This window comes from Asterias amurensis, chromosome 2 (genome assembly GCF_032118995.1).
Source record: "Asterias amurensis chromosome 2, ASM3211899v1".
Lineage (NCBI taxonomy): Eukaryota > Metazoa > Echinodermata > Asteroidea > Forcipulatida > Asteriidae > Asterias > Asterias amurensis.
Genome location: NC_092649.1, coordinates 20,555,429 through 20,696,426, shown reverse-complemented (window position 1 = coordinate 20,696,426; position 140,998 = coordinate 20,555,429). Strand labels below are relative to the sequence as shown.

The 140,998-nt window shown below is 37.7% G+C and overlaps 8 protein-coding genes and 1 long non-coding RNA gene across 11 annotated transcripts; 3 read left to right on the top strand and 6 right to left on the bottom strand.

Annotated features, from left to right (window-relative positions):
- Positions 1 to 17,487: 17,487 nt before the first annotated feature.
- Positions 17,488 to 19,055, bottom strand: LOC139952530 (somatostatin receptor type 5-like). The gene is made up of 2 exons (XM_071951692.1): positions 18,103 to 19,055; positions 17,488 to 17,647 (listed from the first exon to the last, which is right to left on the bottom strand). Exons 1-2 carry the CDS (start codon positions 19,053 to 19,055, stop codon positions 17,488 to 17,490), a joined length of 1,113 nt encoding a protein of 370 aa, XP_071807793.1.
- A 7,923-nt stretch (positions 19,056 to 26,978) lies between these two features.
- On the bottom strand, positions 26,979 to 27,917 carry LOC139952522 (somatostatin receptor type 5-like). Its single transcript, XM_071951681.1, has one exon. The coding sequence runs from the start codon at positions 27,915 to 27,917 to the stop codon at positions 26,979 to 26,981; it is 939 nt and encodes a 312-aa protein (XP_071807782.1).
- A 5,904-nt stretch (positions 27,918 to 33,821) lies between these two features.
- Positions 33,822 to 34,781, bottom strand: LOC139952515 (allatostatin-A receptor-like). Its single transcript, XM_071951667.1, has one exon. It carries the CDS (start codon positions 34,779 to 34,781, stop codon positions 33,822 to 33,824), a length of 960 nt encoding a protein of 319 aa, XP_071807768.1.
- Positions 34,782 to 43,781: 9,000 nt separating this feature from the next.
- On the bottom strand, positions 43,782 to 44,741 carry LOC139952506 (somatostatin receptor type 5-like). Its single transcript, XM_071951658.1, has one exon. It carries the CDS (start codon positions 44,739 to 44,741, stop codon positions 43,782 to 43,784), a length of 960 nt encoding a protein of 319 aa, XP_071807759.1.
- Positions 44,742 to 50,729: 5,988 nt separating this feature from the next.
- Positions 50,730 to 58,671, bottom strand: LOC139953152 (galanin receptor 2b-like). Its single transcript, XM_071952582.1, has one exon. It carries the CDS (start codon positions 56,642 to 56,644, stop codon positions 55,649 to 55,651), a length of 996 nt encoding a protein of 331 aa, XP_071808683.1. The 5' UTR covers positions 56,645 to 58,671; the 3' UTR covers positions 50,730 to 55,648.
- Positions 58,672 to 58,797: 126 nt separating this feature from the next.
- On the bottom strand, positions 58,798 to 100,599 carry LOC139953171 (small nuclear ribonucleoprotein F). The gene is made up of 4 exons (XM_071952606.1): positions 100,449 to 100,599; positions 98,611 to 98,742; positions 62,858 to 62,922; positions 58,798 to 59,983 (listed from the first exon to the last, which is right to left on the bottom strand). Exons 1-4 carry the CDS (start codon positions 100,452 to 100,454, stop codon positions 59,917 to 59,919), a joined length of 270 nt encoding a protein of 89 aa, XP_071808707.1. The 5' UTR covers positions 100,455 to 100,599; the 3' UTR covers positions 58,798 to 59,916.
- A 402-nt stretch (positions 100,600 to 101,001) lies between these two features.
- Positions 101,002 to 109,946, top strand: LOC139953163 (mediator of RNA polymerase II transcription subunit 20-like). Its single transcript, XM_071952593.1, has 5 exons — positions 101,002 to 101,248; positions 104,342 to 104,484; positions 105,535 to 105,660; positions 107,447 to 107,571; positions 108,479 to 109,946. Exons 1-5 carry the CDS (start codon positions 101,235 to 101,237, stop codon positions 108,677 to 108,679), a joined length of 609 nt encoding a protein of 202 aa, XP_071808694.1. The 5' UTR covers positions 101,002 to 101,234; the 3' UTR covers positions 108,680 to 109,946.
- An 894-nt stretch (positions 109,947 to 110,840) lies between these two features.
- On the top strand, positions 110,841 to 113,651 carry LOC139954285 (uncharacterized). The gene is made up of 3 exons (XR_011788083.1): positions 110,841 to 110,979; positions 112,041 to 112,189; positions 112,732 to 113,651. It is a non-coding gene; the product is annotated as an uncharacterized lncRNA (long non-coding RNA).
- Positions 113,652 to 114,358: 707 nt separating this feature from the next.
- Positions 114,359 to 139,272, top strand: LOC139954284 (uncharacterized). Of its 3 annotated transcripts, none has more exons than XM_071954019.1 (16): positions 114,359 to 114,863; positions 115,801 to 116,610; positions 118,185 to 118,262; positions 119,135 to 119,300; positions 121,618 to 121,851; positions 122,358 to 122,516; positions 124,262 to 124,469; positions 124,743 to 124,781; positions 126,582 to 126,844; positions 128,001 to 128,381; positions 129,146 to 129,253; positions 130,125 to 130,362; positions 132,137 to 132,253; positions 132,896 to 133,038; positions 136,755 to 136,961; positions 137,410 to 139,272. In XM_071954019.1, the coding sequence occupies exons 2-16, from the start codon at positions 115,839 to 115,841 to the stop codon at positions 137,483 to 137,485; spliced, it is 3,189 nt and encodes a 1,062-aa protein (XP_071810120.1). In that variant the 5' UTR covers positions 114,359 to 114,863; positions 115,801 to 115,838; the 3' UTR covers positions 137,486 to 139,272. The 3 variants fall into 3 exon arrangements, with proteins under 3 accessions (XP_071810120.1, XP_071810121.1, XP_071810119.1); XM_071954020.1 differs by lacking the exon at positions 124,743 to 124,781 and adding an exon at positions 124,561 to 124,599; XM_071954018.1 differs by lacking the exon at positions 124,743 to 124,781 and having other exon boundaries at positions 124,262 to 124,508.
- Positions 139,273 to 140,998: the final 1,726 nt, after the last annotated feature.

The following is a 140,998-nucleotide window of genomic DNA, read 5'->3' as shown; positions in this document are numbered from 1 at the left end:
GTCGACAGAGCTTTTGTATTCACTTTGTGTTTTGTTTCAAATATTCAACGTAAGTACATTCAACATAATGTTTTTAAGCTGCATGTCCTGTCGAGGAAATTGTGTAAATCGTTCAGAATGACACTTAAAATGTTTTAAAATTACAGTCTTTCCATGTCCGTGAAACCATATTGCACCGCCACAAAAACTATCAGTTTGTCAAGCATTAAACAGAATTATTGCTTGAATATTGTTTTTGTTTTACTTTTAACAGTCACCAGGTTACTATTTGACATGTGTACACGGTCAATTTGTATTAGTTTGTTCATACTTTGTGGGTGGAAGGGACGGGATGCAAGTAAACGAAATCGCACTTTCAATCCAATATAAAGCCCGTTGCCATGGTAACAGATCTTTGGGGGTCGTTTAAGGCCAATTCTGGGGCCTGAAAACTGGTTTTAAGCTCATATTTATAATTTCTACCCACCAAAATGCAAAATAATGTTGTATTACTAAAAATTATCATCCTTGGCTTTACTTGAGACTACATTATTGCTATAAACTTCACCCTTATGCTATTTTAAGAACATGCATTGAGAATGTTTAAAAAAAACAGGGAAATCACATTTTGAAATGATTGCTTCAAATTGCATTAATAACTTACATTAGAGGATGACAATAAGAGCACTCTGTATGCTTATTGGATTACCCAACATGATTCACAAATGGTTGATGTCCCTAGATATTGGAATTTAAGCTGCAACCATGGTAACTGGCTATAATTATATTAAACTAAAAATGCAATTGTGTTAAACTTGCACCCACATAGTATACAACATTGACCTTGGACACATTATGTCTAATATTTAACTGATCTGACTCTTAAAACGTTTTATGTGACTAACGATAACCAAAAATAGGCGATTTGCATAAAAGTTGATTTGCATAAAAAACAAGTAACATGATAGTTTATTATTTTGCATAATGGTCACCATCTTAGTAATTCCAACTGCGTGGTAAATGATTATTGATGTATTTCACTAAAACATTGCTAATGGTAAAAATGTATACACCTCGTGCGTAATGTGACTATCGTATTGGTTCTAGTTGTTAAACATAGGAAGTCATTTGAGCATCATATATTGTATCCAAATTTTGTCTGTTTAACGCACAATATTACTGCACAAAATTTGCAGTTTCTTGTATGGTTTTTTTTATTAAAGGCAGTGGACACTGTTGGTTATTACTCAAAATAATTTTCAGCATAAAACCTCACTTGGTAACGAGTCATGGGGAAAGGTTGATTATATAAAACATTGTGAGAAACGGCTCCCTCTGAAGTGACGTAGTTTTCGAGAAAGAAGTAATTTTACACGAATTTGATTTCGAGACCTCAAGTTTAGAATTTGAGGTCTCGAAATCAAGCATCTGAAAGCACACAACTTCGAGTGACAAGGGTGTGTTTTTTCTTTCATTATTATCTGGCAACTCCGACAACCAATCGAGCTCAAATTTTCACAGGTTGGTTATTTTTTGCATATGTTGAGATACACCAAGTGAAACGACTGGTCTTTGACAATTACCATTAGTGTCTCGTGTCTTTAAGAAAATATATTTGGTTGGCAGTTGTTAAATGCAATGTTTTTTACAGGATTGGTAGAACTGATCAAACAGTCGTGGACAGTGTTCATGTTTTGTGTGATGTTCATGAAATGTAATTTTTCCTCGAGTCGTTGCTTGAGTAAGGAGAAAATGGTGAAAAGCAATGCACAATGTCCAGCATTTGTTGTTCTTATGGGGGAGTTGGTCTATGAAGAGCGTTTGAAACCATGTTATAAAATGCAAACGGCTGGAGAGATGTTTTAAAAGTAGAATAGTTACACCATCCATACAAATGCCTCGCATTGGGACGGTTTGCGAACTAACACGTTTGGCCATTTTGTTGAGTCGAATTATTGACTCCACAAAATGGCGTGTTGTGACATATATAAGGAAAACCGTGCAATTCCGAGGCATTGATGTGTGGATCATTTTACTTTTAAAACATCTATCTAACATATGCATTTCATAACAAAAGGTGTCAAACGCATTTCTAGACCAACTCGCCCGATCCAAGGCACCGAGGCACTTTAATTTTGTACTGTAACAATCGAAATCAGCTATTTGCGGTGTTTTTATTTATTAATTAAGGTTTTCAGATATGACCTCATTTCAGAGAGAAAAAAATTCACAGAAAAAGAAAGGTTCTTTAGGAACTTTATAATCAGATAGTTTTTAAGAATCAATGTTTCTATCTTTACCAATCGCGTAAATACCTTTAGGAATAATAGTCATATAATGTCCAGTAACACTGATATTCAATAAACAAAGACAGAATGTTATTTTCCATTGTTAATATCTAGTAAAATATAAACATGAATGAGAACAAAATTATTGTACGAAGGTATATATAACAAAAGTACAAAGGCTATAGTCCACAGAGAGAAGTAGCTTGGTGCGCCTTATAGCTGGGTGTGGTTTTGGCATGTGTGTTGGGTCCAGCTTACGGCTGATCAATTTAGACTCTGAATTATTCAGCCGTAAAATAGACTCAAGCGCTGTTGGCACTGGTTGCTCTCCAAGTATGAGATGGATTGTTAATTTATAGTGTGGTAATTTGGGAGTGTCGTGGCCGAGCGGTTAAGAGCACCGAATTCAAACTCTTGTGTTTCTGATCAGCAGAGTGTGGGTTCGATTCCCCAGCCGTGACACTTGTGTCCTTAAGCAAGACACATTACCATTGCTTCGTCCTTCGGATGGGACGTAAAGCCGTTGGTCCCATGTGTTGTGTAAACGCATGTAAAAAAAAAACATTGCACTTATCGAAAAGAGAAGGGGTTAGCCCCGGTGATCCTGGCTGGATTGGCAGCATATTGTACCGCAGCCACAGCACCTTGTAAACCATTTACATGGTGCTTAAACAGCTACCTGGGCGGAATGTTTTCAACAGAAAATGTATTTTTACTTGTTTTTAATGCACTTGTTCACCATTTTAATGTAATTTTGATATGTGTACACTTCTGAACTTTTCGTAATTATCGATTAAAAAATCAGGCCCCTACCTAAAGGTTTTTTGAAAGACTAAAAACACTTCTGCCGTTGAGAGCGGGCGTCAAAGGACAATGCCGCTGACGTCATTTGTGGGAGTTTGCTTTGTTATACATCAACGCTGCAACAAAGCGGCTTTATCTACTTATGACGTTTTGAGAGTGATTACGTAACGGGGCTTTTCGCAAATCTCGCAGAAAAGCTCTGGACAAGGGCATACAAAATGATTTTTTTACACAATTGAAACCTATTTATAATCATATGACTCGATTTCCTTATTCATCGAAAACATTTTAAGTGGAATTCAGCAAAGTTCACGACTTGACATTTTCGTTCAAGCAGGTCTTTAAGGATTAATAGGTCTTATATCTCAACAATTCGCCCCATTCCTTGCAGTAATAATACCTGGCGCTTTGTATCCTTTGGCAAAAAGGCGCGTTATAAATACGGTTATTATTATTATTAGTATTAACAGTTTTATTGTACAGAACAAGTAAATGTCTACAGAGGGTATGTTACACACAAAGCTGGTGTGGTTTTGGGTGAATATTGGTCTACTTTACGGCTGATTGATATTTAGTTATTTAGCCGTTAACTGTTCCACCGTTCCTTGCTCTATGACTGGACTCAAGCACCGTTGGCATCATCTGTCTCCCATATAACATGAGATGCATTATTTGTTTGTTTAAATGGGTAATTTCCGGTATGGATCTTCATTGCTTGCCCTCAAACCTAGACTCGATATCGCGGCAACTACACTAACGTACTAGCAAACAATCTGTACAGGAGTGCGCGCTCGCCTTCAATACGTGGTCCCGAGGACCAGTTGGTGAATCCAGAACATCACAAAACAATGGTTTTCTTGGGATGGCACGGGATTGGGACTTGAGACTATACCCTAAACCTTGATGCATTGTTAAAATAATATCAAATCGTGTGCCTCAGAGTCGGACAGATATTATATTTATTAGACCGTGATCTAAGCTTGAGGCACGCTGCCTATTAGCAATATCTGAAATGAAGAACCAAAAGCAGGATCGGAAAAGGACGTAGCTACTACTACAGCTAGACACTTACCGTTCAAGGTTGGCGAGAGAACAATTTAACTGAATGGGAACGGCTCCCTCTGAAGTCACGTTTTAAGAAAAATGTAATTTCTCACTCTAATCAAAACAAGAAATGAGGAAGCATTCTATGCATCTGAAAGCAAAACAAAGTAATGCAAAAAGGTGTTGCTCTAATTTCTCTTGCAACGTCAATGACCAGTTAAGTTAAAATGTTCACAGATTTGTTCTTTTATGCGTATGTTGGGATACACCAAGTGAGAATACCGGTTTTTGACAGTTGCCGAAGGTGTCCAAGGCCTTTAACGATAGGCCTACTCGTTTTGTTGTCACTGTGTCTGGTGAATTCCAGAGTGTGACATTGAACCTGTGCCATAAATATCAAATCCCTGTTTTTCCTCTCTTTTTTCAGCAGAAGGCGAATTAATGGGAAGTGATTCGTTCACATCGTCACCCACAATGCTTTCTCCAATCACAATAGCACCAAAAGGTGTCCCAGGGTGCGATTTCACAACTGAGGAGATATTACAAACTTAAAGACAGTGGACACTATTGGTAATTGTCAAAGACCAGTCTTCTCACTTCGAGTATCTCAACATATGCATAAAATAACAAACCTGTGAAATTGTTAGCTCAACTGGTCGTCGAAGTTGTGAGATAACTATGAAATAAAAAACACACTTGGCACACGAAGTTGTGTGCTTCCACATGCTTGATTTCGAGACTTCAAATTCTAAACTTGAGGTCTCGAAATCAAATTCTAGGAAAATTACTTCTTTCTCGAAAATTACTTTACTTCAGAGGGAACCGTTTCTCACAGTGTTTTATACTATCAACCTCTCCCCATTACTCATTACCAAATCAGGTTTTATGATAATAATTATTTTGAGTAATTACCAATAGTGTCCACTGCCTTTAAGGCTTTAGTTTTAAGTTGGGACGAGTAAATAGTCTTAACTCGAGATCGGCATCTGCATCGGTCCGTTAAGTACTGTACAAACGCATGGAGTGGCTATCCCGTACAAAATTAGACATAGTCTGAATCATTGTGAAATCACCCTTGTGCCTTTGTTTCAGTCCCACCTTTTTATAAAGCTGACGGGCAACTATTTTTATTTTGATACATTTTAGATTCAATAATACAAGGACGGTCAACTGACACGCGACTACTTAGGCCCGAGTTTAATTCGATTTGATTCTGGAGCGGCAGGCCTAAGCTCATTGTGATCAGTTTGTTGTCTTGTTACTTACATAGAAAAGAATTGAAGAAAAACAATGCAGCTGCTGGTAATACAAATCGATCACATCCAGTTTAATATTAAATTGCATCTGGTTATAGAGACTGGGGGCCAAGAACAACATACAGATTTATAAACAAGATCAACGTGTGAGACGATGCGGTCGAATCAACACTTCGTTGTATTTGTAAACGTAAACGCATTTGTTTCAGTTCACTTAAAACCTTTCATGCCAGGAGCGGTGTCACAGGGAATTTCGTCCTTCGGAGATTTTTCCCCACATAATGGGAAAATAACAGGGGTCGGAGGAGAAGGGTTGAAAAGAGTGCGCTAAGAAGAAGTTTGTACACAGTTTGCCCTATGCGGGGGGGGGGGGCAGAATCTCATCCCATACTGAAGGTAAAATTTGTAAACACACAACGCATTTTTGTTTTGCCCACGACCTTTAAACAAATGCATCTGATCAACACAAAATCCCTCCCACTATTCACAATACAAATCTCGTCCAGCTATTACCGTGGCAGCCCGTTTGTTTGAAATCGATTTTAACTTGGCCAAGATGGCCGCCAGGCTGAAATTTAAATAATATCCATCAAGCTCGTTTTCAGTGAATAAAAAAAAATTGTTGACAATGCTAGCAAGTTTTCTGTAGACTTGTTTGCTTTCAGTATTATGTCGTAAAAAAATAGTAATAATAAAATTTTAAAAAAGAAAAAATAAATAAAAATAATAATACTTAAATAAATGATTAAAAAATAAATAAATATGTATGGTCTTGATAGGGGCAAGAATAATGCCATTTAATATTTTGATTACGTTACATTCAAGCTGTACAATACGGTACACGTACAATGCATGGGAGAAATGCCGTTTCCACAGTGGAGAAGAAAATAGCATCAGCTGCTACGCTATTTAATCTCATCAGGGTCTGTCCTTCAAGAAAGATTAGTAATTATCTTTCAAGATGTCTCCAGCAAGTTCTCCACTTTCCTTATCTAAATTATACACAGAGCTCACTAATCATAATTCATAATTACAGTTATCATCAATAATCTATCGCTGCAGATGACTGAATTATTACGTTTATTATTATATTATATCAGAAGAAGTTTGTACAGAGTTGACCTGTATGGGGGGGGGGGACACACAAAAACTCAGGAGGGGGGGGGCACGATTCAAAAGAGGGCGCCATCAGAAGAAGTTTGTACAGAGTTGATCATTATGGGGGGGGGGGGGGACACACAAAAACTCAGGAGGGGGGGGCACGATTCAAAAGAGGGCGCCATCAGAAGAAGTTTGTACAGAGTTGATCATTATGGGGGGGGGCACACCAAAACTCAGGAGGGGGGTGGGGGCACGATTCAAAAGGGGGCGCCATCAGAAGAAGTTTGTACAGAGTTGATCATTATGGGGGGGACACCAAAACTCAGGAGGGGGGGGGGTGGGGGGCACGATTCAAAAGAGGGCGCCATCAGAAGAAGTTTGTACAGAGTTGACCATAATGGGGGAGGACTTCAAATATCAGAGGGGGGCACGGAATCTCCTGTGACGGCGAACTGTAAACTTCTTCTGAAGGTGCCCTCTTTTTAATCATTCTCAGCCCACGTTAATTTCACATTGGGGGACAAAGAGAATTCCCCCTAGACACCTGCAATGTCAACCCTACAACACGGGACTGTGGTGCAAAAGCCATCACGCCCTCTTGTGAGCATGGTACTGATATAGACTATGAGCAACTTGTGTATGGTTTAGCGTTTTGGCAGGTTCGATCAGGGTACAATCGTCGACTAGTGGTTAGTTCGTGTGCGCTGAAACAGTAGCGCGAACGACTCTTGTCGTTGTCTAGCGACCGTGACGGTATGGCAGCCGTTTTGAGAATAACTGGTCCTCTCTGCCTGCAGCACACTGTGATATGACAAATTGCTATTGGTAACCATCGATGCGACCAACCTCGATCAGCCTCGAGTGGATGGTCGCGGATAGTCGACCTGGGTCCAACTGTCGTTGACGAGCGCGGGTTGGATAAGAGTTTAATAGACGAACTATGGTTAACTTTGGTCGTTCATCGAACTTGCTCAATGTGGTTTAAATTGGGCGAGTGCGTCTACATGCAGTGCAAAGCATTTCTACATCAGTGCTGCTGTTTGAAAAAAAAATCTAGATGATACTCACCAAGGGCTAAATGTGGGTTCTCACAACAATATTCGTCCAACCTTGATGATCATGTGTGCTTCGTGCTCGGACAAAAAATAAAATAAAAAAACATTAGCGCACAAGGGTTTTTCCTGCCTTTCATTAAAGACTTCTTTCGATGCTGATGAGGTCTATAATTCCATGCCAGACAGGCTTACGTTTTGGGGGGCGATTTTGTTCCTTTTTTTTTAAACAACAGCCGACAGTCGCGAGAACACTGCAATATTTGATCCGAGATGGCGCTCGTCAAACAATACAAATAAAAAATATATGAAAACATAATCACGCGAAACAATCATAGAGCTATATATAGAAGTTCTTTTATATTGCTCTATGGAAACAATACATGTCCAAAGATATTGCAGAGAATATGAAAAATTAATAGACAGTGAGGCAAGGTATGCGATAAACAAAAATAAACCGTAAAAACTCCAGGGCTGATTAAAGATACTGGACACTGTGTTGTCAAAGACTAGTCTTCTCACGTGTTGTATCTCAACAAATGCATTAAAAAAAACCTATTGGTCATCGAAATTGCGAGATAATAATGAAAGAAAAAAAACACCCTTGTTACACGAAGTTGTGTGCGTTTAGATGGTTGATTTCGAGACCTCAAATTATCTAAATCTGAGGTCTCGAAATCAAATTCGTGGATTATACTTCTTTCTCGAAAACTAATGGCACTTCAGAGGGAGCCGTTTCTCACAATGTGTCATACCATCAACCGCTCCCCATTACTCGTCACCAAGTAAGGTTTTATGCTAATAAACATTTTAAGTAATTACCAGTATTGACCACTGCCTTCTAAACAATCTTGGCCAGAAATCATGAGCTCATCATGACACATCACCAACACTGCCAACAAAAGCACGAAGGCTCCATGGATAATGTAATGGATAATGTAGAAATGTAGAATGTAAAAAAATATCCTTTCAAAAAAAAAAAAAATGCGAAAAGAGTGCTGTGATACGGCAAACTGTGTACAAATTTCTTCTAGATAGCGCCCTCTTTTGATTCTGATCCTCCAGCCCATGCTAAGTTACCATGGGAGACAAAACTTCCGGCTTAGAATGACAATAAATATTTGCGAAGGATTTACGCATTGGAGCTTACATACAAATTGATAGTCGAAAAATATTTTAAGAGCAGGTGATTTTGTTTCCTTTCATTTCTTGGATAAAGTCTTATGGCGCTTTATAAATGCGGATACTATTGTTATTAACATCTCAGGGCCGAACGGCCACTTCAAGGCGAGGGCATGTACTTAACTGATTTGGGCTATCGACCCAAAGTATCTGGTTGAGTAGGATGCGCACTTCCTTCTCAAATTGTTACGAAGCTATTATTAAACTAATGGTCATTCTCGGTAGTCTAGTTGGTAAGACACTGCTCTAGAATTGCAAGGGTTCTGGGTTCGAATCCCACCTGAGTAACAATGCCTGTGATATTTTTTTCACAGGACCGGGGAAAGTACTGAGTATACAGTGCTATTAACACACATCGGTGTATGGGTAAAAAAAAGAGTATTGTTTACTGCCTTGCTCAACGGCACAAGTTAGTGACATGACCGGGATTCGAACCCCCTCTGCTGCTGGTAATCACAAGAGCTTGGGGCCGGTGAACTAGACCACTCGGCGACTACACCACGGTGTCACTCACTATCATATTTCGAATCATCAGTATATCATTTTCGGATTTGGGGATGAGGCTGTAACTAAAAAATCGCACGCTTCATTCTCAAACGTATATGCACACCAGCAAGAACAAACACAGCAAGATTGATGTGTTTGATTGGCTGCATCAGAGTGTCACGCACACTGCAAGCAACTTGGGTATTAAAATTACCACCATGGGTGTTGTTGATGCCATTATACAGAATCAAAATTTAAATCAAATGGTGTTAAAAACGTTGCAATGTGATTGTTTTAGCACAATTTAGTGTTATTGTAACACCTTTTCGGGTAAATTTAAACTATATTTTGTATACGGTACGTGACATCATCTATAATGTCATTTAGGCATAGGCACCTTTGGTAATTAACAAGGGCCAATTGTCATTGGGACAATCCACCGTGAACACATTTTGTTGATAACATTTCTTCATTTTGAAGTAGTCAGTAGCCATTATGGTTCAAAGGCACTGGACATAATTGTCAAAGACCAGTATGCGCACTCGGTGTATCTCAACATATTATGCATATAAAACAACACACCTGTGAAAATTTACTCAATTGGTCATCGAAAATGCAAGAGAATAATGAAGAAAAAAACAACCTTGTTGCACAAAATGTTTGTGTTCTTTCAGATGCCCCCCAAAAATGAAGTCTAAGTGAGAAATTAACTCTTACTCAAAAACTAAGTTACTTCCGAGGAAGCCGACTCCCACAATGCTGTATTCTATCAACCTGGACTACTCTTAAACCCCTCTCCGTTTCTCGTTACCAATTACGTTTTTATGCCAACAATTATTTTGAGTAATTACCAATAGTGTCCAGTGATTTTAAAACACCCCAGATTTTGCAATGTATATTAGGGCGCGGTATTTACTTCCCGTTAGCGATCGCTGTGACCATGTCTCCGGGGAGAGATATATCTAGTCACATGTCAATTATGTGAGTTAATTGTTCAGTGAAACAAACCACTTCCTTTTCAAATCGATCTGTAGTTCCCGGTTTGTTATTACAGCCATGACACTAGCCTCACTATTTTGACAGATTATTCATTAGATAGTATGATAATATAATTGGTTTGTGTCAGCATGATGCTGATGTATGGGCAAAATCATTAAAGCCATCGGACCCTTTCGGTAAACAGTAATGTCCAAGGCCCACACTTCGTGTATCACAACTTCTATATAAAATAACAAACCTGTGAAAATTTAGGCTCAATCGGACGTCGGGGTCGGGAGAAAATAACGGGGAAACCCACCCTTGTATCCGCACGTTTCGGCGTGTCATGACATATTATGTGTTTAAAATAAATCCGTAGTTCTCGATAACGAGAATTGATATTGTTTTACTGTTTTCTCAAAAAGTAAAGCATTTCATGGAATAATAATTCAAGAGAAGTCTTTCACCACTACCTTCTGTAAACCCTGTAAGTTATTTGTAAATCTGTGAACTTTTCTTTTATCTGTACCGAAAGGGTCCAATGGCTTTAAAGGCAGTGGACACTATTGGTAATTACTCAAAATAATTATTAGCCTAAAATATTTTTTAGTAATGAGTAACGGGGAGCTGTTGATAGTATAAAACATTGTGAGAAACGGCTCCCTTAGAAGTATTGTAGTTTTCGAGAAAGAAGTACTTTTCCACGAATATTTGATTTCGAGACCTCAGATTTAGAATTTTGAGGTCTCGAAATCAAGTATCTAACAGCACACAACTTCGTGTGACCATGGTGCGACAAGGGTGTTTTGTTTTCTTTCAATAATATCTCGCAACTTCGACGACCGATTGAGCTTTTTACAGGTTTGTTATTTTATGCATATGCTGAGATACACCAAGTGAGAAGACTGGTCTTTGACAATCACCAAAGGTGTCCAGTGTCTTTAAGAAAGATAGGCCTATACAATAACTGTCACAATTATTGGACAGTTTCAGCTGTCTTCTTGCTGAGTAAACAGCAAAAAACTGATGCATGCATGAATTGTCTCTCATGTTCAAGTATTTTCGGGAGAAAAACTATTCAAACCTTATTAATATACAATACGATACAATGGTTTTTATATAGCGCCATTTCATTTAGACCACAGCGCTTTAGACGAACAATAGCAATGCAGATAATACAACAAATGAACATTAAAGCAATAAACAGACACTAAGGAAAAAGTGCTTTCTTGAAAATAGGCAGTGAATTGGAGGTGCATATGGTGATGGGAAGATGGTTCAACAGTCCTGGAGCGGCTAAGGAAAATGATTTATATGAAGCGGATTGAAGAGATTTGCTGCTTAGTTTATTTTCAGCAAGACGGGTTTTGTCTGATGCTGAGCGAAGCCCAGCCCTGGTTTGAATGTGAAAAGAAAAACAAGATGCAAGATATGCTGCTGCAAGTCCATTTAAGCATTTATACACATGCACCAATATTTTGAATTGAATGCGCTCTTTCACCGTGAGCCAACGTAGCTTTTTGAGAAAAGGAGTTGCATGGTCATGTTTAGAAGCACAAAATATTTGTTTGGCAGCCCAGTTCTGAAGATGTTGAAGTCTATTAATATTAGTTGTGTTTGCTCCAAGTAAAACTGCGTTGCCTTAGTCCAATCGTGAAAGAACAAGAGACATTGTAACACTGCTACATGTGTCAACATCTAGAAACCTTCTTATAATATTGTAATGTTATCGCAGCGGGTATGACACAGACCTTGACAATGATGTTATTTGTGGAGACATAGACATAAGATTGTAAAAGACATTGCCAAGGTTCCGAACAGTTTTAGTGGGTGTGATAATTTCATCTCCAATATGCAGTTGAACACTGGGCATGTGAAGCGATTGAAATGAGGTGAGGTTGCAACAAAGAACTCGGTTTTATTGTTGTTCAGTTTCAAACAATTTTCAGTCATCCAGGATTTTAATTCTACAATGCACATTGTGAGCGCCTGTAAAGGCAGACTGAAAAGACTGAATAGACTGAATAGATCCTTTCTCAAACAAGTATATTCAATTCAATAGAACATTTATTTCCACTTTTCATTTTGCACATGCAGGCATTATCATAAAAAGCCCGGGGCAATTGTGATGGATGTGCCCGTTACAACAATACAAAACAGAACAATATGCACATCGCTAAATTTAAGAAAAATACTCAATAATAACTGTTTCGGTCAATCGTTTGAACACAAAAACGGTGTGTTTAACCATGCAAGTTGTTAAGGTAATTTTTTATTAACTCAGCCAATCTTTCTCATATATAAACATTGTTTTAACGTCTGTTGATTAGGAAATACACAAATCAAGAAGTTGTCATGCAAAAACTAGTCGACAATACTCATCTATTCCATTCAACTTTATTACATCACTTCTTAAAACAAACAGTCATTTTGGTAAAATTGCTTTTACATTGTGCACGTACAAAACAAAACTTGAAACAATTATTATGTTAAAGTTAACCTGTGTGAAAAAAATCATTTTAAAGTGTAGCAACGAGCAATGGGGAGCGGAAAACATTGTGAGAAACAGCTCCATCTGAAGTAACGAATAGTTTTTGAGAAAGAGGTAGTTTCTCACTCAAATGAAGAAACAAAAATCGTCAGGCCTGGGGCCCTTTTAGGCATCTTAAAACACACAAAGTTGTCCAACAAGTGTGGTTTGTTTTTTCTTCTCAATATTCTCTTGCAACTTCGATGACCAACTATAGTCAAAACTGTCACAGGTTTGTTATTTCATGCATTATGTTGGGACACACCAGGGCCCAATTTCATGGCTCTGCTTACCGTAAGCACAGAATCGGCGCTTACGAAGCAGGGAATTCTGTGCTTACGGCAAGCGTATTTCACGAGATAGCGGCGAATTTTGGCTTATGCGCGTGCGTACTTCACATTACTAGGTATTCTACGCTTACAAGGCTAGCGCAGAAAGTCGGCGCTTGCACGTAAGCGGGGAATTGTGTTCGTAAGCGCAGAATTCGGCGGTAAGCAGAGCCATGAAAATGGGCCCAGGTGATGAGAATACTGGTCTTTGACAATTTCTAAGAACGCCAGTGCCTTTAAACCATTATTAGCTACTGACTACATCAAAACGAAGAACTGCTATCAACAAAATGTGTTCACGGTGGATTGTCCCAATGGACAAGAGTTGCAGCCTGGAACATTTCCAAGAGATTATTAACCATTCTACAAGAATGCACATTATTTTTATATCAATATAATACAAGTATTTTATGGTCCAGCTATCCATCCTTTCATACTAAACATCCTTTATCCTCGCCACTTTACTGCTATTGGTTCATAGCCACCAATTGTTTCTGAAATAGTAACTTTGATTGGCTGTTATTTTCCCGCTTCTTTCTGGATCCTTCCCTTAATCCCTTCCCCCTCTCTTTTTCTATGTATTTGTTTGTACTTGTTGTATGCCTCTGAAGAAGGTCCGGTTTGGATCGAAAGCTAAGGTCATCTACCCTATTCATAATATAATACAAGTATTGTATTGTGTTGGCGTATTGATTGAAATAAGATCCTCTATAAGAGCATCATTTCTAGTCAATTTGACAGAATGTATTTACCTAAAAGCTATAAGCAGGAAACTGAAATCGCATTTCATTCCTCATGTCTTACAGGATTACCCATCGCACGAAGTGGTTTTAAATATCAGACTGCACACTCAAGACACATATTATAAGTCTTTTCAAGTTCTGTTGGAGCAGTCCTGAGACTTATCCACATGGGTGGCATTCGATCTCTCTCTCAGGACAGGGCTTTTATTTATTTGTTTGATATGTAATTTTTATTTATTTTGTTGTTTTAACTTAAAGGCACTCGACACTACTGGTATTTACTTAAAATTACTTGGTAACGAGTAATGGAGAGCTGTTTATAGTATAAAAACAAAATAAAAAACAGCTCCCTCGAGTAACGCAGTTTTTAAAAAAGAAGTAAACTTCCACTAAAATTATTGAATTTGATGGGGAGACCTCACAGTTAGATTTTGAGGTCTTGAAACCAACCGTCTGAAAACACACAACTTGTGCAATAATCGCGTTTTTTACTTCCATTATTCTCTCTCAACTTCGACCTTAAATTGAGCTCAAATTTTCACAGGTTTGTTTTTTATGCATATATGTTGAGATACACCAAGTCAGAAGACTGGTCTTTGTCAATAACCAATAGTGTCCACTGCTTTTAAAGGGACCGTAGGGGCACAGTTGTCGAATAATTTGTAAGACATACCATAAAGTAAACGATGACGTAGACGTTTCTTGTTACGGGCGATGCGGGCGCTGTCGGTGAGTTGGCGGCGCTGTGTGTGAAAGAAGGAAAACGAGAACGTGTTGCGCCAAGACTATACGCGCACGGACGGAACCAGAATCAGTTTGGAAATAGGCGTCTCAGTCTTAACAATAGGGACTTTTCGTTTTCGACGACGGATGGTTCTGCGACGGTAAAGATGACATTTGGCGTCATCTGCGCATGCGTCGGCTTTGAGGACGGTCGTCCCTCAATTTCTACGACAGTACTTGGGATGAATCTTCGTTGTGCTGAAAACGACAACGTTTAGCTGAACAACCGTCGCAGAACCATCCGTCGTCGAAAACGAAAAGTCCCTAATGCAACACACTGACGTCGTACATGTACATACAGAGCTCAAGCACGTCGGAAACGGATAAGTTTTACAGAATTTCTTACTTTATTACGCCTTTTAACCAAAAAGGCATTTACAAATGGGAATAAAAGAGTAGTGACTCGTTCTTTAACGGCCGTTTACAACCTTGCAGGGTCGTTGCCGTGTGATGAAGGCCCCCACCTTCGTCTCGGACCTGTATGACACGGCAACGACCCTGTCTGTTTTAAACAGCCGTGAAATAACTCGTCGCTAACCTTTCATTCCCGTATTAAACCGTAGGAAAGTATTGGAAACAGTTTGCTGAGCGATTAAATGGATTAAACACGAAAAGGGTACAGGCAAAAACACCAGGGCCCAATTTCATGGCTCTGCTTACCGCCGAATTCTGCGCTTATGATCACCATTCTCCGCTTACGTGCAAGCACCGAATTCCTGCGCTAGCTATGTAAGCGTACGATAGTCTGGTTCCCAGACCCAAAAATCTCCGACTAGGCTCTGTCGAGTTTAGGGTCCGGTATCATCCAAAATCACGTGACCAAAAAGGAGGAATTCCTCCTTTTTCGAAGTTATCCGAAATGTTCCGAACGTGTTGTCGTCAACATTCGGACAGTATCGTTGATGGTCGGTATGGAATCATAATGTCAGTCCTGTCGGCCGTAGATCCAGGAGTTGTTATTTAAATTGCCAATGCACGCGTTGTGCCTATATAAAGCGTTTGCAAAGCGATGCGACAAGTTCAAAATACAATTATTTTTAGAGTGGTAAAAATGGGGCATATCTGGTGACTAGCTGTCGAAATTATAGGTGTTGAACCAGATTGTCATTTGCCGATCAAAAGACTCTCGTAACCCTCCGGCCTGGCGGCCGTCGGGAGGAGGGTTGCATTATCGCAACTAGTGCAGACATGGTTTCCCTGGAGATGACCCCCGACCCTGACAAGTTGCGTCATGCTCTATTTTTAACCGTGGGTGATACCTGACCTAAGATTTTTAACAAGAGACGTCAAGGAATCTTTGGTCAGGGGACCAGACTAAGCGTATGATGCAGAAGCCCAGATCCCCCGCTAACCCTTGAAATACGTTTGACGTAAAGCACATAATTCTCTACTTCCAAAAGTGCCGATTCTGTGCTTACGGTAAGCAGAGCCATGAAACTGGGCCCAGGTTGTGATGTGTTTTTAAAATGTAATTGTTTAAAGGTTAACGACGTCCATAAATTAACAAAACATTGAAATTCCTAATAGTTCCTACCACACCACCTAATATTTAACAGTATTCTCTGTGCATTTACAAACAAGTTTTACATCCAGGCCAAAAAGACTTCTTTACAAGCCTCTTGAGTCATTATGCTACTCTCACACTAGGGAGAATATGCTAGCAAATGTGCTTACGAACGGAAACATTGAACAGTCGCTCAAACTTCGCCACATTCGCCACAAATTCACTACGTTCACAGGTCATTCTCCACCTTCTTACGAAGATCGGCGAATATGCTAGCGAATATGCTATCGGAAGGAAATATTTGACAATCGCTCAAGCTTCGCAACATTCGCCGTGTCTTCGTAAGCGTTGGTAACAAATTCGGAAACTTCACAAATTATTCCCCACCTCCTTACGAAGATCGCTCAATTTACAAACCGGTTTGTGAATTTCAGCGAATGTTGCGAAGACGGTCATTCGGCGTGATTTTCGTAAGCATTGGTAACGTTGGTAAATTATAAAGCGTGCGTAAGCGTTTGCAACGTTCGTAAAGGCATTGGCAAGCGTTGGTAAGCATTCGTAGAATATTCGATAGATATTGGTAAGGAGAGGGCCGACCGAGGACGATCGGGGGTGAGACCGAGATGACAATATTCACTATCCAACCGCCATTTTGGACGAATTCAACGCGAAATTCAAATGTTCATGTTCGCAAGAACATTCGCCACTCTGTGAGAGGGGCAATTCGAAGCACTTTCGTACATTCAGCGAATGTTGTGAAGACGGTAATTCGCCATCGATTTGCGTAAGCATTTGGTAAGCCATTGGTACTGTTGGTAAAGCGTGCGTATTATGCGAAGATATTGGTAGGGAGGGGTTTAGGGACGACCGAGAACATATTCACTATCAAATCGAAACATTTGGGCGAATTCATCGCGAATTTCAAACATTCATATTCGCAAGATATTCGCCCAAGTGTGAGAGTAGCATCAAGTTGCCCAATAGTTGAATTATTTTTCTAATAAGCTAAGATCTTAGGGGCGAAAGGGCCAATATGCCAGGCCGGATACCACACCATCCGATGTTTGAATAATAATATGTGCGTTTCCCAATAAATTGTACATCTATTGTTGTGACTTCTTTACATGCCCAACTATTTTCTAGGATTAGCTACTCAGTAATTGACTCGAATCATCTAAGCTCAAGGGTTGTCAATACCAAGACTTCATCAAAAAGTGCGAAAGGGTGAATATTTACAAACCACACCATCCAAGATATATAGTGAAAAATACCAAAACAAACTTCTGGGATCTGCATCCCCCTTCTTGTAGACTGGCCTTAGTGGAATAATCCATTCTAGGATACCAAGAAATATGATTCTCCATACAATGCACTTTAGAGAAATTACTTAAAAGGTGATTATGTGATATGAAAACAAAACTCTGCGATCTACCCCAGCTTCCTAGATGGAATGTTCCATTCGAAGACAGGGAATATGTCTCCCCATTCATTACACATAGAGAATGTGACTTGATTGGTGATTATGTCGTCTGCCCCCACCTTCGTATGAGGAACGTTCCATTCTAGGATATCAGGAAACATGACTCCCCTGGTCATTACACATTGGACAAATTGCTTATAAGTGATAATTTGGTATGAATTATTAGCCCTTTGGCTGAGTGCTAGGTAAATATTACTTAATGGCTGTCTATTTTCAAGTCTACAGTTCACAAGTATATGGTTGATATAACACATGGGCCTACAACTCACGGTGTTCGATTTACGTAAAATGATCGTTATTTCCTTGAAATGATCGCTATCATTAAAGTTATTACCCCCACATTTGTGAAATTAAATCATCAGTAGTTGAACCATACCGGATGAAACTATATGACGTAATCCATTACGAAATTACCGTCGAATAATTATAGACCGGTCACTTCTTGGTAGTTTAAGTTGACGTGTGTAAGATGTGCTCCCCACTTCATCTCCACACCGATGCGAATTGTGTATTGGTATACAGAGGGTATTTATATACCCCTTTAAGAGTACTCAATGTATTACCCAGTACCGGACGTTATAGCGCTGATATCATTGGCGTCATTTCGTTTCCTGCAAAATATTTGACGTAATCCATTACGAAACTGACGGTACTTGAAAGCGTAAATCATCGGGTTGACGCAAGAGTTTGTGCCAACCATCGCGACAGAGAGATAATAAAACCATTCCTTAAGTGTTATGTCCAGACCAAGATTAAACATGAGAAAGATGACCTGGTTGGGTGTCCAGCAGATCAAGAACGTGATAAAAACGATCAGAAGCATCTTGAAGGTGTTACGTCTTGCCCGGAGGAGGGACTCGGCCATGTCCGGTGCGTTTGCTCCACCGGGAAGATGCTGGGCTGGTGCCGGGCCGACACGGGCTGCTCCCCGCTTCATCTCCACACTGATTTGAATATAAGCAAAGAGCATCACCGCTACAGGCAAGATGTACTGCACTGTGGCCACAATTACTCCTATTATCTTCGCTCCTGGTATAGCAACCGTAACACACACCCCATTTTGCTCCTCAAATATTATAAGATTATAGTACTTGACGATGAGAGCAAAAATCCAACACATGGCCATGGCCACACCGACTTTGAGCTTGGGCCAAGTGGCGAACGCTGCCTGGTACTTGAAGGGGTGAACGATGGCGTAGTACCGCTCCATGGTCAACACCAACAGGTTGAAAGTCGACATCACGGAGAAGAAGAAAAAGATGAAAATAACCCAGACATGACAGATGAATCGCCCCAGAGCGTTGCTTGGGATGGGCTCTGGAAGTGGAGCTTCACTTTTCAGAAGAATCACCGTAGAGCCCAAGAAATCAATGACGGCTTGATGAAAGATGAAGGCGTTTGTACGAGTCTGCATTGATCGTACTTTGAAGATGACGAAGCAGACTAAACCATTGCCAAGGATCCCAAGAATGCCAACAATGTCTTGGTAGATACGCAAAAGTAGAATGTCTTCCATGGTTATTGTCAAATAACTGCAACTAAGGTAGCGCAAAGTATATAGCAGATGTTTGTAGCTTCACTTCTTAGCCATTATTTAAAAAGGATTGATCGACCGGTGCAGTTCCTTATAAACATCGCGGCGAGGTCACCGATTCACACACCCAATTAATCTGTCAAGAATCAAAAACTAAATTAAATGAACGTTGAGGTCGCCCTTTGAATATGGAAACTTGAAAATCTGAGCCATTGTTCATGGTTTCTAAATGAGATTACTCAACTTGACTAACGTTGCAGTTGTCCGTGCTTGAGTTAATGCAACGACTGACAGAGAAGGGTTTGCTGTCTTTCAAGCCTTTAGATGAAATATGGCTCTTAAAAGTGATATCATCTCGAAGAAGCCTTTATATTCCCACGACTGTGTATGTTTTGAAAAGAAACCTCAGTTCCTGCTTCAAGGTGACTACAAACTGGCATATGCGATATTACAATCAAAACGATTGCGACGTGCCTTTTGCTTAATTCATCCATACTGTTCGGCATGTCAAGTTCTTGTTTACCTTGAACATGGTTTACCTTGAAGTAAAATTAGGGTCGAGCTTTGGTTTTTGAAACAGGAAGTTAAAGACACACTGCGGCTTTCATCCCATAAAGCGTTTATAAGACCAAGACCAAAACTTTAAAGTAATTGATGTCGGTCTTCAACTTTCAAGGACTTGTAAGCGAACAATAGACTCAAACTCTTCTACTTGATTGGATAATACGCGAAAGTTTCCCTTGAATAACAAGCGCTGTTTTTTAAACAGGATGTTAAATATGCACACTACAGCGTTTACTATACCATATGACCATATTTGTTGAAGCAATTTATATGTAATAATTCAGTCGAAGGCGATCTATCTTTACATTGCAAGGGCTTTAAAGCCATTATACACTTTCGGTACAGAAATTTTTTTTAAAGTTCACAGATTTACAAATAATTTACAGGGTTTACAGAAGGTAATGGTGAAAGACTTCTCTTGAAATATTAGTCCATAAAATGCTTTACTTTTTGAGAAAACAGTAAAACAATATCAATTCTCGATAGCGAGAATTACGGATTTATTTTAAACACATGTCATGACACGGCGAAACGTGCGGACACAAGAGTGGGTTTTCCCGCTATTTTCTCCCGACTCCGATGACCGATTGAGCCTACATTTTCACAGGTTTGTTATTTTATATATAAGTTGTGATACACGAAGTGTGGGACTTGGACAACACTGTTTACCGAAAGTGTATAATGGCTTTAAAGCAAAAAATAGACCCAAACTCTTCTACTTGATTGGAAAAGAACTAATACGCGAAAGTTTCCCTTGAAACTTTTCAAACACGTTAGTTTGGGAACAGGAAATTGCACACTACAGCGTTTACTAGACCATAGGAAATTTGTTGAAGTAATGTATATAACTCAGTCGAAAGCGACCTATCTTTACTATTCAAGGGCTTTAAATGCGAAAAACAATCAAGGTTCTTCTACTTGATTTGACCAGAGTTAAACACATTTAAAGGCAGTGGACACTATTGGTAATTACTCAAAATAATTATAAGCATAAAACCTTACTTAATGAAGAGTAATGGGGAGAGGTTGATGGTATAATAAAACATTGTTACAAACGGCTCCCTCTGAAGTGATATAGTTTTCGAGAAAGAGTAATTTTCCACGAATTTGATTTTGAGACCTCAGATTTAGAACTTGAGGCCTCAAATTCAAGCATCTAAACGCACACAACTTCGTGTGACAAGGGTGTTTTTTTCTTTCATTATTATCTCGCAACTTCGACTACCAATTGAGCTCAAATTTTCACAGGTTTGTTATTTTATGCATATGTTGAGATACACCAAGTGAGAAGACTGGTCTTTGACAATTACCAATAGTGTCCACTGTCTTTAAAGGAACACGTTGCCTTGGATCGGTCGAGTTGGTCTTTGAAAAGCGTTTGTAACCGTTTGTTATAAAATGCATATGGTTAGAAAGATGATTTAAAAGTAGAATACAATGATCCACACAAACATGCCTCGAAATTGCACTGTTTTCCTTTTACCTTGTCGACTAACATGGTCGGCCATTGATGGGAGTCATATTGTTGACTCCCATAAATGGCCGACCGTGTTAGTTCGCACAGTAAAGGGAAAACCACGCAATTACGAGGCAAATTTGTGTGATCATTGTATTCTACTTTTTAAACATCTTTCCAACCATATGCATTTTATAAAAAAAACGGTTACAGACGCTTTTCAAACACCAACTCGGCCGATCCAAGGCAACGTGTTCCTTTAAGTTTCCCTTTTATAGCACAGGTTGAATGGGCTGCGTCGTCATGATCAACGCCGTCCTTGTCTGTCTGTGTGGCTTTGCATGAACTGAGACTCGGACCAAGTGACCCGTGACTCGGACTCGACTCACCCTTCGACCAAGTGACTCTTCACTTGGACTCGGACCAAGTTACTCGTGACTCAGACTCGGACCAAATGACTCGTTAGTGACTCGGACTCCCCTTCGGCATTGGACCAAGTGACTTGGACACGAACCAAGCGACTCGTAACTAAGACAGGGAACAAGTGACTCCTGACTCGGACTCCCTCAGACTGAGTGACTCATGACTTGGACCAAGTGACTTAAACTACCGGTGGATTGAGTGACCTATGACTCGGACTCCCCTTGGACCAAGTAACCGATCGTAACTTGGACTCCCCCTGAAACCAAGTGACTCGTGACTCGGACTCCCCCTTAGACCAAGTGACTCGTGACTTGGACTCCCCCTCAAACTATGTGCCTAGTGACTTGGACTTCCCTTTGGACTAAGTGACTCATTACTTGGACCAAGTGACTTAAACGACCCCTTTGATTGAGTGACTTATGACTCGGACTCCCCTTGGACCAAGTAACCGATCGTGGACTCCCCTCAAACCATGTGACTCGTAACTTTGACTCCCCCTCAAACCATGTGACTCGTGACTCAGACTCCACCTTGGATCAATTAGTGACTTGCGAATTGGACTTCCCCCTCAAACAAAGTAACTCGTGACTCGTACTCCCTCGGACTGAGTGACTCATTACTTGGACTACCCCTTTTAGACCAAGTGGCTTGTGACTCGGACTCGGACCATGTGACTCGTGACTTTTGCTCCCCCTCGAACCATGTGATTTGTTACTTGGACTCGGATATATTAACTCCCCAAAATCTGGTAGATTAAAAACAAAAGTGGACAACCGCTACTAGCTAAAAAATTAAAAAACATTTCATACCAAACCAAATTTCTAGCCGGAAATTGGAATGAACGTTTAGGAGCCAACCAAATTTCTACCAGCAGAAAATTGGGTCAAACATTTTGGATTTTGTTTAACTATAGCTAAAAATCAGGGTAAAATTTATTTGAAAAAAATGTTTGGTGTTTTGGGCTTCTCCATCGCGACAGAATAATTTATAAAACTATTTCAAAGAATGGACGCGACGACACACAGTACATTTTTAAGGGCAGTTTCCGAAGGTAATTTTTTTAAAGAACTCACCTGTAAAATCGAACGTCACTGATCTGATCTATCCTAAGCCTGGCGATGACTAGCTCGAGCTAAAGTAACAGTCCCAACCGATTTTCCATCTTCCGCCCAGGTAAAAAAGCAGGACAGTTCTTTTAGGAATCGAGCAGTCTCCCGAATTCCTGAAATCTCCTCAGCAAGACAGTTTTCAAAAAACAAAATCTACCAGAAAAGTAGATACACACATGGTGTTACCGCAACCCAATAATGCTGATACCTAATGACGATGCAATGCCTCAAATCCAAAGCCTGTTGCTTACGCACACTTTTGAACAAGAAGCCCAACATATCAGAGGAACGGCTGCAGCAACGATTGAGAACATCAGAAGGAGATATGAGAAACTTTATCTTTTAGTTCATCCAAACTATTGTGTTGAAGAATTCCATCAATAAACGCCAGTTTGACAAAACAGCAACAACAACCAACCACGTTTAGTTAACCTCGCAGGCGAAAAGAGCGTAGACTCGGAGAAAGGAAACTCAATCGACCTTAGAACAACGGACGTTAAAAAATACATCCAACGAACGAGGTTTCTCACACGAATGCATCATGGAGGAAAGCCAGTGCATCTTTGTCAAAATCTGATAAACATAAGCTACTCTGGACAAACGTAGCTTCTTCTGATTATCTCTTGACACTGAAGTTCCGTAGTGCGGAAAACACGCATCCCAAAGTAATGCAACTTAAAGGCACTGGACCCGTTTTGTAATTGGCAAAGACCAGGGCCCAATTTCATAGAGCTGCTTAAGCAAAAAATTATTTGCTTAGTAAAATCAGATTACCGGCCAAGACTCCACTCAATTGTTATGCTTAGTAAACAACAGCTAAATACTAGTCATAAGCAATGTATATGGCATGACATTTTTGCCAGTAACATGTGTAAAATAAGCGAGCTATTTTCGTGCTTAAGCAAATTTTTTGCTTAAGCAGCTCTATGAAATTGTCCCCTGCTCACTTGGAGTATCTCAACATTATGCATAAAATAACAAACCGGTGAATATTTGGAGACAATTGGTCGTTAAAATCAAGAGAGAACATTGGAAGCAAAAAAACAGCCTTGTCGCACAAATTTTGTGCTTTCAGATGCCTTAAATTCGATACCTCAGCTGAGGTCTGTTATTAAATTTAGATATTTTAATGAGAAATCACTTATTTCTCAAAAACTACGTTGCTGCAGAGGGAGCCGTTAATCACAATTTTGTGTACTATCAACAGCTCTCCAAGTAAGTTTTTATGCTAACATTCCTACTATTTCCAGTAATTCCCAATAGTGTCCGGTGCCTTTAACGTCCGGATTGACGCTAAAGCGATCCGAATTGCGCCACATGTGACGAACAACATGTTCCGATTCAATTCATTTCAATATTAATCATTTATTTCATGATGGCAGTTTAAAGACAAATGTACAAGTTATTTAAAAGTAAATTATTATTTAGGTGTGAATAAATAATGTCACATAATCAAACAGCGCAACAAAATGGCGTCACAAAACAACGTGTACTGTTTCAATTTATTTCAACAAATATTAATTTTATGAGTGCAGTTACAAAGACAAGTACAGTCTCTGGAATGCGCTACCACTTCACATACGTAGCGAACAGAAACTCATCTCTTTTAAATGTAATATAAAAACCTATCTTTTTAATACCGCTTTTTAGCTTTTTATGTCTTCTTCTATGGTCACCTTGCCAGTTAGTTTAGAATTTTAGCATAGTTAGGGTTAGAGGCGTCTGTCTCCTGAAAAGGTCAAAACATTACCGATGCCAGCAAAGATAGGTCTATGTAATAAGTAATTAATTAGTTCTCTGCATGTTGGCGGGACAGACGTATCCCCATACTTTTGTTTGGGCACTGGCCTGGTGACCAGTCTTTTTTCTTTGTCTTTTTCTTCCACTCTGTGCTTTTTAACAAGTGTTCTGCGCCTCTGATCATTTTGTATGTAAGGGGCGCAATATAAATTTTAATTATTATTATTATTATTGTCTATACTATGTATTGTAGGTGTGAATAAACCAAATTCTTCAAAAATTTCAAGAACCTTTAAATCATACAGCAATATACAATCACAGCCAACATGTAGGAAAACGTGAAGCAAATGTGCTTTTATGCTTGTCTCTATGACCGACAATGACTTTGGCAGGACAAGGACAAAAACGAAACAGAGAGAGATGTAAGATGTAAGATGACTACCATGACTGATTGATTTCGTCGTCCACTCCGAATTTTGGAATTGAGAAGGTGGCTCAAACATTCGCCCCTGATTGTCTGCTATATAAAAACAAACCCGAGAATTTCGGCTTTGTCCAAAAGGTTGCATCAATTTGTTTACATCCAGTAGAAATTTTGAAATTTGGTTTGGTGTGTAAAATTCATTTGTATTTTCTGCTTGATTTTTTTTTGTTTATTTGGTTGCTCATAAACGTTCGTTCAAATTCTCTGCTAGTAGGAATTTGAAAATTTGGTTTCGTGTGAAACGTCATTAAAATTTGCTGCAAGTAGAATTGAAATTATTTATTAGCTGTACACTTTCGGACGAGGTAAAAAATCCAACTTTCTGATAGCAGAATTTGTTTTTTTAGAAAAGAGAAATTTTTGGGGAAATGGATTGACCAGTTTTGGTCCCCCACACCATGGTTTATCACAACAAAAGAATACCACGATATTGCTCTCTGACGCTACTTTTGGCAGCTCTAGAAAACCTTTACTAATATTATAAAAACCTTAACTTTTATCAAGCATCAGATAATCTCTGCCCACAATTAAAGGGAAAATTGACCCCCCCCCAAAAAAAGATAGATTACTGTGTGTTTTCTTAATATAGGGATATTGACAAAGACACTGTATGCTGACACGGCCATCATTTATAGTTATTGGGGCTTTTGGTTGTGCTAGCATTTTAGCTACAGGTTGCATAGTCTGACCAGCTGACGTCACACTTCGAGGCTCGTCAATTATGCCAGAGAGTGGCTCGAGCCTGCGTCAATAATTATACTACGGTCCGTAATACGGATGTACCAATGATCTCGCATTCATTTCGCAGTCAAATTCTACGTACACGTTTATATGGTACTGGACACTATTGGCAATTACTCAAAATAATTGTTATAAGCATAAAAAATACTTGGTAACGAGCAATAGCTAGCTGTTGATAGTATAAAACATTGTGAGAAACGGCTCCCTCTGAAGTAACGTAGTTTTTGAGAAAAGCGTATTTTCTCACTCAAATTTTAAAAGACTTTTATAATGCATCTGAAAGCACACACATTTGTGCAACAACGGTGTTTTTTCAAAATTCTCTTGCAACTTCGATGACCATTTGAGCAACAATTTCACAGATTTGCTATTGTATGTTGGGATACACCAAGTGAGAATACTGGTCAAGAATCAGAAAGCGTGAAGTTTAATAAGCAGGCTACATTATACAATTGTCCTACATCCGAGAAAAGTAAAACCTTGATCTTAATTTACTGAAATCTTAATTCCTTCTTGTCAAATAATGTTAAATGAAATCTGAATTCGTTCTAATCTGTTACGCGGAGTGCTTTTCATTCAACAAGAATGCAGCTTTTGATGCTTGGTCTCACATTACTCAACGGGGAATGGCCGGTAATGAGGTTAATGGGGTTACGGTCTGGATAAAAATCTTATTTCATATGTAATAGATCGGAAAAAACAAAATACAATCGGCAAAAGGTTTTCTTAGAAGTTGCCGGCTTAATGTGGATAGCTCAAGAATGATATGGGGCGAACGACTCTAAGTGGTTTTACAACCCTGAAAACGGCTCAATGTTTTGAAGTGCTCAGCTCATGTGTATTAAATGGGGGGGGGGGGGGGGAGGGGGGGGGGGGCAGATGCTCGCAACTTTTCATTTGTAATTGTGAGAAGAAGTCAGAATAAAAAAAACAGGGACCGCTTTCGATAATCAAGCTGAATCACTATTCACGTAAAACAGTCTAATTTTGTCGGGTTGGTGCTCAGTTACTAATTGCAACCACATCCGTAACGATAAAAATGTCAATTAGAGAAAAATGTGTGTAAATTTGGCAAACAAATAATCAAAATAACAAACGTTGACAAAGCGTTACCGCATTTACGCTTCACATATTTTGTATTCATATCAGCAATAGTTTTTAAAGCATGGACAAATTTTGCTCCGGATCTATAAAACACGACCATCTTTTGAAACGGAATTATATTTACAACTCCCCAAGATTGAAAAAAACATTGGGTTCAAATTTACTAACGTACACAGTGCCTTGAACGATGAACATTTCCTCGTCCCTACAAGTATGTCATACGAAAACAAAATCTTGAAAGTTGTATACCCATTACATGGTTACTTTAGAGACGATACCCATGGTTATTCCAAAGCATTAGTTTGCTCAAATCTCTTGCAAAATATCTGACGCAATCCATTACGAAACTGACGGTACTTGAAAGCGTAAATCATCGGGTTGACGCAAGAGTTTGTGGCAACCATTGCGACAGAGAGATAATAAAACCATTCATTCAGCTTAATGTTAATGCCAAGGTTAAACATAAAGAAGATTACTTGGTTCGGCGTCCAGCAGATCAAGAACGTGATGAAAACGATCAGAAGCATCTTGAAGGTGTTACGTCTTGCCCGGAGGAGGGACTCGGCCATGTCCGGTGCGTTTGCTCCACCGGGAAGATGCTGGGCTGGTGCCGGGCCGACACGGGCTGCTCCCCGCTTCATCTCAACACTGATGCGAATGTAAGCGAAGAGCATCACAGCAACTGGGACGACGTATTGAAGGATAACAACAAGAGTGCCAATAATGTTGGCTCCTGGAATGGAATTCCGAACACAGATGCCATCTTCAACTTTTGCGTAGAAAAGAAGATAAAACTTAGTAGCCAAATCAAGAATCCAGCACATCGCAACTGTTAAAGCAACTTTCAGCCTAGGCCAAGTGATGAACGCCGCCTGGTACTTGAAGGGGTGAACTATAGCAAAATACCTCTCCATGGTCAACACCAACAGGTTAAACGTCGACAACGCAAAGAAAAAGAAGAGTGTTAAGTTAGTAAACCATACACGGCAGATGAACCACCCTAAAGGTCCATTTTGAATAGGATACGGTAGCAAGAGCTCACTCTTTAGCAAAATAACCACAGAACTCAGGAAATCAATGACTGCTTGATGAAAGATAAAGGCGTTTGTGCGCGTCTGCATTGATCGTACTTTGTAGATGACGAAGCAGACTAAACCATTGCCCAGGATCCCAATAATGCCAACAATGTCTTGGTAGATACGCAGGGCAAGCAGGCCGTCCATCGTGCGTTTTAGTTTCCCAAACTCAATCTTCTCATGGTGTCATCGTTTCAGGATTTAGTTGTATTTACCCGTCCGTAGTCATTTCATCATCATCAGGTCATATTATGAAGCGACCAGTGATTGACAAAATAACTCACTCTGTGGAAGTGGAGTTAATACGATCCACTAAGAAAGCAAATAGTCCCGGCCAATTTTCTAGTCCGCCTTTAGGTAGTAGTTAAAAAGTAGGACAGTTCTTTTCAAAACTGACGATGACAAGAGCAAGCTATAAGTCGAAATGGTTAAACGAATTAAGAACTCACTCCGTGGTAAAGTGAAGCTAATAACGATCCACTAAAGCTATTAGTAGTCCCAGCCGATTTCCACCTTCCGCCCAGGTTCTGGTTAATAAAAAGCAAGGCGGTTATTTTCACAACTGATAAGTCTCCAGTACTCCCAAAATCTACTCGGGGTAGTCGTAGAATATAAGGCAAGACAGTTCTCTAAAGATCAGACCCTACATGGCAAGTGGACACACACATGGTGTTATTGAAAACCAAATATAATATGCTGATACCTCACTATGCGATACCTCAAATCTCAGATATAAGAAAAACACTTCAAGGCTACATACGCCATTTGTGACCATCTTATAAATTTACCCAACTACCAGAACCCGTGACTGTATCTATAAAATGCATGATTCAATCAGCAAACGAAGGGGCGGTTCATTGCTACAAATGTTCAATATACGTCAGTTGAGGAAGCAAATAATAATACACGAGTACTCGTATAGATTATTCTGGGTTAAGGCCAAGGTTAAGTGAATGAAGAATGGCTTTTCCATTTTTCGTGTTTTGTTTTCGGGGTTTTCATTTGGGGTTTTTATTTTATTTTTAATATGATATATCTAGTCTTCCACACGGTCATGCTCCGGCCTAGTTTGAGGCAACAAGCGTGCTTTACGTTCATTATGTCTTGATTATAGAGTACAATTAAGCACAATCAACAAGGTGAAGTTTGGACTGTTCCATTCCACGAGGCCGGAGCCGAACGAAATGGAACCGCCCAGATTTTAATAAATGAATATGTATGAATCAAATCCATTCTTTATAGGTTCATATGCCTCTCTTTGTATTTATGCATGAGGTACGTCACAAGCCTCATTTTGGTTTAGAATTATGACGGCATGCATAAATATTAAGAGAGGCGTATACAGATCCTGGTTATTTCAACAACAGGTTACATTTTTGAAAGAAACATTTATAATTTAAAATGTCCGTTTGGCTATAAGGTGCATTCGGTGTTAATATAATATCCATTGCGTTGGCGTGCAAATTTACGAGGGTGCTCATAACGGGCAACGCAATCATTACTACTACGTACGGCCCTCAATGTAAAATCTACAGTACTAGAGTGTGTGCCAAGATATACGAAGCGTCACACGAGTCATATATTGATCAATATAGGATCGTACTGATATTGACCAATATAGGACTCTTTAACGCGTCATATAGACAGTGATCATACACTAATTGTCATAAGCTATATACACAGTCCCGACACAATCAACATTTAATATTATACAACTTTGAAGTGTCGGAACACAGTGAATAGGGTCTATCATGGCAAATAGTGTACGACACGTGACGCGTAAATCAAACGAAAGGAATCTATACGTAAATGTTACAAAATGTATGACACGAGACGCATGTTTAAACAATCAAATGAAAAGTACATGACACAAAACTTGTGGCACGTGCTCACCCAATAAACGAAAGTAATTTATAAGTAGTACTTATTTTGGCACAAAGCGTATGACACGTGACGCATGTTCACCCAATCAAACGCAAAGTAAAGTACGTGGCACAAAACATAAGACACTGGACTCGTGCTCAACAAATCAAACACAAGTGCAGTAAAGCAAAACAATGGAATCCTGCCAAAGTTCCCAGATTTACGGTAATTAACGATCATAACAAAAGTACATACGAATTGGCGCCAGGATTCCCAGCATGGACGCACTTTCCGCTCTTTTCCTCAATTAGGTTTTGGTATTATCATTGTAACTGTATTTTACGGGGTTCTGTCTTGGAGCTTTTATCGATGTTTAGACATGTATATTTCTATTTTTATCTTTTAACGGACAATACAAAATAATTGAAATTAAGGATACAATCAATTATCTTAACAAACTAGAACCCAATACATCGCAATATACACACTGACTGAGCCGGGAGCAAGTAGGGAATGCTCTAGGGGTCACTAGATTCATAAAATAAGCAATTATCAAAATGGTAACTTTAATGGTCTGTACACGTTTGGTAATGACTCAAAAAAAAATGGCAATAAAAGCTCACTTTGGTAAATGGTAATACAAAAAGTACGACAGCTTTGGATAAAGCATTTTGAGAAAACTTTTCACTTAAAGCAACGGACAATAACGGTAATTGTTAAAGAGCAGTCTTCTCACTTGGTGTATCTCAACATATGCATAAAATAAAAAACCTGTGCAAATTTGGGCTCAATAATGGTCGTCGAAGTTCCAAAAGAATAATGAAAGGGGAAAAACCCATTGTTGAACAACCTGTGTAATTCAGATGCTAGGTTTTGAAACCTCGACAACAAATTCTAAAGTCTCGAAATCAAGTTCAAAAAATTTAATGAGAAATTACCTCTTCTCATAAACTACGTTACTTCAGAGGAAGCCGTTTCTTCACGTTTATCACACAATGATTTTTAGTAATAATCAATCGTGTCCAGTGCCTGAAATTGGTCTGTATACGTTTTGTATAATGACTGTATAAATCAAAGGCACTTTGGTAATACAACAAGCACATGAGATTTGAATAAAGCATTTCGAGAGTTTTGTTTGTGCTTTGAAGTACTGCGATATCACTTTTTATCCAAAACAGTTTGAATTTGAGAAGCGTTAACGCGGGAACGCTTCTTAGAATGTGTCTTCCTGTTGCAGATTATTCATCATGCGTTGAAAAAAAACCGCTCCAGATTTTCGGCAATATCTAAAAAAGCCTACTATACTTTTGAAATTAAATTTCCACACGTTAGTCACCAGTATATATTTGCAGCTATATGTAACTAAAACAAACAGTAGGCTCCTTTTACCTTGTGTGTTAAATTATCTTACGACTCTGTTGTGCCGTATATTGGTGGTTTGTTAACTTGTCGTTATTGTTGTTTTGTTTTTAAGGGGGGGGGGGTGTAGCATTTCCTTTTGAAGTATTTTATTTATTTTATTCTTTGGCTCTGGTGAATAGTCTATTAAAATGTCCTAATGTCCAAACACGGTTACTGTACTAAAATATAGTTTCATTTTCAGCTAACAATCCAAAGCGAATTTCCAATAGTTTTTTTGTTATCGTTTTCTTTCCACTGTCCATTTTGGCGAGATTAGATTTATTGGGTAATTTCATATAATAATCATTAGTACTTTTGTGGCTGATTAATTTTGATTGTCAATATTGTGACTCCACAATGTTGACATACAGCTAAGTGACCCAGTCCCTTGTTGAAACATGAGTGGAATTACAATAGCTCTGCACTGTTTGCACTCAGGATTAACGTTATATACATAAGAGCATGCAGCGGACAAAACATGTCATTCTTGACAAAGGCACAAAATATTGGTAATTACTCAACATAATTGTTGGCATAAACATTTACATTATAACGAGAAATGGAGAGCTGTTGGTAGTTGTGAGAAATGACTTCTTCTGATGTTTTTGAGGAAGAGATAATTTCTCATTCAAATATCAAAAGAATTCAGGCCTGAACACCTGTAATATTATGCATCTGAAAGCACAATAATTTCAGCAACAAGGGTGTTTTTTTTCTTTTCTTTATTCTCTTGCAACTTCAATGACCAATTGAGTAAATATTTTTAAATTTTGTTATGCATAATGTTGAGGTTATTTTCTCACAGACAGTCTCTCAATGAAGGTTATTTTATCACAGAGAGTAACTCAATGGAGGTTATTTTCTCACATACATTCTCTAAATGGAGGTCAATGTCTCACAGACAGTCACTCAATGCAGGTTATTTTCACACACACAGTCTCACACGCAGTTTCTCAATGGAGGTTACTTTCTCACACGTATAGTCTCTCAATGGAGGTTATTTTCTCACACGTAGTCTCTCAATGGAGGTTATTTTCTCACACGGAGTCTCTCAATGGAGGTAATTTTCTCACAGACATTCACTCACTAGATGTTATTTTCTCACACACAGTCACTCAGTGGAGCTGAGTTATTTTTTCACACGCAGTCACTCAATTGAGGTTATATTCTCACACGCAGTCACTCAATTGAGGTTATTTTCTCACACGCAGTCACTCAATTGAGGTTATTTTCTCACACGCAGTCCCTCAATGGAGGTTATTTTCTAAAAAGACAGTCACTCAGTGAAGGTTATTTTCTCACAGACAGTGTCTCAATGGAAGTTATTTTCTCACAGACAGTCTCTCTATGGAGGTTAACTAATCTCAAAGTGCACTGAAAACCACACTATCGCTCTAACAACACGATATCTTGTGCTAGATGTATCTCACAAATTGTTTTTTTTTTATAGTGTGAATCAACAAATAGAATTGAACTTGGAGTCACTTTACATATTAGAAAATAGGATTTTAAAAAACTGTGCATGGTGGAAGTATAACTAAGAGAGGTTTTCGGAAACACATTGTGAATATCTCTTTTGAGTAGTATTGGTTCTAAAAAGAACCAGTTTTTAACGACTCAACGTTTCGACCGGTATGTTCTGATCATCTTCAGGAGAATGCTAGATTCTGTTGCTGGATGCTGCTTAGGTACTATAGGCTTGGTGATGCACGAATGCGGGAAACGTGTAAGCTGGGCTTAGATCAGTGAAGCACGCGCGGGCATGAGTGGGGCGTAAACCTCAAAAGAGAAATTCACGTGATGTTATCCGTGAACTTCTTTTAGTTAAACTAACAATTATAATTTAATAATAATATTTATTATAACAACAAAGTTTTATAAAGAACAGATATATCCACCAAAGTGCTCAGTGCGCTATTGCAATGCCAACTAAAACAAACATTTTAACCAAAGTTCAAATACAAAAAAATGGATCTTTCGACATGAGATGTGTTTGAGAGATGTTTTGAAAGAGTTAATAAGAAGTGGATGTTTGATATAAAGAGGTAGTTGATTTCATAGACGAGATGCTGCAACAGAAGAAAACAATTCTGCCCCCCCCCCCTCCTCCGAGAGGTGTGTTGAGATTTGACTTCTTGAAGAAGATATTTTTTTCCAGATCGAAGGTTGCGAGATGGTTTGTATAGGTTTAGAGCATGTCCAGAATGTAAGCAGGTGCTTGCCCATTAAGTACTTTGAGATGAGTCTGTAGATGATCCTACAGATGATAATGGGAGCCAGTGAAGATCCAAAAGGACAAGTTTTAAACGAAAGTGTTTTGCGTTAAAGTGAGTACACGTGCAGCAGTGAAACATCTTATCCTCTATAGGAGGGCACCTCCTCCCTTGATGGGACCCCAACTGTGGATATGTTCCGTGTACACCGATCCCTTCTTGGTATTTTAAGATGAAATGTTCAAGATTTTAACGTTGAGACCAATAAGAACTCACTCCGTGGTAGTGCAGTTAATAAAAATCATAGTAGTCCCAGTCGATTTTCTACCTCCCGCCCATGAAGCAATTGAAGCGAAGTCTCCCGAAAACAAATCTGAAAATTCTACTATAGTATAGTAGAATACAATAGCAAGACAGTTCTGTAAAGAACGAACTCCATCTGGAAAGTAGACACACACACGCAAAGCAAATACATGTATATATTGATACCTCACCATGCATGGCCTCAAATCCAATTATAAAGAGTGTTGATACTAAAAGGTTATTTGTATACCTCTTCAAGGGTACCAATGCGTTACCCGGTACCGGTTGATATTGTGCTCATATCATTTGCTTGATTTCGTTGGCGGCAAAATATCTGACGTAATCCATTACGAAACTGACGGTACTTGAAAGCGTAAATCATCGGGTTGACGCAAGAGTTTGAGGCAACCATTGCGACAGAGAGATAATAAAACCAGCCACTAAGCGGTATATCGAAACCAAGATTAAACAACAGAAAGATGATCTGGTTGGGTGTCCAGCAGATCAAGAAAGTGATGAAGACGATCAGAAGCATCTTGAAGGTGTTGCGTCTTGCACGGAGGAGGGACTCGGCCATGTTCGGTGCGTTTGCTCCACCGGGAAGATGCTGGGCTGGTGCCGGGCCGACACGGGCTGCTCCCCGCTTCATCTCCACACTGATGCGAATGTAAGCGAAGAGCATCACAGCAACTGGGATGACGTATTGCATGACTACCACAAGAGTTCCGATAATGTTGGCGCCTGGAATCGCAACCGGAACGCACTGTCCGTTCTTTGCCTCAAAATTGAAGAGGCAGTATATTATCGGAATAAAGGCCAGAACCCAAGACACCGCCATGCACACACCGACTTTGAGCTTGGGCCGAGCAGCGAATGCTGCCTGGTACTTGAAGGGGTGAACGATGGCGTAGTACCGCTCCAGGGTCAACAGTAACAGGCTACTCGTTGACTCTAGGAAAATGTAGAACTGGGGGCAGTTAATATGCCAGACGTGACAGAGGAACCAGCCTAGGCCATCGCTTGGGATTATCTCAGGCACCAGGATTTCACTTCTCAAGATGATCAAGATGGAGCCCAATAGATCAATGACAGCTTGATGAAATATGAAGGCGTTTGTACGCGTCTGCATTGATCGTACTTTGTAGATGACGAAGCAGACTAAAACATTGCCAAGGATCCCAAGAATGCCAACAATGTCTTGGTAGATACGCAAAACAAGAGTTTCCTCCATGTTTTGGGGGTTGTCTCGGAATTGAATTGCAGCAACTGAGTACGAAGCAATAAAAGCCCTAGCTCTCTAATTGTCAGTACGTCCAGTTACTTTATAAACAGAAATCAACTTATGAGCTTGAATACGGTGTACGGTAGTTCTTTGTTGGTGAAATCACTTTTAATCAAATCTCGATAGAAAAAGTAATCCACGCGCACAAAACCTTAGGGTTGAATTGCAGCGAAACGGAGTACAAGGAGCGATAGTCTGCTAGTAAAGTTCAAACACTTTATAAACAGAAATCAACGTATAATCTTGATTTTATCATAGAAAGAGTAATCCATGCGCACAAAACCTGGACATTCGAGTCTGAAAATTAACAGCCGAAACAACGGTGTCCTGATATGAGGGCGAGTATATCTCTCAATCGTCCTCTAGATGGCAAATTGATATGTTAAGTGAAGTAGGCACAGTTAATAACACGGTGTACGGAAGTTCTTTCTTGGCGAATTCACTAATCAATCCTTATAAGAAGAGTAATCCTTGAGCACAAAATGTTAAAATTTGAATCTTGTGTCCCAATAGATGACAGTGCAAGTAGTTCCCTCAATATCGTTTTCTCGATGGCAAATAGATGTTGGTGAAGTAATAGGCACAGTTAATAACGTATTCTTGGCGAATCCACTAATCAATCCTTATCAGAAAGAGTAATCCTTGAGCACAAAATGTTGAAATTTGAATTATTGTCCTGATGCCAGAGCGAGTAGTTCGTTCTATGTCGTATTCTCGGTGATAGATGGATGTGTTGAGTGAAGCAGTCACAGTTATATATAATAATTGATCGGCAAGTCTGTGAGTCACTTACCATGTCTCACCATAAACCCTATAAATATGATATATATATATATATAGACATTAACATATGATTCCAATTGGTGCTTTGCGCAGTTTGGCCCTCATTCGACAAAATAATGAAATCCACGTAATGTACCGTAAGTGATTTGCCCTTCTGCACCATCGTGGTTATTGTGAACATAATAAGTTTTTAGATGTTAGATGTAAATATGTTAAATAAATACCTCGGTAGGGTAAAAAGAAAACATCAGTTTCAAAAGAGTATGTTCTTTTTAATCTAGACTTATTGTTCTCTAGTGGCTTTTAAATTTAAAGTTTAGCAATTCAGTTTTACTTTACTAAAATGTCCTTGATAAAGGTTCTAAAGATTAAGTATTAATGTCCTTCATTTAGGTCCCTATTAATTTGAGATTTCTTTCCGTAATATCACGGCATCGAGGCGTAATGGGTTTTCGATCACATCGCAGGGGAAATGTTCCACGAAACTAATTAAGTTAACATCCTTCCAACCCACATTTAACAAGACACTTAGAGTCCATTAAAAAAAACAATTAAAATCCTTGACTCGTGTCAACCCTTCATTCCGAAAGATTGTTCTTGCCAGTGGTTCACTCCCGAGTCAGAGTTGACCCGGATCCGGATACGTCCCTCAGTGGACCTGACCAAGTTTAACAGAGAGTTCCAGATAATGGGTTTTGAGGCATTGCACGGTGATGTATCAATCTATACTACCCACAAAGGTAGTATAGACACATGGTGTTACCGTAAACCAAAACAATCGTTGATCTGGAATATTTGTGTCCAAATTACAAAGAAATTTGACAAACTAACGCATAATACAGGTCAAAACCACATTTGTTACCAACTTCCTGGTCAGTCTGACCCACAAATAAGTCAGGACCCTCTATGATCTGCTATTCGGGTCAATTGTGACCCGGAAGTTTTTACTGCAATTGTGACCTTGAAGTATATTGCAAGCCGGCACCATCGAGTTTTTTTTGTTTTTTTGGTTTTTTTTTACGAACGAGAAGGACAAACTGTCCCCATTTGAAAAGCACTACGATAGTGGCACTTTCGTTTAGCGAAAGAAACAAGTTGCAACGGTCGACACAAGTACGACGTGCAAAATGATACAACGCTTTCTTCTATGATAAAATGATGGGAAATTACTCAAGACCCACATTTACTTGAGATACACTTAACCCTTTTTGCCACCCTTCTACCTGTAAAAACAGCAATTAGGATTTACGATCGAATATTGGTGTCGATTGAAATAACATACTGGCCCGACTGCAAACATAATTTGGGATGAAATAGTTCCTGCAAATTTATTTTAGCCATAAAAGCTTTTAAAGGCACCGGGCATGTTTGTTGCCATAATACCAGTATTCTCACTACTTGGTGTATCACAACATCATGGCATCAAATAACAGAATCTGTAAAAATATTGGCTCAATTCGTCAGCGAGGTTGCAAGATAATAATGATAGAAAAAAAACCTGTTGCACAAATTAATGTGTGTGCTTTCAGATGCCTACAAAGTCATTCAATCATTTAGTGAGAAATTACCCCTGTCTCAAAAGCTACGTTACTTCGGGGGGGGGGGGGCGTTTCTCTCCATTGCTCGTTTCCAAGTAAGTTGTTATGCTAGTCGATATTTTGAGTGCTTATATCAATAGCGTCCAGTGCCTTGAAAAAAATCGTAATTTTCGGTTCAAGTGACCACACACGGTGGCTGAAAACGAAGCAGTAAAAAAGATGGGTCATTTCAGACTGATGAAGCTTTCATTCATTTTCAACCATGCGTTTATCAATATTTTCCCCTTGCACAAACACTCAAGTTCAGACCTTCGTTTGTCTCACTTCATTCTCCAAGTATTGACCACTCCAGTTTCTATATTATAGAATCGGAATCGAGGGGGTTAGCAAATATACTTTTGTCTCATATGGGAAGATGTTCAAGTTGGTTGATAATTCAATTATTTATTGGTTTTCAGGAGGTTTGCAAAAACATCACAGTTTTTTCGTCTTCAACAAATTGCATTCCGATAAAAATAAAACTGAAGTTGAACATGTTTGAAAATGTCAACATTTTATATTTTTAGTAATATTGTTATTTTGCTTTAAAGGGATATCGCTTTTTCGAACAACGTATTAAGCCTACCACGAAAGCGTGCTTAGATCCAGAAAGAGCACCGGAGAGCTGTTGATATTATAAAACATTGTGAGAAACGGCTACTTTGAAGTAATAGTTTAGAGAGAAAGAGGTAATTTTTACCCCAAATTTGGATGTGAGAAAGTTTCCGGGCATGAAACCTTTCTCAGGCATCTGAAAGCACACAACTCTCATGCAACAAGGGTGTTTTTCTGTCATTATTTTTCTTGCAACTTCGATGACCAATTGAAGCCCACTTTTTTACAGGTTTGCAATATTTATACATTATGTTGGGATGCATCAAGTGAGGGTACTCGTCTTTGACAAGTATTCTTGAAGCATGCCCTAAATGCAAAATACTCAAAGCGCAGCCGCGAAGCGTTCCGAGCATCCTATATTAACCAATATAGGACTCCTATATGCTACATTTTGGAGTAACGGAACAGTATAAATGGCATAATGAAGTAAGACACGTGACGCGTGTCGACCAATCCAATGGCAAAAGGATCCACAAGTGCCGGTTCAAAATAATATTAATGACTTGTTATCTTACAGAAAGTGTGGCTGATTGTCATACACATTCTTTAATAGTAGAACAAAAAGAGAGTTTGATTTATCATACAGATTACTTAATAATTTACAATTTTAAAATGAGTGATAGAGTTTTATCTCATAAATGTGTGCATGATCAGAACAACGTTAACAGTATAGGCCGTTTCCAAAATACCCATTACGCAAGCGCTAACTGTTGTTGTGTCTTGATCGTTAGCTAGACCAGCATGCACCTCATTCCAAGCCTAAGTCTGCTGCCACCTAGCGTTTATTGACTGTGACATACAGGTTCATATGCACTGCCTATATAGGGAAGGTACACGTTTGGTTTACTCATAAACAAATATTAATTTAAAACCTTACTTGGTAACGAGCATTTGAGAGCTTTTGATAGTATAAAATATTGTGAGAAACGGCTCACTCTGAAGCAGCGTAGATTTTGAGAAAAAGGTAATTTCCACTGAAATAATTATGAGAAGACTGGTCTTTAAAGATGCTGTGTCAGATTTTTGGCCCCAAACATTAAAAAAAATAGTTTTTTTTGAGTGAATGGTATTTCAAAGAGTATCACTCGCTCTAACGAAAAAAAGTTTAACTTTTACTTTTAATGGTCAGGAACCATGACAAAAATTTAGAACGTTTCTTATAAAACACATAAGAATTGGTCACGTGATAAATTGTCGGGATCCCGACAAAAACCAATTTTGAGCACTTTATTTCACTGCTACTATAATTTGCGGACTTTTTCGAGCAATGGCTCAAATGAAAGCTTGTAAATTTCTCGACCCCTATCAAAATACCTATTGAATTTTAAATCAAAATATTTGGGTCAAATCGGCCAAAAATCTGACATAGCATCTTTAACATACCAGACGTGTACAGTGCCTTTTATAATTCCATGCGTTCGATGTGAATGTTTACATGCCCTACTTGTCAGTCCTTTACAACGTCAAATACTTAACCTATCCCTTCTTGCTCCACTTATTTGTATGTCCTTCTGACATCAAGGAAATCTCGTTTCTAAGAACATTGTTTATAATGCGGTTGGACATCTGAAGTGCTTTTAGTTTTATCCATCTTTAACTTAATCCCAAGTAACTTAACTCCTGTAATATCAAGGGAGATGATAATTCAACCTTAGCTTAACAATAGGTTAAAAACTTAACAACTTTTTTGTTGTTCAGATTCGGCATTAAGAAAAAATTAAAGCAAAGATTTGAAGCAAAGTTCTTCAGTTGTCGTGTTTTCTCCCTCCGGTGCGCGCGAGACTTGCACAGTCTATAAGTGTTCCGACCGGGACTCGAACCCACAGCAACACCATCAGAGCTTGAGTCTGGGTTGTTATCTGCCCGGCCACGACATGTCAGAAATGTTATTGAAATTTGTGTAAATGTTTGTAAACCATGATTTGTGAGTGCACGTTTTTATGGTTTATAAACCATGATTTCTGACTGCACATTTTTTATGGTTTGTAAACCATGATTTTTGAGTGCACATTTTTATGGTTTGTAAACCATGATTTGTAAGTGCACTTTTTTATGGTTTACAAACAACGTTTTTGAGATGTGTAAATTTTCATGGTTTATAAACCATGTTTATTAAGAAGTCTCGATTTTCATGGTTTATAAACCATGTTTTTTAAGAAGTCTCGATTTTCATGGTTTATAAACCATTGTCACAAACCATGATTGTATGGTTCATTTGTTATGGTTTATAAACTATGATTTGTAAACCACGATTTTTATTCTTCAATTTTCATGGTTTATAAACCATGTTTTTTAGATGTCTCAATTTTTATGGTTTGTAAACCATGATTTGTAAACCATGAATTTGATGCTTCATTTTTTATGGTTTATAAACCATGTTTTTAAGATGCGTAAATTTTCTTGGTTTATGAACCATGATTTGTAAATGTTTTTTGTATGTTCATGGTTTGTAAACCATAAACTTATACACAACAAATACTTTACTGGTATGTAAACCATAACAGGATTTGGCAACAGTTTCTATGGTTTACATCTAATTGCTGTAAACCATGGTAAAAACATGCCTTAAAAGTGTCAAACAATTAATGGACAAACGGCGCCCCATATTGTTGTGGTGCTAAAGAAGATCTAGGATGTCATAACAGAGTATCCGCAAGAACATTATCATTGCACACAAAACTTGAACCAACAGAGCTTACAATGGGTGCGTTCGTTTAGCTTCCCTGGGTTGTCGAAGTTGCGAGAGAATAATGAAAGGAAAAAAAAACACAATGTTGAACAAATTGTGTGTTTTCAGATGCTAGGTTTTCAGACCTCGACATCAAATTCTGAGGTCTCGAAATCAAATTAAAAAATTTTAGTGCGAAATTACTTCTTTCTCATAAACTACGTTACTTCAGAGGGAGCCGTTTCTTCACGTTTCTCTCACAATGATTTTTAGTAATAACCAATCGTGTCCAGTGCCTTAAAATGGTCTGTATACGTTTTGTATAATGACTCTGAAAATTAAAGGCAATAAAACCTTCACTTTGGTAATACAACAAGTACAGCAGATTTGAATAAAGCATTTCGAGAATTTTGTTTGTACTGCGATAACACTTTTTATCCACAACAGTCCGAATTTGAGAAGCGTTACCGCGGGAACGCTTCTTAGAATGTGTCTTCCTGTTGCAGATTATTCATCATGCGTTGAATAAAAACCGCTCCAGATTTTCGGCAATATCTAAAAAAGGCTACTATACTTTTGAAATTAAATTTCCAAACGTTAGTCACCAGTATATATTTGCAGCTTGAAACAAACAGTAGGCTCCTTTTACCTTGTGTGTTAAATTATCTTGCGACTCTGTTGTGCCGTATATTGGTGGTTTGTTAACTTTGTTGTCGTTATAGTGGTTTTGTTTTTAAGGGGGGGGGGGGGTGTAGCATTTCCTTTTGAAGTATTTTATTTATTTTATTCTTTGGCTCTGGTGAATAGTCTATTAAAATGTGCTATGTCCAAACACGGTTACTGTACTAAAAGATAGTTTCATTTTCAGCTAACAATCCAAAGCGAATTTCCAATAGTTTTTTGTTTAATCATTTTGTTTCCACTCTCCGTTTTGGCAAGATTAGATTTATTGGGTAATTTCATATAATAATCATTAGTACTTTTGTGGATGATTTATTTTGACAGTCAATTGTGACTCCACAATGTTGACATATTGCTAAGTGATCCAGTCCCTTGTTGAAACATGAGTGGAATTACAATAGCTTTGCACGGTTTGCACTCAGGATCAACGTTATATATTCATACGGGCAGCGGACAAAACATGTCATTCTTGTCAAAGGCACAGACACTATTAGTAATTACTCAACATAATTGTTAGCATAAACATTTACATTGTAACGAGCAATGGAGAGCTGTTGATAGTATAACACATTGAAAGAAATGACTAATGTTTTTGAGAAATAGATAATTTCTCATTCAAATAGCAAAAGAATTCAGGCCTGAACACCTGTAATATTATGCATCTGAAAGCACAATAATTTCAGCAACAAGAGTTTTTTTTTTTTTTTTCATTATTCTCTTGCAACTTCAATGACCAATTGAGTAAATATTTTCACAATTTTTTTAATTTTGTTATGCATAATGTTGAGGTTATTTTCTACCAGACAGTGTCTCAATGAAGGTTATTTTCTCACAGACAGTATCTCAATGGAGGTTATTTTCTCACAGACATTAACTCAATGGAGGTCGATTTCTCACAGACAGTCACTCAATGCAGGTTATTTTCTCACACAGTCTCACACGCAGTTTCTCAATGGAGGTTATTTTCTCACACGTAGTCTCTCAAGTGAGGTTAGTCTCTCAATGGAGGTAATTTTCTCACAGGCAGTCACTCACTGGATGTTATTTTCTCACACGCAGTCTCTCAATTGAGGTTATTTTCTCGCATACAGTTAGTCAATGGAGGTTATTTCCTCACAGACAATCTATAAATGGAGGTTATTTTCTAAAAAGACAGTCACTCAATGAAGGTTGTTTTCTCACAGACAGTCTCTCAATGGAGGTTAATTAATGTCAAAGTGCACTGAAAACCACACTATCGCTCTAACAACACGATATCTTGTGCTAGATGTATCTCACAAATTGTTTTTTTTTTTTATAGTGAGGATCAACAAATAGAATTGAACTTGGAGCCACTATACATATTTTAAAATTATCATTTTAAGAAGGATTTAAAAAAAAACTGTTCATGGTGGAAGTATAACTAAGATAGGTTTTCGGAAACACATTGTGAATATCTCTTTTGAGTAGTATTGGTTCTAAAAAAGAACCAGTTTTTAACGACCCAACGTTTCGACCGGTATGTTCTGATCATCTTCAGGAGAATGCTAGATTCTGTTGCTGGATGCTGCTTAGGTACTATAGGCTTGGTGATGCATGAATGCGGGAAACGTGTAAGCTGGGCTTAGATCAGTGAAGCACGCGCGGGCATGAGTGGGGCGTAAACCTCAAAAGAGAAATTCACGTGATGTTATCCGTAAACTTCTCTTAGTTAAACCATCATTTCAAACAATTATAAATTAATAAAAATATTTATTATAACGACGAAGTATTATAAAGAACAGATGTATCCACTAAAGTGCTCAGGGCGCTATTGCAATGCCAACTAAAACAAACATTTTAACCAAAGTTCAAAAATACAAAGAAATGGATCTTTCGACATGAGATGTGTTTGAGAGATGTTTTGAAAGAGTGAATAAGAAGTGGATGTTTGATATAAAGAGGTAGTTGATTCCATAGACGAGATGCTGCAACAGAAGAAAACAATTCTGCCCCCCCTCCCCCGAGAGGTGCGAGATGGTTTGTATAGGTTTAGAGCATGTTCAGAATGTAAGCAGGTTCTTGCCCATTAAAGTACTTTGAGATGAGTCTGTAGATGATCCTATATATGATAATGGGAGCCAGTGAAGATCCAAAAGGACAAGTTTAAACGATAGTGTTTTGCGTTAAAGTTAGTACACGTGCAGCAGTGAAACATCTTATCCTCTATAGGAGGGCACCTCCTCCCTTGATGGGATCGCAACTGTGGATATGTTCCGTGTACACCGATCCCTTCTTGGTTATTTAAGATGAAATGTTCAAGATTTTAACGTTGAGACCAATAAGAACTCACTCCGTGGTAGTGCAGTTAATAAAAATCATAGTAGTCCCAGCCGATTCTCTACCTCCCGCCCATGAAGCAGTTGAAAACAGGACAGTTCTTTTCGGAACCGAGAAGTCTCCCGAAAAATCTGAAAATTCTACTATAGTATTAGAACACAATAGCAAGACAGTAAAGAACGAACTCCATCTGGAAAGTAGACACACACACGCAAAGCAAATACATGTATATATTGATACCTCACCATGCATGGCCTCAAACCCAATTATAAAGAGTGTTTTGATACTAAGAGGTTATTGATATACCTCTTCAAGGGTACCAATGCGTTACCCGGTACCGGTTGATATTGTGCTCATATCATTTGCTTGATTTCGTTGGCGGCAAAATATCTGACGTAATCCATTACGAAACTGACGGTACTTGAAAGCGTAAATCATCGGGTTGACGCAAGAGTTTGAGGCAACCATTGCGACAGAGAGATAATAAAACCAGCCACTCAGCGGTATATCGAAACCGAGATTAAACAACAGAAAGATTATCTGGTTTGGTGTCCAGCAGATCAAGAAAGTGATGAAGACGATCAGAAGCATCTTGAATGTGTTGCGTCTTGCACGGAGGAGGGACTCGGCCATGTCCGGTGCGTTTGCTCCACCGGGGAGATGCTGGGCTGGTGCCGGGCCGACACGGGCTGCTCCCCGCTTCATCTCCACACTGATGCGAATGTAAGCGAAGAGCATCACAGCAACTGGGACGACGTATTGCATGACTACCACAAGAGTTCCGATAATGTTGGCACCTGGAATCGCAACCGGAACGCATTGTCCGTTCTTTGCCTCAAAATTGAAGAAGCAGTATATTATCGGGATAAAGGCCAGAACCCAAGACACCGCCATGCACACACCGACTTTGAGCTTGGGCCGAGCAGCGAATGCTGCCTGGTACTTGAAGGGGTGAACGATGGCGTAGTACCGCTCCAGGGTCAACAGTAACAGGCTACTCGTTGACTCTATGGAAATGTAGAACTGGGGGCAGTTGATATGCCAGACGTGACAGAGGAACCAGCCTAGGCCATCGCTTGGGACTATCTCAGGCACTGGGATTTCACTTCTCAAGACGATCAAGATGGAGCCCAATAGATCAATGACTGCTTGATGAAATATGAAGGCGTTTGTACGCGTCTGCATTGATCGTACTTTGAAGATGACGAAGCAAACTAAAACATTGCAAAGGATCCCAATAGTGCCAACGATGTCTTGGTAGATACGCAAAACAAGAGTTTCCTCCATGTTTTTTGGGTTGTCTCGGAATTGAATTGCAGCAATTGAGTACGAAGCAATAAAGGCCCTAGCTCTCTAATTGTCAGTACGTCCAGATACTTCATAAACAGAAATCAACTTATGAGCTTGAATACGGTGAATATTTGTTTGGGATAAAACGGACACAAAAGCTTTTCAAGGCTTTTATCTGACTCAACTATTATACTGATTAAATGCGAAGGCGTCAGTTTCGACAATATTATCATGAATGATTAATAAACACAGTTTCCTTTGTGTTTACTAATGAGCGTTTTGTTGGGGTAAGAGCTAAATAATTTCATCATCATTAGCTTCATTAGCTTAATAATGACTACCGAGGATTCTTTTGACGTTCCTTTTTTTCTACAAACACAAGCTAGCAAGGTTTCCTCATACCACATACAGTATATCGATAGGCGGCTCAGCGGTCCAGTGGCTAAATGGTTTAAAAAATGACTCTGCTCCACTGCGTAGGTAAACAATTGACACTTTAAAAGCGCGGATATTATGCGCTTACATAAAGCATATTATTTTCACAGCTTAGCAGGGATATTTTTGCTTGTTTGATGGGAAACTCATCGTATGTAATATTTTATTCGAAGCTTGCACATATTTTTCAGTGCTTGCACAATAAGCGGAACATGGTGGTTGTGTGGGCAGAGTTTGGTTGAAGCATATAGGCATTAAAACTGGGCCCCGTTCTATAGGGGGCCTATAATAAAATACTAATAACAGTATAATACCATTTACATTGCGCCTTTTCATAAGGTTACAAAGCGCTCAGAGAATGACAGGGGGAAAAAAATCAAAAAAAGGAAATGCAAACAAAAACCAAGATGAAAACCACGACAAGGCAAAGCCTGCGGCATTTAGCCAAGAAAGTCCCGCTAAAAACCGGTCTCTCTTTGACCAGAACCACAGGCCAAGCATGGCGAAATTTACTGATTGAAAAAGAATATGAGGGGAAGTTATTTCTTGACATTTTATGCCAGTTTAGTCTCTGCGACGTACACATACTAATACAGAGACAGATACAGACACTATGGTGCAGAAATCGTGCAATTGAAATGTCTCATAAGAGTAGGAAAGAAGTATCCTACAAAATGATGTGTTTTTAAACACGTATAACAATATCAAGTGGAAACTTAGGACGTAGGCTTATTCCTATCGTATTTTTATTTTATTTTTGTTAATAACTAACCACGTGATCCTCATTTGCACATTAAATTAGGAAATCTTTGCAGCATCACAGCATCATTTCTCAAGAACTACACGGCCGATTTTTTAAACTGTTTGTAGTTTGGACTCCTTGGATGTTGCAGATAAATTTTGAAAAACCGTGACCTCAAGTTGACTTCTACTCCCTGGTCAACCTGAAGTGGAACCATAACAAGACACTATACACATTTTTCAAACTTTTTTTCAGTTAATGACTCATTGGTAATTTTAGCACATAATCCAGCAAAAGACCACGGAACAGCTTTGTTCACAAACACCGAATGAACCTTGTTACGTTCTCGTTTTGGACGTAGACGCCTTTTTTTTCATAAAAATGTTTTTCTTAAACACAAACTACTGCTAGATATTCGTCGTATAGGAAGTATGTGGAAGATTTGCTTCAACCGTTTCTTGGGCACAAGCCCATTGGGTTGTTTTTATTGTTCAACACCGCTACTATAAACACCCCCACCCTCAATGTCTCCCCGACCTATATGTTCCAACTACCCTTTCCCCAGAAACCCCTTCCTTTTACCGCCCCTCCCTTTGTACCTCCCTTGTCTTCATAGAGTTTCATAAAAACATCATAAATTAGTTCTGCTGTAATCATTGACTCAGTGTTTGAACACAGAGACATCTGTCTCCCACCCCAAAACATCAATTAACAGTCGGAAAACGTTTACTACCAGAGACCATACCGATAACATGTGTTGTTATCTATCCTATCCACCTCTCCCCCCCCCCCCCCCCGGCACAAAAACCCATTCCGTAAGGACTACCCCCATACGTTCTTTAAAACTTTAATTTACATGATTCTCCATTAACAAGGGAAATACTTTCAGTGCGTTCCGGTATTACTTTATTTTTGTTTGTGCGTGTCCTCCTTCCTACAAACACTCTTTACGATGCTTATTATTCTACAAAACCATCAAAATGTTGTTTTTTGGTCACATATACAGTCTCGTCTTTATAGTCTGATTGCACAAGGGCTACGCGTTATTCTCTTTTCCCATACACACACTATGTTGTTGAATGGTTTGTCAGTTGTCGTGCACCACCAATGATCGATCTCTAATAAACCCACACTCCCTTTCTTCCGTGGAGATATATAAAAACATCAAAGATAGTAAGTGCAGTTTTAACCGCCGTATTGACAGCTCCAAAAGCAACGTCCAAGCAACCAAGGGATGGTTTACTACCAGGGACCACACCAAAAACATGCGTTTTCCTCATCAACCTCTGCATTCTCTACCCATTTTCGTTTCCTACCCGCACTATCATACAAACGGCGCCTGCCCATCTATAGTAAAACTCTGTATAAAGATGCACTTATCTAATAATTTTTTTTAAAAATCACACTTGTCTCATCTGATGGTCGGATACACAGCTACATGTATGATTCGCTTCTCCCCTTACACACTATGATTGCTACAATGAATGAAAGGGCGAGTTGTTTGACTCGTTTCAAATAAAAAACATGCATAATAAACTGGATTCAATAGACCGATTGCGCTCCGTGCGTCACGTGACCTGTTGTGGGTGTTATTATTATGTAAACAAACATGGGATAAAACGTGCGGTAAAAAGACATGATTACTGTTGCAATTTGTTGTTCAATAAAGACTCAATTCTCGAAATCACTGAAGAATATTCCGGGATTGTAACATGAGACCTTACCGGTGGCTGAACAATGCCAGTAATGGGTAAACACAGTTACACCAAATAGGAGCTGCAAATCCCTTATTTTTCACCCTCAAACTATTTGATTGGAAGGGGTAGCTGTCAACTATGAGTCGGATCAACTTCGTAATCTCCCTTCAGCCCGACTTGACGCTGTGCACAACGCAAACGGCGCGTGAGCATTTTGTAGTAGATTGCTGGAAATATCAAACAGCAAATGTGATTTAAAAAGTCAATATCACAACATTCAAATTAACAAAAAGGGCTTCCTTTTAAGTTAAGGATTATTTAGTGAAAATACAGCCAATTATGGTCCATCGGTACGAGTCTTCCCATGTCTTTACTGTGTAACTGTGTTTTTCAATGCTCACTTAGGTCACGTGATCACATGAAAACATTTGTAATGCAATCGGTCTATTAAAGTGTTTAAATAATAACTATTCGAAGTGCAGATAAAAGCAACAGCTGTTTACAGGGTGGGTTTATGTGGGGTCTCGTATAAGAAGAATAATAATAAAAGTAATAAAAGTAATAAAAATAAATTAAAAAAAGGACAAAAGAAAATGACAAAAAGAAAAGGATTTTGAGGCTATACCTATTTTACAGTTGATAGTGCAGTTTGGGACTGAGCAAACTACCGCCGAATGCACTTGGCACCATGCAGGAGTCATCTGCCTTACTAACTAAACCGAAACGAGTCCTGAGACCGCAGCATCCGGAATGTTTGTGGTGTTTGTGTGGGTGTTTGTGTGTGTCTTGGGGGGAGGGGGGGGGAGCGGTTTCGGACAATGGAAACAACGCAATGGACTTTGTCCCCAGTTCAAGTAAATCTTATACCATAGATTGAACATCCACAGACGGATATCTAGCAGTTATGGTGTTCCAAAGACGACACTTTGCGTCGCCGTCGCCGTCGCCGTCGCCGTCAATGTCGCCGTCGCAGTCGCAGTCGCCGACGCCGTCACGGTTGCAGCCCTCGTCCCCCTTACATTTTTAAATATTTTGACAGCCCTGTGCAGGACAGTGAAACAGCGCCCTCAGGAGTCCGGAGGCGACGGCGATGACAACTGCGACGGCAACGGCGACGGCGATGGCGAAGGCGAAGGCGACCGCGACGGCGACGGCGACAGCGACGCGAAGTGTCTTTTTTGGAACACCATTAAGCAGTAGTGTCATGTCTGTGGCTAAGTTCATTTAGGTCCGGGCTACATTTAGGTACATGTTTGGGGCTACATTTAGGTCCGGGCTACATCTAGGTACATGTTTGGGGCTACATTTTGGTCCGGGCTACATTTAGGGCTATTTGGGGCTACATTTAGGTCCGGGCTACATTTAGGGCTCGTATACATTATGGTGCCGCACAAACGGTCGACACAAGTATGACGTGCAAAATGATACAATGCTCTCTTCTATGATAAAATGATGGGAAATTACTCAAGACTCACATTTACTTGAGATACACCACTTAACCCTTTTTGCCACCCTTCTACCTGTAAAAACAGCAATAGGATTGACGATCGAAAATTGGTGTCGATTGAAATAACATACTGGCCCGACTGCAAACATAATTTGGGATGAAATAGTTCCTGCAAATTTTGTTTAGCCATAAAAGCTTTTAAAGGCACCGGGCATGTTTGTTGCCAAAAGACCAGTATTCTCACTAATCCCAACATCATGGCATCAAATAACAAATCTGTAAAATGATGTTGGCTCAATTCGTCAGCGAGGTTACAAGAGAATAATGAAAGAAAGAAAAACCCTATTGCACAAATTAATGTGTGTGCTTTCAGATGCCTACAAAGTCTTTCAATAATTGAGTGAGAAATTACCCCTGTCTCAAAAACTACGTTACTTCAGGGGGAGCCGTTTCTCTCCATTGCTCGTTACCAAGTAAGTTGTTATGCTAGTCGATATTTTGAGTGCTTATATCAATAGCGTCCAGTGCCTTTAAACAAAATCTTAATTTTCAGTTCAAATGACCATACACGGTGGCTGAAAACAAAAGTAGTCAAAAAGATGAGTCATTTCAGACTGATGAAGCTTTCATTCATTTTCAACCATGCGTTTATCAATATTTTCCCCTTGCACAAACACTCAAGTTCAGACCTTCGTTTGTCTCACTTCATTCTCCAAGTAGTGACCACTCCAGTTTCTATATTATAGAATCGGAATCGAGGGGGTTAGCAAATATACCTTTGTCTCATATGGGAAGATGTTCAAGTTGGTTGATAATCAAATTATTTATTGGTTTTCAGGAGGTTTGCAAAAACACCACAGTTTTTTCGTCTTCAACAAATTGCATTCCGATAAAAATAAAACTGAAGTTGAACATGTTTGAAAATGTCAACATTTTATATTTTTAGTAATATTGTTATTTTGCTTTAAAGGAATATCGCTTTTTCGAACAACGTATTAAGCCTACCACGAAAGCGTGCTTAGATCCAGAAAGAGCACCGGAGAGCTGTTGATATTATAAAACATTGTGAGAAACGGCTACTTTGAAGTAATAGTTTAGAGAGAAAGAGGTAATTTTTACCCCAAATTTGGATGTGAGAAAGTTTCCGGGCATGAAACCTTTCTCAGGCATCTGAAAGCACACAACTCTCATGCAACAAGGGTGTTTTTCTGTCATTATTTTTCTTGCAACTTCGATGACCAATTGAAGCCCACTTTTTTACAGGTTTGCAATATTTATACATTATGTTGGGATGCATCAAGTGAGGGTACTCGTCTTTGACAAGTATTCTTGAAGCATGCCCTAAATGCAAAATACTCAAAGCGCAGCCGCGAAGCGTTCCGAGCATCCTATATTAATCAATATAGGACTCCTATATGCTACATTTTGGAGTAACGGAACAGTATAAATGGCATAATGAAGTAAGACACGTGACGCGTGTCGACCAATCCAATGGCAAAAGGATCCACAAGTGCCGGTTCAAAATAATATTAATGACTTGTTATCTTACAGAAAGTGTGGCTGATTGTCATACACATTCTTTAATAGTAGAACAAAAAGAGAGTTTGATTTATCATACAGATTACTTAATAATTTACAATTTTAAAATGAGTGATAGACTTTTATCTCATAAATGTGTGCATGGTCAGAACAACGTTAACAGTATAGACCGTTTCCAAAATACCCATTACGCAAGCGCTAACTGTTGTTGTGTCTTGATCGTTAGCTAGACCAGCATGCACCTCATTCCAAGCCTAAGTCTGCTGCCACCTAGCGTTTATTGACTGTGACATACAGGTTCATATGCACTGCCTATATAGGGAAGGTACACGTTTGGTTTACTCATAAACAAATATTAACTTAAAACCTTACTTGGTAACGAGCATTTGAGAGCTCTTGATAGTATAAAATATTGTGAGAAACGGCTCACTCTGAAGTAGCGTAGATTTTGAGAAAAAGGTAATTTCCACTGAAATAATTATGAGAAGACTGGTCTTTAAACATGCTTTGTAAGATTTTTGACCCCAAACATTAAAAAATAGTTTTTTTGAGTGAATGGTATTTCAAAGAGTATCACCCGCTCTAACGAAAAAATGTTTAACTTTTACTTTTAATGGTCAGGAACCATAACCAAAATTTAGAACGTTTCTTATTAAACACATAAGAATTGGTCACGTGATATTGTCGGGATCCCGACAAAAACTTTATTTCACTGCTGCTATAATTTGTGGACTTTTTTGAGCAATGGCTCAAATGAAAGCTTGTAACTTTCTCGACCCCCATCAAAATACCTATTGAATTTTAAATCAAAATTTTTGGGTCAAAAACGTGTGCAGTGCCTTTAATAATTCAATGCGTTCGATGTGAATGTTTACATGCCCTACTAACTATTCAGTCCTTTACACTGTCAAATACTTAACCTACTATATACTTTCCTCCACTTATTTGTATGTCCTTCTTTCATCAAGGAAATCTCGTTTCTAAGAACATTGTTTATAATGCGGTTGGACATCTGAAGTGCTTTTAGTTTTGTCCATCTTTAACTTAATCCCAAGTAACTTAACTCCCGTAATATCAAGGGAGATGATAATTCAACCTTAGCTTAACAATAGGTTAAAAACTTCCGTATTATTTTTTTTTATTAAGAAAGCTTCTAACTCATGGATAAGGCTATTACAAAGGCTTCAAAGTCAGACAAAGAGATTAACCGAAATGCACATCTCTTTGCTTGAGCAAGGGTGCCCAAGTGCTTTTTATTTTTCCAGCGGCCTCCCAGACCAATAAAGACAGCGGTTTCTTCCTTTTCTATGATAACACTCATAATAGAATAATAGAATAATACAAAAATAGATAATCCATAGGATAGAGACGAGGTTGCATAATGAAATCATATTGTTTACAAACAAAGAGCCACAGAGCTTGGGCTTCCAAGCAAGCAAAACAAAATACAATCGTTGAAAACTTACACTTTTATAGAAAATGCATTGACTGATTGCGAGCAATTCTCAAAACTTGTTCAGATATGGCTTCTTATAAAGCACTCATATACAAATCACTCAGTGACGCTCAGATACTTCAAAGTTCAAAATTTTCCTGCAAGGCATTGGAAAGCTACTTGTTTTGTATTGATGAAGTACAAAGTATATGAAACTAATTAACTAACATCACCAAGTCCACAGTGTAATGGTGCAAATTATATGGAGGTAATCCGACCAGGAACAACGGGACGAACCACTCCCTCTACGATAAGAGCACCGTGTTCTTTGTTAAACAACACGGGACCAACGGCTCCACGTCCCGTCGACGTAGTAACAATAGTGACAATAAGTGTTCCGACCGGGACTCGAACCCACAGCAACACCATCAGAGCTTGAGTCTGGGTTGTTATCTGCCCGGCCACGACATGTCAGAAATGTTATTGAAATTTGTGTAAATGTTTCCCATAGGAAATAAGGTCATTGTTGTGGTGCTAAAGAAGATCTAGGATGTCATAACAGAGTATCCGCAAGAACATTATCATTGCACACAAAACTTGAACTAACAGTGCTTACAATGGGTGCGTTGGTTAAGCTTCCCTGGGTCGACCTTACAGTGCTCACTCGGGTGTGCCCCTGACACACTCCACAAGCAGGGTACTGGGGGCTGACCCGGGTGAGCCCCGTCAAAGCTATTCGAACGTTCCGGGGCAGACCGGAGTCGACCCAGGGACGCTAAACGAACACACCCTCTGCATAAACTGGTTGTTTAAACTAACATTATCCGTTGCTGGTACAGAGAGCGAGTCATAGCACCTTTTAGTATTTTTTACGTAGTTCTGATGGACATGCGCAGATTACCGAAAACAATAGATTTGACCTGGCGAGTCTGCTACTATACAAGCGTCCCAAAAATCCCCTATTAATTTTGCAAAAACGACGTGTTTTTTCACAAACTTGGGTTCTAACTGGCACCAAATAAATGATGTTGAATAGGGAGACGACCAACCAGGCCTCATTGGTAGAGTGCGGGCACAACAATCGGGAGGTTGTTGGTTCAAATCCCACTCTAGGTGTTTTTGTTCATCCCCAATTCGTTTAAATTGGCCGAAATCTTTTTAAACTGTCACATGTTAACTTAGAGTAATTATGTGTTATGGTAATCACAATTTAACACGGTCGGTCGAATGTCTGACTTGCACCAGCATGGCATTTTCAAGGGATTATCTTTTACATATCTTTCCCCAGCACAGCAAGGCCATTTCTCCAAGAATCCTGTTAAAAAACTTCACAGATTCACATGAAAATAAACAGCAAATCTTCCACTAGTCAATTTGCTTTGAATTCACCACGAACACACAAAAACAGTTCGCCCGTGCCTGAATCCACATCAGCAACATTACTTAGCCACAAGACCCACTTTCTGGGTTGTTTTTTTTTTCCTCGAGAAAAAACGTGCCTTAAGGACCAAACCAGTCAGTGATTTTAACACTAAAAACCTTGTGTGGTTCTAGCTAGGTCTGACATTCTATGGGAAAACATCGTTACTCGAAAAATTACATTACCCTTTAAAGTAAATATACGCGTTTGGTAGTTACTCAAAACAAATATGAACTTAAAAACTGACTTGGTAACGGGCATTGGAGAGCTTTTGATAGTATAAAACATTGTGGGAAACAACTCCCTCTGAAGTAACTAGTTTTTGAGAAAGAGGTAATTTCTCAATAAAATAATAAAAGACTTCTAGCTAGAAGTCTTTTATTCCTATCTGAAAGCACACAAACTCGTCCAACAAGAGTGTTTTTTCTTTCATCATTTTCTCGCAACTTCGATGACCGATTGAGCCCAAATTTTCACAGGCTTGTTATTGTATGCTTATGATGGGATACACCAAGTGAGAAGACTGGTCTTTGACAATTCCCAAACATGTAACCTTCCCTTTAAGTACATAGATCATACTTTTGACTAAGAGATGTGACATGTTATTCACATCCATACATAGCATGCGTTTGAATTTTGAAACTGAAAAACGTTCTCAATTACCGACAAATAAATACTTAGAGTAAGGCTGTTTTGTACGGAAGCGTATTACCGCCACATGAATAATTAAAATCTCTCTTATTGTGTACGTACACAATACATGTACATCAAAACCAAAGTCCAAAACTTATAGTGTACGTACACACTATCTTAATATTAAAGTACACGGTAACTCCAAACTTATTATGTACGTATATGATAGATTTATACGTATGCGAAAAGTTATTGCGTATGTACAAGATAAATTTGGATTTATTGTGTACGTACACAACAATGACTCATTGTGTACGTACACAAAGGACTCATGTATTCAATACATTCAGCGGCAACACGCTTCAGCTTTGCAATGGAAGGGCCCTGGTGGCCGGCCAACAAAAGGTTGCATGCTCCTCAAAATGTTTAAAGGTCAATCCCCGCATAACGTGGTGCATTATAGTCTTCGATAAGTGGTACAATTCATGTTGGAAAGGCAGAATACATTTTGAATAATCTATTAGCAAATAATCATGACGAAAAAGGTATTGATAATTAGCTACAAAAAGGCAACATAACAGTTAATGCAGACACCACATCACACTTGGACTACATTCATTCTTGAAAAGTCGTCCAACGTATGAACTCGCACAAAAAACAGTGATGTGAACCATAATATTTAGGAAATTTACATGTCTTCTTGAAGATGTGTTGGAGACCCACGTCAACGATAAATATGAGATGTTAAGAATTGGGCAACGTCTTATACAATCAAACACAGTTCCTTTAAACCAGAGCGAAACAGGCGATATTAGAACTCACACTTAAGGGCACTGGACACTATTGGTAATTACTCAAAATTATTATTGCCATAAAACCTTACTTGGTAATGAGTAATGGGGAGAGATGATAAAAAATATTGCGAGAAACGGATCCCTCCTAACGAATGTTTTCGAGAAAGAACTAAACAAATTAATTTAGATTTCGAAACCTCAGATTTAGAATATGTGAGGTTTTGAAATCAAGCGTCTGAAAGTACACAACTTCGTGTGCCAAGGGTGTTTCTTCTTTCATTATTATCTCGCAACTTCGACGACCGAATGAGCTCAAATTTTCACAGGTTGGTTATTTTATGTTGAGATACACCAAATGAGAAGACTAGTCTTTGGCAAATTACCAATACTGTCCAGTGTCTTTAAAGCAGTGATGGTGAGCCATACTATTTAGGTAGTAGCTGTGTTGGATACCCACAGTAGCGTAATATTGAGCTGTCAATGTTGGGGTAACTTCTTTTACAAAGACAAAACAGTTCCTTTAAACAAGAGCGCAACTGACGGTACGTCAACTCACACTTAAAGCAGTGGATGGTGAACTACTAGGTAGTTTACGTCTTCTTGCAGCTGTGTTGGATACCCACGTACATATAGTGATAGATGAGCTACCAAGAATTGGGCATGACAACGTCTTCTACAAAGAAAGCACAGTCCTTTAAATCGGAGCGAAACTAGCGCTATTTGAACTCACACTTAAATATAAGCATTGGTGAACGTTATTATTTAGGTAGTTTGTATGTCTTCTTGAAGCTGTGTTGGGTAACCACCAGCAGCGATATATGAGCTGTCAAGGTTGTGACGACTTTTTCTACAAAGACAGAACAGTTCCTTTAAACCGGAGCGAAACTGACGGTATTTGAACGCGTAGATCACTGGATTGGCGCAGCAGTTGGTTGCTACCATTGCAACAGACAGCAAGTAATACCACTCGTTGAACTCCAAATCCAGCCAGCCAACATTAAACATGAAGAAGATCAGTTCGTTCGGCGTCCAGCAGATCAAGAATGTGATGAAGACGATCAGAAGCATCTTAAAGGTGCTACGCCTTGCACGGAGGAGTGACTCGGCCATGTCTGGTGCGTTTGCTCCACCGGGGAGATGCTGGGCTGGTGCCGGGCCGACACGGGCTGCTCCCCGCTTCATCTCCACACTGATGCGAATGTAAGCGAAGAGCATCACAGCAACTGGGACGACGTACTCGAAGAAGGCAGTAATGATCCCTACAGCCCTTGATCCTGGAACGGAAAGGCATTCGCCATCTTGTAAGATGAAGATAAACATTAGATACGACTTCATAGCGGCAGCGATGACCCAACAAATCGCCATGATGACCCCAACTTTCAGGCGAGGATACTTCATGAATACCGCCAGATACTTGAAGGGGTAAACGATTGCAAAGTACCGCTCCATGGTCAACACCAACAGGTTAAAAGTTGAAATGACGAAGAAGTAAAACAAGACGAGGTTAGAGAACCAGACATGGCATAGAAACCAGCCTAGTGCGTCATCGGGAAGCGGACTAGGCAAAGGAACTTCGCTCTTCAAGAGAATCATTAAAGAGCCCAATAAATCAATAACTGCTTGGTGAAAGATGAAGGCGTTCGTACGAGTTTTCATTGATCGTACTTTGAAGATGACAAGACAAACAAGGCTATTCCCCAAAATGCCTAGAATCCCTACAAAAGTCTTGTATATACGTAGAGCTAATATATCCTCCATGTCTTCGCTAGAAATCTTTCAAGCGCTCAGAACTACAAGTTGTTCCATAGGTTTAGAGTATGTCGTGTCGTCTCGAAAAGATTGGCCATACTGACTTGTCTATACACACTGTAAATCAGTGATTACGTTACACCATAACTGGGTTACTTCTTTGTACACATCGCACAAGTCACATTACCGCCCAGAGTATACGGCAAAATGTGTTCAATGGACTTATAGTAATTTAATAAGGGAACACAAAACATCAAAGAGCATCTTGCGCACCAACTTCAATAGTAATGTATTCAGTCAACTTTTAACTTAGGAATGTAGATCAACCTTTGTGACGGCAACGATAAAGACACTATTGTGCACATGTACTCAATTAGGGGATGACGCCGTAATCCAGCTTAATTTCTAGAGTCACTCTGATTTTTCAGTCTCATCCCTTATGTTAATTAAGATGTACAGAACCCACCCCCCCCCCCCCCTTCATTGGTAGTTTATACAATATTGTGTCGTCCCTGAACTTTATCATTGAGACTCGAGGGCTCACCTACAGAGTAAAAGCTTTTGTATATAGCTTTTCATACTTTTTAATCAACATCGTACACTTTTTCTCATGGGTAAACCAGTTTATGAACTCGAAGAACATGTAAAATAAGAAATACACTCATACGATGGAACACAGTATTGATTTTGATTTTATCCCTAAAAAATTAAAAACAGGCATATTCCTCGGGTGTAATTCGTATCCAAGAACTTTGGCACACCTTGGACATGTTGATCCATACGTTCTATGCATGGAAGAGCCAATAAGACCGGTGTATTCTTCGGGATGTGGCATTCGTTTCCAAAACACAATAACCAGAATCATTTAATTGCTTCCCTACATACATAACAATACAGTGGATCCTAGAGTTTGTAAGCGAGGGCACACATTAACGTAAAAGTTTTCCTAAAATCTCTTATTTCATCTGGGATGCAGAATACACATTTTGTGAAGCATTATGATAGAAACACTCCTCAGATTCAATCTTTGGGGCATTAAAAAACTGTTATTTTTAACATAAAAACGTCACTTCGAAGTGAAATGTTTCCGTACTGCTTTTTTATAATTTCGAAAGCTGTTGTTATAGGCTTTAATAACCCAAAGTTGTCGTTGCCATTAATTTGATGTGATACAGAACTGTCTCCCTTTAATAATAGGGCCCAGGAAAAACAATTAAATTGCATAGTACATTTATATGTGCTCTATAGTGGAACTGTTCACCTACCGCATTTCCAGAGACGTGTTATATTACTTTTACCCAGTTTAACACTTACATTGTAAGTGCATTAACAAATTTTCTTGTTAGTTATTTATGGGGCTGGTTTGGGTGGGCTAGTGAGGGTGAGGGGGGGGGGGGGGGGGCACACTTGCCGTTTATGTAGCAAAACAATCGTATTAAGTATGCGAGTGTATCATTGTACAATGTACAGTGGATGTACTCCTATATCAGTGTACGAAAAAATAAGCGAACTCGAGCCTTTCATGGCGTGGGAAACCTCCCCACGATGGGCAGCGCGCCGTGTATCGCCCGGCAGCTCTGCGTCTCTTACGATCCAGCAAGGAACACAAAATGGCTCGTAAACAGGATATCTTTCGTTGACGCTCTACACATAACCTTGAAATTGATTTATGAAGTTGGTTAATGTCTGATTTGCCCATTATCTAGTCATTAATTCGAAGCCAAACATGGAGGGGGACACGGACCAACCGACCCCCTTCCATTAGATATGCAATTTATCAGCAAAGTTTCTTATGTGACCGTTTAGACTGAACAGGGGGCTATTATTAACTGCTCGCCAAAACCAAATAGTCATTTCCAAATAGTGAAATACATTATGCAGTTTTGAATACCGCCCGGTTTCAAACAATAATCATTCCATACTTAGGCCTATATTTCATTATTTTGTTCCGACCTCTTTTATCCTACAAGGTGCTTTATTCATTGCTTTTGAGGTAGACTCATGTTTGTTTTTTTTGTTTTTTTTCATATTTCAATATCGGACGCATTGATAGACTTAGCGCCATTTTAGCGGGGCCGTTTCGACGTTGTCGGAAATCAGTAATTTAATATAAGCTCTACAAGATTTTCCGGAAGGAAATAATAGCATCATTCAAAGGTGACTTAATCTTCAATGTTTATTAAAAACCATATGAAACCACAATTTTGTTGTGAGTCTTAAACAAGTACTGACTGACATCAATAGCAACTTAGCTTGACTCAGTAAAGACCAACAATACATTTGTATTCCTTTGTTGACAATGATTAATGAACCGAGACTGCAGTGACTCGGTTTTTTTAACTATTAAAGAGGGTCTTTCTAATCCAATAAGCCTCTTTCTTTTTGGCCTTACTCTCAAACCTAATCCCATATAAACTCAAAAGGCACGATTCATTTACAAATAAAAAAGGCAGGGGGAATTATTGTGCAAATGTCATGGACAAATTAAAGTGTTTTTAAATAAGCCAGCAAGGTCCTTGGTACAATACTGGACTTTTGATCAGAACAAGAAAGTAATACTACCACACAAGTCGTGTCGCATCAAGTTTGAGTTCTAAACTTTAGTAAAATTGTCAGTAAAATCACTGATGTTTGGTCTGTGTTTCACTACATGGAATCTCGATGATGCAGTAAACATATTGCAATGGGAGACCTTTGAACGCTAGGTGGCAGCAGACTTTCCGTGTAAACTCACAGTGTTTACTTAATTGTTTACTTACATCGTAACAATGAAGTGAAAATTCAGTTTAGCTACATGCTTGTCAATAACTTTTAGTTATGCATGAAGCACATTAAGGGCCCATTGCTTAGTTTTAGCATGGTTGAGAAATGTTATCAAATTCACGTCATATGAAAGGAAAATAATGTTTATAGGTCCATAAAGGATAACAAATTTGAGATTTCTCTAGGGACCTTGGACAATCCAAACAGTTTTAAACTGGACCATCCGGCACAAATACGCACGACGACCTTCACTCTGCTTGGAAACCTCAACTCAATGTCTACAAAAACAAAAACTTCTATTTCCTAACTCAGTTTACAAAACAAAATTGTCTTTAAGGGGGTCAATTAATATTTACACAAGCTTGCAATAATGTTCTTCTGCAAGTTGTCACATAAGGAATGTCAGTTTCAGCAGGCAAAGTTTTGTCAGCACCACCAACATAGATTGGATGAAAACTGTGCTTGGTTCAGATGGTTATCCGAAAAGTCCAAACCATCTGCCTCTGATCAAGAAGCCATCATTCTCTCATCTCTCCATCTTCTTCTTCTTCTTCAACGCCTCTCACATACATCACGTTATTACATCTATAAATTAAAGCAGAGAAAAGACCAAGTGAGAATCCACATTGATTAGATCTAGTACAGAAAAGTCACATAGCGACAGAAATAGGGCTAGAATTTTCAAAAAATTAAAGACCCACATACATGTACTAGTACTTTGAAAGTCAAGAAAACCTAAAAGGTTTAGATTATCAAATTATCAGAATCTTGGCAAAAAAAAGAGCTTTGGATCTTTATCAAATATAAAAATCTAATAAAAAATAACCCTAACCCCAAAATAGACATAGATAAATAAAGAAAATCAGGTTATTAAAGTATAAGAATTTATAGTTTGTTACATACAAAATGAGGTTTGAAATTATCCTGAAATATAACATTTGAAATCCCAAAGTAAAGAATTCAGAAAGACTTAGTGTGAACATTTGGTGTAGAGTTACATAGGAGAAGATGGAAGTTGGGGAATTGAGCCTCACTAAAGCCAAACTGCATATCATGGAGGTAGCCATGATATAATGAAGTACAGTGTGGATTCTTATAAAATAGGCCTATTCTATATATATAAGATCTACAACAGACATGAATACAGAAAGTAAACTAAATAAAGTTTACTAAGGGGTTTGGGTTGTCAAATTATAAAAATCTATAGGAAGACAGGCATTTAACAAAATAACAGCTGTCAAAAACAGTTACAATCTACATGGAAAAGACAAACTGTATACAGTATACACATACATGTAAAGTACACACACAAATATGATAGAATTATCAATTATCAATCATATCATCATTGCAAATCATTCAATTATCATGGCATCATGTAAAAGCATCATAAAAGGCAGTTTGTACTACTGTATAGAAAAGGTTGTGAATGTGATAATCATATTATATCCAAAAATCAAGTCAATTCAAATCACTTTAAATACGCATGGTGCATTAATGTACGTAAGAAAATAGAAATGGCACATGGTATTAATAAATGCAGAAAAGGGTTGTGACTGTGATCACAATACAATATCCAGTCCACAAATCAAATCAATTCAAATCACTTTAAAGCACTTAAAATGAACAATCAAAGAGCAATATCTGTATATAAAGGAAAGTACATGGAAATGGCATAGGGTACATGTATAGATAGATGTTGAAAGGGTTGTGATCACCATATACATGTAATATTGTGTCCACAAATCAAATCAATACAAATCAGTTCAAATCAATTCAAAATATCAATCAAATAGCACTGACTGAATCATCAGGCACATCATGAATTGTAATCAGCAGAGTGTTACATTGTAGAGTATACATGAACGACCATTGAAATGGCACATGACATTAATAAATGCAAAAAGTTTTTTATCATAATAATATCCACAAGACAAAGCAATTCAAATCACTTCAAAATTAATCATAGAGCACGTTCTGTAATGACCATGCATATGAATCAGTATGGCACATAGCATGTGATAGTATACATGGCATACAAGAAACAACATAGAAATGGCAAGTGATAAATAAATGCATAAAGGGTTGCCGTTGTCATAATAATATCCACAAAACAAAGAAATTCAAATCACTATGCATATATGGATAGTTATTGGCACATCAAACATGTTAAAATGGTAAACAAAGGAAAGAACATAGAAGTAGCACACCATATTAATAAATGCAGAAAGGGATGTGATCATCATACAATATCCACAATCAATTCAAACCACCTTAAATAAACAATCAAAAAGCAAATCTACATCATCTGACACAAAATATTGGCACAGTGTGACATGTCATATTTAGTATACAGGAAAGAAATTGGAAATGACACATGGTTCAACTCAGCGGGCTAATTGACTTTGGAGCAGGTTTTGAAGCTGCTTAAGCGTATGGGTAGTTAAGCACACCAACAAGTATGCTTACCAGAATAAGGTTGCCAGCCACAGTGCTAGCCATATTACTGTGACTGGCATCCTGCATTATTTTGCTAAGCATAACATTGTCAGACAATATTTTCTGCTTCCTATGAAAATGGGCCCAGTCCTTTTATTTTAATTTTATTTTCATGTCCCACGCATGTCAACATTCTGGAGGAACTCTTGCACTGAAACACTACCAGTAGTGTTGAAAGGTTGGCATGGTTTCAAAAGAACTGATCTTACCTAGCCTTGCTCAAGGCAGTCGCATTATTCGCTCCGAAAAGACGCAGCTGTAAACCCACCCGCCGTATACTCTGTGCATGGTGTGTGCGATCACACCGAATGACCCACCCGTATACACACTGTCACATCGCACGAATACTGTTCACACAGGTCATCGCACTCGTACACCACTAACCGCATGCGGATGCCGTCAGGCCGACAGCCTTGTCGGATCTGTATCTTCCCGTTTTAATGTGTTGTATTGAAAAAATTCCAATAGTGGACGAAATTGGGGGGGCTCGAGGATATGCTAGTATGCAGCTCATGAATATGTATATCGTTCGTCAGACCTATCAGACAACACAGGATGTGAGGCAAATGAATTATTCATTTTGACGTCCAATCACGCACTTCTGTTATCACGACCTTTGGACCCTATCATGCGTCCGTGGTGGTGGTGTGAGGTAAACATGTCTCGTCTTTCGCGGGCATTATGGTAATGAGCTGACCGTGGGAACTCTTCGCTTATTATAGTAATGAGGTCAGTGGCTTCGACACAGATCCTACAAGGCTGTCGGCCTGACGGCCTCCGCATGCGGATAGTGTACGGGGGCATCGTGTTGTGCGATGTTACGCACAGTGAATACGGCTGGGTTTTACGCACAGTGGATACGGCTGGGTTTTTATACAGCGGCGGTCTTTTTTCGGAGTGAATAATTCGACTGCCTTGAGCAAGGCTAGATCTTACCAAGAATGAGTATCATTACTATACCTGATTAGAACTTCCCCAAGGTTTCCCTGAAATATACTGTCGATGTACTCCTCTGTGTTTGCAAGCTGCAACAAAATCAAACAATAATAACACATTCATAAATACCTCAGACAGTTTCGCTATTCCTATTGGTGGAGAGGGCGTCCTGTGGGTGTGTATAAACCTTTGTTTATGACCAGTAAAAAGTGTTGAAACATGGGCATGACTTCGTCTCGGCAAAATTATCAAGAACCAGGCCTCGTTGGGATTAAACCACTAGTTGAAAACCTCTTCACCACACATTGATTCCCTTATTTAAAAGGTGTTTTTTTGTTAGTGTTGGTGGGGGGGGGGGGGGGAGGGGCAGGGAATCTAAAACTGTCAAGATGGTGAAAGAAACAAAACTTCAAAGATCAAACAGACTTGCACATTGTATCAATTAGGTTTCTTTCCTTATAAAAAAAAAGAATATAGAACACCATGCTGTACTCGTCATTGAGATGCCTTTAAATTGTCATTAAACTTGCAAACAGACATAAACAAAATGAATTGTCTAAACAAATATTTGTGATTATATACTACACAGATTGATTGGTGGAACATACAGGGTTCGACCTTAACGCAGCAGGGTTCGAAATTAGCGGTCGCCCGATCGCCAAATGCGAGTGAAAATAGCGGCGGACGACTTAAAACCATTTCTCACTAGCCCGCCGGGCGAGTCAAATAATTATTCCTTTTCACATATAAATGAGGGTTCAGTGGCAAAATCCCACAGAAAATTTTTACTAAAGCTTTTAAATTAGTAAGTTTGACAATTCTAGATACTTGCTAGATTTAATTTTGTCGTGATCGGGACCGGAATTGCTGTCGTTCGTTTCAGAAAACACGTACAATCAATTGAAAACACGATGCACAAACCACATGGTGCCGAGTATCCTCACAGTACACGGTCGCCCACTGGTGGTACATCCATGCAGTATGCACAGCACATACACAACGCACACAGTCGTCCAAAGTCCATTCTGACCAACTCTCTGCACGCTGTGATTGGCCGTTGACGGCTGTTAATAATTCCATATTCATTATGTTCTTGACTAGACTTCAATGCAGTACACGTTCAAGAACGGAGTAAAGAATTGCCGAACGTTGTGCATAATGACTGCAGACTGTGCACAATGTACAGCCTTGGACAACCAATAACATGGACAACTTTTGCCAACAGAGGGCGTTGTGGGGCAAAGTTCATTGAATTATTTCTCGATGTGCGTTGTTGACTGATCGTTGATTCATGAAGATTTTGTTGCAAACGGAGTTCAAAACATGTTCAAATCAAATCAAACGACCCCCTAACCACGAAGTCATTAAAGCTGTTGTTGATGGAAAAGGGATAGTTTAAGGTAAAAATTCAGATATAAAATCCTCAAAAAAAAGCAATTTTAAGGGCTTCACTTTCGTGTTTTTTTTTTTTAGCTGTTTCGTAGCGCAGCGCAGCGAAACAGCTCTTGTTTTTGTTAAAGTTTTTTTTATTATTATTAGCTGTTTCGTAGCGAAGCGCAGCGAAACAGCTCTTGTTTTTGTTAAAGTTTTTTTTATTATTATTAGCTGTTTCGTAGCGAAGCGCAGCGAAACAGCTCTTGTTTTTGTTAAAGTTTTTTTAGCTGTTTCGTAGCGAAGCGCAGCGAAACAGCTCTTGTTTTTGTTAAAGTTTTTTTTATTAGCTGTTTCGTAGCGCAGCGCAGCGAAACAGCTCTTGTTTTTGTTAAAGTTTTTTTTATTATTAGCTGTTTCGCAGCGAAGCGCAGCGAAACAGCTCTTGTTTTTGTTAAAGTTTTTTTTATTATTATTATTATTAGCTGTTTCGTAGCGAAGCGCAGCGAAACAGCTCTTGTTTTTGTTAAAGTTTTTTTTATTATTATTATTAGCTGTTTCGTAGCGAAGCGCAGCGAAACAGCTCTTATTTTTGTTAAAGTTTTTTTAGCTGTTTCGTAGCGAAGCGCAGCGAAACAGCTCTTGTTTTTGTTAAAGTTTTTTTTATTATTAGCTGTTTCGTAGCGAAGCGCAGCGAAACAGCTCTTGTTTTTGTTAAAGTTTTTTTTATTATTAGCTGTTTCGTAGCGAAGCGCAGCGAAACAGCTCTTGTTTTTGTTAAAGTTTTTTTATTAGCTGTTTCGTAGCGAAGCGCAGCGAAACAGCTCTTGTTTTTGTTAAAGTTTTTTTAGCTGTTTCGTAGCGAAGCGCAGCGAAACAGCTCTTGTTTTTGTTAAAGTTTTTTTTATTATTATTATTATTATTATTTTTTTTTTTATTTGTCATCTTCAGAAAAATTTCATATAAGTGCTGATTTGCAATGTTCCCAAAGAGCAATTGCAATGAAATTTTCAGGGATGAAAGGTATTGGTGCAATGATCATTGCGAAACAAGGATGTCATTATGACATAATCAGAAGTCACGTGACGTCATCTTAAAGGTGTTGTATTTTAAATGTTTGAAAATTTATAACAAATCAGCCACAAGAGACCGTAGGTTTCTGTTTGCGGGATTGGGGAGGAATAAATAAGGTCTTCATTTTGTTTCGTGTGCGTGACCTCACATGACCTCTACTTCCGGTCGAAACCGGAAGTGGCCCTCTAATTCAAAATTGGAAAAAGATATGAAGTTGCTTTTAACGATGTTAGTGCGTGGCAAGGGTGGGCAGTTCAAAAAAAATACCAATGACGTCACAAATTGCAACGGCGCCCTCTAGCGGCAGGATGAAAACTCTTCAAAATGGACTTTTTGAAGATGTCTGTGGTGAAGTTTTTTGTAATCACTTTAAATTTTACACACAAGTTAACTGTCAGGCAGCCATCATATGTGTGAAGTTTCAGATCAATGACGTCATCGGGGGTCACGTGACGCGGCCTTAAAGGTGCACTTTTTGAACTAATATAACTCCCTAAGTAATTATGCGATCATGTTGAAACTTGGTAGGTTGTTGGATATTGACAAGTTCTTATGAAATATTAAAGGACGTCATGATGACGTCATCACATGATTTTTTATGATTTTTTCAATTTTTGCACCTTTAACACATAAATTGCTATCTGAATATGGTATAATCCAAATTATTTTTTATTTATGCCACATTGGGTAAAATTGCTTTGAATACCCAACAAATTTAAAACTCAGTTGAGAAATTTGAAATTTTTGTTAACGAAACAGCTCTGCATTTGTGCACAAATGCAATTTAGCTCTAGTTTATTATTATTATTATTATTTTTTTATTTTTTTTTATTTGTCATCTTCAGAAAAATTCCATATAAGTGCTGATTTGCAATGTTCCCAAAGAGCAATTGCAATGAAATTTTCAGGGATGATAGGTATTGGTGCAATGATCATTGCGAAACAAGGATGTCATTATGGCATAATCAGAAGTCACGTGACGTCATCTTAAAGGTGTTGTATTTTAAATGTTTGAAAATTTATAACAAATCAGCCACAAGAGACCGTAGGTTTCTGTTTGCGGGATTGGGGAGGGATAAATAAGGTCTTCATTTTGTTTCGTGTGCGTGACCTCACATGACCTCTACTTCCGGTCGAAACCGGAAGTGGCCCTCTAATTCAAAATTGGAAAAAGATATGAAGTTGCTTTTAACGATGTTAGTGCGTGGCAAGGGTGGGCAGTTCAAAAAAAATACCAATGACGTCACAAAATGCAACGGCGCCCTCTAGCGGCAGGTTGAAAACTCGTCAAAATGGACTTTTTGAAGATGAGTGTGGTGAAGTTTTTTGTAATCACTTCAAATTGTACACACACGTTAACTGTCAGGCAGCCATCATATGTGTGAAGTTTCAGATCAATGACGTCATTGGGGGTCACGTGACGCGGCCTTAAAGGTGCACTTTTTGAACTAATATAACTCTCTAAGTAATTATGCGATTATGTTGAAACTTGGTAGGTTGTTAGATATTGGCAAGCTCTCGTGAATTGTGAAATGACGTCATAGTGACGTCATCACCCGATATTTTATGATTTTTTTCAATATTTGCACCTTTAACGAATAAATTGCTATCCGAACATGGTATAATCCAAAATTTTTTTTTTTTAATAGCCTGGATTAGTCATAACTGCTTTAAAAAAAGAATAAATTTCAAATTCAGTTGACAAAATTTAAATTGTTATTAACGAAACAGCTCTGCATTTGTGCACAAATGCAATCTTGTCTAGTTATTATTATTAGCTGTTTCGTAGCGAAGCGCAGCGAAACAGCTCTTGTTTTTGTTAAAGTTTTTTTTATTATTATTATTATTTTTTTTTTTATTTGTCATCTTCAGAAAAATTTCATATAAGTGCTGATTTGCAATGTTCCCAAAGAGCAATTGCAATGAAATTTTCAGGGATGAAAGGTATTGGTGCAATGATCATTGCGAAACAAGGATGTCATTATGACATAATCAGAAGTCACGTGACGTCATCTTAAAGGTGTTGTATTTTAAATGTTTGAAAATCTATAACAAATCAGCCACAAGAGACCGTAGGTTTCTGTTTGCGGGATTGGGGAGGAATAAAAAAGGTCTTCATTTTGTTTCGTGTGCGTGACCTCACATGACCTCTACTTCCGGTCGAAACCGGAAGTGGCCCTCTAATTCAAAATTGGAAAAAGATATGAATTTGCTTTTAACGATGTTAGTGCGTGGCAAGGGTGGGCAGTTCAAAAAAATACCAATGACGTCACAAAATGCAACGGCGCCCTCTAGCGGCAGGTTGAAAACTCGTCAAAATGGACTTTTTGAAGATGTGTGTGGTGAAAGTTTTTGTAATCACTTCAAATTTTAAACACATGTTAACTGTCAGGCAGCCATCATATGTGTGAAGTTTCAGATCAATGACGTCATTGGGGGTCACGTGACGCGGCCTTAAAGGTGCACTTTTTGAACTAATATAACTCTCTAAGTAATTATGCGATTATGTTGAAACTTGGTAGGTTGTTAGATATTGGCAAGCTCTGGTGAATTGTGAAATGACGTCATAGTGACGTCATCACACGATATTTTATGATTTTTTCAATTTTTGCACCTTTAACGAATAAATTGCTATCCGAACATGGTATAATCCAAATTTTTTTTTTTAATAGCCTGGATTAGTCATAACTGCTTTAAAAAAAAAAATTTCAAAGTCAGTTGACAAAATTTAAATTGTTATTAACGAAACAGCTCTGCATATGTCTAGTTATTATTAGCTGTTTCGTAGCGTAGCGCAGCGAAACAGCTCTTGTTTTTGTTAAAGTTTTTTTTATTATTATTATTATTATTATTATTATTATTATTTTTTTTTTTATTTGTCATCTTCAGAAAAATTTCATATAAGTGCTGATTTGCAATGTTCCCAAAGAGCAATTGCAATGAAATTTTCAGGGATGAAAGGTATTGGTGCAATGATCATTGCGAAACAAGGATGTCATTATGACATAATCAGAAGTCACGTGACGTCATCTTAAAGGTGTTGTATTTTAAATGTTTGAAAATTTATAACAAATCAGCCACAAGAGACCGTAGGTTTCTGTTTGCGGGATTGGGGAGGGATAAATAAGGTCTTCATTTTGTTTCGTGTGCGTGACCTCACATGACCTCTACTTCCGGTCGAAACCGGAAGTGGCCCTCTAATTCAAAATTGGCAAAAGATATGAAGTTGCTTTGAACGATGTTAGTGCCTGGCAAGGGTGGGCAGTTCAAAAAAAATACCAATGACGTCACAAAATGCAACAGCGCCCTCTAGCGGCAGGTTGAAAACTCGTCAAAATGGACTTTTTGAAGATGTGTGTGGTGAAGTTTTTTGTAATCACTTCAAATTTTACACACACGTTAACTGTCAGACAGCCATCATATGTGTGAAGTTTCAGATCAATGACGTCATCGGGGGTCACGTGACGCAGCCTTAAATGTGCACTTTTTGAACTAATATAACTCCCTAAGTAATTATGCGATTAGGTTGAAACTTGGTAGGTTGTTGGATATTGGCAAGCTCTCGTGAATTGTGTAATGACGTCATGATGACGTCATCACACGATATTTTATGATTTTTTTAAATTTTTGCACCTTTAAGTCATAAATTGCTATCTGAACTTGGTATAATCCAAATTATTTTTTTTATTAGGCTGGACTGTCATAACTGCTTTGATGCACAGAGAATTTCAAATTAAGAGAGAAATTTTGAACATTTTATTAACGAAACAGCTCTGCATTTGTGCACAAATGCAATCATGTCTAGTTATTATTATTATTTTTTTTTTTTTATTTGTCATCTTCAGAAAAATTTCATATAAGTGCTGATTTGCAATGTTCCCAAAGAGCAATTGCAATGAAATTTTCAGGGATGAAAGGTATTGGTGCAATGATCATTGCGAAACAAGGATGTCATTATGACATAATCAGAAGTCACGTGACGTCATCTTAAAGGTGTTGTATTTTAAATATTTGAAAATTTATAACAAATCAGCCACAAGAGACCGTAGGTTTCTGTTTGCGGGAATGGGGAGGGATAAATAAGGTCTTCATTTTGTTTCGTGTGCGTGACCTCACATGACCTCTACTTCCGGTCGAAACCGGAAGTGGCCCTCTAATTCAAAATTGGAAAAAGATATGAAGTTGCTTTTAACGATGTTAGTGCCTGGCAAGGGTGGGCAGTTCAAAAAAAATACCAATGACGTCACAAAATGCAACGGCGCCCTCTAGCGGCAGGTTGAAAACTCGTCAAAATGGACTTTTGGAAGATGTGTGTGGTGAAGATTTTTGTAATCACTTCAAATTCAGTTGACAAAATTTAAATTGTTATTAACGAAACAGCTCTGCATTTGTGCACAAATGCAATCATGTCTAGTTATTATTATTATTATTATTAGCTGTTTCGTAGCGCAGCGCAGCGAAACAGCTCTTGTTTTTGTTAAAGTTTTTTTTATTATTATTATTATTTTTTTTTTTATTTGTCATCTTCAGAAAAATTCCATATAAGTGCTGATTTGCAATGTTCCCAAAGAGCAATTGCAATGAAATTTTCAGGGATGAAAGGTATTGGTGCAATGATCATTGCGAAACAAGGATGTCATTATGACATAATCAGAAGTCACGTGACGTCATCTTAAAGGTGTTGTATTTTAAATGTTTGAAAATTTATAACAAATCAGCCACAAGAGACCGTAGGTTTCTGTTTGCGGAATTGGGGAGGGATAAATAAGGTCTTCATTTTGTTTCGTGTGCGTGACCTCACATGACCTCTACTTCCGGTCGAAACCGGGAGTGGCCCTCTAATTCAAAATTGGAAAAAGATATGAAGTTGCTTTAAACGATGTTAGTGCGTGGCTAGGGTGGGCAGTTCAAAATTCAAAAAAAATCCCAATGACGTCACAAAATGCAACGGCGCCCTCTAGCGGCAGGTTGAAAACTCGTCAAAATTGACTTTTTGAAGATGTGTGTGGTGAAGTTTTTTGTAATCACTTCAAATTTTACACACACGTTAACTGTCAGGCAGCCATCATATGTGTGAAGTTTCAGATCAATGACGTCATTGGGGGTCACGTGACGCGGCCTTAAAGGTGCACTTTTTGAACTAATATAACTCTCTAAGTAATTATGCGATTATGTTGAAACTTGGTAGGTTGTTAGATATTGGCAAGCTCTCGTGAATTGCGAAATGACGTCATAGTGACGTCATCACACGATATTTTATGATTTTTTTCAATTTTTGCACCTTTAACGAATAAATTGCTATCCGAACATGGTAATGGTATAATCCAAATTGTTTTTTTTTAATAGCCTGGATTAGTCATAACTGCTTTAAAAAAAGAATACATTTCAAATTCAGTTGACAAAATTTTAATTTTTATTAACGAAACAGCTCTGCATTTGTGCACAAATGCAATCATGTCTAGTTATTTTTTTTTTTTTTATTTGTCATCTTCAGAAAAATTTCATATAAGTGCTGATTTGCAATGTTCCCAAAGAGCAATTGCAATGAAATTTTCAGGGATGAAAGGTATTGGTGCAATGATCATTGCGAAACAAGGATGTCATTATGACATCATCAGAAGTCACGTGACGTCATCTTAAAGGTGTTGTATTTTAAACGTTTGAAAATTTATAACAAATCAGCCACAAGAGACCGTAGGTTTCTGTTTGCGGGATTGGGGAGGGATAAATAAGGTCTTCATTTTGTTTCGTGTGCGTGACCTCACATGACCTCTACTTCCGGTCGAAACCGGAAGTGGCCCTCTAATTCAAAATTGGAAAAAGATATGAAGTTGCTTTTAACGATGTTAGTGCGTGGCAAGGGTGGGCAGTTAAAAAAAAATACCAATGGCGTCACAAAATGCAACGGCGCCCTCTAGTGGCAGGTTGAAAACTCGTCAAAATTGACTTTTTGAAGATGTGTGTGGTGAAGTTTTTTGTAATCACTTCAAACTTTACACACACGTTAACTGTCAGGCAGCCATCATATGTGTGAAGTTTCAGATCAATGACGTCATTGGGGGTCACGTGACGCGGCCTTAAAGGTGCACTTTTTGAACTAATATAACTCCCTAAGTAAATATGCGATCATGTTGAAACTTGGTAGGTTGTTGGATATTGACAAGTTCTTGTGAAATTTGAAATGACGCCATGATGACGTCATCACATGATTTTTGATGATTTTTTTCAATTTTTGCACCTTTAACACATAAATTGCTATCTGAACATGGTATTATCCAAAAAGTTTTTTTATTTATGCCACATTGGGCAAATTGCTTTGAATACCCAACAAATTTAAAACTCAGTTGAGAAATTTGAAATTTTTAATGACGAAACAGCTCTGCATTTGTGCACAAATGCAATTTAGCTCTAGTTATTATTATTTTTTTTTTTATTTGTCATCTTCAGAAAAATTTCATATAAGTGCTGATTTGCAATGTTACCAAAGAGCAATTGCAATGAAATTTTCAGGGATGAAAGGTATTGGTGCAATGATCATTGCGAAACAAGGATGTCATTATGACATAATCAGAAGTCACGTGACGTCATCTTAAAGGTGTTGTATTTTAAATGTTTGAAAATTTATAACAAATCAGCCACAAGAGACCGTAGGTTTTTGTTTGCGGGATTGGGGAGGGATAAATAAGGTCTTCATTTTGTTTCGTGTGCGTGACCTCACATGACCTCTACTTCCGGTCGAAACCGGAAGTGGCCCTCTAATTCAAAATTGGCAAAAAATATGAAGTTGCTTTTAACGATGTTAGTGCGTGGCAAGGGTGGGCAGTTAAAAAAAAATACCAATGGCGTCACAAAATGCAACGGCGCCCTCTAGTGGCAGGTTGAAAACTCGTCAAAATGGACTTTTTGAAGATGTGTGTGGTGAAGTTTTTTGTAATCACTTCAAATTTTACACACACGTTAACTGTCAGGCAGCCATCATATGTGTGAAGTTTCAGATCAATGACGTCATTGGGGGTCACGTGACGCGGCCTTAAAGGTGCACTTTTTGAACTAATATAACTCTCTAAGTAATTATGCGATTATGTTGAAACTTGGTAGGTTGTTAGATATTGGCAAGCTCTCGTGAATTGTGAAATGACGTCATAGTGACGTCATCACACGATATTTTATGATTTTTTCAATTTTTGCACCTTTAACGAATAAATTGCTATCCGAACATGGTATAATTCAAATTTTTTTTTTTAATAGACTGGATTAGTAATAACTGCTTTAAAAAAAGATGAAATTTCAAATTAAGTTGACAAAATTTAACCTGTTATTAACGAAACAGCTCTGCATTTGTGCACAAATGCAATCATGTCTAGTTATTATTATTATTATTTTTTTTTTAGCTGTTTCGTAGCGCAGCGCAGCGAAACAGCTCTTGTTTTTGTTAAAGTTTTTTTTATTATTAGCTGTTTCGTAGCGAAGCGCAGCGAAACAGCTCTTGTTTTTGTTAAAGTTTTTTTTATTATTATTATTATTATTATTATTATTTTTTTTTTTATTTGTCATCTTCAGAAAAATTTCATATAAGTGCTGATTTGCAATGTTCCCAAAGAGCAATTGCAATGAAATTTTCAGGGATGAAAGGTATTAGTGCAATGATCATTGCGAAACAAGGATGTCATTATGACATAATCAGAAGTCACGTGACGTCATCTTAAAGGTGTTGTATTTTAAATGTTTGAAAATTTATAACAAATCAGCCACAAGAGACCGTAGGTTTCTGTTTGCGGGATTGGGGAGGGATAAATAAGGCCTTCATTTTGTTTCGTGTGCGTGACCTCACATGACCTCTACTTCCGGTCGAAACCGGAAGTGGCCCTCTAATTCAAAATTGGAAAAAGATATGAAGTTGCTTTTAACATTGTTAGTGCGTGGCAAGGGTGGGCAGTTCAAAAAAAATACCAATGACGTCACAAAATGCAACGGCGCCCTCTAGCGGCAGGTTGAAAACTCGTCAAAATGGACTTTTTGAAGATGTGTGTGGTGAAGTTTTTTGTAATCACTTTAAATTTTACACACACGTTAACTGTCAGGCAGCCATCATATGTGTGAAGTTTCAGATCAATGACGTCATTGGAGGTCACGTGACGCGGCCTTAAAGGTGCACATTTTGAACTAATATAACTCTCTAAGTAATTATGCGATTATGTTGAAACTTGGTAGGTTGTTAGGTATTGGCAAGTTCTCGTGAATTATGAAATGACGTCATAATGACGTCATCACACGATATTTTATGATTTTTTCAATTTTTGCACCTTTAACGAAAAAATTGCTATCCGAACATGGTATAATCCAAAAAATTTTTTTTTAAATAGCCTGGATTAGTCATAACTGCTTTAAAAAAAGAATAAATTTCAAATTCAGTTGACAAAATTTAACCTGTTATTAACGAAACAGCTCTGCATTTGTGCACAAATGCAATCATGTCTAGTTTTTTTTTTTATTTGTCATCTTCAGAAAAATTTCATATAAGTGCTGATTTGCAATGTTCCCAAAGAGCAATTGCAATGAAATTTTCAGGGATGAAAGGTATTGGTGCAATGATCATTGCGAAATAAGGATGTCATTATGACATAATCAGAAATCACGTGACGTCATCTTAAAGGTGTTGTATTTTAAATGTTTGAAAATTTATAACAAATCAGCCACAAGAGACCGTAGGTTTCTGTTTGCGGGATTGGGGAGGGATAAATAAGGTCTTCATTTTGTTTCGTGAGCGTGACCTCACATGACCTCTACTTCCGGTCGAAACCGGAAGTGGCCCTACATCCGGTCGAAACCGGAAGTCGCCCTCTAATTCAAAATTGGAAAAAGATATGAAGTTGCTTTTAACGATGTTAGTGCGTGGCAAGGGTGGGCAGTTAAAAAAAAATACCAATGACGTCACATAATGCAACAGCGCCCTCTAGCGGCAGGTTAAAAACTCTTCAAAATGGACTTTTTGAAGATGTGTGTGGTGAAGTTTTTTGTAATCACTTTAAATTTTACACACACGTTAACTGTCAGGCAGCCATCATATGTGTGAAGTTTCAGATCAATGACGTCATCGGGGGTCACGTGACGCGGCCTTAAAGGTGCACTTTTTGAACTAATATAACTCCCTAAGTAATTATGCGATCATGTTGAAACTTGGTAGGTTGTTGGATATTGACAAGTTCTTATGCAATATTAAAGGACGTCATGATGACGTCATCACATGATTTTTTATGATTTTTTCAATTTTTGCACCTTTAACACATAAATTGCTATCTGAATATGGTATAATCCAAATTATTCTTTATTTATGCCACATTGGGCAAAATTGCTTTGAATACCCAACAAATTTAAAACTCAGTTGAGAAATTTTAAATTTTTGTTGACGAAACAGCTCTGCATTTGTGCACAAATGCAATTTAGCTCTAGTTATTATTATTATTTTTTTTTTTTTTATTTGTCATCTTCAGAAAAATTTCATATAAGTGCTGATTTGCAATGTTCCAAAAGAGCAATTGCAATGAAATTTTCAGGGATGAAAGGTATTGGTGCAATGATCATTGTAAAACAAGGATGTCATTATGACATAATCAGAAGTCACGTGATATCATCTTAAAGGTGTTGTATTTTAAATGTTTGAAAAATTATAACAAATCAGCCACAAGAGACCGTAGGTTTTTGTTTGCGGGATTGGGCAGGGATAAATTAGGTCTTCATTTTGTTTCGTGTGCGTGACCTCACATGACCTCTACTTCCGGTCGAAACCGGAAGTGGCCCTCTAATTCAAAATTGGCAGAAGATATGAAGTTGCTTTGAACGATGTTAGTGCCTGGCAAGGGTGGGCAGTTCAAAAAAAATACCAATGACGTCACATAATGCAACGGCGCCCTCTAGCGGCAGGTTGAAAACTCATCAAAATGGACTTTTTGAAGATGTGTGTGGTGAAGTTTTTTGTAATCACTTCAAATTTTACACACACGTTAACTGTCAGGCAGCCATCATCAGCACCAGCCGCAAGTAATTCCAAGCCCCCGCGGGTAACCCGCGAGGGGCAACGAGTACGTGGCGGGGACCCCCGCAAAATACCCGCGGGGGTGAGGGGGCCCACGAGAAAATTAACGGGGACCACGCAAGAGATTTGCGGGGCCTCGCAAATGGCCCCCGCAACCCGCAAACGGCTTCGTGGGCTCAACGAGGGCCTTTGTTTGGCAATCACTGATGCATAAAGCTGTTGTGTTGAATACAACAGCGAGTGCTGTATACCCATGAAACATATTGCTGCCGTTCGTTTGGAGGTTTATTTCATGGAGTACACACCTCACTAAAAAAAATTCAACGGTATATTTCACTATTAAGAGTAAATAAAATACCACACCTGTGTCTTGTGTCTTTATTTCCACTCTTACAAATTCATATTTTCTTTACCAAAATGACGTTTGGCACAGCACAGCACATGTTGAGACGATTTTCTCATCACCTTCCCAGCTTTTCTTATTCTGGAGATTACAGTTAATGTTGTCCTTGCAATTGTATCCACCAGGTGCCTACACAATATTTCTAGGGCAACCAGTCAAATGATTCAACGATTTGATCCCGTTCACTTCATTCATGAAAAGTGGCAACCGAAAGTGTTGTCCAATGAGGGTCCGTGACATCGTGCACGTGTTTCTCCAAATATTGCTCAGTCTGGGATTTCCCCTTATTCCTCACACTCGTTGCCAGCGTTTACATAAAACATGACTGAGTGTGGATTCCTGACCCGTGGAAACGAGCTTGGCATGATTGTATTGCAATCATTCCTCCTCCATTCTCTAATATAACTTCCATCTTTTTAATAACTTGTGGTTGTGGGACATTTGTATATTACTTACGAAACAATTAGTTGGTAAGAAAAGAATGTCCATAGGCCTACTCGTCTTTTTAATTTATGCCATTTCAAAACTTTCCAGCATTGTATAATTTTTTTTACGCAACCATTTGGTTTCGACACTGGATTTTTTTTTAAATTGCCGTCCAGTTTTCTTTTAAGGTAGAATGACCGTATTCCATCTTTTAATATTGCCGGCATTCCAGTTGGGGAACATTATTTTACACGTTAAGAATGTCGGACCTCCCCTCGTTGTTATATTTTTGCCGTTGTGGGGAAATGCATTTAATCATTTTTCTTTTAAGGTAATATGTCCGTATTGCATCTTTTAATATTGCCGGAATTCGAGTTGGGGAACATTTTTTTTACAAGTTCAAAATGTCGGACCTCCCCTCGTTGTTAGACTTTTGCCGTTGTGGGAAAATTTACTTAAACAGTTTTCTTTTAAGGTAGAATGTCCGTATTCCATCTTTTAATATTGCCGGCATTCCTGTTGGGGAACATTATTTTACAATTTAAGAATGTCGGACCTCCCCTCGTTGTTATATTTTTGCCGTTGTGGGGAAATGCATTTAATCATTTTTCTTTTAAGGTAGAATGTCCATATTCCGTCTTTTAATATTGCCGGCATTCGAGTCGGGGACATTTTTTGACAAGTTAAAAATGTCGGACCTCCCCTCGTTGTTATATTTTTTCCGTTGTGGGAAAATTTACTTAAACATTTTTCTTTTAAGGTAGAATGTCTATAATCCAACTTTTAATATTGCCGGCATTCGAGTTGGGGAACTTTTTTTTTACAAGTTCAAAATGTCGGACCTCCCCTCGTTGTTAGATTTTTGCCGTTGTGGGATAATTTACTTAAACAGTTTTCTTTTAAGGTAGAATGTCCGTATTCCATCTTTTAATATTGCCGGCATTCCTGTTGGGGAACATTATTTTACACTTTAAGAATGTCGGACCTCCCCTCGTTGTTATATTTTTGCCGTTGTGGGGAAATGCATTTAATCATTTTTCTTTTAAGGTAGAATGTCCGTATTCCATCTTTTAATATTGCCGGTATTCCAGTTGGGAAAAATTATTTTTCACGCTCAAAATGTCGGACCTCCCCTCGTTGTTCTATTTTTTGCCGTTGTGGGAAATTTTACTTAGACCTTTTTTTTTAAGGTAGAATGTCCGTATTCCATCTTTTAATATTACCGGCATTCCAGTTCGGGAACATTGTTTACAAGTTAAAAATGTCGGACCTCCCCTCGTTTCATATTTTTGCCGTTGTGGGAAAATGGATTTAAACATTTTTCTTTTATGTCCGTATTCCGTCTTTTAATACTGCCGGCATTCGAGTCGGGGAACATTTGTTTACAAGTTCAAAATGTCGGACCTCCCCTCGTTGTTATATTTTTACCGTTGAGGGAAAATGCATTTAAACATTTTTTTCTTTTAAGATAGAATGTCCATATTCCGTCTTTTAATATTGCTGATGATAAGCTTAAGGAGTCACAGTTTTTGTCAAACAGTGTGAGCAGGCGGCGTACAAAGCAAAAATGTTTAAGTATTGTTATACTTAGTATCAATTTACAACACGGTGTAACAATTTTGTATAACTTTTTTATGATTGCGGCACATCTAAGCGAATGTTGTCGCTGGCTGTGAGGCCTGGAGTGGCCGGCTTTTTTTTTTCTCATTTTTTTTTTCTTTTTGGGGGCGGGGGGGGGGGGGCATTCTGGTTTTTCTTTTGGTAGATGGTCTCGTTTATATCTACCTCCATGGTTGGAGCAAGGTTTTGTTGGCCTTGCCTTAATAAACCTTTACATTAAAAGCCAGTGTTTTTTGGCAGGACTCGGGAAAGTACCGTACTAATCGGTGTACAATGTACTTAGTGGTAAAAAAAACAAAACTATTATTCTTTATCCCCTATGCAAATGTAACATACAATGTGCAATTGTTTGTCACTAGTTGAAACATGTTAATTTTGCTTTGTTGGTAGCAGTACAGTTCTAGAATTTTACATTTTGGAACTGTGATTCTGAAATAATATGCATGTTATGTTGTATGAGTGATCGATAACTTTAGAGGATTTTACAAAATATAATTAACTCCCTATCCACATCAGAGATCCCCTCCTATATAGACTTTAAAAAAACTCATTAAAACCTTGTTCCTCTTTTCTATTTTTATATAGAGGTGTAATTGAACTCGGGTGACCGGGCTGCGGTTGTTGTGGGCTGCGGTTGTTGTTGTACCCGACGACGACGGGTAAACATCGCGATGTGGAAAATGTTTACAAAGAACGTTTTGAATATAATGAATATTACAGGGTTATCCTTCCTAATGTGTATTTATTGTTAATCAGATTAAAGAACAAAGCAAATTCGAACAAACTTTGAATAATATAAATATTTTAACAAACACTTTCTGTTCAGTAAAAATATGATGGCAACAACCGGCAACTTAACCTCTTCAACATTTTTGCAACATGGATTACTGAATTGCAAATTTTACCAAAGATCTATATTTACTTATTTTCTGGAAAGGGGGATAGGTAATAAAATACATTTAACCATTAAGAGGTATTATTCTACCTCCATGATTTAACTGATACCGTATATAGCTCTTGATGCCGACATTGTTTATTGACTTTACTGGGTCAACAAAATACAAACGTTTACTGTTAAGCACAAAATTGGGTCATCAAAGGTAAATCAAAAATTAAACAAAATGATAAAAGCCTGTAGACTTCTAGAATCTGGCAAAAAGGCTGCTTAAAATTTAATCTAAATTCTCAACCAAAATAAACCAGAATAATGTTTCCATCCAGACGCAACAGTTGAGTAACCTTTACATGCAGTTGGTGCTCATTTTCTTCTATGTAATAGAACGACGCCCCCCCCCCCCCCCCCACCCCAACAACAAAAACGTCTTCACAATAAAGCTGCGTTCGCACCTCCGTTGCGGATTAGCTGACTCTTCTACCTCCATGGCTGACTCGTCATGTAAGGGGTAAACATTTTCAACATTGCCAAACAATGGCCGACCAACACCTCACTAAACAGCTCCTGCCGTGCATTGTCTGCGATGCACTTGCTGTGTCTGGCCATGGTCTGGCGTTGTAAAGGAAGACACAATATAAAGGTTTTATGGGACACTTCCTGCTACTGGTTGCAAGCATTCCCCAGCAACATCATGCTTGTTGTCATGTCTTACTGTTTTCAATGAGACATAACAAGCAACCCATATTATTTACAGAGAAAGGGCAGAGAAAAGGAAGCATTCGATACATAGCAGAACTGCCAACCCTCCCTGATTCTGTAGAGAAAATTCACTGAAAACATACAAATCTGTCAATTTTCTGAATATGTTCAAATTTAAAAAATGTCCCAAATCTTGGAAACATCTTTATCTGTCATACAACGGCAAAAATACAACAAAGAGGGGATGTCCGACATTCTTAACTTGAAAACAAATGTTCCCCAATACTGGAATACGGGCAATATTAAAAGTCGGAATACGGACATTCTACAATTTACAAGAAAAATATTAAATGCATTTTCCCACAACGGCAAAAATACAACTAGGTACGACATTATTAGCTTGTAAAAAAATGTTCCCCAACTCGAATGCCGGCAATATTAAAACAATAAAAGTCGGAATACGGACATTCTACCTTTTAAAAGAAAAATATTAAATGCATTTTCCCACAACAGCAAACATATAACGAGGTTAGGTCCGACATTAATAGCTTGTTAAAAATGTTCCCCAATACTGGAATGCGAAAAATATTAAAAGACGGAATACGGACATTCTACCATTTAAAAGAAAAATATTAAATGCATTTTCCCACAACAGCAAACATATAACGATGTTAGGTCCGACATATAGCTTGTAAAAAAATGTTCCCCAACTCGAATGCCGGCAATATTAAAACAATAAAAGTCGGAATACGGACATTCTACCTTTTAAAGGAAAAATATTAAATGCATTTTCCCACAACGGCAAAAATATAACAACTAGGTCCGACATTATTAGCTTGTAAAAAAAATGTTCCCCAATACTGGAATGCGGGCAATATTAAAAGTCGGAAGACGGACATTCTACCATTTAAAAGATAATGTTAAATGCATTTTCCCACAACGACAAAAATTTAACGAGGGTAGGTCCGACATTTGTAAAAAAAAAAATGTTCCCTAACTCGAATGCCGGCAATATTAAAAGTCTGAAAACGGACATTCTATCTTTTAAAAGAAAATTATTAAATGCATTTCCCACAACGGCAAAAATATAACAACGAGGGTAGGTCCGACATTATTAGCCTGTAAAAAACATGTTCCCCAACTCGAATGCCGACAATGTTAAACGTCGGAAGACGGACATTCTACCATTTAAAAGAAAAATATTAAATGCATTTTCCCACAAGGGCAAAAAATATAACAACGAGGGTAGGTCCGACATTATTAGCTTGTAAACAAATGTTCCCCAACACGAATGTTGGCGATATTTAAAGACGGAATACGGACATTCTACCTTTTAAAGGAAAAATATTAAATGCATTTTCCCACAACGGCAAAAATATAACAACGAGGGGAGGTCCGACATTCTGAACGTGTAAAAAAAATTTTCCCCAACTCGAATGCCGGCAATGTTAAAAGTCGGAAAACGGACATTCTACCTTTTAAAAGAAAATTATTAAATGCATTTACCCACAACGGCAAAAATATAACAACGAGTGTAGGTTCGGCATTATTAGCTTGATAAAAATGTTCCCCAATACTGGAATGCCGGCAACATTAAAAGACGGAATACAGACCTTCTACCATTTAAAAGAAAAATATTAAATGCATTGTTCCACAACGGCAAAAATATAACAACGAGGGTAGGTCCGACATTTTGAACTTGTAAAAAAATGTTCCCCAAATTGAATGCCGGCAATATTAAATGACGGACATTCTACCATTTAAAAGAAAAATATTAAATGCATTTTCCCCACAACGGCAAAAATAAAAACAACGAGGTTAGGTCGACATTATTAGCTTGTAAACAAAAAAAAAAAAAACTCGAATGCCGGCACTATTAAAAGAAAGAAACGGACATTCTGCCATTACAAAAAATTGTCAAAAATATAACAACAAGGGGAGGTCCGACATTCTTAACTTAAAAAAAATGTTCCCCAACTCGAATGCCAGCAATACTATCAGTCGGAATACAGCGGCCATTTTACCTTTAAAAAAAATTGTTCATTGTCCCAGGACGGCAAAAATATAACTAGGAGGGGAGGTCGGACATTTTTAACTTGTAAAAAAATGTACCCCAACTCGAATGCCGGCATTATTAAAAGACGGAAACGGACATTCTTCAAAGTCTCAAGCGGCATTAAAGAATTCTTTTGTGTACAATTATTCAGGCCGCCTTCCCTATTATCATTGAAGGTATTCATGCTAACCCATGCGTGAAGTTATTACTAGACTTGTTGCGGGGACCTTGTTTGGCCCCGCAAAACTTGCCACTCGCAAGTACCACCGCTCGCGTGGAGCCCGTTCCGTCCCCGCAAAATACCCGCGGGGGTGCGGGGGTCCCCGTACCCGCCACGCAGTTTACTCGCGGGTACCCGTTCCGAACTCGCGGGGGTTTGGAATTACTTGCGGCTGGTACTGTTTTTTGTATGTGTGAAATTTCAGATCAATGACGTCATTGGGGGTCACGTGACGCGGCCTTACAGGTGCACTTTGTGAACTCATATAACCCTCTAAGTAATTATGCGATTATGTTGAAACTTGGTAGGTTGTTAGATATTGGCAAGCTCTCATGAATTGTGAAATGACGTCATAGTGACGTCATCACACGATATTTTATGATTTTTTCAATTTTTGCACCTTTAACGAATAAATTGCTATCCGAACATGGTATAATCCAATTTTTTTTTTTTTAATAGCCTGGATTAGTCATAATTGCTTTAAAAAAAGAATAAATTTCAAATTCAGTTGACAAAATTTAAATTGTTATTAACGAAACAGCTCTGCATTTGTGCACAAATGCAATCATGTCTAGTTAGCTGTTTCGTAGCGAAGCGCAGCGAAACAGCTCTTGTTTTTGTTAAAGTTTTTTTATTATTATTATTAGCTGTTTCGTAGCGAAGCGCAGCGAAACAGCTCTTGTTTTTGTTAAAGTTTTTTTATTATTATTAGCTGTTTCGTAGCGCAGCGCAGCGAAACAGCTCTTGTTTTTGTTAAAGTTTTTTATTATTATTAGCTGTTTCGTAGCGAAGCGCAGCGAAACAGCTCTTGTTTTTGTTAAAGTTTTTTTTATTAGCTGTTTCGTAGCGAAGCGCAGCGAAACAGCTCTTGTTTTTGTTAAAGTTTTTTTAGCTGTTTCGTAGCGAAGCGCAGCGAAACAGCTCTTGTTTTTGTTAAAGTTTTTTTTATTATTATTATTATTAGCTGTTTCGTAGCGAAGCGCAGCGAAACAGCTCTTGTTTTTGTTAAAGTTTTTTTAGCTGTTTCGTAGCGAAGCGCAGCGAAACAGCTCTTGTTTTTGTTAAAGTTTTTATTATTATTATTATTATTATTATTATTATTATTTTTTTTTTTATTTGTCATCTTCAGAAAAATTTCATATAAGTGCTGATTTGCAATGTTCCCAAAGAGCAATTGCAATGAAATTTTCAGGGATGAAAGGTATTGGTGCAATGATCATTGCGAAACAAGGATGTCATTATGACATAATCAGAAGTCACGTGACGTCATCTTAAAGGTGTTGTATTTTAAATGTTTGAAAATTTATAACAAATCAGCCACAAGAGACCGTAGGTTTCTGTTTGCGGGATTGGGGAGGGATAAATAAGGTCTTCATTTTGTTTCGTGTGCGTGACCTCACATGACCTCTACTTCCGGTCGAAACCGGAAGTGGCCCTCTAATTCAAAATTGGAAAAAGATATGAAGTTGCTTTTAACGATGTTAGTGCGTGGCAAGGGTGGGCAGTTCAAAAAAAATACCAATGACGTCTCAAAATGCAACAGCGCCCTCTAGCGGCAGGTTGAAAACTCGTCAAAATGGACTTTTTGAAGATGTGTGTGGTGAAGTTTTTTGTAATCACTTCAAATTTTACACACACGTTAACTGTCAGGCAGCCATCATATGTGTGAAGTTTCAGATCAATGACGTCATCGGGGGTCACATGACGCGGCCTTAAAGGTGCACTTTTTGAACTAGTATAACTCCCTAAGTAATTATGCGATCATGTTGAAACTTGGTAGGTTGTTGGATATTGACAAGTTCTTATGAAATATTAAAGGACGTCATGATGACGTCATCACATGATTTTTTATAATTTTTTCAATTTTTGCACCTTTAACACATAAATTGCTATCTGAATATGGTATAATCCAAATTATTTTTTATTTATGCCACACTGGGCAAAATTGCTTTGAATACCCAACAAATTTAAAACTCAGTTGAGAAATTTGAATTTTTTTTTGACGAAACAGCTCTGCATTTGTGCACAAATGCAATTTAGCTCTAGTTTATTATTATTATTATTTTTTTTTAATTTATTTGTCATCTTCAGAAAAATTTCATATAAGTGCTGATTTGCAATGTTCCCAAAGAGCAATTGCAATGAAATTTTCAGGGATGAAAGGTATTGGTGCAATGATCATTGCGAAACAAGGATGTCATTATGACATAAATCAGAAGTCACGTGACGTCATCTTAAAGGTGTTGTATTTTAAATGTTTGAAAATTTATAACAAATCAGCCACAAGAGACCGTAGGTTTCTCTTTGCGGGATTGGGGAGGAATAAATAAGGTCTTCATTTTGTTTCGTGTGCGTGACCTCACATGACCTCTACTTCCGGTCGAAACCGGAAGTGGCCCTCTAATTCAAAATTGGAAAAAGATATGAAGTTGCTTTTTACGATGTTAGTGCGTGGCAAGGGTGGGCAGTTCAAAAAAAAACAATGACGTCACAAAATGCAACGGCGCCCTCTAGCGGCAGGTTGAAAACTCGTCAAAATGGACTTTTTGAAGATGTGTGTGGTGAAGTTTTTTGTAATCACTTCAAATTTTACACACATGTTAAATGTCAGGCAGCCATCATATGTGTGAAGTTTCAGATCAATGACGTCATTGGGGGTCACGTGACGCGGCCTTAAAGGTGCACTGTTTGAACTAATATAACTCTCTAAGTAATTATGCGATTATGTTGAAACTTGGTAGGTTGTTAGATATTGGCAAGCTCTCGTGAATTGTGAAATGACGTCATAGTGACGTCATCACACGATATTTTATGATTTTTTCAATTTTTGCAACTTTAACGAATAAATTGCTATCCGAACATGGTATTATCCAAAAATCTTTTTTTTTTAATAGCCTGGATTAGTCATAACTGCTTTAAAAAAAGAATAAATTTCAAATTCAGTTGACAAAATTTAAATTGTTATTAACGAAACAGCTCTGCATTTGTGCACAAATGCAATCATGTCTAGTTATTGTTATTATTAGCTGTTTCGTAGCGAAGCGCAGCGAAACAGCTCTTGTTTTTGTTAAAGTTTTTATTATTAGCTGTTTCGTAGCGAAGCGCAGCGAAACAGCTCTTGTTTTTGTTAAAGTTTTTTTTATTATTAGCTGTTTCGTAGCGAAGCGCAGCGAAACAGCTCTTGTTTTTGTTAAAGTTTTTTTATTATTATTATTATTATTATTATTTTTTTTATTTGTCATCTTCAGAAAAATTTCATATAAGTGCTGATTTGCAATGTTCCCAAAGAGCAATTGCAATGAAATTTTCAGGGATGAAAGGTATTGGTGCAATGATCATTGCGAAACAAGGATGTCATTATGACATAATCAGAAGTCACGTGACGTCATCTTAAAGGTGTTGTATTTTAAATGTTTGAAAATTTATAACAAATCAGCCACAAGAGACCGTAGGTTTCTGTTTGCGGGATTGGGGGGGAATAAATAAGGTCTTCATTTTGTTTCGTGTGCGTGACCTCACATGACCTCTACTTCCGGTCGAAACCGGAAGTGGCCCTCTAATTCAAAATTGGAAAAAGATATGAAGTTGCTTTTAACGATGTTAGTGCGTGGCAAGGGTGGGCAGTTCAAAAAAAATACCAATGACGTCACAAATTGCAACGGCGCCCTCTAGCGGCAGGATGAAAACTCTTCAAAATGGACTTTTTGAAGATGTCTGTGGTGAAGTTTTTTGTAATCACTTTAAATTTTACACTCAAGTTAACTGTCAGGCAGCCATCATATGTGTGAAGTTTCAGATCAATGACGTCATCGGGGGTCACGTGACGCGGCCTTAAAGGTGCACTTTTTGAACTAATATAACTCCCTAAGTAATTATGCGATCATGTTGAAACTTGGTAGGTTGTTGGATATTGACAAGTTCTTATGAAATATTAAAGGACGTCATGATGACGTCATCACATGATTTTTGATGATTTTTTCAATTTTTGCACCTTTAACACATAAATTGCTATCTGAATATGGTATAATCCAAATTATTTTTTATTTATGCCACATTGGGTAAAATTGCTTTGAATACCCAACAAATTTAAAACTCAGTTGAGAAATTTGAAATTTTTGTTGACGAAACAGCTCTGCATTTGTGCACAAATGCAATTTAGCTCTAGTTATTATTATTAGCTGTTTCGTAGCGAAGCGCAGCGAAACAGCTCTTGTTTTTGTTAAAGTTTTTTTTATTATTAGCTGTTTCGTAGCGAAGCGCAGCGAAACAGCTCTTGTTTTTGTTAAAGTTTTTTTTATTATTATTATTATTATTATTATTATTATTTTTTTTATTTGTCATCTTCAGAAAAATTTCATATAAGTGCTGATTTGCAATGTTCCCAAAGAGCAATTGCAATGAAATTTTCAGGGATGAAAGGTATTGGTGCAATGATCATTGCGAAACAAGGATGTCATTATGACATAATCAGAAGTCACGTGACGTCATCTTAAAGGTGTTGTATTTTAAATGTTTGAAAATTTATAACAAATCAGCCACAAGAGACCGTAGGTTTCTGTTTGCGGGATTGGGGAGGGATAAATAAGGTCTTCATTTTGTTTCGTGTGCGTGACCTCACATGACCTCTACTTCCGGTCGAAACCGGAAGTGGCCCTCTAATTCAAAATTTGAAAAAGATATGAAGTTGCTTTTAACGATGTTAGTGCGTGGCAAGGGTGGGCAGTTCAAAAAAAATACCAATGACGTCTCAAAATGCAACAGCGCCCTCTAGCGGCAGGTTGAAAACTCGTCAAAATGGACTTTTTGAAGATGTGTGTGGTGAAGTTTTTTGTAATCACTTCAAATTTTACACACACGTTAACTGTCAGGCAGCCATCATATGTGTGAAGTTTCAGATCAATGACGTCATCGGGGGTCACGTGACGCGGCCTTAAAGGTGCACTTTTTGAACTAATATAACTCCCTAAGTAATTATGCGATCATGTTGAAACTTGGTAGGTTGTTGGATATTGACAAGTTCTTATGAAATATTAAAGGACGTCATGATGACGTCATCACATGATTTTTTATAATTTTTTCAATTTTTGCACCTTTAACACATAAATTGCTATCTGAATATGGTATAATCCAAATTATTTTTTATTTATGCCACATTGGGCAAAATTGCTTTGAATACCCAACAAATTTAAAACTCAGTTGAGAAATTTGAATTTTTTTTTGACGAAACAGCTCTGCATTTGTGCACAAATGCAATTTAGCTCTAGTTATTATTATTATTATTATTATTATTTTTTTTTTTATTTGTCATCTTCAGAAAAATTTCATATAAGTGCTGATTTGCAATGTTCCCAAAGAGCAATTGCAATGAAATTTTCAGGGATGAAAGGTATTGGTGCAATGATCATTGCGAAACAAGGATGTCATTATGACATAATCAGAAGTCACGTGACGTCATCTTAAAGGTGTTGTATTTTAAATGTTTGAAAATTTATAACAAATCAGCCACAAGAGACCGTAGGTTTCTGTTTGCGGGATTGGGGAGGAATAAATAAGGTCTTCATTTTGTTTCGTGTGCGTGACCTCACATGACCTCTACTTCCGGTCGAAACCGGAAGTGGCCCTCTAATTCAAAATTGGAAAAAGATATGAAGTTGCTTTTAACGATGTTAGTGCGTGGCAAGGGTGAGCAGTTCAAAAAAAATACCAATGACGTCACAAATTGCAACGGCGCCCTCTAGCGGCAGGATGAAAACTCTTCAAAATGGACTTTTTGAAGATGTCTGTGGTGAAGTTTTTTGTAATCACTTTAAATTTTACACACAAGTTAACTGTCAGGCAGCCATCATATGTGTGAAGTTTCAGATCAATGACGTCATCGGGGGTCACGTGACGCGGCCTTAAAGGTGCACTTTTTGAACTAATATAACTCCCTAAGTAATTATGCGATATGTTGAAACTTGGTAGGTTGTTGGATATTGACAAGTTCTTATGAAATTTTAAAGGACGTCATGATGACGTCATCACAAGATTTTTTATGATTTTTTCAATTTTTGCACCTTTAACACATAAATTGCTATCTGAATATGGTATAATCCAAATTATTTTTTATTTATGCCACATTGGGTAAAATTGCTTTGAATACCCAACAAATTTAAAACTCAGTTGAGAAATTTGAAATTTTTGTTGACGAAACAGCTCTGCATTTGTGCACAAATGCAATTTAGCTCTAGTTATTATTATTATTATTTTTTTTTTTATTTGTCATCTTCAGAAAAATTTCATATAAGTGCTGATTTGCAATGTTCCCAAAGAGCAATTGCAATGAAATTTCCAGGGATGAAAGGTATTGGTGCAATGATCATTGCGAAACAAGGATGTCATTATGACATAATCAGAAGTCATGTGACGTCATCTTAAAGGTGTTGTATTTTAAATGTTTGAAAATTTATAACAAATCAGCCACAAGAGACCGTAGGTTTCTGTTTGCGGGATTGGGGAGGAATAAATTAGGTCTTCATTTTGTTTCGTGTGCGTGACCTCACATGACCTCTACTTCCGGTCGAAACCGGAAGTGGCCCTCTAATTCAAAATTGGCAAAAGATATGAAGTTGCTCTTAACGATGTTAGTGCCTGGCAAGGGTGGGCAGTTCAAATAAAATACCAATGACGTCACAAAATGCAACAGCGCCCTCTAGCGGCAGGTTGAAAACTCGCCAAAATGAACTTTTTGAAGATGTGTGTGGTGAAGTTTTTTGTAACCACTTCAAATTTTACACACACATTAACTGTCAGGCAGACATCATATGTGTGAAGTTTCAGATCAATGACGTCATATGGGGTCACGTGACGCGGCCTTAAAGGTGCACTTTTTGAACTAATATAACTCTCTAAGTAATTATGCGATTATGTTGAAACTTGGTAGGTTGTTAGATATTGGCAAGCTCTCGTGAATTGTGAAATGACGTCATAGTGACGTCATCACACGATATTTTATGATTTTTTCAATTTTTGCACCTTTAAGTCATAAATTGCTATCTGAACTTGGTATTATCCAAATTCTTTCTTTTAAATAGGCTGGACTGTCATAACTGCTTTGATGCAAAGAGAATTTCAAATTAAGAGGGAAAATTTGAACATTTTATTAACGAAACAGCTCTGCATTTGTGCACAAATGCAATCATGTCTAGTTATTATTTTTTTTATTTGTCATCTTCAGAAAAATTTCATATAAGTGCTGATTTGCAATGTTCCCAAAGAGCAATTGCAATGAAATTTTCAGGGATGAAAGGTATTGGTGCAATGATCATTGCGAAACAAGGATGTCATTATGACATAATCAGAAGTCACGTGACGTCATCTTAAAGGTGTTGTATTTTAAATGTTTGAAAATTTATAACAAATCAGCCACAAGAGACCGTAGGTTTCTGTTTGCGGGATTGGGGAGGGATAAATAAGGTCTTCATTTTGTTTCGTGTGCGTGACCTCACATGACCTCTACTTCCGGTCGAAACCGGAAGTGGCCCTCTAATTCAAAATTGGAAAAAGATATGAAGTTGCTTTTAACGATGTTAGTGCGTGGCAAGGGTGGGCAGTTCAAAAAAAAAAACCAATGACGTCACAAAATGCAATGGCGCCCTCTAGTGGCAGGTTGAAAACTCGTCAAAATGGACATTTTGAAGATGTGTGTGGTGAAGTTTTTTGTAATCACTTCAAATTTTACACACACGTTAACTGTCAGGCAGCCATCATATGTGTGAAGTTTCAGATCAATGACGTCATTGGGGGTCACGTGACGCGGCCTTAAAGGTGCACTTTTTGAACTAATATAACTCTCTGAGTAATTATGCGATTATGTTGAAACTTGGTAGGTTGTTAGATATTGGCAAGCTCTCGTGAATTGTGAAACTACGTCATAGTGACGTCATCACACGATATTTTATGATTTTTTTCAATTTTTGCACCTTTAACGAATAAATTGCTATCCGAACATTGTATAATCCAAATTTTTTTTTTTTTAATAGCCTGGATTAGTCATAACTGCTTTAAAAAAGAATACATTTCAAATTCAGTTGACAAAATTTAAATTTTTATTAACGAAACAGCTCTGCATTTGTGCACAAATGCAATCATGTCTAGTTTATTAGCTGTTTCGTAGCGAAGCGCAGCGAAACAGCTCTTGTTTTTGTTAAAGTTTTTTTTATTATTAGCTGTTTCGTAGCGAAGCGCAGCGAAACAGCTCTTGTTTTTGTTAAAGTTTTTTTTATTATTATTATTATTTTTTTTTTTATTTGTCATCTTCAGAAAAATTTCATATAAGTGCTGATTTGCAATGTTCCCAAAGAGCAATTGCAATGAAATTTTCAGGGATGAAAGGTATTGGTGCAATGATCATTGCGAAACAAGGATGTCATTATGACATAATCAGAAGTCACGTGACGTCATCTTAAAGGTGTTGTATTTTAAATGTTTGAAAATTTATAACAAATCAGCCACAAGAGACCGTAGGTTTCTGTTTGCGGGATTGGGGAGGAATAAATAAGGTCTTCATTTTGTTTCGTGTGCGTGACCTCACATGACCTCTACTTCCGGTCGAAACCGGAAGTGGCCCTCTAATTTAAAATTGGAAAAAGATATGAAGTTGCTTTTAACGATGTTAGTGCGTGGCAAGGGTGGGCAGTTCAAAAAAAATACCAATGACGTCACAAAATGCAACGGCGCCCTCTAGCGGCAGGTTGAAAACTCGTCAAAATGGACTTTTTGAAGATGTGTGTGGTGAAGTTTTTTGTAATCACTTCAAATTTTACACACATGTTAACTGTCAGGCAGCCATCATATGTGTGAAGTTTCAGATCAATGACGTCATTGGGGGTCACGTGACGCGGCCTTAAAGGTGCACTTTTTGAACTAATATAACTCTCTAAGTAATTATGCGATTATGTTGAAACTTGGTAGGTTGTTAGATATTGGCAAACTCTCGTGAATTGTGCAACGACGTCATAGTGACGTCATCACACGATATTTTATGATTTTTTAAATTTTTGCACCTTTAACACATAAATTGCTATCCGAACATGGTATAATCCAAATTTTTTTTTTTTAATAGCCTGGATTAGTCATAACTGCTATAAAAAAAAAAAAAATTTCAAATTCAGTTGACAAAACTTAAATTGTTATTAACGAAACAGCTCTGCATTTGTGCACAAATGCAATCATGTCTAGTTATTAGCTGTTTCGTAGCGCAGCGCAGCGAAACAGCTCTTGTTTTTGTTAAAGTTTTTTTTATTATTATTATTATTTTTTTTTTTATTTGTCATCTTCAGAAAAATTCCATATAAGTGCTGATTTGCAATGTTCCCAAAGAGCAATTGCAATGAAATTTTCAGGGATGAAAGGTTCTGGTGCAATGATCATTGCGAAACAAGGATGTCATTATGACATAATCAGAAGTCACGTGACGTCATCTTAAAGGTGTTGTATTTTAAATGTTTGAAAATTTATAACAAATCAGCCACAAGAGACCGTAGGTTTCTGTTTGCGGGATTGGGGAGGGATAAATAAGGTCTTCATTTTGTTTCGTGTGCGTGACCTCACATGACCTCTACTTCCGGTCGAAACCGGAAGTGGCCCTCTAATTCAAAATTGGAAAAAGATATGAAGTTGCTTTTAACGATGTTAGTGCGTGGCTAGGGTGGGCAGTTCAAAAAAAATACCAATGACGTCACAAAATACAACAGCGCCCTCTAGCGGCAGGTTGAAAACTCGTCAAAATTGACTTTTTGAAGATGTGTGTGGTGAAGTTTTTTGTAATCACTTCAAATTTTACACACACGTTAACTGTCAGGCAGCCATCATATGTGTGAAGTTTCAGATCAATGACGTCATTGGGGGTCACGTGACGCGGCCTTAAAGGTGCACTTTTTGAACTAATATAACTCTCTAAGTAATTATGCGATTATGTTGAAACTTGGTAGGTTGTTAGATATTGGCAAGCTCTCGTGAATTGTGAAATGACGTCATAGTGACGTCATCACACGATATTTTATGATTTTTTTCAATTTTTGCACCTTTAACGAATAAATTGCTATCCGAACATGGTATAATCCAAATTTTTTTTTTTTTAATAGCCTGGATTAGTCATAACTGCTTTAAAAAAAGAATACATTTCAAATTCAGTTGACAAAATTTAAATTTTTATTAACGAAACAGCTCTGCATTTGTGCACAAATGCAATCATGTCTAGTTATTATTATTATTTTTTTTTTTATTTGTCATCTTCAGAAAAATTTCATATAAGTGCTGATTTGCAATGTTCCCAAAGAGCAATTGCAATGAAATTTTCAGGGATGAAAGGTATTGGTGCAATGATCATTGCGAAACAAGGATGTCATTATGACATAATCAGAAGTCACGTGACGTCATCTTAAAGGTGTTGTATTTTAAATGTTTGAAAATTTATAACAAATCAGCCACAAGAGACCGTAGGTTGTTGTTTGCGGGATTGGGGAGGGATAAATAAGGTCTTCATTTTGTTTCGTGTGCGTGACCTCACATGACCTCTACTTCCGGTCGAAACCGGAAGTGGCCCTCTAATTCAAAATTGGAAAAAGATATGAAGTTGCTTTTAACGATGTTAGTGCGTGGCAAGGGTGGGCAGTTCAAAAAAATACCAATGACGTCTCAAAATGCAACAGCGCCCTCTAGCGGCAGGTTGAAAACTCGTCAAAATGGACTTTTTGAAGATGTGTGTGGTGAAGTTTTTTGTAATCACTTCAAATTTTACACACACGTTAACTGTCAGGCAGCCATCATATGTGTGAAGTTTCAGATCAATGACGTCATCGGGGGTCACGTGACGCGGCCTTAAAGGTGCACTTTTTGAACTAATATAACTCCCTAAGTAATTATGCGATCATGTTGAAACTTGGTAGGTTGTTGGATATTGACAAGTTCTTATGAAATATTAAAGGACGTCATGATGACGTCATCACATGATTTTTTATAATTTTTTCAATTTTTGCACCTTTAACACATAAATTGCTATCTGAATATGGTATAATCCAAATTATTTTTTATTTATGCCACATTGGGCAAAATTGCTTTGAATACCCAACAAATTTAAAACTCAGTTGAGAAATTTGAATTTTTTTTTGACGAAACAGCTCTGCATTTGTGCACAAATGCAATTTAGCTCTAGTTATTAGCTGTTTCGTAGCGAAGCGCAGCGAAACAGCTCTTGTTTTTGTTAAAGTTTTTTTTATTATTATTATTATTATTATTATTATTATTATTTTTTTTTTTATTTGTCATCTTCAGAAAAATTTCATATAAGTGCTGATTTGCAATGTTCCCAAAGAGCAATTGCAATGAAATTTTCAGGGATGAAAGGTATTGGTGCAATGATCATTGCGAAACAAGGATGTCATTATGACATAATCAGAAGTCACGTGACGTCATCTTAAAGGTGTTGTATTTTAAATGTTTGAAAATTTATAACAAATCAGCCACAAGAGACCGTAGGTTTCTGTTTGCGGGATTGGGGAGGAATAAATAAGGTCTTCATTTTGTTTCGTGTGCGTGACCTCACATGACCTCTACTTCCGGTCGAAACCGGAAGTGGCCCTCTAATTCAAAATTGGAAAAAGATATGAAGTTGCTTTTAACGATGTTAGTGCGTGGCAAGGGTGGGCAGTTCAAAAAAAATACCAATGACGTCACAAATTGCAACGGCGCCCTCTAGCGGCAGGATGAAAACTCTTCAAAATGGACTTTTTGAAGATGTCTGTGGTGAAGTTTTTTGTAATCACTTTAAATTTTACACACAAGTTAACTGTCAGGCAGCCATCATATGTGTGAAGTTTCAGATCAATGACGTCATCGGGGGTCACGTGACGCGGCCTTAAAGGTGCACTTTTTGAACTAATATAACTCCCTAAGTAATTATGCGATCATGTTGAAACTTGGTAGGTTGTTGGATATTGACAAGTTCTTATGAAATATTAAAGGACGTCATGATGACGTCATCACATGATTTTTTATGATTTTTTCAATTTTTGCACCTTTAACACATAAATTGCTATCTGAATATGGTATAATCCAAATTATTTTTTATTTATGCCACATTGGGTAAAATTGCTTTGAATACCCAACAAATTTAAAACTCAGTTGAGAAATTTGAAATTTTTGTTGACGAAACAGCTCTGCATTTGTGCACAAATGCAATTTAGCTCTAGTTATTATTATTATTATTATTATTTTTTTTTTTATTTGTCATCTTCAGAAAAATTTCATATAAGTGCTGATTTGCAATGTTCCCAAAGAGCAATTGCAATGAAATTTTCAGGGATGAAAGGTATTGGTGCAATGATCATTGCGAAACAAGGATGTCATTATGACATAATCAGAAGTCACGTGACGTCATCTTAAAGGTGTTGTATTTTAAATGTTTGAAAATTTATAACAAATCAGCCACAAGAGACCGTAGGTTTCTGTTTGCGGGATTGGGGAGGGATAAATAAGGTCTTCATTTTGTTTCGTGTGCGTGACCTCACATGACCTCTACTTCCGGTCGAAACCGGAAGTGGCCCTCTAATTCAAAATTGGAAAAAGATATGAAGTTGCTTTTATCGATGTTAGTGCGTGGCAAGGGTGGGCAGTTCAAAAAAAATACCAATGACGTCACAAAATGCAACGGCGCCCTCTAGCGGCAGGTTGAAAACTCGTCAAAATGGACTTTTTGAAGATGTGTGTGGTGAAGTTTTTTGTAATCACTTCAAATTTTACACACACGTTAACTGTCAGGCAGCGATCATATGTGTGAAGTTTCAGATCAATGACGTCATTGGGGGTCACGTGACGCGGCCTTAAAGGTGCACTTTTTGAACTAATATAACTCTCTAAGTAATTATGCGATTATGTTGAAACTTGGTAGGTTGTTAGATATTGGCAAACTCTCGTGAATTGTGAAACGACGTCATAGTGACGTCATCTCACGATATTTTATGATTTTTTAAATTTTTGCACCTTTAACACATAAATTGCTATCCGAACATGGTATAATCCAAATTTTTTTTTTTTAATAGCCTGGATTAGTCATAACTGCTATAAAAAAAAAAAATTTCAAATTCAGTTGACAAAACTTAAATTGTTATTAACGAAACAGCTCTGCATTTGTGCACAAATGCAATCATGTCTAGTTTTTATTTTTATTTGTCATCTTCAGAAAAATTTCATATAAGTGCTGATTTGCAATGTTCCCAAGAAGCAATTGCAATGAAATTTTCAGGGATGAAAGGTATTGGTGCAATGATCATTGCGAAACAAGGATGTCATTATGACATAATCAGAAGTCACGTGACGTCATCTTAAAGGTGTTGTATTTTAAATGTTTGAAAATTTATTACAAATCAGCCACAAGAGACCGTAGGTTTCTGTTTGCGGGATTGGGGAGGAATAAATAAGGTCTTCATTTTGTTTCATGTGCGTGACCTCACATGACCTCTACTTCCTGTCGAAACGGGCCAAAAACGGAAGTGCCCTGTAACTCAAAAGTGGCAAAAGTTATGAAGTTGCTTTCCAGGGACGTATGTGTCTAGCAAGGGTGGGCAGTTCAAAAAAATATCGATGACGTCACAAAATGCAACAGCGCCCTCTAGCGGCAGGTTGAAAACTCGTCAAAATGGACTTTTTGAAGATGTGTGTGGTGAAGTTTTTTGTAATCACTTCAAATTTTACACACACGTTAACTGTCAGGTAGCCATCATATGTGTGAAGTTTCAGATCAATGACTTCATTGGGGGTTACGTGACGCGGCCTTAAAGGTGCAATTTTTGAACTAATCTAACTCCCGAAGTAATTATGCGATTATGTTGAAACTTGGTAGGTTGTTAGATATTGGCAAGCTCTCGTGAATTATGAAATGACGTCATGATGACGTCATCACACGATAATTTATGATTTTTGCTATTTTTGCACCTTTAACACATAAATTGCTATCCGAACATGGTATAATCCAAATTATTTTTTTAAATAGCCTGGATTAATCATAACTGCTGTAAAAAAAGAATGAATTTCAAATTCAGTTGACAAGAAAATTTAAATTGTTATTAACGAAACAGCTCTGCATTTGTGCACAAATGCAATCATGTCTAGTTTTTTTTTTTTTTCGTTTTGAAAATTTTGTGTATAATTACATGTGGGCTAGTGAAAAAACCTGCGGGCGATCGAGAATTTTGGTTGACTCGCGGGCGATTGAAAAAAAAAGTTAAAGGAAACCCCTGCGCAGGTCCGTTGGCCAAATGCCAGTAGAAATCGCGGCGGACCAGCTGAAACACCTTGCCAACTGGTCCGGCTGACCAGTCAAAAATATCGGCAGCGGTACTACAGAACTATGACAATTTTTAAACTATTTTTCAGGCTCGAATAAAATGTAAAAACATTCACTCAAGGTTTGGATAAAATATAATAAAAATTACTCGAAGTGCCGCTGAACGCTGGCAAACTTCCGACGATCACGCATACACAGCGCAAAATCCCATCATGCAACGCAAAGGCTTATAGTCTTCGTATGAGTTCACGTGTGGCAGAAAGTGTAAGAAATACTGAACGCTAGAGGGCGTTTCAGAATATCCGATAGCGTGGGAACAGACGCCCTCTATTGGTGAAAGTACGCAATAGCTTACAAAACTAGCTTCAATCGCCTTGACAGAAGACCACAAAGCAAAACACATTCTGTCAGCAGCATGGTCGGTCAACGGAGCAGATTTCCGTGTGGGAATAAGAGTCTAGCGTGTTTACGAAAAACGAGCGAGACGGTGAGGCTTCATTCAACAAAAATTACCAAGTTAGGATACTCTGGATGAGCAAAAAGGAGTATTTAATTGTGTTTAGTAAAGTTCTTCCGTCCTGATTTTGGGTAATTTTGTTGTTATTTGGGGCTTGTTTTTTTTTGCGGACGATTGGTGGGCGATCTAGTTTATCCATGGTTTTATTGGTCACATACATGTATAATGCGCGGTTGTTTGGGGTTTTTTGCGGGTTGATTTCAAGAAAGACTTGGGTTCTGGAATGCAATCATGTGTTAAGCAAAGACGCAGTTGTTTTTGCTGTATTTAAAAACGTTTTTTAAATGAAAATTTTGTTCACAAAACAGACGCCAAACTCGTCTCGTCAAACTCGTCAAAAATACCGTCAAACTCGTATGCTTCTTCATGGACTTTTTTGATGTCTACTATTTGTTGGGGGTTTTTCTGGATGAAAGTGGGAAGATTTTGGGAACTTCGGTACGATGTATTATGTTTATGAATACTTATTAAAACTACAATAATAGGCAATGTTTATACATGATAAAATAACTTGAGCGATCGCACGTAACCCTCCCCCACAGTAGATTTGAAGGCAGTACATAAAAAGTTAATGATATTTTAACAGTCGGTTTTAAAGTGGTTTTTGGGGTGTTTTTATAGTAAAAACACTATTTTTCTTTTCTTCATAAAAAAGTTCTTCTTACTTAGGAATACTTTTATGATGAGTGCTTACAATAAACCGTGGACTAAAAAAAAAACTACCTAAATAAAGATCATTTTGCTCTGACAAATAATTTGACCTGTTTTTAAATTAATTTTAATAACGCTATTGTTATTACATTTTTAAAGAAAAAATACTCTCAAATTAATTATCCTTTACGAACACAATAACTTGGTACACATAAATAAAGTATGGCTTCCAGTGCAGTTAAGTTGACATTGCAAATCATGTTGAATTTTGAAATAGCGACGATCGAAAATCGAGCAGTTGGTATACAACAGAATACTATTAGTTTTAAAAAAAATAGCATAAAAAATTGACGGACCAGTCAAAAACCTGGCGGACCAGTGAAAAATCAAGCCAACTGGTCCTGCTGGCCAGTTGAAAAAAAAGTTAAGGGCAACCCCTGACATACATGCATAGTGGGTCATCTTTCATGTACTACCGCAAAGCTCCAAAATGTATTACACATGGACAATAGGATGCTTTGCAGTGTCGAGATACATGTACATGCACTTTAGTAATTCAAAAGGAAAATATCTAAGCGCACTGAAGGCCTGGCCAACTAGTACCACTAATGTTGAAGCTGTGATATGTGTGTCCTTTAAAGGAACACGTTGCCTTGGATCGGATGAGTTGGTCTATAAAAAGCCTTTGTAACCCTTTTTTATAAAATGCAGATATGGCTGGAAAGATATTTTAATAGTAGAATACAATGATCCACACAAGTTTGCCTCGAAATTGCGTGGTTTTCCTTTTACTGTGCGAACTAACACTGTCAAAATTTGACTCCCATAAATGGCCGACCGTGTTAGTCGATGAGGAAAGGAACACGTTGCCTTGGATCGGTCGAGTTGGTCTTTGAAAAGTGTTTGTAACTGTGTTTTATCAAATGCATATGGCTAGAAAGATGTTGTAAAAGTAGAATACAATGATCCACTCAAACATGCCTCGAAACTGCACAGTTTTCCTTTTACCTCGTCGACTAACACGGTCGGCCATTTATGGGAGTCAAATTTTTTACTCCCATAAATGGCCGACCATGTCAGTTCGCACAGTAAAAGGAAAACCACGCAATTTCGAGGCAAACTTGTGTGGATCATTGTATTCTACTTTTACAACATCTTTCTAGCCATATGCATTTGATAAAACACAGTTACAAAACATCTTTCCAACCATATGCATTTTATTAAAAAAAATTTACAAACGCTTTTTATAGACCAACTCGTCCGGTCCAAGGCAACGTGTTCCTTTAACATAAGCAAGACACTTCACCATTGCTTCGTTTTCGGATGGGACGCAAAGCCGTTGGTCCTGTGTGTTGTGTAATGCATGTAAAAGAACCCAGCGCACTTATCGAAAAGAGAAGGGGTTCGCCCGGCTGTCCCTGGATGGATAGTAAATTTCACTAGTAGCTCAGACCTAATATTCTAATGAAGAGCTTGTTGCTTAACTCACCTGTAGGTTCATGTAGCCGTCCACAGAAACCAAGTAGCCTTTGTACTCCATACCCCACTTCAGCTTCACCATGACTGGTTTACCCGTCAGCCCATTAAGAAAGGGCTTAGGGTTCAAGGGAAGCCCCATAGCCTGTAAATGTCAAGGGATAAACAGGTTAACTTACTGTTGTTTTTAAAAACTATGTATCGCATACACATAATTTAAATTAAAATTTCATCTGCAAAAAGGGGAAATGTCAAAAATCGTAATCATTTCACAGGCCTCGCAAGGCAATTTGATTTTCCAACCGGCACTTATTCCAATGGAAAATTTTAAAGTTTTTAAGGAATTTTTGAAGGGGCACCAAGGTCTAAGGGGCAACAAAGACCAGGGGCCGATTTCACAAAGATCTAAAATTGATCGTGACTGCAAATCAATCGTAGTTGCTTAGTAAAGTGTGATGTCACAATACAAATCACTATGGTGATACTGAAAATTGGTCTTGCGATGAACTTTATTGCTTTGTGAAATCGGCCCCAGGTCCTCTGTGGCCTCTATGCAAGTCCAGACAGAACAATCAAGTGACAATGACACTAGTCACCCAGGCCTACTGTGGGCTACTAAAAATTGTGCAACCTACAGTACAATTTTGTTTGAAGTGTCAAGTTCTTTTGATGCCTGTGAATATTCATTAATTGACCAACAAAAGTCTGGTTGTAATCACTGCTGTCATGACTATTCAAAATGATACTCGTATCCTGACCTTTTAAAAGACATTTTGTACCTTCAAAGTCATACTTTTTCATTCTGGAATTGCATGCACCTTGTTTCAAGAGGGTCACGCTGCCAAAATCACACAGCCTCCTCATTAAATGAGGAGGCTGTGTGATTTTAATTAAGACCCAATGTGACTCGACATTAACATTTGAGCACCACAAACTTGATTTTCTTTTTTTTTTCTTTTTTTTTTTGGAGGGGGGGTCATTGAGTCCGCATAGGCTTTGTATTGCAGGCTTTCTGGGTATGGTTCAAGGTTCGAAGTGACCTTATTTTTAAACTGTACTGTTTAATTAGCATGATTAGGCGTGTTCAATTTTCACTTATGGATGTTTATTGGGATAACTTTCCGTATAGCGCCACCACTTTTTCACTCATTTTTACAGAAAGGGATATCTCATTGAGGTAAATTAGATACTATATTATTTCATATCGAATGAAAAAGTGGTGGCGCCATACGGAAACTTTGCCGTTTATTGTTGAACTCAATAGCACGCGAGTGGCGCAATGTGAGATTTAGTGAGTGTCATTCATTTTATCATATAGTTCCTTTATTTACTTCCAGTGTCTATTTCTATGTCATGTTTGGTGGCAGTGTCAACTGTTTTGCATATAATTATAGCCCTTACTTAAAAGGCTTTTAAGTTTTATTAAGTCCTAAGTTGAAAACACAAATAGTAAGAAACTAAACAAAATTAGAACAACTTTTTCAAAATTATAAATAACGCCAAACTTTGTGTCAAAACATTTCTACACCTCCCCAACCTAATATTAATAAGTAATTGTCCGTGAAAAAAACATATTCTATAGAAAGCAGAAGTGACTCTACTGAAACTGAACGAAGTAACAATGGCTCACTTAAAAAATAAGGTTGCCCGCCGCCCCGCACTCTACAACAAGTAGAAGTACAACACAAACACATGACGAGTTGACTAACTCCCCGGTCGGGCACAGAGGACGAGTTAACCCTCCCCGGCCATGCCAGGCATTTTATTTTGTTATTTTAATGTTTACCCACGCTTTTACTTTTAACTTGTATACGACCCACCACAAACCAGAAATAAAGACGTAGAACTTACCGCCATTTTGAAGAAGATACAGTTGACCTTTTGAAACAAATTATCTACGACTAAGTCGAGAAAATAGCAACACACATGCACACACTTTTTCACAGACAACAAATGCGCCACCGTCGGCCGGCTAAAAACGACACAACCACGTTTCTCTCGTAGACTGGTCCCCTGCTTTATCCCAAGCGCAAGCAAAGACAGGTACTTTTTTTAGAACCAGCTATTTCATTGGATACAATCATTTCATTGGATAAAGGCTGAGTGACGTAATATTTTTATATCTGTGTTTTGATTGGTCCGGGTGACGTTTGGTCGTATGGTGCGCTTGCGCGGTCGATAATAGCTAGGTAGGTGAAAGGTGAAGATGGACGTACCGGGGATGGACCGTTTTACACGCGAAATGTGACTTCTAATGTTCAGACTACGGCCCTTTTCTAAACCACGGACTCAGCTCCAGATTCGGCTCAGGCGCCGCGGCTGCTGTTTTGACAATACGCGTGCTTTGCGTACATTCTCAGCCAGAGTTAGCTTCAGACTAGAGGACGGAGCCTGAAGCCGAATCCAAAGCTACTGAAGCCGTGTATTCGAAAAGGGCCTCCTACGTTTCTCATCCATCCTTAAAAATCGCAAGAGGGCGCTCTAACTAAGCTCTAAGTGTGCTTCTAAAAAAAAAAACATGATGCACAGACTGAAAATGAAGTTGGTTGACACAAAATGAGTAGTCCAATTCAGTTATAAATAACAGGAATTGATACCTAACTATAGATATCTGAACCAACTATCAAGATATACACCATGGGGGTAACCTGGTAGGTATATTTGTCCTTGTCTGTTGTTGATTGAGATAAATAAAATGCCAATACAGAATATGTTTGTTTTCTCTGCTAATTCCCACCATCAACAGAACATGATGATCAAGATAAGACACCAAATGACTAAAGCCTTCCTCCTAAAACATGCCTAAGTCTAAACAAGTGGGGTTATATTCCTTGACATGCTAACAATGCTCATGCTTGAGTTGAGGAGTGGCCAGTGCACTGTTTGGTTTATGGGTGTTTTATTACAGCCAAAATTCCCCAAACCAAATAGTGTTATACTTATATGTCCACCATAATACAGTCATTTGACCAGTTCGGGATCATTGACCAGTTCGGGATCACTTCAACTTTGCAAAAACCAAATAATTATATCATTTCTCATTATTACCAATTTCTGTTGATAAATGTGAAGATTAACATCCATTAAACCAACAAACCCAAAATAAGGTGCCAAACATCATCAGCAAATAAATTATGGCCGTTTTCCTGAAGGTTGTCTGCAAAATTTGTCATTTTTTTGTTGAAAAATGTTGGTTGAAAAACACTGTTAAAACTTCTTACCTTTAGAATTGGAGTGCCGGGGCAAAAAATATTTATGTAAAATGATAAGAATGTGTAAAAAACATTCCTGTAATTACTGTGCAGTCATCTTGTTTCTTTGAGGAGACAAAGTTATCAAAATCTTCTTTGAGGGGGCAACTTACCCTTGACCAGTTCGGGATCACTTAACATCTCATTGCGTCAAATGGTGCCGCACTAACTTACTAAGTCTGGTAAAATCATACTACTGCAGTAGAAAGTTTATTTAGTTGATTTTGAGAAACATTACTTCAACAAATTCTTGTAGATTTTTTATTTTGTGAGAAAATTAAGCTTGGAGGGGTCAATAATGCTTTTTAGGTTCGCTTCACTTTTTCATTTGCCTTTGCTGTTGTTTTGTGGTTTTGTCGCTGGGTTTTTGCGCTGCTATTGAAGACACTTGCATGACATTCACTAAAGAAAGGAAGTCCAAGTCCATGCCAACACACCTCTGATGTGTCATGTCCTTGAGAGACAGTTTTATGAATGGGAGTATGGGTTTGCAATAAAGGGCACTCTACTGATTCAGAATAGATTCAACTGATCCTGAACTGGTCAAACAGGTGACGATACTTTTCTCAAAGCCTCTTCAAAAGAACTAATCTTTTTTTGTCAGTGAATACTTGGTGAGTTTTATGACATGTTTAGGTAAACTGATAAACTTTTTTGTTTAAGATATCAAAGAGATTGCAACAAAAAACCATGTGAATTCAAGAAGTGATCCAGAACTGGTCAAACGACTGTAGTATGTTATGATGGTGGACATTTTTTACATCACTATTATTAGTATTTCGGTTTGGGAAATTTTGGCATCACTCAAAATGGCTTATTATGATGGTAATCATTAAATATTTTTTCAACATCATTTCATTTCAGATACATTTATTTCATATCAACATCAATCAATACAGTGTCGTAGTATTAATAACATTGTTCAGATAATAACTTGTACTTGGGGAAAACTTAATCCAGTTAATGAACAAAAAATAGAAAATAGCTTGACGTCAACATGTAAATTGTAGGAAGAAGAAGCAAAATTTTTTTTTCCTCTTCCCTAAAGACAAGGACAATTTACACAAAAATGAACACTAACAAACAAAAGGGACATGGACATTATGCATGAGTGAGACTGGGCAATAGATAAAATATTTACTAAAAAGTGTTGTGTATTAGATATATAATGAATAAGTAGTATATAAATCAATCAAAATCTTCTTAAGCTTTTTACGAAAAGAAAAACATTGACTGACTGTTTAAGATCTGCATTAAGGCTATCCAGTAAAGGACCCCTTTAATTAATTATCAAAACACACTCTTTTTAAAAAACTCAGTTCTACTTTGTTTCACAAAAAGATTTCCTTTGGCTAAACCATGGGTCTGAAGAGTGTGAACTGAAGCACTAGCAAACAACAAGCCTTGAAGTTTATGTGGCAACAAATTACGAGAGTGTTTAAAGCCATTGGACCCTTTCGGTACAGAAAAAAAAAAAAAAGTTCACAGATTTACAAATAATGTACAGGGTTTACAGAAGGTAATGGTGAAAGACTTCTCTTGAAATATTAGTCCATGAAATGCTTTACTTTTTGAGAAAACGGTAAAACAATATAAATTCTCGTTAGCGAGAATTGCGGATTTGTTATAAACACATGTCATGACACGGCGAAACGCGCGAAAACAGGAGTGGGTTTTCCCGTTATTTTCTCCTGACTCCGATGTCCGATTGAGCCTAAATTTCCACAGGATTGTTATTTTATATATATAAGTTGTGATACACGAAGTGTGGGACTTGGACAATACTGTTTACCAAAAGGGTCCAACGGCTTTAAACATAAAATTTGCTACATTAAGAGAATGAATATCGCCAAGTTTTAAGATACTTGATGTAACAAACAGTGGGGAAGTATGTTCCAGATAACCTGCACCATGAATTACACGGATTGCCGTTTTCTGTCACAAAAACAATTTATTACAACCTGGTTTAGATGAACCCCAGGCAAGAGAAGCGTAATTGAAATAAGGAAGAACAAAGGAGTTATAAAGGGTTACCAAAATGTGTTTGGGTAGAAACCACTTAAGTCTGCTCATGACTCCAACATTCCTTGACACTTTAGTACACAAACTACTAATGTGGTAATTCCAAGAGAGATTTTCATCAATAAAAATGCCAAGGAATTTAGTGGATTTGACTTTAGATAAAATAACAACATTTAAAATAAGTGGAGTATCTTGATGATTTGTGTGCTGTCTTGCAGAGAAAATAATATAGTTTGTCTCGAGTAAATTAACACACAATCTATTCGACAAGAGCCATTTGCCAAACTTTGACAAGTTCAACATTTAAATCATGCATGTTTTGTTAACTTAATCATATCATGCCACTAGCCTCCTTTTAGTCTTGGTACAACAAAACAACTTCAATTCATTCAAGCACTTTGTGCACATTCAATTGAAAAAGCCCATAGGTTTTCTGTGTCAATTAATTTAAATTTTTCACTTTTTGTTTAGTGTTTGCCAATGGTCTGTGACTGAAAATAAGACAGTTCAGCAAATGGTGGAGATGCTAACCCGGCGAATTGAGGTCCTTGGTGCTGTCAAGACGGGCAACTTCTGTGTAGATTGCGAGACTTATCAGTCAGCACCAACAATGAGTAAGAAATCTATCAAGTTAAACATTTAGAAGTTTGCATTTTACTAATAACTGATCAGTAGGAACATCAAATAAACATAATTGGAATGAATGTATAATATTATATTGTTGTTTGATAACTCACAAGTAATAAACTGACTAGTTTATGTTTAAATGATTTTGAGGTTGAACAAAGGAAAATTTTACTATAGCAAGATTTGGACCAATGACCTCCAGATTACTGTTCCGGTGCTCTACCAACTGAGCTATCTAGCCCTATGTTGGCAGTCTCCCTATTTTGTCAGTACAACACCTTTGCTCAGAGAGGCCAGTCAGAAGCTAGACAACATTGCCAGGTACCCATTGATCACACCATGGAGGAATCACACCTAGAAGCTGAAAGATGCTATGTCAGATGTTTGGCCCCAAACATTAAAAAATAGATTTTTTTGAGTGAATGGTATTTCAAAGAGTATCTCCCGCTCTAACAAAAAAAAGGTTTAACTTTTACTTTAAATGGTCAGGAACCATAAAACACATAAGAATTGGTCACGTGATATATTGTCGGGGTCCCAACAAAAACTAATTTTGAGCACTTTATTTCACTGCTACTAATAATTGGCGGCTTTTTTCGTGCAATGGCTCAAATGATAGCTAGTAACTCTCTCGACCCCCATCAAAATACCTGAAATACCTTTGAATTTTAAATCAAAATTTTTGGGTCAAATGGGCCAAAAATCTGACGTACATGTAGCATCTTTAAACCACACCAAGTTTACGATACAACCTGAGAAGCTAAAGCCTAGGGAGCAATCAAAGGGGATGTGACCTCACTGACCTTTTATTTCAGTCTTCAAATAATAAACCACAAGGGAAACTGACTGGGTAAATTTTTAATGATTTGGACTTGAACCAAAACTTAATGGAAAAACACTTAGAAGTGTTTATTCTCTTGGGTTGCTTTGCAATGGTTCACACTCAAGTCAAAAGTCCTTTTCACGGAAACTCTGTATTTTCTTACAATTTTGTTTCCAAATTTAGCAAAATTTGTTCTCTGTAAATTTCCCAATAGATGCTTCTAAGTTGGTTCATCTGATGCATAACAGTGAGCAGCCAGTGACGTGTTATGGAATCACAGATACTGGTGCTCATATTATCACCGATAATCATTTTGATGGCATCATGCAGAAACTTAAAGGTATGTGAATTAAGACGATTTAAAGGCACTGGACACTATTGGTATACTCAAATTAATTGTTAGCATAAAAACTTACTTGGTAACAAGCAATGGAGAGCTGTTGATAGTTTAAAACATTGTGAGAAAACGGCTCCCACTGAAGTAACATAGTTTCGAGAAGGGGGTAATTTCTCACTCAAATAATAAAAGACTTCAGGACTGAAGCCGTTTTTAGCCATCTGATGAAAGCACACAAATTTGTGCATCAATGGTGTTTTTTCTTTCATTATTCTCTTTCAACTTTGATGACCACTTGAGTCCAAATTTCCACAGATTTATTTGTGTATGCATGTTGTATGGGATACACCAAGTGAGAATACTGGTCTTTGACAATTACCAAAGGTGTCCAGTGCCTTTAAATGAAGGTCTCTGACTTGAAGCCCAAACAGTCCTACATCTACCATAGTCCCTTTCAGAAAGTGCCGACATCCCTACTGACTTTGAAGGGGGTAACCCTGTTTCAGCCCCAGGAGTAGTTGGCAGTGTGCCCCTGGTGACAGCTGATCTGGGTCAACAGCCCAAATAGTTTAAATGTACTTGAAGTGGCCATCTGGCCTTGTGAAGTTACGCGATATCTCATTTTCAAAATAAGATTAAACTATAAAACAAACTAGAGGGTCCAGATCGACTTTCAAAGAAATATGTAGTGTTGTAACACCCCTTGCAAGTATTCTGCCTGCTCATTGGTTTAGAGCGCGTCACATGACATGTCTTAGTTTTGCCATGCGCTAGTCCAAAGACTAGCACACGGCGCCGTACGCTAGTCCGAAGACTAGCACACGGGGCCGTGCGCTAGTCCGACAGACTAGCACACGGCGTGCAGTACCCAGACGTCCGTTGCGTGTACGAGGATGATAAATTAATAGTCTGTAACCATTTCGGAATGCACGACACTACATGCAACACAGTAAGTAAAAGTGTTTGCAATCTGTATTTGCGTCGTCCGTGGATTGTAGCATTCAGGTCTGTAACTTAATAATAATAGTACAGTATTTAGAAATGTTTGGGGTGTTATAAAACAAATATTGACTGCTTTTACTCGTGCAATGGTTAAAAACTATGACTCCCTCGGTGATCCCCGGAGCGTTCTGCATTCGGGAAAATAGAACGCTCCAGGGATCACCTCGGGAGTCATAGTTTTAACCATAGCACTCGAAGCAGTCAATATTTGTATATTATAACACACCTCTTGCTTGTTCTGCATTCTGGTTGGCTAAAACACGGTCACGTGGGATGAACTAATATAGTCTAGTGCTCGCGCGCACATGTTTGCGGAAACTAGTTCCCGAGCGGGCACTAGTCTTTGAAAATAGCGCCCTCTCTTGACTTGAACCGTGAACAGCAACTACAAAATGTCATTTCTTTTCCAGATTTCTGTTCTTATTTCACATTTAAAACCGAGCTGTGTTATAAAACACATATTGACTGGCATAATTCGGTAACTAGTGTACGTCTATCCCCCTTGGGCCTGTGAGTGACCAGAAGAGGGGCCTATTTCCCTTGGCCTTCGGCCTCGGGAAATAGGTCCCTCTTCTGGTCACTCAAATTCCCTCGGGGGAATAGTCGTATACTAGTTACCTCATTGCCAGTCAATATGTGTATAATATTTTACTTGTTTTCAAACACTAGCCAGTAAGAACCCTTGTTATTGGGTCTAGGCTCCAGTCTTGGTACAACAGAATAACTTCTAGCTCTTAGTCAGTAAGAACCCTTGTTGATAACTTTCTCCTGTCATGTTTGCATCTAGGATTTTACACGCCAAGGAAATCAGCTCGAATGGAATCCAAAGGGCAGCGCTTTGACCTCGGAGACTTTGTCATCAAGGTTGGGATTGTGTCCATCGGACCACACACCAGAGGAATACTTATGGAGGTAAGGTGTCTGGGTCCCCAAACTTACCAAAAGTACTCTCTTGTCTAAACATCACCTGGCCATCGAGGTTGTGAGACATTAGACCTTATGCATTGACGTCATCCAGCGGCCATCTTAGTGGAACAACGGTGACGAAACAATCGAAACGCACAGATTTGTACGCGCGGAGCACAGGATTGGCCAATGAACAACCTCCTTTTGACCTCTAGGTGAGGGCGCCCTACTGAAACGATGTCATGTGCATAAGGTCTATAATGAAAGAAAAAACACGCTTGTTGCACAAATTTGTATTCTTTAAGATGCCTATAAAAGGCTTCAGGCCTGCAGTCTTTTTAAAATAATAATTTGAGTGAGAAAAAACGCTTTCTCAAAGACTACGTTACTTCAGAGGGAGTCAATTCTCACAATGTTTTATACTATCAACAGGTCTCCATTGCTTGTTACCAAGTAAGTTTTTATGCCAACAATTATTATGAGTAATTACCAATTTAGTGTCCAGTGCCTTAAAGCCATTGGACACTTTCAGTAAACAGTTTTGTCCAAGGCCTACACTTCGTGTATCACAACTTATATATAAAATAACAAACTTGTGATAATTTAGGCACAATTGGTCATCGGAGTCGGGCGAAAATAACGCGAAAACCCACCCTTGTTTCCGCACGTTTCGCCGTGTCATGACATGTGTTTAAAATTAATCTGTAATCCTCGATATCGAGAATTGATATTGTTTTAATGTTTTCTCAAAAAGGAAAGCATTTCGTGGAATAATATTTCAAGAGAAGTCTTTCACACTTCCCTTCTGTGAACCCTGTAAATTATTTGTAAATATGTGAACTTTTAATTTGTTTTCTGTACCGAAAGTGTCCAATGGCTTTAAATACTATTTGTTATTCTGTCTTTTAACCAGGTGGAATACACACCGTGCATTGTGGTGACAGACTGCTGGCATCTTCTTAATGAGTTCATGCAGAGTTTTATGGGCAGCCAAGCTCCGAGTCTCCCCAACTCCCTGATGGCCAAGCAGGACACACCCGTTACACCAATTGATACCATGGTGCAGTATCTTGAACACTTTAACAACTTCAGGAAAGGACCTGCAAACAGATGATGTGTATATAATGCAAACATTACTGCGGCGGCGCTTTGTTTGTCACCCTGTTAAGAGCAGGGCAAGTTGTGGCCGAGTGGATGCCTGGAATGACACGCAGGCCACAGAGACACTGGCCTCTGATGCCCCTGGTCTTGGCCTTTGTGCCCCTCAAAAATTCCCATTGGTAATTACTCAAAATAATTATAAGCCTAAAACCTCACTTGGTAACGAGTAATGGGGAGAGGTTGGTAGTGTAACACATTGTGAGAAACGGCTCCCTCTGAAGTGGAGTGGTTTTTGAGAAAGAAGTAACTTTCCACGAGTTTGATTCCGAGACCTAATATTTAGAATTTGAGGTCTCTCGAAATCAAGCATCTAAACGCACACAACTTCGTGTGACAAGGGTGTTTTTTCTTTCATTATTATCTCGCAACTTCGATGACAGATTGAGCTCAAATTTTCACAGGGTTGTTATTTTATGCATATGTTGAGATACAGCAAATGAGAAGACTGGTCTTTGACAATTACCAATAGTGTCCAGTGTCTTTAAGATTTTCCAATGGAAGTGCCCTTTGCAAAATGAAAATGGCCTTGTCTTTTTCCAACATGTACACAATTGAAATTCCATGGCCTGAGCACCGAACTCAAGCTCTGTCGGTTCTGATCAGCAGAGTATGGTGTCAAGTCTCAGTTGTGTCACTTGTGTTCCGGTTTGCTCGGGTGTTCCTCGCTTGATATTGGCATCATATTGCGTCAGCAGGACCTTTTAAGTCATTACATAGTGCTCTAAAGAATAGGTCTCATACTTCAAAAAGCTCAACATACCTTGCAAGACAAATTCTGAGCGCTTAGTGATACACACCTAGGGGTGTGATAAAGCGCTAAATAAGAACCTAGTATTATAGTTTAGGGTCACCATTCAAAATGAGAAAACAAGTTATTTTTCCACAGGTTTGGAAAACTAACCATGATGGTATTGTCAAGAAATTCATTGTCGAGTAAAAACCATTATTACCAACCATGCCTTATTACCTGTCAGCAGAACAATACAAAACCATTGTACACCTGGGTGAAGAGAAGCAATTGTGGTTAAAAGGGCACAAGTCAGTGTCACAGCTTGGATTTATGTGAATTAACATGCAGGCTTAGACTGGAAATATTTTGCATATATTAGAGTTGTTCATGATTAACTACTACTCAAATGAGCGGAAAGAGGGCAAGTGACTTTTTGTGCCGATTCTTTTATGGGTATTTGAGGATTATTAAAAACAAAATTAAAATTATCTTGAAATAAATCAACTCAAAATATTTACAGTTTAAGTCTGCATGTCCAATCACAGTACGGAACTACCTCCATGGGATTACTTTAATTTTGAGTGGTTTCATGTACTTGACCAATAATGTTGCAATTGATCAGAACTTTTAAAAAGTGATGAATGCAAAGTGATCCAGTTTACTGTGTTTCCCTGTCTGAAGCCCGGTTCATACTTCCTGCGAATGCGAAGCGAATTTGACGTGAATTTGACTCCACACCCTCCTTTCGCAGCGATTATTCGCAAGGGAGTAGAGCAGAGGGCAACTGCTGCGAATTGTTCGTTGCGAATTAGTGACGTCAAGATTCGCTTCGCATTCGCATTCGCAGGAAGTATGAACCGGGCTTTATGCTTGCTGACATTATTTGAACATTAAATATGGATCAACAATAAATCAATTTTTACTAAATTTTTGGGTTCATCAGACCTTGTGTTGGTGTACTGTTTCATTATGATTATAATTCAAAGGAAAAAGGCTACTGTCATTCCCTTACAGGCCTACTATCTGACTATTAAAGTACTTAATTTGATAGTACATGTTGTAAGACTAGGAGCGAGTTTAGGTTACTCAGATAGCTAGCGGTCTCATGAAATAGCGCCATCATGTGATATAAATTTTCAATAAATGGTCTATTTGTTTTTGTGTGACGGTAAAGGACAAGCCATCAAGCTTTATGGTTTCAAGCAGTGATATCCAACTTGTTTATCGTTTTGTTTTCGTGAATTATTTGCGAAAGGCTAGTAAAAGGTAATTGAAATAAAATCTTTTACAAATATTTTTTTTTTTAGTAAAAGATAGTTCAAATTAACACAAGCATAGCTATAGTGATGTGAACACCAGCCAACTGACGCTATCGTCATATATAAAAAATAAAAATAAAAAAAGATTATTCAACCCATTGAGTCGGCAAGCAAAATGAAGGACGTAAAAACGACAGAGACAACATCATTGGTTGGAAAGTGTGTTTGGTTCACCAAGGATTTGTACAAAAATCCTTTTAAGAGGTGAGAATTTGAGTAATGTTTCACTGATGTTTTTTAAATTGATAAACTTTTCCAGCGTTTAGGAGGAAAAGAAGACACAAGTTGTGCTTGCAAATAAGTAAAATAAATAGTCGGGTCCCTGGCCACAAGCGTGCATATTTTGTGTGCAAGCAGTGTATAGTTGCATGATGAAACGCTTGGGGACTTTGCACCTTTGGGTCACCACTAAAGATTTTTATTTTTCCCCTCCCTGCCCTCTCCTTGATTTCGTGTTTAACTTTCTGTTTTTGACGAGTATCTTATTTCGCCCAAATTATACATTTCATTTAAGATGGTCGTCAAGATTTTGTGACTCTTTCTAAACTGCTTGATAAACAAGTAATATTTTTAAAAACTGTAGGAAGTCTGAAGTGAAATAAAAACTAACCAAAGAAAGAAAACACTTTTGTCATTTGAAAAACAGAAAAGAAACAAAAAACCCTCTCCTCTGCAACCCGGACCGGCCTAAAAGTTAATTCAGGGTAATTGTTATTTTAATATGCAAGAAAAGCATCGAAGCTTGCAAGTAAGGGCTCTTCATTATAAAGCCATAGACCCAGTAACTGGGGCGCTGTACTCTTTTTTTTGACAAAATTTTGACATTCTCTGTACATAGTCAATTCCTAGTTATTAATTTATTAGCTGTACAATTTAATGCGCTTTATATTTGGTACATTTCTATGTACTGTTTAATTCTCACAATTGTTCAACAAGAGTATGGAATAAACGTATTATTGAATTAAATTGAATTGAATTGCTCTGTCGACAGAGAATGTCAAAATTTTGACAAAAGGAGTACGGCACCCCAGTTAGTGGGTCTAGTAAAGCCTATGCTGTGAAATCTTATAAACAGTCGGTCAGTTCGTGTAATTCCAGGCCCCCCCCCCCCCCCGCCCCCCATCTCAAAGAAATTTCAGATACATTGTACCATGGTTTTTCCTTCCTTCATGATTGTATTTTGCAGATACATGTAAATCTTTCAGATTGATTTAACCATGGAGGTAGGAACTGACCCTGTTTTCCATTAAACTTTTTTGTTTTAGGTCGTTCATCAAAAATGCGTTTCTCTTCGCCTTTGGAGTATGGTTTGCGAGAGAGTTCGCTGATATGGACATAACAACACCAGCTGCTCCACCTATAGCATAATTAAACTCTAACAGGATACAGTGTACAATGGTGATGCAATAATTAGGTAAAATAATGTGTATATAAATAACAATATGTGGCTTCTTGTTAACATCGTCACTTAGTGGTGCTCAAGGCGCTTTAACATACAGTATTTTCCTGCAAGGTATGTGGGACTACGTTTGAATTGTGAGACCTACTCCTTTTACGAAGCACCATGATAAGGGGAAGTTTGACAAGGTGCTGTGGCTAACTATGCAGCCAATAAAACAAGGAATACCAGGGCAAATCCCTTCTCTTTGCGATAAGTGACTGGGTTCTTTTACGTGCATTTCACAACACACAGGACCAATGGCTTTACGTCCCATCCGAGGGACAAAGCATCATGGTTTAGTTTCTTGCTTTAAGGACACAGGTGTCACCACTGGGACTCGAACCCACCCTGCTGATCAGAAACATCAGAGCTCGAGTCCAGTGCTCTTAAACCGATAGGCCACGACGTGCCATGAGCCTTCTTTACATACTAAACATGTTTGTTGAACTCTTGCTATTCGATTTGCAGATATTTTCATTTTTCTGATTGTGTTTTCGTTTCCCATCGTTTTCCAGACCAAAGACCATCAATACTTGGATCCATCAAGATACTCTTGCTCACTCCAACAGCTACTTTATTACAACAGCTCAGCTCCATCCAGAAATTTCCAGCAATCTCTCAACAAGTATTGCACACCCCCACACGGTCATGGAAGATTCCAGGCTGGAAGATTTGATCTGCAACTTTGTTATCAATTGTAGTACCACTAAGTTATTGAAGAGACTACAACTACCCATAGCTAATTCGGTACCAACATCTTTTGTGGCAGACCTGGAATTTCATCTTTGAAAGGGCAAGGCCAATTTATATTCCATTGGAAATCTTAAAATCAATGGGAAACTGTTTTGGAGGGGCATCAAGGCCAAGACCATGGGCAAACAGAGGCCATGGCCTGCTTGTAATTCTAGGCCTGTTGTCCTCCAAAATAATGAATTATGACTCTATTACACCTCAATCTGACTTTGCCTAATATCATAGCTCATTCAATAGGACACAACCTAGGTATTATCAAGTGAAGAAACTATTCAGAAATTGACCCAGTCAGTTATCTATGTGGTTTTTTACTTGATATTGGAAATACAAAAGTCACATATCTCCCTCTTCAGGTGATCCCTTTGCTGTCGCTTCTTAGGTTGTTTCTTCTTTGGTGTGATCCGTGGCTATACGTCAGTTACAGGCTTGTGACTGCCACCCCCAAACAAAGATATTGACAAAATAGGGCGACTGCCATTATACCTCGTTTGAAGAGTTTTTATTTTACTTAAGGAGTGCCAAGGTGTTAAAAATGAGGTGGTCATGTTCGATAGTTACAAAAACTGTATGTAATTCGTTTTTTAAGTGACATAAAAAGGGAGATATGCCTTTGTTTTATTTAAAGACGATGTAATAAAGTTTATGAATAATAAAACAGGTGCTGGCAATATTGTGTTTTTTATCACTTTGTGTGATTGTCCATGTCTTTAGTTCTATTTTCTTTGTTTCACGGGATTGTTACAAAAAAAATTAACGGTTCACTATCAAAAATTTAAATGATTTTAGTTCAAACTAGTTGAGCACTCCCACCCCCCCCCCCCCCCCCCGCCACACACACCCACACCCACACAACCGCACACCCCCAGGGTGAATGACTGGGCGATCAACACTTGAGGCAAACAGTTAATAATAACCATGTAAACCATAGAACAAGAAGTGTGCAAGGGAGAAAGTGTTGTCTTGGTTTGGAGGGAGTTGGTTTATTCTCAAAGATGGACCTGCCAAAAACTGACAGACTCCCGAATAAGGACTTTTTTACTGTGAAATTTAAGGATTTTAGACAAAAAAAGTGAGCCGACTGCACCTTGCAAAGCGCAAATTAACTAATTGAATAGCGCCCTCTGTTGAGTTAAATAAGTACGGACTCTTGAGAGAAAACAAACTGCCATTATCTTAGGTTTGGTGATGCATTATACTTCCTGTAATCTATTGTTTAAAAGCATTTTAAAAAGTATTCTATCGATTTTTAAATGGACCTTAGCTCAATTTTATACAGAAATATATTTATTTTTTATTTATAAGCCAAACTTTGAGATAACAACTGTTTCCATACTAACACCATCTACTCGTTTAAAAGTGTAAATTTATATTGAGCAGTTGCATGGCAACTTTATGCCAGCAGAACGTGTATTGCGCTGCTAATCCGTAAGCACAACACTAATTTATTTTAATTATGTCTAATTGATAGAGTTTGTTGTTAGCACGAAATGTAGGGCGGGATAGTGAACGTCAACTCATGAAACTGGATAGTCTTTATTAAAATTAGTTACCAGAATTCAACGAACAAGACAAGGCATATAACGTTTCAACACACAGGATCATTTTACTACATTCGTCGTGTGTGGCACTCTGTGTGTGTTGTGGCTCTGATCTGGAAAAAAACCCGAACAATCCACAACACACAAAACACAACTTCATCCAGTCCAGTGGCACACCACCAAGGCCCAGGCAAATGTGTAGGACAACGGTGTAGAGTGTGGAGGACTCGCTCAGCTCAGAACGTTACCTTTAAGTATACGACACTTGCCACAACAAAATGAATTATGGATAATTCCAACAGAGCACCACCGTCTCCAGAAGTTCAGTTGTCAAACTAAAAATAGTTTTTGGTAAAGTAAGTATATTCTCTCAATCTCATCCCGTCTCTAATTCAGGACTACAGTCCTACACTGACACTGAAGTGAAACTGGGGCGCTGTTTATCTGAATTCTGCCGTTTTCGAAGTTCAGTGATATGGCGCTCTTAAAAAGTCAAAATTTCAAAAAGAGAAGTACAACCCACTGGACCTGTGTCTATACATGTACCTCAACCATGTCGACATATAACTGAAAGACAACCAAGCATGGAGGAAAAAAAATGTTTCCTCAATGAACCAAGCGGATAACTTTCGCCACCACTTTTTCACTCATTTTTACAAAAAGGGATATCTCATTGAGGTAAATTAGATACTACATGTATATAATTTTATGACCGGAACTTCTGAACAAAAATGTTTTTTTGGTAACTGTTTGTTTTTATGCAGTTAATAGATGGTTTTCTCGCTGACTATTTTACATCAAAGAATGTTATTTTAAAGACAACCGAACTCGAACTTACTTAACTGACACTGTACTTTTCAAGTATTTCATTTCGGTGATAAACGTGTAATTGAATTCAAGGGCAGTGCACTCGTGGTTCTTCTGCTAAGTCCCTTTTAAACTATTCCTAGAACTTCCTCATCTTAAAGCTATCGTGCCTTTCCCGCTTGTGCTCCTAAACTTTGGAACGCTTTACCTAATGTAATAACATCAGATGCTGTAGTTCTCTTCCATTGTTCAAAAAACTTGCTGAAAACTCATTTATTTAAATCCTCATACACATCTTGACTTAGATTATTCATTGTATAATTTATTATTGTATTCTATATTTCTTTTTTTGTTGTTTACAAAAAGTTGTTTCTTGTACACTAGATAGATGGCGCATCATTAATTGCATTATTATTATTATTATTACATGGACTACACTAACATTTTTCTTACATTGTTTTGTTATTTATATTTTCTATTTTTCAGGATGGCAGAAGCAGAGAGCTCTTAAATGTTGTTGCACAATGACATCGTATTCTGCGCAAGTATTTTTCTTCGATCAGAAGGTCATTTTCAAACGGAAAAAGCGACGCAGGAAGCACCCAAATGAGCTTCCAAGAAGTCTCCGTTTTGCCAATCTCAATCCTCGCCTTGCCGCTTTCCTGTCGAGTCAGGAGAGACAAAAGAACAAGAAAGCTCAGGATGGGGAGGGCGGAGAGGAAGGGCAAGACGGGGAGGACGGTGCTGATGGATTCGCTAAGCATCTCCGAAGACGCGGCAGTTTGGACAGCTTGGAAGACGGGGATTACTCCCAGAGGCAAATGTACCACGAGGCGGTCGTTGCAGCTCCAACACTCCTAGTCCAACTTTCAAAAATTATCTACCTCTTCGAGAAGGAACACTTGGATCTTGCCAGGGAGTTGGTGAACGACTTGCAAAGCTCCTACAAAGGGCTGACCGCCGAGGTCCAGTACACAAAGTACGAGTGGCAGTGTCCAGAAAATGCCCCGCGGGAGGACCAGAAGGAGACGGAGGGCGGGGTTAAGAAACGAGACGGCGACCAAGAAGAGAATGGAGAAGGAGATAAAGGGGAGAAGAAGAAACGCAAAAAGAAGAAAGCGGGGGATGGTGACGAGGATACGAAGGGTTCCCAGTCGGCAATGGATAGTACCGTAGGGAGTGCTATGTCCAGCTATAGAGACATGCAGGGTACCAGTAGCTCAATGATGCAGTCATCGCAAAGAGCAAGACCTAAGACTGAGAAGAGTAAAGTACAGCTCAAAGCTGAATCTGGTGGTAAGAAAATTTTATTGTATTGAATTGGAAGAAAAACATTGTGAACAAGTTGTGTATAATGTACATCTTACACTAAGGGCAACGTCACATGAGGCAATTTACAGGCACACACCATGCACAGGGTATACGGCGGGTGGGTTTACAGCTGCGTCTTTTCGGAGCGAATAATGCGACTGCCTTGAGCAAGGCTATTCTGGCCCGAAAGAGATGGGAATCATCAAAAGCTCAAATATGGCCCCTGAACATGTCTGGAAATACCGCCGAGAGAAAAGTCATGAAATTTTGACAATTTTAGCCGTTTAATTCGCTAAAAAAGGTATTTATTAATGGGAATAACAGTGTGAGTACCCGGTCTTCACTGCGTGGTAATGACCTTGGTTGGTGGCTGGCGCTGTTAACAGACCTCGCCTCCGGCTCGGTCCGTTAATAGCGCCAGCCACCAACCCGGTCATTACCGCGCAGTGAAGACCGGGTACTCGCACTGTTATTCCCTAATTGTTTTACAAGTTACTCATGTGCTAGCAAACTGGTCCTGTAGCAAGGACTGCGGTTGGTACATGTAGCCTCTCAAAGTTGCCTCGTGTGATGTGCAGTTTGCCTGAGCCTTTTTAAACCCCATATCATTCCAATGACTGTCAAGCAGTGACTTAAAGAAATTTTAAAGTTGTTCTTAGAGTTAATGACATACTAAGTGGGAGACTGTTCCTTCATTTTAAAGAACTCTGTTAGAAGAAATCTTGTCTACATGTACATCTTTGTGTTTTACATAACATTGGTTTTAATTACTCTAGACTGTCCTTGTGTGTCTGTGGATGCCAACTTAAAAAGTCTTTCTTGGTCTGTTCTCTCTAGCTCGTTTATCTAACAAATTTATTGGGTACCTGAAATTACATTCACACACATACATACAAGTACAATAGATCATTTTTAAACACTTAAAGGCAGTGGACACTATTGGTAATTGCTAAAAATAATTATTTGCATAAAACCTTACTTGGTGACAAGTAATTGGGAGAGGTTGGTAGTATAAAACATTGTGAGTTACGGCTCCCTCTGAAGTGCCATAGTTTTTGAGAAAGAAGCAATTTTCCACGACTTTGATTTTGAAACCTCAGATTTAGAACTTGAGGTCCCGAAATCAAGCATCTATTAATACACACAAAATTTCGTGTGACAAGGGTTATTTTTCTTTCATTATTATCTCGCAACTTCTATGACCGATTGAGCTCAAATTTTCACAGGTTTGTTATTTTATGCATATAATGTTGAGATACACCAACTGTGAAGGCTAGTCTTTGACAATTACCAATAGTGTCAACTGCCTTATAACAAATTGGAGCAATATAGAAAATATTGGTTGCACAGTTTTTAGTAACCCACAGGTCAAGTTTAGAAGTGGTGTTAACTAGTCCATAGCAGTTTTTACTGCGACAATGTATGCCAATTGCCAGGCTCTTTTCATTCAAACAGAACACTAATACTACCAAACAGTTTGTCTGACCCCTTCATGCACAGTGAAGTAAATGTACGTACTTTTCAATACTTTGACTGCTTGATTATTTATTTGTTGACAGTACATGTATCTGATAGGAGAGCTTCTACTGCGAGTCATAGGGTGTCTGTTCCACTGCTGGGAGAAGCACAATCTGAAGGTAATGTATGTATGATGTCTGTTTTATAAACTGCAACACTAAGCAGAAAATTGACTTACTTGGGATTGATGGGTGAAATTTAAAGGGAAGGTACACGTTTGGTAATTACTCAAAACAAATATTAACTTAAAAACTGACTTGGTAATGAGCATTGGAGAGCTGTTGATAGTATACAAATATTGACTGCTTCGAGTGCTATGGTTAAAACTATGACTCCCGAGGTGATCCCCGGAGCGTTCTATTTTCCCCAGGCGAAGCCGAGGGAAAATAGAACGCTCCGGGGATCGTCGAGGGAGTCATAGTTTTTAACCATTGCACGAGTAAAAGCAGTCAATATTTGTTTTATAACACCTCAAACATTTCTAAATAACTATTATTAAGTTACAGACCTGAATGCTACAATCCACGTACGACGCGAATACAGATTGCAAACACTTTTACTTACTGTGTTGCATGTAGTGTCGTGCATTCCGAAATGGTTACAGACTATTAATTTATCATCCTCCTACACGCAACGTACGTCTGAGTACTGCACGCCGTGCGCTAGTCTGTCGGACTAGCGCACGGCGCCGTGTGCTAGTCTTCGGACTAGCGCATGGCAAACCGACGAACTATCACACGGCCCTCATCTAGCAAAACTAAGACATGTCATGTGACGCGCTCTAAACCAATGAGCAGGCAGAATACTTGCAAGGGGTGTTATAATATAAAATATTGTGAGAAACAGCTCCCTCTGAAGTAGCATAGATTTTGAGAGAGAGGTAAGTTCTCACTGTACACTACAAGCCTGCTGCCATTGGATGACTCTGGTTTATTAACTACTGGACTTGATAACAAGTACTCAACCATAGCGTTCATGATTATTGTTGTAGTTGTCCACCAGCCCAACTTTCTCCAAGTCATCAGCTTCTCAATGTCTTCCAAGATCTGCGAGGAAAAAGGATGGATCGTGGAGAAAGAGGAGACGGAGAAAGAGTTTGAGCAGCAGACAGTGTTAGAATGGGCCAGAGAAAGACTCCAGCAAGCTATGGCATTAGCGTAAGTTAAACAATTTCTGTGGCGTCAATCTATTGATGAAAGTGTGGATTATTTCTACGAATCTATAGATGATGTGACCTGTGACATCACATGTTTACAAAAGATCCACCAAGCTTGGACTTCCTGCAGGCACGATTTGTACACAGCCTAATGGAAGAAAACATAAAATCTGATATTTTATTGAGATTGCACTGTCCAATTCCTATCAAATTTTGATATGATGAAAGGGGGCACATCTTAAAACTTGTCCAGCTTTTACTTTCATAACTCTTGGTTTTATGTGGAAATTATGACACAAAATGTCAACTTTCCCATAGGACCAGTGCAGTATCTTGCCTGCTAGACTAGCTAAAGAATGTACAAGGTCAAACGTATTGAAACTAAAGGTCACATGATCTATACTTAACTGTAGATTCATTATGAATCTACACTTATCTGTAGATTCATGGCATTTCACATGCTTGAATTCAATCAAATAATCCTGAATTCTGGCTTCTGCTAGATTGAAATCTGAGCTTATTTATTTTATGCGATTCTATTTTTCCACCAGTGTGCCAAGTATTACACAAAGACTTATCAACATGCAAATTAGGCTTCCAATGTTTACCGAGTGCTACGTGTTATGTTCTCTTGTAATATGAAACTTTAAAATGTAAAGCAATTCAACCTGTTTGACAATGTACACGTATGATCAATTTCATGCTAACGATCAGTGTACTTTGCTTCATTGTTGTCAGTTGCTTAGTTACATGACTCTGTTGCTATGTTACAATATTGTGTTTGAGACATATCTCTCTTTATGGCATCACGTACACAGCTGTTAAGTGCCCTAGTTTCTAAGTGTTGAGTGTTCTTATGTTTAGCTAATAAAACATGTAATAACTGAAAGACCATTGTGGATAAATGATGTTTACATTTCATAAAACTTGTTAGGTTACTGGTCTGATCTCTTAGCAAACAGATGTTCTTTTTCTCCTGGGCCATAACTCTGTTTTCATGGTTTTTGTTATTGGTAAGCTTGGGCGATACCACGATATTATCGAATATCGCGATACCAATTTGGAAACGATTTTGATATCGCATCGATTTGGTTTTAATCAAAATCTTGATAACCGCGATATATCGCGATTGATCGCGATATCGATTATGTATCGCAATATCGCAATGTATTTCCTAGCTGAGCAACTTGCACCCCATAGGTTTGGAGTAAAACCAGAAGAATAGGTCATTAGAACACCTCTCTTATGCCATGACTGTCTCTTCTACAACTTTCACTGGGAGTTTGAAGACTGATGATGTCAAATTTAATCGTTCACGATTATATCGAATATCGCGATATATTGTCGGCGATATATCGCGATATATCGCGATTGAAATAAATCGATATCGCCCAACCTTAGTTATTGGATGATGATGAAGTTTTTAACGGCCATGATATTCTACCTACTTTGGTCTGTTTTCCGAGTTTTGTTTGCCCTCGACAAAAATAATTTTGTTTTTTAATAAAGCCTGAACAATCTGTATCAGCAGACGCCATTTGTTTACACCTACATAGGTCAGCTCTTTACAGGACAAATTTTGTCCTACTTTTTTCCTTTTGACCAACATACCTGTTTTAAAGAACGCCTCTTGTCACGTCACCAGTGCTGTAATATTTGTGTATTTTTTAGGGATGAGAAATTCCAACTTTTGTCTGAATTATTAAAATGTAATAAGAAATTTTCTATACTTTTAATCGCAGTGAGAAGTAGGCAATTAACCCCAATACAAGTACAATACAAGTAAGATTATAAAAGTTAGTAGAGAAAACGGCATGTCGGCCTATTGAAGAAAATAAATAGAGAGGCCTACCTGTGTCTCGTGTAAACTAATACAGATATCTTACACAGTGATCAAAAAGTATTTCAAAGTTATTATTTCATCATACCAACAGAGGATTACCACCAATTACAGGCATGGTGATTAAAGTACAGAGTTTAAAAGAAGTACTCATTAAATTACTTAATTAAAAATTCACAAATACCATAAAAATGTCAAAAAACACACCCACCACATTCACGCATTCCTGAATATGCATCCCTGTAGAGACAACTTTTGTTCTTTCTTTTGTCCCTGTACTTAAGATTTTCCCGTAGACTTTGTACACAAAATTTCTTGTGGAGCATCCCAGTCTTTAGAATTTCCCTATGGAGTCATTTTGTTTTCCCTTCTTTGTTTTGCCTTTGGTCTCAATAAGGTATTGAATATAAGAGCAAGGACACACAAAGCCACAAAACTGTTATTAAACAATAAACATTTATCCCGCTCCTACCAACAGCCAAGAACAGCTCCAACGCGAGAAGGATCTCGGTCGAGATCGCCCGTTGTATCTTCGTTACTATGGTGATGCTAAGCGAGAAGCCATTCTGAAGTACACTGGGAAGCGAGGGAACAGTAAATCACAGAGCCACAGCGCTGGAAGGATCATTGCTCCAAAGTTACCTCAAGTGTCTGGCTCTATAGGTCAACATAAAGTCATCACTGGTCTACCTGATGGCACCATGAACATCTTGTATCCTTTAAAATAGATAAAATTCAAATCTACTACAGTGATGTTTGAAGCTTTGTATGTTGTGAACAATAAGAATAAGCTATAAAAAGTGGTAAACTTGCGGGTACAACCACATAATCCTGATGTGCCTGGAATAGTAGGCAGTAGAGTATAATGTTTGAATCGTTGAGACCAAACCAAAACTACTCGTCTAAATCAATCACAAGAACCATCTCTGCCCTCACAGGTACCATTTACCTCTGGGTGGAGAGAAGCAATTATAGTTAAGTGTCTTGCTTAGAGACACAAGTGTCACGACCGGGATCCGAACCCACAATCTGCTGAACAGAAGCACCAGAGCTTGAGTTTGGTGCTCTTATCCGCTCGGCCACGACACCAACAATAGAGAGATCAATTGTTTGTTTATGGGGTGCATCTTTTGTAGCTTACTCAGGAATTATATTACTTAATTTATTGTAAGCCATTTGACCCTGTATATTATAGTCCTTGACCTGTAATACTCACAGCTATCCATCAGGCAATTTAGCCATTATTCTAAGTAAAGCTGGCTTTGGTCGTCCTGGTTATTACACCATTGTATATAATGACAACGATAGCCATGATATGCTGGCTGAGTTTACTCCTACTGGACGAGGATGTTGCCATCATCCCAATGGCGTTATTAGGTAAGTTGAACCAGTTGTCTTCAGATGTACTGTAATCTCAAGTGTTGATGACTCGAGTCGGTGACTTGATCATGGATGAGATTGTTCAGCCTTTTGGCTGAATTCAGACTTTTTATGTGGGCCTGGTGAATACTGAAAATCACACAATATTTTTTTCCACAAATAAATAAATCCTGCTCTCTGGTCAACTTCTCTAGTGCTTCGGATACTGTTTCCAAAAGCTCCTTGAAATCTATAACCCCAGGGGAATACCAACCAGTAGAAATGACATCATTGCAACATGTACCTTTGAATTTGTATCCAAGTTTCAGACTTTTTCGTTAGTAATGACTCTCACCCCTGCTTGATGGACTTGAGTCAGACTCTATCTGTGGCATGGGGATTTGTTAATGTAGTATAGACGATGTGACCTATGTTTACATGTACATTCAAACCGCCCTCTGTTGACAAAACACTATATACGTCATGTTTCGCCGGGCACTGAGTTGCGCAGTCATAGTAAGATTGCGTACAATTTCCAGCTGGCTGCAAAAAGACAAAGGTTTTGCCCGGTGGTATGCGCGCGAATATACCATACATAATTGTAGAAATTGGGTTTGAATATGATGAGTTAATTGTGCATGATCCTGCACACATTTAATATAATACACAGGGTAACTAGCTGTGTATTCATGTCTGCAGAAAGCTTTGGGCTCCCTAATTTAATTAACTTGCCACTTGACTTGACTTGGGGAAAAATTACTAATGACTTGACTTGACTTGGGGAAAAATTACTTGAGTGTTGAGAATTGACTTGAATAAAGTTGATTTTTATGACAATGCTGTTGTTTAAAATAAGTGATGGCAAAACCCCATAGGATACAGTATGTTAATCTCAAAACAGTTTGAATTTGTTTTCATTTAAATTTCCTTTTGGTTTATTCCATGAAAGGGGTATTAAAAAGTCTGAAATTTTTTTAAGGTAGGGACCCTGATAATTTTGGGTACATTGAAGGGTCTTTATAATTAGTAGATTCATCAAAAAGCCTTTGATTCATTGACTACAAAGTTCATGCTCATTTAGTAAATGAATTTTCTATGAAACACAGCCAAATACTCACGTAATTTTCGTTTACGTTTCGACTAGTACCACTAGTCATCCTCAGAACGAGGCACAACCAGTCGGTTGGTGGCGCTGTTTCCTGCTCTGGCCACTGGATGGTGGTTTGGCTGATGTGTCCTCCCCCAGGGTGGAACTAGGGGTATGATGGGGTCCCATATGTGTGAAAGTTCGTACCCATCCTCGTCTCTGTTGAGAGTTGATCGTCGTCTCCTTATCAGAAGACTTACGCGAATCCACCGTCTAAATTTGTCGCCCTCTCTATGTAAAATTGCACTGTCCGCCCAATTGATCACATGGTTGTTGTCCCTAGCGTGTTCTGTTATATAGCCGATTTGGTTTCTTTTCCTACTGTTGATGATTTTCTTGCCCTCATCATTGTGCCGGATGTTTGTTTGTTGACTTCTGTTTTGTGTTCTTCGAACCGAGTACTGGAAACAGCGCCACCAACCAACTGGTGGTGCCTCGTTCTGAGGATGACTAGTGAAACAAGTTGAAACATAAATGAACATTACGTATTTGGCTGTGTGTCATAGAAATTTCATGTATTAAGTTGATATTTTACCAGCCTGATGAACTTCTTTCATGATGTTCATGCTTATGTTGGATAAAAACTAACAAACTTCACGTCGATGTTTCTCCCTAGATTCTTGAGCACCGAGAAAGGAGGCATGGTGATAGACACAGAGGGCGTGGTCACTCGCAAGTGGGGATGGCCCCTCCCTCATCTACGCATGGCCACGCCCATATTCTTCCATCTGAATCATAACATTAGCTTTAGGTGTCACAATAAGACCCAGATGACCTTGACGTTCTTGTGTCACAAAGAGACGGCGAAGATTCAAGTGGGTCAAGTCATGATGGCAGTTGAACCAGTTACTCAGGAAGATATGGTGAGATATGAGATCTAAAACTATTATAGCCTATAGACCCATTTTGGGTCAGGTCATGATGGCAGTTGAGCCAGTTACTCAGGAAGATATGGTGAGATATGAGATCTAAAACTATTATAGCCTATAGACCCATTTTGGGTCAGGTCATGATGGCAGTTGAGTCAGTTACTCAGGAAGATATGGTGAGATATGAGATCTAAAACTATTATAACCTATAGACCCATTTTGGGTCAGGTCATGATGGCAGTTGAGCCAGTTACTCAGGAAGATATGGTGAGATATGAGATCTAAAACTATTATAGCCTATAGACCCATTTTGAGTCAGGTCATGATGGCAGTTGAACCAGTTACTCAGGAAGATATGGTGAGATATGAGATCTAAAACTATTATAGCCTATAAACCCATTGCATATGACGTCACACTCTCATAAAAAAGAGGCAGATCATTGGACAATAGCTGTTCTCTGTGTGTAAAAACATGGCGTGGCCTCAGCGTACATGTACCTGTAGCGTTTCACGTTATGCAAGGGGGAGCTATTGATTTCTTACACAATACAGAACGCCTTTCGAACAATGCGCGTAATTTTGACTGTCAACTCTCTTGTGTGCATGTTTGTATACAATTTTGACACCCAAAATGACACCAAGGATAGGCACATGTGAGTACGCTGCGATTATTGCAAGAAATCTATAGCGCATTTTACAATATACTCTCCTGGGAGCTGAGAAAGATTACAGGAATGCTATTGGCCTATTTACCATGGCAGTAATGTAAAGCGCATTGATATGCTATTATAAAAATAATGTTAAATATATTTTCTTTGCCAATGTTTTGAACTTTCATCATTACAATTGAAACTTTAAAATCTTCACTGGAAATATCTTCAATCAATTTTTTTTTGATCTTCATAATATTGTCATTTACTTTGTGGTATATTTGATGAATTTATCTGAAATATTGTTTTATCCAATTGCTTTGTTACTCGATTTCTGTGTGTTGGTCAATATACTTCCCAATCATCAAGTTTTAAAGGATTTTATCATTTTAAATGTTTTAAATTGGGTGTGTATGTATATAAAGGCATTTTTGTAACTTCTTTTAAATTAATTTTGGGGGTTGAACAAAGAATTGACTAGAGTGGGATTCGAACCAATGACCTCCGGATTAACGTGCCGGCGCTCTACCAACTGAGCTATCTAGCCCTATATTGGCGGTGTCCCTATTTAAAGCCATTATACACTTTCGGTAAACAGTATTGTCCAAGTCCCACACTTCGTGTATCACAACTTATATATAAAATAACAATCCTGTGGAAATTTAGGCTCAATCGGACATCGGAGCCGGGAGAAAATAACGGGAAAACCCACTCCTGTTTTCGCGCGTTTCGCCTGGTCATGACATGTGTTTATAACAAATCCGTAATTCTCGTTAACGAGAATTTATACTGTTTTACCGTTTTCTCAAAAAGTAAAGCGTTTCATGGACTAATATTTCAAGAGAAGTCTTTCACCATTACCTTCTGTAAACCCTGTAAATTATTTGTAAATCTGTGAACTTTTTTTTTTTTGCTGTACCAAAAGGGTCCGATGGCTTTAAAACAAAAATAGGGACACCACCAGCATAGGGCTCAGTTGGTAGAGCGCCGGCACGTTAATCCGGAGGTCATTGGTTCGAATCCCACTCTAGTCAATTCTTTGTACAACCCCCAAAATCATTTCAAAATTTACCCAGTCAGTTTCCCTTGTGGTTTATATTGATATCTTTTAAATTAACTAAGTGTTTGTTACTCACTTGTTTGTTTATGCTTTAATCATAGTATTTCATAAACCTCAAAGTTTAATAGTTTTTATTGTTAATGTTTTAATCAATCTTGAAAAATATTTTGTGTGTATATTAGGCCTAATGTAAACCAAATAATGTGTCGTAGCAACTGTCCCAATAGTCTGAGGAATTCAAATTTAATCAGTAACTTATAACTAACGAAGCAAGTCATTGTACCAGTTTTTTGTAAAAATTAACTCGCAAATGGCTTTATTATCAAGTCACTTTATTTTAAGCTTTTTATTTTACAGGGATATTTGGAAACAGAAGAGGCCTTCCAATCTAATGCAGCAAAGGAAAGTATAAGACCTCCACCAGTTGTTAAGAAAGCACCCAAGAAAGAAGCACAAAGATGGAAGGCTAAAGGAACCCCGTTTATTCACCCGAAGGTAGCTAAGATAAATACCTTCAAGGATCAAGTAGCGGAGATTGCTAAGAGTCTTGAGATGGAAGAGAAGACAGAGTATGGAATTCCTGCTGAGAAGGAACTTGCTGTGTTAAATAGAAAAGCTAGGTATGATAAGATTTTAAAGGGAATGTTACATTTAGTAATCACTCTTAAAGACACTGGACACTTTCGGTAAACAGTATTGTCCAAAGGCCCACACTTCGTGTACCACAACTTGTATATAAAATAACAAACCTGTGAAAACTTAGGCTCAATTGGTCATCGGAGTCGGGAGAAAATAACGGGAAAACCCACCCTTGTTTCCGCGCTTTTCGCCGTGTTATGACATGTGTTAAAAATTAATCCGTAATTCTCGCTTTTGAGAATTGATATTGTTTTAATGTTTTCTCAAAAAGTAAAGCATTTCATGGAATAATATTTCAAGATAAGTCTTTCACCATTACCTTCTGTAAACCCTGTGAATTATTTGTAAATCTGTGAACTTTTAATTTTTTTTCTGTACCGAAAGTGTATAATGGCTTTAAAGACAGTGGACACTATTGGTAATTGTCAAAGACCAGTCTTCTCACTTGGTGTACATTATCTCAACATATGCATAAAATAACAAACCTGTGAAAATTTGAGCTTGTTTGGTTGTCGGAGTTGCGAGATCACTATGAAAGACAAAAACACCCTTGTCACACAAAGTTGTGGCTTTCAGATGCTTGATATCGAGACCTCAAATTCTAAACTTGAGGTTTCGAAATCAAATTCGTGGAAAATTGATTATTTCTCGAAAACTACGTCACTTCAGAGGGAGCCGTTTCTCACAATGCTTTATACTATCAACCTCTCCCCATTGGTCGTAATCAAGAAAGGTTTTATGATAATAATTTTTTTGAGTAATTACCAATAGTGTCCACTGCCTTTAAGGGTTATGGAAATAAAAGCTGATTGGCTACAATCCGGGCCATATCTTGTTGAGCCCCCACACCACAGCCCCCTTGCCCCCTTTCAATGTTGGCGGTCTACGCTCCCATCAACATTGAACGGGGGACGGGGGAGAGAATGTTAATTGGCAGGGTGGAAGTGGACAGGGAATGTTTTTTGCAAACTCTCATTCCCAAACTCTGCTGATCAGAAACAGCAGAGCTTGTGTCCGGTGCTCTTACCTGCTCTGCCAAGACACGGCACTTTGACAAATCTAAGAAAATAATCCCACCAGGGTTGGAAGGGAAGGAAAGAACCCTGGAATTAATTAATTCATTTTTTCTGATTTCAGGCTTGCTTGTGAGGACTGGATGGATCATTATCGCATCGCAGTCGGCATCATGCATCTTATGAATGACTCAACCCTTCCCAAGCGAAGGAAACGTGGCGTCCAATCTGCAAAAGCAACTGTAACAAAACCTCTCATTGAAGACGTTACAGACGCAGACTCCCCGAACAAGACGCGATTCGCCAAAGCCAGGGTTCCGTCCGCGCCTCTGATGTCTTCATATAAGAAACGACCTTTCAGCACGGTGTCTTCATTATCGATGAGCAGAAGCAGCCGCTCAACGAGCACTCGAGCTCTTGATAAACAGGACAGAGTAAGAATTGATGTCGATGACCAAGGAGCCACGCCCAATCCTTGCACACCGGCGGCATTCTCAATTAGCGGGTGAGTTAATTATAAAATTACATTTGCATCTATGAAACAACTGATGTTTAAAAGTACAAACCATACACTGGAAGGGAGGGGTTAATGCCGGCCGTACTCTTTCATTTTCTGAAAACTATAAAAACTTGGCCCCTTTTGCACCACTAGATAAGATATATTTCTGAATTGTACCGGCACATTAATCCTGAGGTCGTTGGTTTGAATCCCACTCTACAATGCTCTAGATAGTCAACTCTTTGTTTAAAGGAACAGGTTGCCTTGGATCGGTCGAGTTGGTCTTTGTAAAGCGTTTGAAACAGTTTTTTATAAAATGCATACGGTTGGGAAGATGTTGTAAAAGTAGAATACAATGATCCACACGGTTTTCCTAAAACCTCACCGACTAACACGGTCAGCCATTTATGGGAGTCAAATTTGTTGACTCCCATTAATATGTTAATGGTTGACCGTGTTAGTTTGCACAGAAAAAGGAAAACCACGCAATTTTGAGGTAAACTTGTGTGGATCATTGTATTCTACTTTTAAAACATCTTTCCAACCATATGCGTTTTATATAAAACTGTTACAAACGCTTTTTGAAGACCAACTCGTCCGATCCAAGGCAATGCAATTTCGAGGCAAACTAGTGTGGATCATTGTATTCTACTCTTAAAACATCTTTCCAACCATATAAAACTGTTACAAATGCTTTTTATAGACCAACTCGTCCGATCCAAGGCAACGTGTTCCTTTAACCCCCAAAATCAAATTGTACCCTCTTACAGAACAAATGCAGGTGGTGGTGACAGATCACATAGTCCAGCTAGCAGGATTGCTATGTCAGCTGTAAGCACTGATCGGAAGAAGCCATCCCCGCTTACTGGCTGCCCAGTGTATCCTTATACAGAGTAATTCAGTGGAATTTATGGTTATTTTGTAGTGTGTCATATTGACCCATTTCACCTGACGTCATCATCAGAATAAGCTTGGATGCGCCATTTTGGTGGTCACTGTCAACATGTGTTATTCAGTGAAGTGCGCATTTTTAGGTGACGCGGCGTTTACACGTAAGCCTATTGACCACCAACATGGTGAGCTTGGCATCAGTTGCCGCGTGTGACGCGCGTGCAAGGGGTCAATTAACCCCTGTTGATATTATTTCTCATAAAATAAATGTATGAGTAGTTGTCTTCTTTCAAAAATTATCATTGCCACAATGAAACCCTGACTTGTCAAAGGCAAAGTCCACATAGTTAGTTCCAGGATTTGATGTTGTCATGAGAGAAAATTACTTCACAGTTGGTGTATCTCAAGAAATGCATAAAATAACAAACCTGTGAAAATATGAGCTCAATCGGTCGTAGAGATAATAATGTAAGAAAAAACACCCTTGTAACGCGAAGTTGTTTGCTTTCAGATGCTTGATTTCGAGACCTCAAATTTAAAATCTGAGGTCTCGAAATCAAATTCGTTGAAAATTACTTCTTTCTCGAAAACTACATTACCTCAGAGGGAGCCGTTTCTCACAAAGTTTTATACTATCAACCTCTCCCCATAACTAGTTACCAAGAAAGGTTTTATGCTAATAATTATTTTGAGTAATTACCAATAGTGTCCACTGCCTTTAAGTAGGCATTCACTGTGATTTGCTGAACCTCAGCCAAAAGCCATGGCAAAAAATCTGCCATGATTCGCTGGAACCTTGGAGAGCTCAGACGTTTTATGATTTACATGATTTATGTGGCCTTAACCTAAAATTGACAGTGCTCTACGAGCTGAGATGTTAGGAGACACAATGGCAACTTGTCGTTGTAGTCGTCATAGGATCCCTAGCATCAATGACATGGAGTTACAGCGCTTCCTGACCAGGGAGGTACCAAAGTCACAGCTGATTGTGATATGTGTGACGTCATCCCTGCTGCCTGATGGTCTACCATGCAGTGCTATGCTTCTTAGCTTGTACGAAAGGCAAAATAGGAACAGAACCAAGCCGTGTTACCAGGTAAAGTCGGGGGTTAGAATATGAAAGGGATTGTACTCGAATTCAAGTTCTGGTGTTTAAGTCACCGGAGTGTGGGTTCGAATCCCGGTCATGACACTTGTGTCCTTGAGCATGGATACTTCACTATAACTGCTTCTCTTCACCCAGGGGTATAAATGGGTACCTGCGAGGATAGAGGTTGATATTGTGAATGAAAAAGCCTTCGGAGCACCATGGCAGCCCAGGGCTGTATACTCCCTATAGGGAGCTGAGAAAGATTAAAGGAATGCTGTATTGGCCCAATGACCAGGGGATTATGTAAAGCGCATTGATACGGTTTATTGTGAAATGCGCTATATAAGAATTTATGGTATGATAAGCAGAACCATGAAATTGGGCCCTGATGTTGTCGGGGGGGGGGGGGGGGGGAAAGAAAACATAAACAGCACACTACAGTCCCACTGATAGTTCCCTAGTTTGTTATAGAGGCACTGGACACTATTGGTAATTGTCAAAGACCAGTCTTCACACTTGGTGTATCTCAACATATGCATAAAATAACAAACCTGTGAAAATGTTTAACTCAATTGGTTGGCAAAGTTGCGAGAGAATAATGGAAGAAAAAAACACCCTTGTCGCACAAGTTGTTTGCTTTCACATGCTTGAATTCGAGACCTCAGCTGATGTCTTTAATTCAATTCAAATATTTAAGAGAGAAAAAACTTCTTTCTCAAAAACAGTGTTACTTCAGAGGGAGCCGTTTCTCAGATTGTTTTATACTTTCAACAGCTCTCCATTGCTCGATACAAAGAAAGTTTTTATGCAAACAAATATTTTGAGTAGTTACCAATAATGTCCAGTGCCTTTAACCCTTTAGCCCGCATAACGCCCTGAGGCGCCCTGCGTATGACCACGCATACCGCCCGCACGCGCCCACGCAGTTTGACATGGTGTAATTTGAGTTATACACATGTGATTATAACGCAGCAAACAGCCGTAGATAGAGCGCGATCTCAAGATGTCAACAGTCTAAAAATAGCACATGGTCCACATAAGAAAAAATGACGTAAGGTTCAAAGGTCGAAAGTCATTTCACAATCAAACAACGCATGTATGAGTGGGTGCTTTTTCTCTGTGTGGAGTCGTACATTTTCTCTGTGTAGCCGGACCGTATAGGGGATGTACCACGTACTACGCGCGCATGTACACAGTAATGGCAGTCTTCCGCTTGTTTCGCGTCAAACTTTCTGGTGTTTTTACACATGGAATACCGCGATTTGAAAGGATTTTACAAAAGATTTTAGGCTGTTGATAATAGAGGCATTCATTTTCATTTCTCAAGGTATGTTGTGATTATTTTCAACCACTTTTCGTAGCTTTGTTTTCCTGTCGGACGACAGTAAAGTTGAGAAAACTTGTGTGCACAACTTTCCACGTAAACAAACCTTCACTTGATACGCAAACAATGTTTTCAATTTTTTTGGATCTCTCTTATGTTTCCAACCTGAAAGCTTGAATTTTGTGAGACAAACAAAGCAACTGTGACAATCATCCAAAAGATAATTTCATCCTCTACAAAATAAACTCAACTTGTAACACAAGAAAATAATCACACCGACAGTTATCCGACGTTTTTTTGGATAGGGCTGGAAATCGATTGAATTTTCCTGGCGCACTAAGGAGCGTGTGACATTATGTTTAATGTTGCGTGCGTGCTAAAGGGTTAAACTCACTAGTAGTGTATGTACATGTAGTACGGCAACTATTCAATGTTTAATACTTCTATTTGTTTCAGAGTCGTGGTGATTCTTATCGTATGCTGATGTATGATGTGTCTTCAGCTGGTGACCAAATGACAACCGGTATGCCGATACTCTTCACACAGCATAACGCCATACCAGGGATGTTTCTTGTAAGTATAGTCTAACTGCTTGTGCGGTTTACCACTGTATAACACACCAGGAGTTGTTTAATAGATTTGAAAATTACATTGGGGGTAATACTCTATTAAATAGCACATCCCCACTAACGCTAAAAAGATATGAGCTCGATATGGTGACATCACGCATTTACTCGGATCACAGACAAGGTGTCAAATATTATTGACGTGTTTGCATATGTCCAAGCTATTGGTAGCGTTTTATGTTTACTCATACAATGTAACCTGCACTACATGTAGTCTGGGGTCTGGAGCGCCGTTGCGGTGACCTCGTGAGTGCTGGAAATTTTGTTTGAAGTTAGGATGTTATTAGTTTGGAGTGCTATGGGAGACTTTGGGACGCTAGGTGGCAGCAGTCTTACCAGGTAAATGTCCATTGTTTACGCAGTTCTGAGCATGCGCACATAACCCAGAGCAATGGTTTTTACCTGGTAAGTCTGCTGCCACCTAGCGTCCCAAAAGCACCCCATTGGGATTGGTAAAAGCATAACCAGCAACAATAATACACACAAAATTTACTTCTCCTAAACTATTTTGTTGGTGATTTTCTTTCTAAGAATTTCCATGATTGCATTATTTACCAGAGAAAGTGTGCTATTAATTTCCTTATTGCAGATCTATTCTAACACCAAACTGCTGTTCTGCGATCATATCTTCAATGGGTACGGCAATGCCAAGAAGGATTTTCAGAAGCAATTGTTGAAGTCGAAACGAGATTCCAACTTGGGCAATATACTCCCTCCAGACTTCCACTTTAGGTAAGGATTTTCCATTGCGTTTATTTTATATAACAATACAACATGGAACAATGCATTTACCACTTTTATGGTCCAGTAAGCCAGTAATAAATAATAAAGATATAATTGATTTAAAAAAGATTCCTAACTTTGTGTGAGCAGGGCCCAGTTTCATGGCTCTGCTTACCGCCGAATTCTGCGCTTATGATCACAATTCCCCGCTTACGTGCAAGCGCCGAATTTCTGCGCTTAAGCCTTGTAAGCGTAGAATGCCTACATGTATTAACGTGAAGTACGCAAGTGCAGAAGCCCAAATTTCTATTGTTTGTTGCATATTTCCATGTATATTTCTATAATTGCTTGTAATTTTTTCCTGATTTATAAATTTATCTTTATACCTTATCATACATTCTTTTTATCTGTAGGGATTTTGTTTTTAAATGTTTTCCTGTCATGTTTGTTGTAAGCACCATGGATCATTGTTTTCGATGGATTTGGCGCCATTTAACTGGTTTACTATTATAATAATAATAATTATTTACTATTAATGCATATTATATTACCACTTTTATGGTCCAGTAATCTACCTTTTCATACTGAACATCCTTTGTCCGCACCCATTTACTCTTATTGGTTCATGGCCACCAATTGTTTATAAATTGTTAACTTTTAATGGCTATATTTATCCTGCTTTTTCTTGATACCTTCTCTTAATTCTTTCCTCCGCTTTTCGCTATAAATTGACATGTTTTTTGTTTGTACTTGTTTATGCCTCTGACGAAGGTCCGGTTTGGATCAAAAGCTAAGGCCATCTACCATACTCATTTAAAGGCAGTGGACACTATTGGTATTTACTCAGAATTAGCGTAAAACCTAGCTTGGTGACGAGTAATGGGGAGAGGTTGATGGTATAAAACATTGTGAGAAATGGCTCCCTCTGAAGTGCCATAGTTTTCGAGAAAGAAGTAACTTTCCACGAATTTGATTTCAAAACCTCAAGTTACAACTTGAGATCTTGAAATCAACTATCTACACGCACACAACTTCGTGTGACAAGGGTATTTTTTCTTTCATTATTATCTCGCAAGTTCGATGACCGATTGAGCTCAAATTTTCACAGGTTTGTTATTTTATGCATTTGTGGAGAGTACACCAACTGTGAAGGCTAGTCTTTGACAATTACCAATAGTGTCCTTTAATATAATATTTATGTATGCAACACTAACATAAAATATGATAACATAAAACATGGTACGCCCCAAGTCTCTGGAACTGACTCCACATTATGCACTTCAAACTCACTGGATCTTTTTTTTTAAACTGCTCTTAACTATGTACTTTGTACATCCCCTCATTTTTTGCTTATTGTATTCTCTGGTTAGCCTTTATATGTAATTGTAATGTCATGAATGTTAGCAAACGTTTCATTTTCGGCATACTGATCTTAATTTTGTAACTTTTGTGGCCTTGTGTGTTATTTTAATTACTGTCTGATAACATTTTGAGGTTTTGAATCTAAGTTTTTGTTAATGCTCTTTGGTTATTTTCTTCTCTTGTTTTAATTTCAATTATCAACCCACCTGTATCCTAATCTACGCTTATTTGTAGTATTGTTAATTGCATTGTTATTGTTTGTGTAATTTGTAGTTTTTTGCGCCAAATAAATAAGGTTTCAGGGTTTTTAGGGCACAAATCTTATACAGGCAATAAATGTAATATAAATGTACATGTTTTAATAATAATACAGTTTAGACAGGTAGATAATACACTTTTGGGATACTGCAGGGGAGCTCACAAGTGTGAGACCAAACCAAACACCCATGTAACTTCAAATACGTAGATTGAGTAGTCAGTTAAAATAGTAAGATAACGTAGGGCTCAAGGGGCATACTGTATTACATACAAATATTACAAGTTATTATTATTATTATTATTATTATTATTATTATTATTATTATTATTATTATTATTATTATTATTATTATTATTATTATTATTATTATTATTATTATTATTATTATTATTATTATTATTATTATTATTATTATTATTATTATTATTATTATTATTATTATTATTATTATTATTATTATTATTATTATTATTATTATTATTATTATTATTATTATTATTATTATTATTATTATTATTATTATTATTATTATTATTATTATTATTATTATTATTATTATTATTATTATTATTATTATTATTATTATTATTATTATTATTATTATTATTATTATTATTATTATTATTATTATTATTATTATTATTATTATTATTATTATTATTATTATTATTATTATTATTATTATTATTATTATTATTATTATTATTATTATTATTATTATTATTATTATTATTATTATTATTATTATTATTATTATTATTATTATTATTATTATTATTATTATTATTATTATTATTATTATTATTATTATTATTATTATTATTATTATTATTATTATTATTATTATTATTATTATTATTATTATTATTATTATTATTATTATTATTATTATTATTATTATTATTATTATTATTATTATTATTATTATTATTATTATTATTATTATTATTATTATTATTATTATTATTATTATTATTATTATTATTATTATTATTATTATTATTATTATTATTATTATTATTATTATTATTATTATTATTATTATTATTATTATTATTATTATTATTATTATTATTATTATTATTATTATTATTATTATTATTATTATTATTATTATTATTATTATTATTATTATTATTATTATTATTATTATTATTATTATTATTATTATTATTATTATTATTATTATTATTATTATTATTATTATTATTATTATTATTATTATTATTATTATTATTATTATTATTATTATTATTATTATTATTATTATTATTATTATTATTATTATTATTATTATTATTATTATTATTATTATTATTATTATTATTATTATTATTATTATTATTATTATTATTATTATTATTATTATTATTATTATTATTATTATTATTATTATTATTATTATTATTATTATTATTATTATTATTATTATTATTATTATTATTATTATTATTATTATTATTATTATTATTATTATTATTATTATTATTATTATTATTATTATTATTATTATTATTATTATTATTATTATTATTATTATTATTATTATTATTATTATTATTATTATTATTATTATTATTATTATTATTATTATTATTATTATTATTATTATTATTATTATTATTATTATTATTATTATTATTATTATTATTATTATTATTATTATTATTATTATTATTATTATTATTATTATTATTATTATTATTATTATTATTATTATTATTATTATTATTATTATTATTATTATTATTATTATTATTATTATTATTATTATTATTATTATTATTATTATTATTATTATTATTATTATTATTATTATTATTATTATTATTATTATTATTATTATTATTATTATTATTATTATTATTATTATTATTATTATTATTATTATTATTATTATTATTATTATTATTATTATTATTATTATTATTATTATTATTATTATTATTATTATTATTATTATTATTATTATTATTATTATTATTATTATTATTATTTTTGTAATGGATGTACACATGTAAGGCGCTGTATAGGCTTAGTTTATTATTATAATTGTTAAGCGTTACTCATCCAGCATAATTTTCAATAATTTGTGTGTTTTCAGCCCAACCTATGGGAGGCGGGGCGCCCGTTCGGCATGGGGTGGTGAGATTGGTGGCACCAGGGAACGTCGCTTCTCTGGCTTCCCTAAACTAGGTGCAAGCCAAGGAGGTCAAATGTTATCTGTAGCCTCCAGTCCAGACCACAGTAGGTCATCCAGTGCTACAAGCTTGGAGCAAATCACATTACTAAGGCCTGCTACAACATCAAGGTTAGTTGTGCAGCCCATTGTAACATCAAAGATGACCTATGACATTTGAACTTTGACATGAAAGCCTGATGATACTGTGGAATTGTTTGTGTTGGTTCGTTCAATTAAAACAAACATTTTCCGTTGTCACAAACTGACACCATGCAATGTATTACAATGCAGCATTTTTTTTTCACATTTGAGGTTGGTGTTTTAGTAGGTCAGTGCGTGCCATGTGTTATAATGGTAAATTTAACCTTGATTTCAGTTCGTGAAAGTGATAATTGTCAGTTTACAATGATCAATAATCTTATTAAAAAAGTAAAGCTCTTGAAGTGATGAAACTTCATGAAATTGTATGCTTCTATGAACATTATTTGAACATGTGAGAAACTAAAAATTAACAAGAAAAGTGGTTTTGTACATTGTGTGTCAGTTCTAAACTATGATTTCTTTGTGTGTTCTACAGATTGGCAGACAGTACTGCAGCAGACTTTATGTCTTTGAGTCTCTCTTACAATGGCAGTATGCAAGTTGCATCTTGAAGAAGGTCACCAGCAGTTCATTTGAGATGTCTTCATCAAGCTTCCCAAATGTATACATATACAGACGAAAACCCAAAGAAACCAAATGTTGTTTTGGTAAAAAAAAAATTGTCAAGTCTGGAATGTCATCTTTGAGAGGGCAAGGCCATTTTCGTTTCGCAAGTGGGCACTTCCACTGGAAAATCTTCAAGTCTATGGGAGACTTTTGCAGTGGAACCAAGGGCAAGACTAGGGCAACAGAGACCTACAGTAGTGGTCTCTGTTTGTGTACATGTATATCAAGAGTTTTTTCTTTTATTTAAAATAGAAAAAGAATGTCATATGTAACTTATTCTATTCCCTTGTACAGTCAATAGTCTTTCATAAAATGTTTGTGCCAAAGAATAAATGGTTAAGAGCAGTCTGGTCGTCGCATGAAAGAGTTAAATCGCACTTTTGAGTATATGTTGTTCGAATGGAACAAGTGGACTTGACGTTTCGAAAGTACTTGTTGAAGATTGCTAAATTCCAACTTGGGCCTGTGGAGTTGTAATCTTAATCAAGGCTGTCTCGCTCTACTCATGTAGTTAGTTTATGCAGTTATCCACGCACAGAGTTCTTCATGATGATATACACGCACACAGCTGTGTTAAGGGTGTCAACCGAGGACATCTCTTTGTTCTCCCATTGTTTGGACATAGTTTATTTTTCAGACTTACCCATTGGTTTTGTTCACGAAATCGAATCGAGGAAGTCCTCGGTGTGACTTTTTCCCAGATCCCTTTAGTTATAACCCTCTCCAAGTCCTCGGTTTGAATGCGTGGACATGCCCACGCTCACAGTCCGTCAGGACGACACACGCACACACTCCGAACAGTCCACGCACAAAGTATGACAGGTTCAGGGTTATATAGCCATGGTGCAAGGGTGGCACTGGGCAGGCTTGCTCCAATAGACCTTTATCATGCTGCCTTCATCTTGGTCATGTTCCTCGTATCGGACAACAATAATGAATGCTAATAATCACTTCGCAAATAGGAACCAGACTATTTTGTTCTTCCAGCCTCGGTTTGGTAACATTGATATCAAATGGGAAAAATTCAAGATGGCTGCCCCATGATAAAGGTCTATAGTGGATGGAGGGGACTTCACGTGTAATATAAACTTCACTACCGCGGAGCGAGTTCAAAATGGTCTCAACCTTTCGACTAGCTTGCTCTAGTCAAAATCACAAGACTTTAGCAAACATGTATTTAGCTCTTTGGTCATATTATTACAATTTTGAGTGTGTATAAATTGCTTTAGATGTATATAAATTGGTGCTGTTTACAATTTAAACTTCCACAACTCATTTACCATGTTCATGTAACTTATTTGTTTAACAAACAAGCCCAATATGTGGCCGAGGGTGTCCTCCAATACTGTCCTCCCTTGTAAAGAAGTTCCCCCCCCCCAAAAAAAAAAAAAATAAAATAAAAATACTACAAAGAATTCCTGAGGGTCATAGAATGCAATGAAAACCTTATAGAAGGTGGGGGTACCATGCCACATATTAAGCACCAAATGTGATTGTTATAGTTTGATCACGGCCTTAACTTTGGGGGGGGGGGGGTAGTTTCAGCCAAGCTTGAAGGCCGAGTTGTGATAACAATTTTATCTTCAGGTAAATTTGATTCATAGCCTAAAATAGCACAACACCGAAGCGCTGAATACCGGTTTGAAAACATAATTTGTACATAACAATTTGTAATCTGTATTCTGCTTGACGGAGTAGTTCTTATATCCGTGTACCATGTCCTAAATACACTCCCGTAAATAGTTCCATCGGATCCACATTTAACACTGGCTCCGTATAAGTGCATAGGACTCCCCTTACAATAAACGTACGTTTGTCACTGCATTCTTTCATTCTCATCGAGGAATGCTCACTGTAAGTTTTAGGGGAGAAACACCCCTTGACGGAATAGCTAGTTCTTTTTAACATGTACCATGTCCTAAATACACCTATTACTAATTCCATAGATTCCACATTTTACACTGGCTCCATAGTGCATGGGATTCTCCTTACAGTAATTGTAAGTTTGTCACTCCATGCGTTCCTTCTCATCGAGGAATGCTCACTGTAAGTGAAACACTGCTCCAAGAAGGTTAGAAGACTTAATGCTGTGGTTTTCTCAAAATTTTAAGTTGGTATTTTTGTTTGTTTTTGGTTTAAAGCCATTATACACTTTTGGTACAGAAAAAAAAGAAAAAGTTCACAGATTTACAAATAATTTACAGGGTTTACAGAAGGTAATGGTGAAAGACTTCTCTTGAAATATTAGTCCATGAAATGCTTTACTTTTTGAGAAAACAGTAAAACAATATAAATTCTCGTTAGCGAGAATTACGGATTTATTTTAAACACATGTCATGACACGGCGAAACGCGCAAAAACAAGAGTGGGTTTTCCCGTTATAATAATAATAATAATAATAATAATAATAATAATAATAATAATAATAATAATAACCCGTTTTTATATAGCGCTTTTCACACCCGAAGGGCGTCCCAAAGCGCTTCACATTATTACCCCTGGTCACTGGGCCTTAAATCACTCCTTAAACCATCTCAGCTCCCTGGTGGGGAGTATGCAGCCTGTGCACCATTAGTTATGCGCTACTCGGCTAAATCAATCACAAGAACCATCTCTGCCCTCACTGGTACCCATTTACCCCTGGGTGGAGAGAAGCAATTATAGTTAAGTGTCTTGCTCAGGGACACAAGTGTCACGACCCGGATTCAAACCCACACTCTGCTGAACAGAAGCATCAGAGCTTGAATTCGGTGCTCTTATCCGCTCGGCCACGACACCCCACGTTATTTTCTCCCGACTCCGCTGACCGATTGAGCCTAAATTTTCACAGGTTTGTTGTTTTATATATAAGTTGTGATACACGAAGTGTGGGACTTGGACAATACTGTTTACCGAAAGTGTATAATGGCTTTAATGTGGTGGTTTTTTCAAAGTTTAAAACTTTGTGTTTTTGTTTGTTTTGGGGTTTTGATTTGAGGTACAAATGTACATTTCTCACTAAAATAATAAAAGACTTCTATACATACATGTTTGAGTTGGATATTTGTGCATTGGTTTTGTGTGACGTTTATCAGGGTGTAAAAAGGTAATGAGAAGTCCTGTACAAAATGAAGTATCTGTAAAATAAACGGTAGAAGATTTTTAAAGTTGTAAAGCAAAATTTACATCACCATTTTGCCTCATAAATAGTTTAATTATAATATAATAGCTTTACTATTGTATTATTTTGCAATTTTAGATTGGTTTTGTTTAGAATTAAAGCACAAACGACTGCAATAAAAGAACACAGTTGGATTTCAAAAGACATGACTTTTGCTTTTAATCGATTGTATTTATTTCATTTTGCCAGTTACATGTACCTTGTTTATAGGGTACAATGCCATGGTTCGCGTCGTATTACTGCGGGCAAGAATGTATATTGACTGCTTCAAGTGCTATGGTTAAAAACTAGTTCTAGC

Excerpts from the sequence above, each read along its gene's own strand:
- LOC139952530 (XM_071951692.1), bottom strand. The coding sequence starts at position 19,055 with ATGGAAGACATTCTACTTTTGCGTATCTACCAAGACATTGTTGGCATT. Across the intron at positions 17,648-18,102 it reads GCTATAACGTCCGGTACTGG|GGGAGTCATGTTTCCTGATA; the intron begins GTAATACATTGA and ends TGTAATGACCAG.
- LOC139952522 (XM_071951681.1), bottom strand. The coding sequence starts at position 27,917 with ATGGACGGCCTGCTTGCCCTGCGTATCTACCAAGACATTGTTGGCATT.
- LOC139952515 (XM_071951667.1), bottom strand. The coding sequence starts at position 34,781 with ATGGAGGAAACTCTTGTTTTGCGTATCTACCAAGACATTGTTGGCATT.
- LOC139952506 (XM_071951658.1), bottom strand. The coding sequence starts at position 44,741 with ATGGAGGAAACTCTTGTTTTGCGTATCTACCAAGACATCGTTGGCACT.
- LOC139953152 (XM_071952582.1), bottom strand. The coding sequence starts at position 56,644 with ATGGAGGATATATTAGCTCTACGTATATACAAGACTTTTGTAGGGATT.
- LOC139953171 (XM_071952606.1), bottom strand. Across the intron at positions 62,923-98,610 it reads ACGGCTACATGAACCTACAG|CTTGCAAACACAGAGGAGTA; the intron begins GTGAGTTAAGCA and ends ATTTTGTTGCAG. Across the intron at positions 59,984-62,857 it reads CTTGGGGAAGTTCTAATCAG|ATGTAATAACGTGATGTATG; the intron begins GTATAGTAATGA and ends TTTAATTTATAG.
- LOC139953163 (XM_071952593.1), top strand. Across the intron at positions 104,485-105,534 it reads TCAGTCAGCACCAACAATGA|ATGCTTCTAAGTTGGTTCAT; the intron begins GTAAGAAATCTA and ends ATTTCCCAATAG. Across the intron at positions 105,661-107,446 it reads CATCATGCAGAAACTTAAAG|GATTTTACACGCCAAGGAAA; the intron begins GTATGTGAATTA and ends GTTTGCATCTAG.
- LOC139954284 (XM_071954019.1), top strand. The coding sequence starts at position 115,839 with ATGACATCGTATTCTGCGCAAGTATTTTTCTTCGATCAGAAGGTCATT. Across the intron at positions 128,382-129,145 it reads GCGGCATTCTCAATTAGCGG|AACAAATGCAGGTGGTGGTG; the intron begins GTGAGTTAATTA and ends ACCCTCTTACAG. Across the intron at positions 136,962-137,409 it reads AGGCCTGCTACAACATCAAG|ATTGGCAGACAGTACTGCAG; the intron begins GTTAGTTGTGCA and ends TGTGTTCTACAG.